The sequence below is a fragment of the Aythya ferina genome, assembly GCF_964211825.1.
Source record: "Aythya ferina genome assembly, chromosome: 1".
In the NCBI taxonomy this organism is placed as follows: domain Eukaryota; kingdom Metazoa; phylum Chordata; class Aves; order Anseriformes; family Anatidae; genus Aythya; species Aythya ferina.
The window spans coordinates 114,079,240-114,206,338 of NC_140296.1; the positions used below are offsets into that span (position 1 = coordinate 114,079,240).

A 127,099-nucleotide genomic window follows, 5' to 3' on the forward strand; every position below is an offset into this window, starting at 1 on the left:
AATACTTGGAAACAAATTTTCATGGAATGTTATAATTCCTCAGTCAAGCAACCTGAGCTAGATAACCTAAGTTAGGGAATTGTTACATTGGAATTATTATTATCATTAGTGACATCACAGCTTCCTGGTTTTTTTTTCGGTGTTGAAGCCTAAATAGGAAGTCATAGGAAGTCATCTGAAATTCAGGTGGTGTTTTTTTTTTTAGTACCCCATCAAATGCAGTGTACTTCTGCTGCCAATAATAACATTGAAAAATACAAACCCTGTAGAAATACCTTGTCTGTGGGAGCCATAGCCTTATAAAGTAGCAATATTGCTGTCACTTCCTACTTAAAATAGCAAAGCCAGAAACTACTAAATACTTTTGACTGATGTTTCACCTAAAAGCCAGCCTGAACAAATTCCAATTTCTCATCTATGTAAGCTCCTTACTCTCTTTCTAAGGTATGAATGACACCGTACTTTTGGACAAAAACAGCTAATCATCACATTTGCATTTCTATCTGTATACTATTTAATCCAAAGTGATTTATGTTAAAGGAGTTATCCAACTATCAAGTTTCAGCTGCAAGATGCTCAGGCTTGCAACTGTGCTCCTCAAGCTTTCAACTCAGGTATACACTGTTCCTAATAACTTCAGTCCTCAGAGGTCACAGGAAAGAGGCAGTGACAACCTATGGTCCTGTACACCCCACTTTTGAGAAGTTACTGAAGGAGTAAATGACTTATTATAGTGATCCAATTTCACTTGACTTTACACCAAAAGAACATATTATTCCTTTAGCATTAGTCCCACAAATTAAGTATTACAAAAATCCTGCAGAAGAGGACATAAACACTGCTGATGAGCATATTTGAGTTCTACCTGTACTTTGAGGCCCTGTGTTTTCTTAGACTCTTAAAACACTAACTATGGGATTCCTGTCTATGCACTGTAAAGTAATCCAAACTCTAAAGTAATCCAAAATAAATTTATTCCTTATATAGTACCCCAAAACCACAATCAGGGCGTGCCTTTTTACAATTTTAACACTATTTAAGAACAGTATAATAATTTATTGGAAATCTGTTTGCTATGCTTCATGTTTGCTATTTCTACTAACGATAGCTTTAGCAAACACTTGTGTTTTGCCTCACACAGATGGTTTCAGACAAAACACAAGAAACCTACAGCAAAAGGACAGTAGTGAAAAGGTATCAGACATGGGAAACCGAAGCTGTATTGTACAGACCAGTAGCAACAAAAAATGAATGAGCATTTCAGTATAAAAGGGTAAGAAATCTGTGAAAAAAGGTTCAAGTGGTAAAGTAGAGGTTCTGAACCCAACAGCAGCACTTCCTCACACTTTGGACTATCTGTGCAAAAGCAGCATTAATAAAACACCTGTATTTACAAAACAGAGGTAAGCAAACAGCAGGTAAAGCTCAGTTCCTACTGTGATTGTCACAGCCCTAGCATCATCTCGTTACGAACAGGGTTTTTTGCTACTTATGGAAAAGAGTCAGGTGTAGAGTTTGTGTCTTTATGCTACTCTGCAGCTTATACTAGTGTCGACAACTTGTCAATTAAATCATCAACAGTATTCACAAGAAGTTTGGTATCATCCTTCTCGCTCATTCGATGCTGGCCAGTTTTGCGGAGGATGACATCCACGTCTTTGCTCAGGATGCGATCAGCGACTTGCATAGAGATCTGCCAGGGGACATCACTATCCTTCATGCCGTGAATGAGCCGGACAGGACACATTACAGGAATGGGACTATTCAACAAACAGTGATTTTCTGCTTCCTGAATGAAGTCATATGTCACGGAGTAATATCCTTCCTCATTATACTTTGTTGGAAACTTCCATTCACCTTTTTCTTCTATTTCTTTTTGTGCCTACAAAAATAAAAAATAAAAAAAAAAAAGAGAGAAGTATACAAAACACGTCAAGAGCTTTCAGAGTTCCTCAATTTATTTCTGTTCTAAACTCACTTAAACCTTCCTCCTTGAAAGCACAAACCTATTCATCTCACTGAATGTAAGCTGAAGAGGATTCAAACCCATTTTAAAACAAATAAAGATATTCTAACACTGAAATCTAACAGACTGCGGAACAACACGCATCTGACTTCATGCCTTATATACCCCGGTAACATAATCACATGCTAGGTAGTATTCACACCAGCTCCATACTAGAATCCCTGTATTTTGCAGACACTTCAATTAATGTAAATTTACAATTTACCTCCAGTACAAACACAAAATACTGGAATACTGCAATAAATGTACAGCTTGAACAACAGAATTTCTTAAATGTTTGACCGATTTTTAGATTGCACAGAATACAACCATCAGCTTTACCTCAATGGGAAGCCTCTTAAAGGTTGTTACAAGATGGTCTGCTGCTACGGCTACTCCAACTAGAGCAGCTACTTTATTTGGGCGTGCTATTGCAGCATGAAGCATCAGCCATCCACCTAGGCTGGAGCCCACCAGAATCTTAAGAGAGAAAAAATAAGATGTTATTTTATAGGAAAAAGCCTTCTTTATCCCCCTTTTACAAAACATCAGTTTTCATCTTGTTTAACTACTTAAACCTTGGGTATAATCCTGCTGTCCTTACCCAGGCAGAACTGCTGTCACCTCCAGTGGAAATTTTGCCTGAGTAAGCACCACAGAATCTGGAATTTTACTATTCTTTTTGTTTGACATGGCTCGTTATTGCTCTCTGAGACTGAAACACTGTAAACAAAATGAGAGTTGAAACAATTCAGTATCACAAGCATACTTAGGTGCTTTCTTAAAATAAAGGCACATCATAAAGGTTCAGTGCAGTGACAGAAGTCAACAGAAGCAATTCATGAACAAAATGCTTTTAAACATAATACCAGGTTTTCCCAGGTTGATAGGTTTCTCACAATCATTTCTGAAATAACTGAAGAAGACAAATGCTGCGTTTGCTGATATTTTAAGGTATTTTATCACATAGAGTATCTTAACTTTTAACAGTCCTGTAAATCCTTCAGTTAATACATCAGCACTGGGACAAAGCCAGGCTTTTCCACGAGGAGAGCTGCGCAGCACAGGAACGGATCCTTGCTGCCTGTTAGTTGGAACCTTCGCCACAAACCCTTCCCAAACCTTCTGGGATAAAGCCAGGGCTGACGTAACCCACTGCCAGTGACAGCCCCACTTCAACACCCAGCCTCCATGAGGTCCTGCCAACCCACCTTCCCACAATGCTGTCATCAACCTGTTTGCAAAAGAGGCCCCATGAACATGGATCAGCTTGAAAGTGACCAGCTGGAAGCTGTTAAAGAGATGCTACTCTTCCCTGGATCTACTATAGCCTATTTTTGATTATACAACATTCTATCTCAAGGTACTAAAATGTTTTATATTTAAAAATATATATATAACCTGTGGTCCATCTGTAAGTTCATCCAGTATAGACAGAACATCTTTTTTCCACTTTCCAATTGTACACTCCTCAAAGTTACCATCTGAACTTCCACATCCTGTATAATCAAATCTGAAAAAGTAAGCATCAAAATGAAAGTCGTAGTACTGCCTACAGCAACACAGAGGCTAAAACTGAACAGTATTGTTTAATAAAAATTACACAGAGGACAACATGCTGCATTGACTATTTTCCTTCTTGGTCCTGAATATCACTAAATATCACCAGAAACCACATGAAAAGAGGTTTAGATACACCTATGCAACAAGGAGAACATTTCATGTAACAATATCCAAATTTACCAGGATATTTCCCAGACTATGAATTTGGTTAAGTTCTCTGTAAGCCAAAAAGCACCATACTTCAATTATGAAGTATAAAATCTCTTCCCAATGCTGTATCAAATTGGCAAGACTTATGAAGCTTAGCATGCAACCTAATCTATCTAAGCAGAGTATCAGCAAGCACATCTGTGTTCCTCTACAGCCACTCAAGGCACTGGACAGCTTAGTAATATTTGGTAATTAATAAGCATGCTTTATAGTTTAGAAAGAAAGAATTTGGGGTTCCATTCCATTTGGGGTTGGCATTCCAACCCAAACACCAAAGTCTACACGTCTTTGTTAACCCCCCCTCTCCCAACCTATGACAGTTGTTTCATTTCCTCGAGAACAACACTTTAATGTACCTGACGAAGGCATGACCTAGAGAGCTGCAGAAATCCTCAAGGGCAGTTGCTTTCTGACCGTTCATATTGGAATTAAAGCCTGGAAGGAAAATAACCCCTGGATTCCTGCCTTTTAGTCTATGATAAGCTAGATATGGTCGATCTGGTCGAGTCAAAAAGCTGACTGATGACTTCTGCCTGCAAACTAATAAAAACATTTATTTTAGTATAATTGTCAAGATAATGCTGACAGAAATGCTAACATATTATAAAATTAGAATTCAGGAACTGCGTACATATCATGTGAAATTAAGATGCTTAGGCTCAAGAGGAAAGAAAAATAAAAGTGCCTCCTACACTTTTCAATGACTATAACTTAATGACTTGAGGTTGCTCAGTACTAAAGCCAACCATGCAAGGAGTCCACTCAGCAATTAGCAAAGAGGCCGACAGAAGACAAATGCTAAGATTTGCTTTACTTCATTTGTCCCATCTTGAATATTTCCTCATCTCACGTGAAATCACAGCTTTCTCATCCACTTAAACTTTTTTTTTTTTCCTTTTTTTTTTGTTGTTGTTTTTCAAGAGCAAATTTCAAAAAGATTAATTTTGCACCCAAGGGACTGTGTGTGATGGTAAGTTTCCAAGTACAAGATGTCAAATTTTCATTAAAATTGAAATTGCAGGTCAAAACTTCAACTGCATCAAAACCCCAGACCCACTAGACCTATGAAGGAGCCATACAGCGGGGAAATCCCAAAGTGGGAATTTGGAAAGAAGCTTCTGATTTTACCTTTTCCAAGGTGAAGAACATAAAAAAAACATTAGCTTAGTTCAGAACCAAATAATATGCAACCTTTCTCATCATACTATCCACAGTCATTTCTGCCAAAGCTAAAAGATTATTGCTAGTAACAGTGAAAATAAACAGGGTGATAAGCTCCAAGTCAAGTTACTTAACACTGCCATCTAAACAGCAGTCTTTTCCTTAGACAAGAAACACAGACAGTTAAAAAAAAAAGTATGTTTTAATGTATGTAATGTATTTAAATGTATGTAAATACAGAATAATACAAACACACCCCATAAGGAAAAAGAGTGGACGACTATAGATCTATGATTTTCTTAAATATCTCCTAAAGAGGCACAGATATCCCGTCATGTGGATTTGTTCATTCTTGCTGGAGGGAATAAATTATACCAGTATTCAGATTGTTCTACAGTTATCCAGAATGAAATACCACTTTGAGAACCTAATATTTTGGAAGTATTTAATAAAATGCAAGATCATTTAGTTCAACTTCTGTCAAAGTGACCTGTGACATATTATTAGACCCATAATAATAAGCATTTTTCCCATCGGTGTACTGGGAACTTAAAATTGCTTTGTTTTGGTTCAAGATAACAAACCAGACATATTTGGAAAGAAAACACTAGGTTGGGCTGTTATTCACATTAATAACCATCCAAAAATATAGTTTCCACCAAGGAAAAGAGATTAACAAAGGAAACACTACCAAAAGAACAGGATGCTGAATCTCAGTGACTGCTATAGTATTTAGTCTAATCTTAGCAGTAAGTTGTATCTCTACTGTGGGTGAAGGTAAGTGGTTTACAGAGAGGTGTTAAGAGGAATTAATCCACTCTATTATCCCACTCAGCAAGATTAATTTCTTAAACTGAAAGCTTGGTCTAGACTTCTGGTAAGACTTTGACACTCTTAATTCTTAGGTTAGAAGAGGCCTGGCTCTTGAACGCTGCTAATCAGCAGTGGGGTACAGAGCCTGCACAGTACAACAGGCCTTCTTGGTGGTATAACCACTGGGTGAAACACTGCAAAAACAGGCCTTGGCAGCATCACACCACTTCACTGTTCTGCTGCTTTCTCTCACTATCAAAGAGATTATTTTCAAGCTGTTGTTGTTTTGTTGTTTTGTTTTTTTTTTCTCCTTTGCACATGCATGAGTAAAGGCACGTGCAGAAAAGACACGGAATACAGAGAGCGTTTGGTGTTCTACTCTAACAGAAGTTATCCCATTTGAACTAGAGATTAAAACCACTAAATCTCTAATGAAAAGATGGGACAGTTCTTTATTCTACCAACACACCGATTATTATGAAGGGGAATAAACACCACAATTGAAGTATATTTATTTAGATGCATTCACCCTACCACCTCTGGTTTGCATGTGTTTCTGTAAGTACATCAGTCACTTCTTCACCTGTCCGTAAGAGGTACACCCAGAATTGCTACATTTGATAGAAAAAAAGGGTTAGGAGTATTGGTCTCTCCCTTAAGCCTTGATAACCATCTTGAAAGTGATTAGGTACAACAGGCCTGCATCCTGCAGCACTCTGGAGGTGTCCTCAAATTGACAATGGGCAGGGTTTAAACCGAGCTACAAACACAGCTGCTGTCCAAACTATCTCGTGAACTAGTCTCCTGCACTTGGCAAATTACTCTAAGTGCATCGGCAGTAATGCTAATGTGAGTAATCCAAAAACCTACAGCAACCTTCTCGACCAGCCCATTGGAGAGAGCTACTTCACTGGGGCCGCACTCTCTTTAGAGTCGAAGCCATCAATAAATGAAGTAATTTCAGTTATATATCCAGTAATTTCTCCTCCTGATTTCAGTGAAAGACCTCGGGAAGAGCAGGGGAGCACTGGTGGAGGGTGCGTGGTGGTATCTAGTACCAAAAGCCATGTACGGACAGCAGAAGTTCGCTGGAGGAGGGCACAGGACGCTTGCCTGATGCTACGAAACCCTCTTCCTTCCAAAATCCCTGCAGTTTTAATTGAGTAACGCCCCGCACAAACCACGACTGACAGCACAGCCACACATCAAAGCCCAGTAAATCCCCCCAAACGCTGGGGCAGGTTCCAGGCAGGGCCGGAGCCGCAGCGGGTGGCGGCAAGACCGCGGGGCAGGGGCTGCCGGCTGCCCCCAGCGCGCTTTGCCCCACTTGCTCCCCATCTCGGGGGAGGCAGCGCCCGCCCGCCCCTCGGCGCACCCCCCGCGCCGCCACGACGAGGCAGCCCCCGGCCCTCCCGCCTCCCTGCCCGCCCGGGGCCGCGGCCAGCGGGGCTGCCCGGGGGCTGTTGCCTTACCAGCGAGCCCCGGGGCCGCCCGCAGCGGCTGCCACCAGCCGCCGGCCCCCCGCAGACCCCGCGCCGCGCCCATGGCCGCCATGGCGCAGGAGCGCGCATGCGGCGGCGGGCAGCAAATGGCGGCTGCGTGAGGGGCCCGCGGCTCCTGGCAGCCTCGGCGGGGCGGAATGGGGCCGCCCGGCACGGAGGCACGGCCGGGCAGGGCGGTGCGAGGCCCCCGGCTCTCCTGCGCCGACACTGGGTGGGCTCGGGTAGCAGCTGCCCATCCTGGGGAAGGATCGGGCCCCCGGGCAGGGGAGGAGGCAAAACACACTGGGCTGCCATGGGGGCGTGGTGGCTCCTGCCCTCGAGTCACGCCCGAGACAAATACTAGGTAAAGAGGGAGGCCCCTGAGCAATTCTTGCCTCGTAGTATCTAAATAAATGCGACAGCCAGGGCTGGTGATACGTTCTTGGAAGGATCATAAAAATGGGGAAAGTGTTACACAAGTATGTATGCATGTAATACATATATGTACACCACACTGGTAACTTCACTGCCACCTAGGAGTTTTATGTTCCCTGGCTCTTCTGTGGGGACATACATGGAACATGTAGATTTTTAAAGCACAAAATTTCTTGTACAAGCTTACACAAGACAAGCAGAAACACACCACCATGAAGAATTGAGTGACTGTTTAAAACAAGTGTATTTTTAAAAACGTTTATTGAAATGCCTTCATCGCATCATGCAGGATACAAAAATCATGATTAGAAAACCTTTATAACCATACTTAAAATCAAGATACATCAGGGAAAAAATTATTATATAAAACAAAGCAGTTCATTTCTGATAGTGTTTTAAATCATTAGATTGCAAGCTGTGATCTGCACAGATGATACCAATTACCTTGCAGCAACCCTTCCTTCTTTCGTGATTCAAGTCAAAACTGACACAGCATGCTAAAGTAACCATATCACCTGTGTAAGCCACAAAGAAGAATTCATTCCATTCATTACAGATACAGGGTTTAAATAGGATAACAAAAATATTTTGCCAGCATACTTCTCTTCTGCTTACAGTGTTTAATTTGCTCCATCAAAAGCCATTAACTTTCCATCAAGAAAAAAGTCGGATGGGCTTTTTTTTTTTTTTTATTACACAAGCCACATGGCACAAGTTTTGATTACTGAAAAAAACCTCTTTAAAGTCAGAGCATAAGAGACGTTCTTGAAGTTCAGTTCAATTAAATAATTGAGGTTTTGCGATATTACTGAAGGACTCAGATGAGATTCTTGATTCTAAAACAGGAGACCACCATACCCTCAATATTTTCATTGTTTTAGGAGTCCATAAACCCCTGCTACTTAATATATTCACGGTTTTTATTCATACACTGCTTAGTATAAACTCTTAGCAATTTGTCAGATTATATCTGGCAGCATTATTCTGCACAGATATGTTTTTAAAAAGTCTCCTAGGCTGAAAACTTGGCTTCAAAGAATTTAGATACGTAGATACTTTGATGCTGGCTTCACGGGGACCAAAGTTTGCGAGGTTTCAGTAGAGCATTTACTTGGCACCAAGTAAGATTTGAACCACATTAGATGGGACCTGACTACATAAAAGGAAATTGCTGCAGGATCCAGAATCAGCTCATTCTATTTGACGTGGAGGATTAAAAAAAAAAAAAAGTCCTCCCGCTGACAAAATTAATACACGTTTCCATTTCATAGCCTTGTGGATAAATCCCATCTTTATAAAGCTGTCCTTCTCTTTTTTGTTGAGCTCCATAAATACAGACTTGAAACACACAGTTGGTGTCTCTGTGTGGTTAAACACACAGAATATTGTAAAATTTAATTACTTCAAAAATCATGAAGAGTTTTGGCACTGTCTCCTTACAGAACGTTAAGTACAACTAACACTTTGAAACATTACAGTAAGGGAGTCATATAACTCTTTGGCTCTGTTGTAATACTTAGCTACTAAGGCAAGAGTTGTGTGTACCTTAGGGCTGCTTTTTATTTATACTTTTATAAAATACTTGACTAAAAGTTTTAAAAAGTTACCTAATCATCTATAAATGTCAAATGCTGCATATTAAAATATATGCTATTACACTTTTTTGTTCCATTACTAGGATTTTTGCATACTGATGAGAACACACATATTTGTAAACTTTATGTAGACGTTCTCTGCATAAGAGAATTTGTACAAAATGATAATTGAATCAAGATGTTGTAATTTAAGTTGCCTGATTATTCATTTTGGAGCCCTATGATTTTCTCAACAGCTTCAGCTCTTTTGCTTCTATAAAGATCAATTAAAGTAAGTAACAAGTCCCCCTTTCAATGCATTTATAAAACTCTCATTCTCAGGTTTTGGGTGCACATCATAAGGAGGATATATCAGAATATTCACTGGTATTTTATGCAGCTTTTCAGATTTTACTACATATGGCTAACTTCATATGTTCTGTTATTGCAGTATGCCCTATTGCCCCATTTTGTTATAACATGAAGTGGGTGTAGCCTTCTGCGCCTGTAACAATAACATCCATCCATATCCTCATGGCTTCTGGCGTAGGAGCAACCATATAGTATATCCGGTCATGTGTCTTAACACTGAAAGTGAGTAGTGGGTTGGGACTCTAAAATAAAGCAAAAAGAAGCATAAAGCAGGATATCCAAAAAATGAAAAATCAGAGCTATTTATTAGAGCCAGGAATATCATTACTTACAGGGAGATTCAGAATGTTATTTAGGGTTAGGGAGAAAGATAAAAATGCGAAATTTGGAAGCACTGCATCCAACATTGCAGCACTGGGGACAGAGATGCATTTAAAGTATTTGTATCCAGAATCAACACTTTTAATGACATATTTTCAGGAGATTATTACACAACCATTGCCTCCAGATTGTTGCTTCATGCCCAAACAATTAACTCCCCTTGAGCAGGTATTATGTCCAGCTTTCACAAGTCCATGTGCCAAGGACAAGTCCATGTGCCAAGGACATATTCAGGTCATCTCCATTATATGTGGGACAGGGGCTGCCATCAGCTGCAAGTAGCAGCTAACTCCCTCCTTATGACAGATGCATACAGCCATCTCTCGATTTACCAAAGCCACTGATGTCAGTGATCTTGCCTGTGGAGTAAGGCAGTCCTCACAGCAAATGCCATGGGGGACCATCTCCGCTTTCATCAGTGTAAAATAACAGTGCTAATGGCTACTCTGGCTTCATCTTCCTTTTCTTCCATCCTGTTTTTGTTTTGTTTGTTTTTAAATAACGTTAGCTCTCCCTTTAACTTTATAGCAGCTAGCATACTTCGGGTACTGCCATATAATATTTAGTTAAAAAAATTTACCTTATATGCATTCTTTAGATGATCATAATAGACTTCTTCAATAGCTTGAAAATAAATTACACCTTTTAATTTAGTTTCATGTTTGTCTGAAAAGGAAAAGGGAAAGTTACATTTTAAAACTGAAATGAACAGCACTTGAAGAAGCAAAAGGCTAATTTGCATTTCTATATATATTCAGCAGATTAAGTTACTAGATTAACACTTCTGCTTGTGAAATCTCCCCAGAAATTTTCAGTTGGATGGTTGAGTTAAAAGAGATGTATTTCCTACTTTAATTTGCCTTCTTCTCTGACTTGTTTCCAAGGAAATAAGGCTTTTGTAATTTTCTCATGTGTTTTTAAGTCAGTCCCTCACTGAAGCATTTAAACCTTTTGTCCAGCATTAGCTAACAGGGGGAAGAGATGTCTCCGAGATAAACCCAATCTTCCAATTACATGAAAACCAGCCAGACTTCAGATATTGCTAAAGTACCACAACATAGCTAGCAGCTTAAGACCCAGTTTTCCTTCAAAGAAAATTATGAAAAATAATTTTGAAATACAGTTTGACAGCAAAAGCTTTACATTAGAATATCATTTGTGCTTATACTTATTTACAAATGCTTCCTCCTGTTCATAATTATCTCCCATAGTCTTAAGCTAACACTTAGTATTCAAATATAAGGTTACCAGGTCATGGGCAAGTTTCTGTGAGCTCTGAGGCATGAAAAAGTTTACAAGAGGTCAGAGTTCCTGTACACCAGCTTCAGCATTGTAATTGTGAACATTTTCCTACTCTGTGACACCCAAGGTAAAAGCCAAATTAATTATCCATTGTTTGCCCCTTTTACCAAAGGGGCCCTTCCAAAGCAAAGACCCTCTGCAGAGAAGAAGTGCCAGAGATAATAATGACTGAACGGACAGTTACTTGAGAGAGGCTATTCATAAGCAGTAGCTTGTACCCAGGGGAATTGTGTTTGTGGCACCAACATCCCACTGCAGCAAAGCTGAAATAAAGGCTGGGAATGTTCTCACTTTAGTTCAGATATCTACACATTTGACACAGCTGACAACCTCCCTTGAAAGGAAATGGAAAGAAGTGGGCATATGCGGGGTGTCAATTCTGAACTATTTTAGGTATCTACTTGCAAGAGATCTCATATATGAAGTTCCAGCCTAAGAATCCAACAAAAGTTTCAAATCATCTTTAGCTCTTATTAGGACATTCTAAAAAGAAAAAGTTTAAGAAGGTTGATTTTCCATATGGCCTGCACATGGCCTCTCATTTGGCATTCTTTTTTTTTTTTTTTTTTTATGCAGACCCAATCAGGAAAGACAGACAAAGTATGACAGTGTGTTGTATCTAGAAAGGAGGCTGAATTAAAAAAGAATTTGAAGTCTGGCTTTACATATAATTGGTGCCTTAATGCATGACAGAGAACAGTCCATAGCATATGGGCCAATAGAGCACAACGTGCTTACCTTCTGACCCAGCATCAGCTAGTGATTCACTGGGGCAAGGAGAATACAGACCATAAACTTAGCACTCAACTGTAACATTTCACAAGAAAAAAGAACAAAGACAGATAAGCATCTCAAATATCCTACTGCTTTCCTGCAATGTTAAATAATCCCAGGGGATGTTACAGAAAATGAGAACTGCATGTGATACTGAAGGGCAAACTTCTTCCAGTACTCTTGTATTTGGGGAATATAATACCTTTGACCCTAAGTTAGTATCACCTCAACAATAGTCATCTAAACAGACATGTTTGACAAACAGAACATCTTAGTCTCATGAGAGATTCTGCTGCTGTTTTCAATTCTTATGACCTCAGCTTACATCCTATCAGTAGAGGCAGTCAGTTTCCAACGTGTCAGATGATGGCAAAAAGAAATCCCATAGACGAAATGATGTTGTGTTGGGAATCTCCCTGCCAGCCCATAGGGGACCAGTAGAGGTATAAGATTACTACATTACAGCACACGCTATACAGAGCCAAATACAATACTATACAGCAAAGTATACTGTCTGTGTACAATATTTTCAGATTTTAGGATAAGTTCTTCAGTTTAGTAGATTTGCAGAACTAAAGCAATATACCAGTATATTCATCTTAGAGTTTATTTTTTTTCTGAACATAGAGTACCAGACTTTATTTTGGAAGTTACTATATATTTAGAGATCTGGACAGATCCTCACTCATGCAGGCAGCTGCATTTTTGCTCAGCTCTTACAGAATTCTCATTAAACTGTTTTTTGGCTGTAGTCCTTGAGACATTATGAAAAGTTTTCTTTGGTAATTAAAATGCATTATGGCAGTTGTACTGCACTCAAAACCAAAACTGTTAACTAGCAACACAACTACTTTAAAAAGAAATAAAAAATCAGTACCAGATGGGGACACTACTGTATGTTACAGGCCTCGCTAACCAATAAACCAGATGTTAAGAACAAAGTAAAAAAGAATGTTTGCTTCTCACATTCTTCACAGTATTTTTGCAAACTAGTAAGAAATAGCCATTTGATATGTAATGAACTCAAATAATGTATTCTAAAAGGATGGACTGAGCAATGCCCACCATCAATTTTAAGTTCCTCACAACTTTCTGGAAAGCAGTTATGTCATAAAAAGAAAGGGAACAGTTTGAGCTTTTTGGTACCAGATGTTTTCTGCTTCTTAGCAATTACCATATCATATTGCCCTTGCCTGACCTTTCCAAACAACAAAAATTCACAATGCAAAATCATTTTTCTGTCTTCCTCTGAAACTTGAGAGTCAAACTATGTATAGATTTACACAGCTATCTAGACATAGAAATTCTTAAATTCCTAATTTCTGGTTTTGACCTGAGATAACAACGTATTGGTTGTAATGGCTCCAGATAGCATATTATAACACACTGTTGTCTACAGAAAACTCTTTTGAGTATTACATGTTGTCCATTATGAAATTTCTTAGACTCTCAGAATATGTCAAATGCAAAAGTCTACTTCTCTGTATTAAATATTCTGAAACACTTTTCAGTACATCAAGTGATAGGACTCCAGAAGCATTCCATTTAATGTTTATGATAAGTATCATAAATTTTACTCTTTTATGACGGGTACAAGAAATTGTTCTGTCACTGATTGAAGTATGTCATATTTAAAAATAAATTAGGTGGACCCATTATTCTATGTACTAGAAATGTTTCCTTTCCTTTTCCTTGTCCACATCTCCCTTCATCTGTTATGCACTGCTGTGTCCTTTCTGACATTAGGATTAAACAGTAGGGAAGAGACTGCATCGATCCCGAGGGTATATGTAAAATACTAAATAAAATAGAACTGTAAGCTTCACTTGGGACTCACTACATCTTCATAACTCAACCAAGTTCACAGGAAAATAAGAGGGACAGATATAGCCTAACAGTGATCCTGCAACCTACCTGCATAGTATGTAAAAGTTCTCTTGTTTCTGTCAAAAACAAACCATCGTTTTTTCCATGTCTTAATTTTCCCTCCCATCTTAATCAGAAAGCCTCGGCAGGTCTTCTCTGTGAGGGAGACATGGTAACAGGTCTCTATGTTGTGACCAGCTGTTTCAATGTGACTTCGCAGATCAAAGTCTTCCTTTCTAATGGGCAAATAGCGCGTCAAGGGACGGGCCTGTACGAAAGAAAATGAGATCATTATTTTAACATAAATCTTAACTTCTCTTTCACTGCTTCCGCTACGAGGTCATAATTGCAAACAGCCCGTAGATTCTAAAATGATGGTAACAAAAATAAACAAGTTTTGCTGCAGCCATTGTTTTCTTTGTATTAAAGATCCTTAAAAATTACTTTTACAAAGTTTATGCACCTTGATAGAACTGAAATTAGAGCACGGGATCTTCTTGAAATCATCAGTTGATGAGCTGGAAAAACAGGGGCCACAGCACAGACAAGTTGTTATAGAACTGAAACATGAATTGAATGTGAAAACAGTGTTGCTGCTTTAGATGAAGCATAAGAACTTATATGGTGTGATGTTAAGCAAACCGTTTACTTTTCTGGGCTAGATATAAACTATGCATATCTAACTCTAATAATTTTATTTTTACATGTATATTAATGAAAAATAAAAATAAAAAAGTCATGCTATTATCCAAAAATTAGGTAGAACGAATGAACTGTAACCCTTATTTTGTTTTACAAAGGTTGTGGTAAATGAAGTGGAATTACTTATGAACTAACTAATTAAACATGGCATCTGATTCACAATCAGCAATGCAGCACAGAGAGCTGAAGCACATCCCTCTGCAAGAGACAGCTGAGCAGCACAGGAAACAGTGCCTCAATCTTGATCCCAGTTCAGGACTAAGTCTGCATCAAGCCAAATAGGATAAGTTGGGAGAACAAGTAGGAGTGATGTAGGACCTCTGCCAGCTAAAGGGAGCATGCCTATTTCCTATGCCTGAAGGGATCTAGGCACAAAACCTCATTTTAAATGTAGAAAACATGTTCCCCCAAAGCTCCTGCTGCACCCAGTGCTGACAGAGGCTACAACACAGTGCTATTCAGAACAAGTCTAATTTAGGTGGCTCTGAATGACCTGTGAAAGGAGTATTTCCTTCCTCCATTTCTTTTTTTTTCCCTGTCTCTCTGTACACTGACTTCAGAGAACCTGGAGAATCTAATCTGCCCCTGCACCATGCCTAAAGTTAGCCTTTTAAATACCACTGTGAGTCACAAATCTAAGGGACTTTCTCTCATTGCATTCTCAAGAATCTCTTCGTGCAATGGGAGCTATGTTGCCTGCAACAGCTCTTAACACCCTTCTAAAATTATGCAGTCCTGTATGATACAAGCTGGAACTAGGTTTGGCAAGTGCAAAGATGGAGTTCCTTCCTCTAGTTGACATTTCTTAGTGTCAGGAAGTACTGGAGAAAAAAAAAAAACAAGTCTTGAAATTGGGTCTAGCAATACAAAGGAAAGAAAAAAGTTAATAAAAAAAATTGTTGTTCTTTCTGAAAGATATGTTTTGTCTTCCTGCCAATTCAGTCTTCAGCCTCTGCTAAGTCTGCCAACTAGCAGTAACCGATAGGGCATTTTGTTACAACACATCCACACTCCAATTTCACATAAGCATGGCATTGTTGTTTATGCCATACTTGAGTTGTCATTAAAATTTCATAGACACAAAGAAGGTATTCAATTGAAGTACACATACCATTTAACTTTTTTTTTTCACTTTATTATGAAAACAAAGAAATAAATATGCTTAGGGAGAAACAGCCTAAAGTTCCACTGAGGTTGCCCTAGTGTTATCCATTAAAAAAGGCCAATAATATATATATAATAGTAATGAATAAAAAGATTTAGCAAAAGTAGCACAGATAAATGTATGTATATATCAAATGCAATATGGAATCTTCTGCATTCATACACGTATAACTAAGATGGAAGTCTTACTATACCAACTTACTGTCTTACCATACTAACAATAAAATGACTGCCTAGTCTATTTGCTGTACCACGTAGATCTCATTAGTTGTAGTGGAATAAACAAGTAGGTAAGACCTCTAAACTTGAAGAAAGCTCAAGATACATCCTAACAGAAAACAAAGACGATGTCAGAGATGATGTCCTAATCTAATCTAAATAATGTTAGTTATTTAACTAAATAATGTTTCCCATGTTGCACAGTCCCAGTAACAACAGAGAAAATATTGTTTCCTCTCCAGAGTAGATATGGAGATTAAAATTTTTTTTTTTTTTAATCTGTTGGTCGTTTTTTTTTTTTTTTTTCCAGTCAAATATTTGGGAAGTGAATATTCACATTCCAAAATACTGTATGTATTAGAAGAAAGAAGAAACAACACTGTTTTTAACAATCTCACAAATTTATATTGTTCAGGCAAAAAAAAAAAAACAAAACTAAAACAAACCAACCTGCTCTGCCCCTGCTCAGTAACAAACCTTAAAGGATTAACATTTATACTTCAGGTATAAAATGCTGAACAGACCTAGGCTATTATTTAGATCTAAATAAACACCCACACATCTAAGTTTCTCAGAACCCAAACATGCTTTTGGTGACACAGTTACACCTCAGAAATACTAAATCCATCCCTTTAACTGGAAATAGCTCTGTTTATCATTTGCAGAAGTAGACTTGCTTCCTCTATCAATAAGGAGTCTAGCATCAAAAATCATTTCATGCCAATGCATCTCACCTGTGCTCTTTGTTTCTCACGTATCTTGACCTCCTTTTCAATTAGTTTTTGCCTCTGGCTAGTTTCTTCTTCCAATCTTTTTTCCAGTTGCTCTCTGCGGCGTTTCTCTTCTTCCAGAGCACGTTTTTTAGCTTCCATCTCCCGTTCCTAAACACCACAGCACATGAAGGGCAATTATGTGTGAAACTATAGTTGATGCGTAATTTCTAGCTAGGACTAAATCTCTTTTTGCCTCTTTGGCAGGCAGAAATATATATCCAGCACAGTGGACTGAGAATTCAATTCAGATTGGTAAATACTACCACTCTAGAAATGAAGGTTCTTCATAAGTAACTCTCATAGCAGTTGTAGGAGCAATGCTGATTAGCTTCTGATGGGATTTTGCCCTCAACTCACCCACTGAAATAGCAGTCACCACACATGGGCTCCAAGATGCACCATGAGAGTGAAACCAGACTGAACCTCTAGATGGAGAGGCAAAGTCTTAAGTCTCAATTAGATGTCAACTATTTAGGGTCCAATATTGCATTTAGGAGGGTATTACCTAACTTATATGCCCACTCTTATTTTTACTCATAAAATTATGTTTTACCCTGGACTCAAGCAGCCTAGTCTTTTCAGCATGTGCTTGTTTCAGAAGTCTCTCCATCTCTTCTATTCTTGCAACATTTGAAGTGCTAGCACTGTACAAAACAAACAAAAAAGAATGAAACAGTTACTTAAAAGAATACTTGGTATTTAAAGCCATATTTTATAGTCCAACATTTGACAGTTTAAGAGTTGAGTTGATACTGTTCCGATCCAATTCAGTGCAGTAGCCTCATGTCATAAAAACGACACAAAATACATGATACACTGAACGCTTATATTCCCCATGCAGAGTTGTGAAAAAATCAGACTCAGGTACCTAAAAATGCATCTTGTCAGTCCCCTATGATCCATCATCATCTCTCAGATAACAGAATATGGAGGCAGTTACCATGTCCTAGCAGAACACACCACTGATTGTGAGAGGTAGCATAAGTAGTCATCTAAATATACCATTTAGGCCTTTCTGGCCATGAACTATCTGTTTAGATGGAGGATTTAAGCAGGATTTAGATGGAGGTTGTAAGGATTATTAAGAAGTATCTGTAAAAAACATTCACATTCAGTCACAGAGCAGCGTCAAATAATGCCTACTGGTTAACATAACTGGCAAGCCAAGGAAACAAGTAATGACAAAGAGTGATAGATCCTGGCCCACCACAACGCAGCTGTCACACCATTGCCTGTCTTTTTGGCTCTATTTTGCAATAGAAGGGTACTCAGATGACACTTCTTCACTTTCAGCTAGCTATCTGAGGTGGTGTCATTTCTGCATCTTAGACGCAAACACTCTGCAGTGATAAGGATCTCATTCTCATGGCGGGGGACAGAGCAAAGGGATCTTAACATGTAGTTGATAAACAAGTTTACAGCACGCTAAACAGACCTACTGTGTTTCTGGCCTCATCTGAGGGGAGATTTCTCAAAAAAAAAAAAAAAAATCTCTTTTTAGATATTTACTGTACCCACTGCTATATCCCAACTTAATGTAAGAATCAACTGTTCCTTTAAGCAAACTTATATTTGCCTCAAAGCATGATAGGTACTTGGTGTGGAGAACATCTTTTCTGCCCTTTGCCCTTCACAGTGATGTTTTGCTTCTAGCATAGGCATCTTAATCTTTAAGGATTTGACAACACTCTTGTAATTACTAATCCAGACAAGCCCATAATGAAGCGGTGATTTTCTGCTTCATATGATCTGTCAGAATTTTAATCTGTTGAGTACACTTCCACATGCCTTGGCAGATACTCGTTCCATCATACGGAGGTCACTCTTTGTATGTTCTGAGAAGGTGCTACCATCTCACCCCTAGCTCCCATAACGAGATACCTAACTGGGAGAGGAAGTATTCTCTTAAGATACTCTGCTAACACTCCAGTTAATATTGAAAAGCTCAGCCAAATTGCATTCTTTCTCTTGCAAAGGGCACTCACTATCTGGTGCCTGATAGGCAGCCAACAAGCAACACCATGTTTCTTTCTTTAAATACAGTTTCTTTGTTTCATGTCAATTTAACAGCCATTTCAACTGAGGCATTTTCATGCCTCTCTACTTTATTTTTCATCTTATGATAATCAGGCAAAACATTTAACACTGTATTACCATTACTGATGCCACTAGACATTATGAGGAAATTGAACGGATCCAAGTGTTCAGGGCAGAGAGAAACTTGACCTAGGATTATTCTGAAAATACTAACTGATCACCCAAGTGGAAGTAGGTGTTAGGTGGCAGGTTTATTCCTGCTACTCAATAGCACACAGACCAGCTGTGAAGGGACTCTTGCAGAATGGAAGTTCAAGCGTGTGTCCTGGGCAAGGGGGAAAAAACAAAAAAACAAACATGACAGACTGACAAATTTAGCTTTCTGAATATGCCTCAGGTGGTCTGTAAGACCAGGAGCATTGTCACAAGTATGAAGTCTTCAGAAGACATTTCTCTGTCTGATACTGAGGATGTGCATCGTGAGAGGATACAGTACAATACAAAATACCTCCCTTAACCCATGCTTGCAGAGAAAGTATAATCCATCTGAAATCTAAGCTGTAAAAAAACTTGTCTCTGGAAAAAAAAAAAAAAAAAAAAAAAAAAAAAAAAGGCCACTGACTTAGATATCTAAGCCTAAGTTTGGCCAAAGTATGTTTAGTCGATGTGACTAGAAAATCTGGATCAAAGAACTTCCATAAAAGCAACAGGGCCATACTTAAGTCATTTGAGCAACCTGGAATTTGGTTAATTGCAGTAGGTTTTCCCATATAAAACCAGTTAATACTTCGGCTTAGTTCAATTCTTTCATCCTTGATTTGTTTAGCACTGCAGAGATGAGTTAACTGATGAGATAGTCCAGCTATCAGAAACTAGCTATGTATCTAAAACAAAACTACTCAGAACCTGAGTCCTAATGTTTTACAATTAAGCTAACAAACAGACAACAACCACAAAAAACAGACAGTCCCATACCAACGCCACTAGTATTTTCTAAAATCCTTGACATTGACATTGTGATGAACGCTACAGGAGGAAATTAGAGGGCCGGTAACCTGTTACAGGAAACAGATGTTGAACAAAACACAACATGCTACCCAGAAAAGCTGTCCTTGCATTTAACAAGAGGTTCTTAATCCCTTAATCATGTTGTATTTAATTATCAGCCTCTGATGATGCTTGTGAACCTACTGGGGCAAGACTATGCACAGAAGTGAAAGTACCATTATTAAAACCAGACTGTCAGAAGAAAATTGTTTTCACACGATTTTCAGACTTAGCTGGACTTGTTTTTGTTTTTATTTTTTTTCTTTCTTTTTTTTTTTTTTTTTTAAACAGGTCACTGATGTTTGTTTTAATTGCAGTTTCTGAGCTGACAGTCTCTGAAGAGAAGAAAAGCAGCTGAGGGCTCTAAGCCTTTCAGAATCATCTCTTCATTTCTACTGACCCAGAAATGGGAGGCGAAAGAGCAAAAAGGATTGCCAGAGGACTCCCAAGCATTTCGGCATTAAGTATCAGCATTATTTCAGCATTAAGCGTAAGCATTAAGTATCTAGCAAGTTAACATGCTGGACATACAGAATGAATGTACTTCATCACACGCAGGTATCTCAAGAGATATTTCCTATCACAGGAAACCTGTAACAACTAGGAAAGGAAGCTCAGGAATTATGCCAGTCTGAAAAGAGCATCAGAATTTCAGTTCGGGACTGACATTGATTTCTATGTGGCTTTCAACATACCATTTAGCTTCTCCATATTTTTATTTTCCATCTTTATTTAAACAGATGAGATGATAGTCAAACTTGATGATGAAGGGCTACACAAAATACCAGGTATTACACCTATCTAACAATCTTACATTTTCTTAACCAGTTAGCAGCATTCACATTACCATAGCGTCAACATTCACACATTCCCTTTGTTGTTATAACCCTACAACCATTACAGCATCAGAAATGAAGGTTATTTACCTGGAAATGTTATCTGGTGAACATGCTGATATGCTTGTCTCCATACTGTCCGAACTGTCCAAGCTTAATGTATCAAAGGCATGGTCCTTGTAGCTACGATCTGGGTAATGGAAGCTATTCAAATACACATTAGATTCGGATGCTGTTCTGCTGTAGAATTCAGGAGATTTCTGCCTTTGGTTTTCACACATACGTTGATGGTTATACCCTACAGAGTATAGAGGAAACATCTGTGTTACGTAGAAATTCTGTGACTTGAGCATGATGTGTTAACAGCAAGAGCATTTTGATTACCAGCTCAGACTTAACTGCTCTGTGACCACAGTACTAGAAAATTAATTTAATAAATGAATCATAGCTGAACATCTTTAAATACCTGTTTTATCTATGACGGACACAAATATATGCGGATTAGTATAACTGCCTTTTCACATAGATTATTGCACTTGTATTAAGAAAACTCAACACACAAATTAGACCTATTCGCCAAAGCAATACAGCTGAATTCAGGGATCTAAGAGAATAACGACTGATTTTTCATTATTATTATTTTTAAACAAAACAATACTCTTGATTATCAAAGATCTTAAGTACTTATTTGGTTGTTTTTACTGAACATGGATTATTTTTTGTGTGTTTGAGGAACTTTGGGTTGCGGTAAAGCGCAGGCTGAGCTTGCTTGATGTAGAGAAGAGAATAAGAGACTGTTGGCATTTTAATTGCTGAAGCTTTTACAACACATTTTAAGTTTGTCTGTTTTTTAGTCTGATTATGAATGCAGCTTCATTGCTTGTCCTTTCCTTGAGTCCATGCAAGAAGTAATGCTTCCTCACAGCTTTGATGCTCAGTCAAGTTTATAATACTCTCTGCACAATCCTGACCCAAAATGTGAGCTGGTGGCAAAGTTGGAGACTAAAGCGACTGTTACGCTAAACGAAAATCTCCCTTTCAGACAGGAAACCAGATATTTAAGTTAATACGGAAGCATGGGAAAAGCATTGACAAACGTACTAAGCTCACACAATATTTTGACTAGACACCATCAAGACACTGTTGTTAGGAAAACTCACTAGAAGTGGGAATATTCTCCTGCCTTATTCTCTACCTGCACTTACATGGCTACTGTCTGCTGTTTTCTTGGATATGTCAGTTAGGTGAATTTCATTTCAGGGAGTCAACTAATGCAGCTCTACCTTAGAAAGGCTATACTATTCTCCAAAAGGTGTATGAAAAGCATGACTAAGGCTGCATAATTAGAGCGTATTATTAAGGATCAAGCCCTCCAAGCATCTCCAAGGCAGATAAATTGTTTCCTCTCCCCTCCCCATTTCACTTTCCTCTGCACAATACAAAGACTTCTTTGTAGACAATTAATGCTGGTTTCCAAGGAACTAATAGAATCGTACTTGCCACTTGAAAGAACGCTACATTTCAATGAAAGTTCAATTGCTCTGATTAGTACAGGAGACAAAAAGGATACAGATGCACTTCAGCATTTACAGATAATAGCATCACACAACACAGATGTTACTGATTTACATGTGCAGTCTGTTTTCTTCCCTTTATTATGGCAAATGCTGCCGTTATTGTAGATACACAATTACCTTTCATACTCGAACCTTTGGAATGACTAATTGCTCCTGCGAAATGGTTTTCAATTATTCATTATGGAAAAAGAGAAAAAATAAATTACTGAAAGAAACTGCATTTACATGAATGTTTTTCTATGGAGCCCTTTGCAAAAGCTGGGCTACTCAGAAATGTTAGTTTCATATCTTGCACTTGACTGAAAAATAAACCCATCTGAAAGGTACAGAGGAATATACCAGCTTTACGAATACTTTCCAAAAGTCCAAATCCAAAAAACCTCAACTTTTTAATGAAGATAAAGAACCCATTTTTAGGTAAAATATTTGGCAGTTATATTTATGCAATCATGCAAATGTAACTAAACACTGAAAGGCATGTCTCTCTCTATATATATACACTACAGCAGTTTGGTTGCAAAATTATGTGCACTCGCAGAAGCAAAGCATAATGTGATGCTCTCATTTGCTCCTTGTGCCTTAAGCAACAGGCAGTTCACAGCTCAGGATCAGCTGTATACCAACATGAAGATGCCTCTCAAGCAACACATTTCCATTCCCAATTCACACATCACACAGGGAAAATTGATTTGTTAAAGTATTATTAACTGCTCAGGTACCTATTCACAGCACATGCAATTATAAAAGATTCAACTCCTTGTAAGATCCACTAAAAGTTTCCCACAAGCAAACAACACAAGTCTAAGCTAATACAGGAGCTAAAATGTTTCCCATTGCATTGGTTTGTATTCTCCTTAGTAAAATAAACTCAACTGTTAATAGACAGACTGTTCAGCAAAATATTACAATATCCATAAAGCCACAGCATCCAAAAAATCCAAAGGAGTTGTAACAGAATCCCCCCCCCCAAAAAAAACAAATATATCACCACAAAATTATAGAGAGGTCAAAGTTATAGGAGAAAAGCTGTTATTAAAAGCAGCACTGTCAAGCACATCAATAAGCAGTACTTCATAAAAAAAAAAAGAGTCTTGGTATAACATATTCTTTAATTTCCATTATTACTTTTTTTTTTCTCCTTGAATGTTGAAATTAAAGTGTCAAAATATATTTTTTTTTGTATGAAAACATGCCAAACTAGGCAGCCCATGTCTACCTTGTCATTGTCACCCACAGATCTGCAAAGACTTCCAAATTTTCTGCTCTACTTGTTTGGCTATGAGCAAAGAAGCAAAAAAAAAAATAGGCCTGCACAAAGCTGCAGCTCTGCAGTTATTAGCATTAACCAGAAGTTTTGTTGTGATAGTTTGACAGGAGGAACAAGACTTTTTGAAGTACTATCATTATTTTACAATTTTTTTTTTTTTTTTTTTAAATCTAAGATTTCAGAAATTACTTGACAGTGCTGATGAAATCAGAACTTTTGCCAAAAAACGACAGGCACAGCCAGGTATAGAGATGTTTTCATACCTTTTCTAGCTTTTCCTGAGTTTTATAAGGGAGTAAAAGGAAAAAGAAAAGCAAACCACTTTGAAAAGCTTCACACATTATCTTCACATATATATGTTGCCCTTAGTACTCTGTTTTTCGGTACAGCTTAAGAAGCATATGATTAATCATCTTGCTGGTACTTAACATCTCTGTCTCGACAGTACTGTTCCCAGAATTGTGGCTAGTGCTATGCTGCTGCAGCTCACAGCTAGCCATCCCCTACCTTGTGGGGGCTAGCACAAGGCCCCCCTCCTATCTCTCCTTGCACAGGTACCCACGGGAACTTCTTGAGCCCGTTTCCACCTGTGCAGAGACTGGTATCTAGATTGCATCAAACAACATTTTTTTTTGCATTCTATTTTTTTTTTTCCTTAGTTCGCTTAGAAAGGCTTCTCCACAGGAGCTGAATCTGTAAGTACAGTTCTTCAAAAGCACCTCTTGAATGGCTGCTAAGAAATACTTTTTCCATTAATATTTATATTAAAGATGTCTCCTCTTAAGAACAACTTACAGAACACTTAACTCAAGCAATGATTACTGACAGCCACTATTCATTTCTTTCAAGGAAAATTTATCTAAGTGTTTCCTGCTGGGTCTCTACTGGATTTGGTCTAAAACTTATTCATAGACATTTCAAGTTCCTGCACAAAGAAATCCATGTTTGAACTCGAGTGGCTGTTCTTCGTTTCCTGACTTCATTTTTAATGCTGATTTTTTTCTCTCAGACTTTTACATTTAGCTTCCTGGACAGAAATGGGAAAAAATGGAGAAAGCAAATCAGAGAAAACTTGAACCATTATTAATTTAGTAATTCCCACATAACACTTCTAAACTAGCTGGGTGACCAGTTCCTCCAAGAACTGCTGAAGACTCTTTCTTCAGATTTATACAAACACAGCAAAAATGTCTGGCCTAGAAGTCGACTCAACACTTTTAAGCCCTGAGGAATGTGCTGAGTCCCTACCACTGCTTCAGGAGCGCATCATCCTCTTTGTCCAGCAGTCTCCGTGACCGCGTTGCGGCCTGTGCTCTGAAGGGATGAGGACATGACTAGCTGCCTGACCATGACATCCGTCTTATTCTGAGATCTGCACTATAATGGGATGCCCATGTACCCGCAGAAAGAGCGGTGTAGAGACTTTTGTTATGTGCCACTGAAACTAAGGAGCTCTCCCCAGCCCAGAACCACAGTGCTTTAACAAGAGAAAGCAGTTACACTCTTCGAGTTCCTCTGACACAAGTAAATTCATGGCCCTCTACTGTTGAGCACAAAGGGGATAAGCCCTTTGTTAATTTCTTGGAGACAGTCAAACCACAAACAGTCCTTGTATTCCAGTATCCTTCATGTTTTGACTGTCTCTCTGTGTAAACTCTGTGGGAATTCAAATAAAGCTCCTGTCAGCAACGTTATTTCCCTTACACAAAGCTGATGTGTCAGAACAGGCTGTCTAGGACCAGTCTCTTTTCTAGTACAAATTAATCCCCTAAGGCACTCCTCATAACTTACTATTTCCATTCAGACTGTTGGATCATATAAGGAATAATCATCTCCTAGTATGTCAGGCAAAAAAAAAAAATTGCCTATATTCTTAGAATTTTCTTAGTTACTTGGTGACAAACAGAACATAAAAATAAATTGACCCTTTTTTAAAAACTTGCCTGTATTAGATTTGTTAACACTTCAGAATTATGTTTTAGGTCACACATACTCTTCTGCAATCATATTATAGAAACGGTTCCATTTTAACATACAGTCTCTTGCCATCACAATTTAGCCTGGCTGCCCTTATTGATTTTCAAGCTGAAAGTGCTTCCTGCACAACAGCATAATGATGAGTCTCAATGTACTTGCTGGCTATTCCACCCATGGAAATGCATTACATCAAAGAAGCTTTCCATACTGAGTAAGAAGCTCCTTTTGTACTGCATCTGAAAAATGTCAAGCTAAGTTAGACACAATACAGTAGGTCTGTGGAAGGCCTGCTGCACAAATAAAGAACAAAAAGAACACATCACAACCGGATCAGTTCTAGGAAGCAAATATAGTAAGTCATGAACCCTTCTAACAAAGTTCCTTCCATCAATGCATTTAGTCATCCTGGATGACTTCAGTCACGCTTTTTGACTTTTAATACCTGCTATCTCTGACAAGTCCTATAAGAAAAGGATGTATCCTGTCTCAGCTCAAGCTTAGTCAATGCTATATAGGGTCCTCTTGCACTAACTTTTGTGATGATGCAGATACCTGAAAGAAAAGAAACTGACAGATGGCACTGAGGAGCAATTCCTTTTGAAGATGGGACAGTAACGAACAAATGATTTTGTTAAAGCAGAAATTAAGTGTATCACTTCAGGCAGATGAACAGCAGACATGGAATCTCATAGTTTATGAGATCATGTTTCAAAGATCAAGTAACTTTTGCATCCAGAACCATTGTGTTCCTATTCCAAGAGTGCACCTATTTACTCAACATGAAACATCTCTTCTTTCCTATGTTGTAGCCCAAATATTTAAAATATTTAAGACAGGTTACAACACTGCAGTTCTAAGTCATGATATTAAATGCACGTCTGGGGAATTACTTGGTCCAAGCAAAAATATATGCCTCTGAAAAAAGTATTTTGAGATTGTACCATGAAAAGATTTGGGGGGGGGTGCATGGTGGGGGTGAAACCTGTAATATCTTTATCTTGCTTCAAAATCACTCAGGTTACCCAGTTAACCCAATGTGTATTTTTCAATGTACTTTTAGTGTTTACTGAGGTATATTTGAAAACCATTTACTTAAACACTACATGCACTCCTATGCCAAAATCTTAATATCTTATTTTACCTATACCTGCAAATTGCATTTAGAGCTTGTTTTTCTTCACCAAAGAGGAAATTTTTATTTGACAGCCCTGTAGACTATAGCAACACCAGTTTCAGATTTATTTTCAGAAAGAACAAATGTTGACTTTTAATAGAAATTAATCAAATAAAAAAGGTCTTACCTTTGTGCATCCTTCTTGATTCTGACTCTTTGGTCATGGTTGCCAAGCAGTGAGGAAGCACACTGCCACAGCTGTTGCTCTGTCCTAATGGTAAATGTCCCTGTAGGGAATTTGCAAATATTTGTTTAAAACTATACTTTTAAGACTTCTTTTTCGTATTAGCAATTAATGGTAAAATAACTTGATTTGTCATTAATATCATTGTCACATCAATCAGCCCTAGGTATTTTAGTTGTGTGTAGTCTCTATTAAATGAAAACATTTGCAAAGTAGTATTTCCTGTTTGTTGATATACCACGTCACAAATAAGGAATATTGTCACAAATAAGAAATACTGTCACTTTATACACAACCTTGTCCTTATCATCTAGAGGCCTTAGGTAGAAAGGAAAACAGTCTTTTGAGTCTCTAGAATCAAGTTAAACTAACCTGGAAATATAATTCTTGAAATGTACCAATCATAAATGTGTGATTACTATTACAGCACCATGTTTCCAGAGGCCAATATAAAGACTGGAAGGATGGGAGGTTTCACCTATCTTCCTACATGTTAATAAACACGAATTTCTTTCAAAATCAACGTCAGTTACGAATTAGAGGGATTACATAATTCTACAATAGAGTAGCAGGTAACCTTACCCCTAAACACAATATAGTTTTATATAAAAATCTGAAGGCCATTAATAGCATGCCACTACGCACTTTAGATGTAACGCTTCGTCCAAGAGTAGCGCTGTTGAAGTGTGGTGATATAGTCGGCGCTGTTTTCTTGCGAGGCAAAGTATCACTCATGTACATGCATTCCCTGTGCTGCTTCTTTCGCTCTTCCAGATTTCTGAAATGCTTCAAATGGAATTTGTTAAACGGTTTTGATAAAAAGAATTGACCTACTTGCTCAGCAATGCTCTATACGGAATATAGTGAAGGCAATAGTCTGGGTACTTCATTGGATAGAAAAAAAATCTTATAGTACCTCCTGCTTCACAGTATTACATAGGATTTCTATAAATATCATAATAAAAAGCACGTTAAGAAAATGCATCACAACCATGTATACTTTCTGTGTATGTGTCCCTGTACCTAAATTACTTTTCTTAAAATTGAAGTCTAGTGTACAAATGGAATTCAATTAAAAGAGAAAAAAAACATGCATTTACAAGTTATTCTAATGAATTGGTGACAAAACAGTACAGGTTTTGAGAGGCATTGTTCAAACGCATAGGAAAAAATAATTGAGGATTTCAAATGAAGCCACTTGAACTTTATTTCTGCAAGTCTTCTGACAGTTATAGTGACTTCTAAATATTAACATTTGCCTCTGAATTACTCATATCAGGAGAATTTTTGTTCATTATCATTCTATAATACATTATGTTTATTTTTCAATGAGCAGTGCTTTTAAGTATAAGACTCAGCAATATGATCTACCATGTTACTCTAAAAACTCTGCATGTAAATCAACTTCATGGCCACCATAACAACAAATAAATCCCAAGTTATCAGCTTTGAGTCTGTTACCTGTTGTTGCCTGCGGTGTTTCTTAGCTGGCAGAGGAGGAGGTGTATCAGATAAAGGAATAGGATCTACATGAGTAGCCATGACCGCAGGCCAATGGACTGATGGAAGTTGAGCAATAGAGCGAGGAGAAAGAGAGTGAGGAAATACAAATCCAGAACAGAGAGGTGATCTTAGCTTTATAGAAAAAAGAGAAATTACACACAAAGTTTTCTTTTTGGAATTGCTCAAAAGATATGGCACATACAAGCTGAAGTTTTAGCACTGTGTTTGTTGGAGCATTTAGCAGGAAAGGAAATTTGTTGTATTGGAACTCTTAAGTCATATCTAACTACAAGAAGCAGCACAGAAATGCCAAATTTAAAACTAGTTGCTGCCTTCTTGCCACACAAAGGTAGTAGGTGTGTTTACATTTATAAGATTATTCCATTCTTTTAGAAGTGGATTTATTATAAATTTGTTATGGTCATTACAAATTCAAAAACATCACAAAGAATGAGAAAAAGGAAGAGTAAACTAGAGACAGACTGGACAGACTCTGTGGAATAGCTAACATAATTAGAAGCTACCCCTCTCCCCCAGACATTCAAGATATATTGCTTCTATCATCTCACAGGAAGAAAAAGTTATAGAACATACAAAACCAACACCTAAGCACCTCTGAATGAGTAATTAGATGTGTCCGCAGACCGTTTCTCCACAGGTGCATTACATTATAGCATTTCACAGGCAAAGATTGTCACTTATTGCTGCTTGGGTCATAATGATTCAGGTTTTTTGGCCTCTGAAGTCCCACCTACACAACTTCAACTTGACTGTTTCTTCAACTTTACTATTAAACCATTATCTGACTTGGTAACTGGCAGATGAGAGTTTGCCTTTGGGACAATTTGTTACATGTTGAATGACAAAATAAATAAATGAATAAATAAAAATCAGCCATGAAAGAACAATGCAAACAAAGGGAAGTGTCTCCCAAACAAACCTCTTTATTTTGTGGCTGGCTCGTCAGCACAGCCGTGGAAGGCTCAGTGGAAACTGCGTCAGCATCTGTGGGGGGCTGAGTGGAAGGGGATATATTCGTGGAATTGCCATACAGCTCACTAATTTCACTTACACTGATATAGCCCTAAAAGGAGGAATTCAGAAGTTAAAAGGAGCAAAAGCGAAAAGACGTGCAAGAGTATTAATGTATCTAGTATGATGAAAGTTAGTTTCGAGCGATACAGCCAGATATTTGTTACCATTGAAATATTTCATCATAAATAAAGCAAAATTATCATCAGGCTTTTCAAATGTTGAATATTTGGATTCTGAAAACTGTTCTTCATTTAATTCCAAACACATTTATGCGATCAAAAGGCAAACGTACATTAAGTGACCAGGAGATTTCAATAAGATGTAAATACCCCTCAGAAATTGTTATACAGCCCTTTCCTGGAAAAGCAAATGTACCAGCATGTTGACATGTCAGTATGTATGACAATTCACATATTTATTCTTTTCAAAAATGCATAAATTTAGCAATGTATTTTAGCAAAAATACAAATCCTGTTATCTATCAGCATAGTTTTGAATGTATTTTATCATTCTGGAAAATTAGCTATCATACATTGAATACACTCTAGAAATAGGAGATAAATCTCAATTCAGGTACCATTTGATGAACTATTAAATGAGAAGGAAGCTGGGTAAACTACTCAGGTTTCCCGCTAAAAACATGGCCATATTACAGTAAAATACAATCCACTGTGAATAAATGTAAACCCTGCTTAGCCATATTGTAGCACCAGTATATTGGTCACCAAAACTTGGCAAGTCTATGAATGCAATATTGCGTTAATTTTTATAGATGATAAAAGCACTTTCACCACTATATGAAAGAATACTCAGTTCAAACTCCCAATCCCAATGGGAATTCCCACTGTGGTTAAAAAACAAAACAAAACAAAACACAACAAACAAAAACAACAAAACAACAACAAAAATAATAGCAAATGATTTCACAGTGTGTTAGTTCAGGCCTTATTATATTAAATTACAGAAACTGTTTCAAGTCAGACTAGAGATACAATTCATCTTGTCAATGCTCAACTTTTAAATAGCATTGATTTTTTCCTTTCTTATTTAAGTATTGGGATAAGCATTCTGCAGTTCCTTCTCTCATTTACCTTACAGTAAGTCCTAATTAATTTCACTGCAGTGAACTGAATGACACTGCTTGATAATCCACCTCAAAAAAAAAAAAAAAAGTGTCAGGTTCACTTAATGTAGTTGCATTTTGAAAACCTGTTATTAAACAAACCATTATGTGGATATGAAGATAAAATCAGAGATAGTGCCACTTTCTAGAGAAAACAATCAGATTCATCATAGAAGAACAAAAACGAGGCTTGGACTTGCCAAATGTCCTGGTGGGAGATGAGATATTCAGATCACAGTGCAACCTAGGACACTGTAAGTGCAAGCATCTGCAACATGGCTCGCAGTGAGGAAGGATGCTCAACCCCACTGACATGTTCTGCAGATCATCCTGGTTCACCAGGAGCTTCAAGGACAAATAAGCAAGATCACATTTCCCAGGTGCTGGTAGGATGCATGGTTGCTTTAGACTTCAAGAGCCCAACTGCCCATCGTGACACCTACATCATTAGATGGGGCAGACCACGTTCAGTGCTTCAATTCAGTCAGACCTCTTAAGCAGAAGCTAATGGACACCCGTCTGCCTATTTGAAACACTAGTTTTTCTGCTTCTCCTACTGTGACTACAACGAATCTGCAAATTGCACATAACAAGTCAAAGCAAGAGGATAAACATGGGAACTTAATATTTTATGTGCTGACTGAATCTTTGTAATAGGCTATGGCTTACGTTACACTGACCTTGTTCACAGATCTTGAGCGAGAGGCTTAACGAAGCATCCTCCAAACTATGAAGTCTCGACAGGGGCAGGTCAACTCTGAGCCTCAACAGGTATTACACAAACTAACTCAAATTTTCAGCAAAAATATTTGGCACCTTTATTCTAACTATTCACAATAATTATGTAAAGATCTCAATAGGTTTCTTACAACCACAATAGCTTCAGGTCTTTAATCTGATTTTTTTTTTAAAAGATCAAAACATACACTTATGCATTTCTGCAGAGCCTTAAAATAAAGAGTGGGTGTGGTGAAAAGGACTCTTTGTAAAATCTTCGGTTCTAAAAGATGACTAAAACACGTTAGTACTTGAACAGAGTTATTCCTGGACCTCATTTTTCTTCATTTCAATGAGGTTTAATTGTCTATTTGAGAAAATTAGATACTCCACACACCCACACTTAAAAATAATTGTTTTTCCAGGGCAAGAGTTTAAAGTGATACCAGTCACATCTGGGAAAATGTCAGAGCAGCTATTTTTGTTCTGCCATGCATTTAGACTTTTATGAATAGCTTTACTAAGTCATTTCATCATCTCCAAAAAAATGCATGAATAGGACTTGACTAAAAACTAAAGTGCTTTTGTATGAAGAGTTATTAAAAGATACTTATGGTTAAGTAAAAAGCAAGAAACCTATTTACCTCTTTTAGACTACTGGGACTTACAGGAAATCCCTTTCCTCCGGAAAGCATGGAATATTTCTTTTCCAGATTACAGAGATTCTCTTTTTCCTGTTAATAACAAAGTTTACATTAAATGCCAACAGCAATGTAGTAAAAATAAATGCTAGCCATTTTCTCAAAAGCATAAAGAAACATGCTGGGATTGAAGGCCAGAAGCTACAAAGCTGAGCTCCAACTTCATTCATTACAGCAGAAACAAACAAAAAATGGAGATACAGAACAAAAACCTAGTGAAAGATTTTGTTGAATATTGAATAACCACAGCCAAACAAATACGTCCTCCTCCAGCATTCTGAAAATGCTGATTCGTCTTAATGAACTGAAGTTGATTTTCCTCATGGTTAACAACAAAACAAACTAGACATGAAAGGTTCACACCAGCTTCTTATTAACCAGATATTAACTGATATAAATAGTTCATCTTCTGGTCTAGTACAAGCTATTACAAGTCAAAAATCATAACTCCTTGTGCCCAGTTTCAGAAATTCTTTGCTGTGTTCTCTGCAAGTATTACATCTCAGGATCTTAAGAGTATGTGCCAGGTTTTGTTTACTGGGTCTTCCACTTTATTTTAGGAACCTACATCAAGGAACAAGCAGACTTTTAGCTTTCATGTCCTCAGTGGTGCTCCAGAAGTTCAGTACCACTAGGAAGCACAGGCTTCGACTAGCTTAGCACCCAACTGTTTAAATCCTTTGAAGAGGTAATGCCTCAAAACCTCTCTACCAAAAAATGCCACTAATATTTTCTGTTAGGAATGATTAATTACAACAGGGCTTTTTTGTTTGTTTGTTTTTTAAAGTTTATAGGATAGAAAAGATGTCTATCCACTTTAATACCGACTCACTAGCTTCTGCAAAATTGATGCTTTTCTCATGTTCTACATTTTTTTTTATTTTATGAAATGCTCTTTTAATATGCATTAAAAACATCTGAAAGACAATAAAAACTTACCCTTTGCAGCATCATTATTAGGTTATTTTTCTCTTTTACAAAATGATCTTGTTCTCTTTGTGCTTGTTGGACAATATGATTAGCTTGTTTTTTGAGAGCAGAAATCTTTTCCTAATAGGGGAAAAAAAACAAAAACAAACAATAAATCTCCTTTTACATATTTTATTTTCAAAGCACAAGACAATAAGTAGCAAGGATCCTATTCATGAGACCTCACTCATTCATAAGAGTTAAACAGTAGGAAAAGAAGTTTTTACATGACACCTTACTGCTCTGAAGAAAATAATTAAACAAGATCTAGACAGTTTTTCTGTCTAAATTCTTTTCTGAAGAAAATTATTCTTTATTCTGAAGAAAAGAATTTCTTCAACAGACAAAACAAAAGAACAGTTGCATATATTCTTGGATAATGTGGTGACTAACACCCATACACTGAAAATGGTAGTTCAGAGATGCAATTCCTAATCTCTGAAAAAAATACTATTTAATTGTTTCAAATAGAACCATTACAACTGATTTTAAAGATTAAGATGGTTTTCTTAATTTGACATTCTATTATTACTTTAACAAAATCATTTAACTTCAATCATCAGCATATAATAACTGTAGTTTTGACCATGGCATATGAATCTCCTTGCTTAATGAAGGAAAAATGCTTCAGTACTTTCTGTAGCAAATTTAATGGTTTAATTCTCATATACAAATATGCATACATTAATTTTATTCATTTGTTTGCTTTCACAGAAACGCACAATTTGATGTGTTTGCAATGTTATTGAGCTAGCATCTTCAATCTGCTGCAAAAGCTTTTTCAAAAGGAAAAATTTTGCCTAATTTCATGCAGATGGGCAGGCAGGTCGTAGATCTATTTCATCTCCTTTATGCTCAGCAACAAAGATCAAACGTATTGAGTGTTACTGCTTTTACCTTTCTACTGACAATGCTACGCTGATATTCAGCTACTTCACGCAGGAGCTGTTGTGTCAGATTTTCTTTCTCTTCATCTAATCTGCTTTCATGTTCAAGCTGCTGAAATTCCAAATCCTCAAAGTGTTTGCTTTCTATGTCCAATAGATCAGCATCCTTAAGCAAAAAAAGAATAAAAGGATCTTGAATTTACTGAACCAGAGTAGAGATACTTATAAACACACACAAAAAATAATCAGTCTAAAATGGTGCTTATGTACCTCATGCAACATGTTTAGAAGCTCAATGCTTTTAATTATGTAGTGTCATAAGAGAGCAAATAAGGCTAACGGTTATTTGATGTTATCACTCCTAGCATCTCCCCTGCTGATAAAGACACCCTCTGCATTGTAAGGGAGTTGCTTTTCAGTGTTCAGAGCAGGCAGGAGCCTCTGAAGCACCGAGCACATCCTGGCTAGACAGATCGGTACCATGCTGTAGCCTGGTTATGACTCAACCTGAGCGCAAATCGATTTGGTGAGGCTGCTACATGCTGAACTGGAATGGCACCTGCTCACCAACCAAAAAAGTATAGAAATTATAATTCCGGTAACACTAGAGAACCACATGCTGAACGAACTACTTGTGGGAACACACACTCAAATGAAGGAGCACTTAATTTCTTCAAGTCTAGCCCGAGACATAGTGCTGTTTATAACATCAGCCATGCAGCCAAATAAGAGGAAGGATGCGTGGAGTTGCGTGTCCTCTGCACACCACCATCCCCTGCGCAATGCTGCCCAGCCATGCCAGATGTGCAGCCAGGGGCTGCACAGCGACCTCCGGATTGGGACGAAGAATGGTTCCCTGTGCAAATACACAATGAAGGACATTACTCATCCACACAGAGATGTTAGTCAGTAGGTATACCTTCTACAAGCCCTCAGATGTCACCAGACTTTGAATGAAGTGGTTTCCCTGCCCAACAGGAAACGTGTGCTCGCTACAGGCACTGAAGAGCAGCCATTAGTCAACAGTCCGTGCAAACAATACCACCTGCCCACTGCCATCCCAGCCCAGACTCCAGACCCACATTGCAGTCAGATGCTGCAGGAAAATTCACTGCTCGCAACCTGGGCACAAAGCACCAAGCAAGTGAAGTCTCAGAGCTGAAGCAATAAGGGAGTTCACCACCTTCACACCTACCATGTTGGCAGTAAAGTAGCACGACATAATCTACTTCAAACAAAGCTATTTAATCCTACACAAGGCTGAGTTTCAGGGAAGAATAATATTTTCCTATTTTGAATAGCATGCTTATGATAAAGCCATAACTTTTCTCACACTTTATATCCATTTAAGAGGTACTGTGCACTATCTTAGTGGCAACTTCTACTACTCCAGCCACAGCAGCCACAGTAAACTCTCAGTCCAACTGGCCTGGAATAACATGCAATAGAACCAAACGTACATTTAATGGTACACCCAGATTTGTCCCATTTTCAAATCCAAGACTGTTATTAAGTCAGCTTGAAATGAAAAAATATACGTGTAAATATTTAACCAAATAGAATTCTAGAAGCTTCTTGGTAGTCAATAATGAAAAAGGATTTACTACTACCCCACAGCAACAAGTCTGTAATTTGTCGTGCATTAATACCTTCAAGTACATGACTGCACAGGAAAGACTTCTTTCCTTTCAATACTTTTGGGATATTATTGCCTTTTTTTTTTTTTTTGGTAACTTAAAAAAAAAAACTTAAATGTCTACAAAAACACCAAATAACTCAGTTAGTTACTACAGAATAATTTAACATTGTTATTTCCAAAGTTGGACTTCTTCACTTTTTGCTTCTTGAAAAACAAAACAGAATTCTACAAATAAAATGTAATCTAATTATTATATATTAACAAATAAGTATTAAGACTATTTCCTATAAAATGAAAGATTAAAAATCTTATTACTGATATAAAAAGTCTCAAGCCAGGAAAAAAAAAAGTTTCTCTTTCACCTGTCATCTGGTGCTTGCAATATTGAAGCTTTGAAAATGATTTCCACCCTATCGAAGTCAGCTCTATATGCTGCATAGCTGACAAAATTAATTGATACTAAAATCTTCCACAGACAGACGTACTTGAACTGACAATAGTGTAGCTTTTTGGTTACAAATAATACATAATGAAATCAAATTGCAATTAGTCTTTATGCAAAGATAGAAAAAAAAAATAAAAACACAGATGTCCAACTCTTGAAAATGTAGGAAAAATGAAGTGGTTAAAGTAAGTGATATCATCTTCAAAATTAAATATTCATAACACAGTTCATGCTAAAAGTTATTTTGTGCTGAAGAAAAGATGTTATCCATGACCTCACAGAGACAGCAATTTAGAACATTGCAAAGAAAGAGCACATCAAACAGGATTAAAAAATAATGGGGGTCAAGTGCTAAAACAGCTGATCCCACTAACCAAAACTCAGTATTATCTGCACGAGCAAAGATTAGAAGAGTAATGCACTACTGTCCATCTAGACATCACACTTCCAACAGCCTCCATGCAATCCAAGAGGCGTAAGGTGCTAATTAAGGTTAAGTAGCTTTAAAAACATTCAACACAAAGTGATTTCTAATCCACCCATTTGGGCTCTACTTCTCTACCAATATGCAAAATATTTATTACAAGCATTCCACCAGAAGGAAACCCTCATGACAATTCTAAGTTTCAAAATATGTTCAGGCACTTTGTTGGATACTTCAAGCAGAATATGTTACACTTAACTCTAAAATCAACAAAAAAAAAAAGTTAATGCAATCTTGAAACTTGCTACTGACCCTCTTCAGCTGCTGCTGTAATTGTTCCCTCATGGACTCAGGGCAATTATCAAGCTGCGTCTTCTGCTCGGAGTAAAGCTCCTGAAGCCTCTCTAGTTTTTCCCTCTCAGCATCAAGTTTTAATTTTTCCTGAAGCATGAACCAGAAAATAAACAGAATTACCTTCAAACTCAAGCAGGTGTTAGTGACTATGACAGTGTGAGGCAAAAACTTAATGAACAGTTGAAGCACCTAGGTCACAGACAGAAACCACTTGTTAGTTGAAATGCAATGATGGGATTGCAAAATAAACAAAACATTAATCATTTTAGTAGGGTAATTAATTCTCTCCCTTGTCACTGTGCTTTGTTCCCTTGTCTGGATGATGCCTTTAATGCCCACCGCTTACATGCGTGTCTCACCTAATGAGAAAAAACGTGGAAATGGTATCCATGTTAGTCAGGTAACTGATGAAGGAGAGAGAAAACAGTGTTTTTTAGAAAGCAAAATGGATGGAAAGTGACTGTAGTCTGGCAGTGAGGGGAAAACGGATTTTCTCAGGAGAATGAAGTAAATGCTTATGTGCTTCTAGACAGATAAGTACCCTTAGCAAGCGATGAAAACAAAATGAGACAGAGATTTGTGATTTGATAACTAGTCCAGGAAATCCTGTTGCAGCAGAAACATAAAATGATTTAACAAATAGATTCATTGGCTTCAGGATACAGGAACTGTAAACTGCTCTCTGGGGTCAAAGGGGATGCTCTACAAGAGACTCCTCATTCTCTTGTAACTAGCTCAGCTTTCTTCTCATTCCACTACAGCACCACCACTCAAAGCACTGCTTATCACCAACAAAAGCCTTTATCTTTTAAAGCTTTAATAAAACACCACTTGTTTTGTGTGCAGCATTGCTCTGAAGACTGGCTGCAGATCACTTAACACTGCCTTATAGACTACTATTTGTTGATGGACCCAAATTTGGGTACCAGTACACCAACGTACAGAGAATTCTTTCAGTACCTTTTACTTGCATGTGCACTGGCCAACACAGCAAACGCATTTCCCTCAACTGAGCAATTAATAACCTGAAAAACTAGCATGCCTGATATGCCATAAAAACTGAAGGGATCGAATAAGTCTCTGGAGCCTCACTCCCTACTACCTGCCCTAGAGTCACACTGTACAGCTCCTTTTATCTGTTTGTTGTTGTTGTTGTTTTGTTTTGTTCTGTAGTTAGGCATCTCTTCTCAGATGGTCTCTAACTCTCCTCAATAATCTGAAGTTCAGTGCCAGCCCAAATATTCCAGCTTTGTCTTCTGGATGCTCCAAGAAAGTTGAATTCTGCCACGGCACTTACTCATTAGTCCTCTTCCCAGTCCCAACCACTAAAGTCAAATGCATGGCTCAACAGGTGCTATACAACCAGCCTAGCAGCACCCTTATGGCATATGCCACAGAAAATAAAATTATTTTAACCTGCAGAACTTGCCATTTCAAACTGTGGGATGGTCTTTTCCCAAAATCTTCTCTTTGCTGTTCCTGACAAGGTTCTCAAACTTGTATGCATGGTGGAGACACAATAACAAACTTACATTAGCTTCCTGCTTTATAGTTAGATCTCTAAATCTGAGTGGGGTTGGTATATGGGATTTCCTTTTCCCAGTACTTAAAAAAACAACAACAGCAGGAAACATTCACAGTCAGTCCCAATGTGATCTAAATTCCCAACTCTGCTGTTTTCATTTACATGTGCACCTTCTCAGCCCATATAATTAGATAAACAGAATGCTGAACACAACAGTTGGTTGGGTTTTGTTCTTAAGCCTGTAAAAGTGAGCAACTAAGCCAGCATATTCAATTACCTGTCCTTCCTGTGCTAGCTTCTTGCAGCAGCAGCAGGGCTCTGAAATACAGAGGATGACACACATGCAAGCTACACATCGAGGGAGAAGCATGCAACTCTTGGGATGCCACCTCTAGACCTCTGTCCCCAAGGAACTCCATTTGCTGAATCATCCTTACTGCCAGCACAGAAGGGAATTATGAATAAATCAGTAGTTCCCCTCCTCACAAACTCTCCTGTTCATTTAATGTTCAGCCTACAGTCTGCCACATTGCTAGGCAGGCGTAAAGGGGAAGACAGAAACAAACCAAAAGCCCCAAGGACCACTGTGACCTTAGTTACAGTATCGTTCCTCTGAAGCTATTAATAACTCCCCAAATGCCTATGTGCTGCAACAAAAACACTCATTCATTAACAAGCAAGTCAACCCTTGAGTGTGAAGAGACATCATCAGCCAGAATAAAACTCGCTGAGAACCATGCCAGAGATACTATTACTTCCCTCAAGAAACTAGGAATGTATTCCTTTGAGATTGAAAGCGATACTCATCTGTCCTATTTATAGCGTAGGAAGTACTTACATCGCAACAAACTGGCTCCCTCGAAACGTGCAGTCTTACAGGAAATATCACTTTCAGCAGCGAGAGGCATTATACATTTTGCAGCTGTGGAGTTCAGATCACCAACATCTCTCATTTTGCCTTGGTAAAGCTCATTTAATTCACAACAATAATTTGATAAAGAAATTAATGATCAGATTAATATATATATTTTTTAAAGAATCTCTTCTATAAATGGATCCAGGTGAGCTCTGTCAGAAGGGAAGCAGTGTTTAAGCGTTTAAGGTAGGTGCAGGGCCCAGCTGCAGGCCCAGGGCTGGCAGTGCATGCTGTTTGCTCAACAGGAGGGGCACAACATGAGGAGAGCCCATGTGCTCCACCAGCACATCCTCACCTTAACCACCTGGGTTCAAGCTCTCAAAGGTTTTACTACAGATAACTGCCTCCCAGTGTCCACTCCAGAGCATTCTTTTCCAGAGAATTCTTGAGGCCCTGCTTCCACAGAAGGGAAGTAGAGCTCAGTAAAGCACAACACCTAGTCTTAGCCTGCAATATGTGCTGTCTGGAGATGCAGGTTACATGAACTTGGGGTCAGCCAGGACAGATAGCAGGACTGGAAGGTGTTTTTGTGATGCTGGGGCACAGCCTGGATCAGTTTTGAGGGATACCCGGATACCATGAAGGACAGCAGCAGAAAGAAGTGAGGTATAATGCTATGATCCCCCAAAAGCAAAGACAGGATGTCAACAGAGCTCCCACGATATGAACACAGACCCTAAGTGATTAACATGGGCCACAACAGGAATTCAACCTTTAGATCTGGTAGAACTGATTTTAGGGGAAAATAAAGAGAGAGCAAAGAACATATATCCAGTACATATATCATCATCTCATAGATAACGAAGACACAGAGGAGATGGGATGAAAGCACTTAAAGACAATCATAGCCACTACAAAAACGGAAGCAAAAGAATGGAAAGAGACAAATCGCTTCAGTGCTATTGCCTGTGGTTAAGGATGCCCTATGTCTGATCAAACACCACTACTTAGAACCCCAGCAGGTCCCCACGCTCCTTCTGCAATGGAGTCTCACTTTTCAATCTGTCACATATCCCATTCTGCTACTGCAGGCAGGCTAAAATTGTAGAGCAGCATGTGTCTGCATGCCCATGTGCCTTCTGAACCAACCCTCTCACCTGAGCTGGTAGGCTCTGCAGAAACCAGACAGAGCAGATGTGGATGGAGCTGAGAAAACTTCTCCAAAATCCAGATGAAAGTGTAAAAACAAAGCAAGAAACCCAACACTTTTACTAACTCACTTCAAAATAGATTGTATGGCTGGGTGAATAGGGCTCATTCTACAACCTTCAAAAACAAACAAACAAACAGACAGACAAAAACATGGTACGTATTATTTTCTGAGAGGAACAGAAACTGCAAAGAAATGCCTTTACACCTAGCAGGCTGTTCTACTACAAAATGTTCCAGCCTGAAGTAGTCCAAAATCTTCCTCGGTCCAACTCACCTCCAACTCATCAAATTTTAAGGTAGCAAGGTCTCACGACCCACCCCAAGCTTCACACATGTATGCTGTCTCTCAGACTGGAAAAAGCTAGTCTCAGAGCTTTCTTAGAAGTAAGGAGAAACATATGCAGCTCTTTGTTCGGAAAAGCTTCTTCATATCATCCTCATGTTTTCACCTCTAGCCAAACTTTGTTCTTATACACTCCAGAAGAACATTCCTCCCTACTTTCCCAAAACCTACAGCAAAGAGAAGGACCACAAATGCTACAAGTGGAGGAAGAAAGAATACAGAAATAATTCCTTTCCAATTGAAGCAGTATCATGATACAAGGTTTGTCAATTCAATAAAACATTTTGGAGAAGAAGCAGCAGAAGACCAAGAAAATTTGACCTTATCAACTCACTGATAAAACCGGTCTAACTATTGCCATGGATTTGTACGAAAATAGTCCACTCCCTAACAGAAAGCAGGCTTGGAAACCTTATCTTCTCTTCAGTGGTTACTCCCTGAAAGGGACAAACTGTGTGTTTGGGGAAAGTGTTAAATTTGAGGTCTACCAACTCTTTATGTACTGCAAATTGAAATCATTTCCAATGCTATGGCTGATAAAAATCAGACCACACACATCTCTGATTAAAAAAAATACTGTTGAAATGAAACAGATCCTCCTGTACACAACCTGCACACGTGCTCCTCTATTTTTAGACTATTCTTTCCTGCATTCTTTGGTCTCTTTCAGAAAAGATGTATAAAAATTGTCATGACTCGGCTATTTGTCAATAAACCCCCATGAACATTGTGAAAGAAGCCTTTAAAAGGAACAAAAAATGTATGCCAGGCATATAAAAAGAAGCATAATATGATGGAAGAAGGTTATTTCACAATAGTTCTTTTTACTGTACAATGAGTAACTAATTTATTACATAGATCGTAACACTGATGGAGTCTGTATGAGAGATCTCAATGGTTTTGTTCCACAGCAAGTACAAAGCTAGTGTTTAAAAGCATTTTACATCAGAGCAAGGCATGCCTCTGCTTGAAATCAACAGTCACAACAGCAGCACACATGAACTTGATCTTTTCAAGTTCAATTCAAGGCTTTTTCTGAATTTCTAAACTCATCCTCTGACTGTTGCAATGTGTTGTCTTATTGAAGAGATGGGGACGTAAAATAAAACCTCTGATTTTAGAGCATTGCTCCTTTATAACCATAGATGAGGAGGAAATAATCATCCAAACCAGAAGAAAAAAAAAATGAATTGAGAAAATTAAAATCCTGTATATACACATAGGTAATTACAAGAGAATATCCACATGACTGATTTTAAAAGGAACTTGGCAAATCAGATTTCTCTCCTAGATTCTTTGTCACTATCTTCTTCATCATTAGTGTCTCCTCTACAGGATATTTTTATGTGAATACCCAGAGGATGCCTGAATATTCTTCAGAATATTTAATCTTATATATCTCAGTTTAAGAACATCAATAATCACAATGCTATTGGTGTAATATTATTAATAATCAATAACATTATAGGCAAGGTAACTCATCCACTTCAGAAGCTTGCTTACATCCAGCTGAACCAGAATCTGACCAGGAAGGATTTAAAATGCTATGCTATGGTTCATAAATTTGTCAGATTCATCAGGATAAAAGACAACAGCAAGAATTCTGAATCCAAAAGAGAAAGGATTCACGACAGATCACCAGAATCTTTAACTTTCATTGCTGGTAAATCCCCTCATATGGTTTATCAGACAGCTGTTTTTTCTCCTGGTTTCATTCATGCATGTCTTCGCAGTACTACATGTAGTTCGGCAAAGAGGATGAGTTTCTAACGCTTTTGGCATCTCTGGGACATTTTGCTTATGACTGAAAAATATTTCCACAAAAGCATGCAGACAAAATTTAATGTATTACAAACAAAGATGAGTTATCCACTGCTGACTGCTCCTGATTTTTGCCCTTGGAAAGGGAAAGGAAAACCCAGTGTGATAGAAGTGTTCCAGAGAATCCATCTCCACCGTGACATAAGGCAAAGGTCCTCCGGAAGAAGAGGAATAACCTCCCTGTCCTAAAACACAGTCTAAACCTAGATAATTGTTTGAAACTCTCTGCCAAAACTGCCGGTTAACTATGATTACCTCCCACAGCACTTCTGCTGTATTCATTAATCATTTTTCAGCTATCCCTCTTTATTCATTAATCCATTCCTTCTGACTGCTGTGTTATTTTCCAGCTTTGAGACATCAGGCACAGCAAATCAATAAGTAATCTTCTCCATATATGCTAGACTTTTAGCTAGATTTCACTGAATTGTTTTAAAACTATTCAGACTAAGAAAGTGCTGTATGGAGAAAAAAAAAAAAAAGTACTTTGCAATACTGGGTAACGTCAAGTTGTATAAACTCAATTTTCTCTGACTTCCTTATAGACAAATGTCAATTCTGAACAAAGTCTCATGAGCAAAGAGTAAACATGAGAAGAGCCGACATGAGGAAGTTGTGACTGGGAACAGCACCTCAGCCCCACCATGCTATTTAATCCAGGAACCACAGCATCATTATGGCACCCCTGCAGTACAGTGGCATGACATCACAAGATGCCGGGTCGGGATGGAAGGCTGAAAGGCTCATCTGTTTATTTGTTTCTGAGGATTGACAAGCTCCATTCTCTCCAAAGCAGGCAGAACTCAAAGAAGTTTTGTCAATATCTGTAGCAAATCTCCTTCCCGGAGAGCTTCAAGGTACATGCGGGAAATTGTGTTACTACTAACTTACCAGGATTGTTCCTGGCTATCTGCAGCCTGCAATTAATAGTCTAAATGCTGCTATTCAGACACACAGTTGGTCATCGTCTGTGGATAATGCCAAATACATTGTACTGGGCAGTTTAAAAAGAAATACACAAAGAAAAAGAAAAGTGAGGCAAAGCCACATTTCCCTGCATACACTAACACAATTTCCAGAACCACTGGAACAACAGACAGCAGAGAGCACAGGCCTTGCCTAACAGCGATCGTGTTCCCCAGCACTGGGAGCAGCTATCCCAGCCAGGACAAGCGAGTCCCACCAGCACTTGCATCTGGCACAAACACACTGTAGCCAGAATTACACTAAACCCTGTACTGGTACTGAAAGGCTCTGTTGTCTTCTTTGCAAAATGGCAACTGCTCATAGTTCTTCTATTCCAAAACCTAAGTAAAAAGACGCTAATTGCTTTGTTCCTTAAACATATGGTGGCACACTCACAAAAGCAAGGGCAAGGCTCTGAACTCACCACAGGGAGTGCACTACATCATCTTTCTCACTGACTCATCCATTTTTCATCACCATACACCATGCATTCAGGCAAGGCTGAACACAGGCCTTGAGTAAGATGAAAATGCATATAATATACAAACACATTCGCATAGATGTTGGGACACAAAGACATTGTACCACAGCAAAGAGTTTAGTGGCATAGCCAGGAACTAAAATCCAAAGTCTCTTTGCCTTCTGTCTTCAAGTACATTTTCCAACTGATGCTCTTGCCTTGAAAGCACTGTCCCTGTTATCACACTTCTTTTTGAACTATGACTTTAAGTGCAAAGATTGTCAAAATTTTGTGTTCTCATCTAAATGACTTGTGAACAAAGCATAAAAATAGGCACAGACGCGGGTAGAAAGTTAATACGAAAGATACCAACCGCAGTCTACTTCAAGTACCTAACATGGCCCAGCACCTACTTTGTATTTTATGATCTCTCTTTTTAAGAATTTCACAAGTTTTTCAAACAGGTGCATCAGTAAGGATGAAATACAAGCAAGCAAGGGTTTCCTGTCAAACAGGTGCTGAGATCCGTGGCAAATTCCAGGAGATACTCAAGTCACTCCAGAGACAAGTGCCATCCATCATGCACAGCGCTAATGCCACAGCATCGCTTCGTGAATGAAATCAACTATTTATTTCACCTCAAGAAGGAACCATGCAGCATATTCAGATGCCATTCCCTTACCCTAACAAAAGCGTCCATCCAAGTGGATGGACACAACAACTTCTTTCCAGGATAAACCATGCACTTAAAACACTGGTATTATGTGGGGTGAAATATTCAGGCAACTAGAAGAAACTGTGACCACTGGACACACTGGAGCACTTGATCTTCCAAAAAACAATGCAGAAGTAATACCAGAAGGATGGCAACTACCAGCCTGAAACTGAGCCTTAATTTTGTTAAGGAGTTCATAAGTTTCAAATTATTTCAGCAAAAAGTTCCAACACTTCACTTCTGCCTGAGCACTACTTCCCTGGAAGAGTTCGGTCCTGCACTGCTAACAAACAAGATTTTTCCTGTCTTGGATCAGATCTGCAGGGGCTGCAACCTTCAACATACAGACACAGAAATCAAACTTTTAAAAAACAATGCTGTCTAAAGTTAGCCAGGATTTTTGTTGAGTGACATGATGAGTGCCATCTGTTTTGCTGGCTGACACTGTTTCTCCATTACATTTCAGCTGTCACTTTAAGGTACTTTATATAAGACTTTCTTGTTTTTAAGTTTTCACTTTTATGTAACACATTCAGATGTGTTCCAGAACAAAGCCTGTACTCTCATAAGGCTAGTTTATTTTTACAAAGATACTTAGAGCATTAACTGAGCCATGGCTCTAAGTCTAATGCAAACACTTGCATCTGTTTGGTTTTGGTTTTGTTTTTAAAAAACACAGGAGAAAAGACTACTAAAATATATTAGCTGATCTGACCAGTGGCGTGCATCATACTTTGTAAATTCTCTCCCTCTCTATATATTTCTTTTAAATAACCCAAGTGCTTTTTCTAGGCTGCTTCCCATGTTTTAGTTCAATTAAAAATTTAAACTAGACATTTTAATCTTCAGATTGTTACACAGCAGTACAAACATGTTATCTGCTCCAGCACGTGATTGCATGGAAATGTACACAGTCTATAGGATTTAGAATAATTTCCATGACTTTTGTTGAACTTTAAGTCTATTAGAGAACAAATACAAAAGATTTCCTGAATTTCTGGATGTGGTATTTGTTACCACCGAGATCAAAAAAAACTTACTGTGCAGAAGGATGCTGCTATATATGCTTTCACCACCCTACCTGCTGTTAGCAACTTTAAATTCCTCTTCACAATAAAAAGCAAGTATGAAGCATACAGACAGTTTAAAGCGTGACCACAGGCATCACTGAAAGCTGAAGAACTGCAGACTACATGCAAACAAGGAAAGGTGCAGGCAGGAAAGTCCGTGAAAGTTTAAGCTTAAATTGGATGTGTACTGTCAATTTGCAGAGCAAAGAGGTGGGAGCACCTTTCTCCTCCTCACACAGAGCTTTCATGAGTGCAGCTGCAAAACAGCGTTCAGGCTCATGACAAGACAGATGTGAATTGAAGACAACAAACTCAGGATAAAACAATGCAAGCTGTAAGGCTTGAGTTAAACAGGAAGAGTAAGAGAGCTAAAAACGTGCAGCTTGTCTAAACAAGAGCAAATAATGGAGAGTTTCAGATATTTCTGGAAAGCTTAAAAAAGGGGGAGAGACTAGCTAGAGTACTTCCATAAGTGACAGGCTTAAATTATGAGGTAGAGGATGAAATTTAAAAAGGAAACGTTACTGGCTTGTAGTCCTGAAAAATAAATAAATAAATAAATAAATAAATAAATAAATAAATAAAATGAAAATCCTGACCTTGAGATATTATTGGCTGTGGTAAATCCCCTGTGAAGAAAGGAACTGCTGGCCTGGATCGCCAGCAGAGAGCGTGCTGGAGGAAACAAACCCTCTCTGGTTTGAGGGGGACAGGTTCATCTCACAGGCCACTTCTCTTTCTGTGCTTAACTCGTACTGTGGTGCTATTTTGCAAATATATCTGCATATTTGAGAGCAATTAAGTACGTGACTGTATAGGAGAACTACATAATTCCTTTCACTTAATCCCAGTTCTACATTCCCATATTCTACAGTAGTAAAACTGTTAGTTGACAAACCATATAAACCCATATACTTTCTTTAAAACAATATATTTTACAGATGTCTTATGCATCAATGTGTATAATATTAGCTAAAGCCATCTTCTGAAACGGTGGCCTTTTTTCTTACTGCTCCATTGTTGAGAAAGGATTAATTAAAAAATAAAATAAAAATATGTAACCTACAATGGAAGGCTGAAGTACGGGTCAGTTCACAGAATCACAGAATTGAAGGGGTTGGAAGGGACCTCAAAAGCTCATTGTGTCCAATCCCACTAACAAAGCAGGTTCTTTAGAGCAGGCTGCCCAGGTAGGCATCCAGATGGGCCTTGAAAATCTCCAGAGAAGGAGACTCCACAATCTCCCTGGGCAGTTAATATTGTTCTTTCAAACAAAAGATAAACCAAGTCCAAGCCCTATATGGATTATTTATCAATCAAAAATACCTTCACAGTAGGTCAGGTCTTTTCACTTAAGCATACTTCATTTTGCTTGTCAAGTATCTCTCAGAAAACAAGACTATTTCTTTCTTCCATAATTATCAAAAACATTTACTTAGAGACTCTACTTTATAAAACAACCTCCATCAATATGTTAATAACATAAATGCATACTGAAGATTAAGAGGAACAGAGCACACAGTCAGCTAAGATAACTTCATTACCTTTGTCTTTTCACCAATAACATTTCTCTCCAGCTCAGCTATTTTTCTGTTTAGATGATCCAATATTTCCTTCTCTTTCAGAAGCTCTGTTGTTTCAGATTTCTGTTCCCCATCCAAAAGGGCACATTCCATATCCAACTAGGAATACAAAACATTTTTCAGAAGCTGTCCAAACTAAGAAGAAATCTTGATACACGTTATTTTCTGGGGGAAGGGGAGTGAGTTGTTGATCATTTACAACAGAGAAACATTTTTAAAAGGAGAAAAAGAAAACAGTTTTACTCCCAACAAAGTTAAAAAGAGATCACAAAACTGAGAAAAAGTAAAACTGCAACATAAAATATTGCAAAATAAAGTCCAAACCAACTTTAGCTTGAAGATTCTTTTTTGAAGTTTTTTTGTTTGTTTGTTTGTTTTCTAACTCTTCTCCTCTGTGCTTCCTCCTGTTATGATACTATACCAAGTATCTGTGCCCAGGCTCTGTAGGAAACCCTTTTCGAACAGCTGTTTCTTTCCTGTTGCTGATAATTGGAATAAGCACAACCCAAATGCCTGACCAGCTTAGTCTGTAACTGTGAGATTCCAGAAGTCAAGAGACTGCCACATAACCTTGCCACCATAAAGACAAGGAGGTTTAATAGGAAGTTATCTCACTTCCTTTCTCTTTAAAGGGTCACATGAGATACCACTATAAAACACCCAAGTGACACAAGGTATTTAGATCAATTGAGTGACCATTCAGCAAGCAAGATTGTTCTAATTCCACTTAGGAGTATAATGGTTACAGCTGGGAAAGGCTAATCTGAGCATGACAATCATTCCCCTGCTAGAGAAAAACAACCTTCACAGTAGGAGACTACCATGTCTGTGATTGTGCCTTACTCTGGTGAAGAAGCACAGAATACAAAGACTATGTACGTGTATGTGTACTTACCAATCCTATCTGTGGTATGTGGGCATACCTAAGAAGCAAGACATTTAAAACCAAAACATGTCTCATACCTCTCTCGAGGATTCATCCATCTGGTCATTTAAATCTTTGATCTTCTGTTCAAGTTCTTCCAAGTTATTTAGTATTACTATGCGCTCCTCCTCCAGACGAGTGAGCTCCTGCCCTCTTTGCTCATCACTCGTGCATTCTGGTACCTGCAGTTGCACATTAGAAGAGGTTTATCAGAAAGAAGTTGAACACTGTGTTTCCTTCCCTCTTTCATATTGTAGTCATTTTAGACAACAACTGTGTTGCTGGTTTTGAACCTGTTAGTTATTTCCTATCTACTATATTGCTACCTCTATATTTAGAAGGCGTAGAAGAGAAATAAACATGACACTTTACATCCAAGCTCTGGAAGTAAATACTGTACTGAGCAGAAAATACTATTCATGCTATATGTATTACTAATATTTAACATTTGAGAACTCTTTACATGCTGTGCTATTTAGCTTGTAAAAATCTGATTTATCTCTTAAAAGAGATAGATGATGATACTTTTTATGTAGATGGTGGCTGTTCATGTAATAAAAGCCAGGATGTAAAATAGGACATTTCTGTAGCCAACCATCAAAAGAGGCAGCTTCTGTGAAACAGGGATGAAACTCAGTCCTATGCTTAGCCATCAGGAGTCAGTACCCTTTAACATGGCTCTTTTCATTGCCATTAACTTACTAGATAACTGTGCCAAGAATTAAAAAACATTATTAAGAAAAATATCAGTGATCTCATTAGAGCAGCAAAGGCTAGATCAAAGAGTATTGAGTTTCCAAAGTATTCTTCATGTTCACCTGACCCCAGGGGCTCGCGATCAAATTACTTTTGTAAGGCTGCTCGCTCATTGTCTCCAGCCTGAATTAGAAGCGGGCTGTGTTCAGGGCTTTGCATTAACCACTGGACCACACAGCTTTGCTCTAAAGAGGCTCAGGTCAGCTACTGAATGGCTATTCTGAGAGCAGGCACGGCCAAATTATCGTGGACAAATCTGATCTCAGTACTTTAAAACAATGAGCTGTGTACCATTAACACAGTTGCTCTTTTACTGCTTTGCTCAGGACTTAGCAGGGCACCCTTTACAATGAAGGAATGGCATTCCTTGATTAGCAGCAGTAATCCTAGCAGGAAAGCCTCTTTTTGTCCGGTATCCTGCTCGGATAATGCTGACATAACATCTTCAATTTCAACCTCCTAATAAGGATTTAAAATAGCCTCTGACTTGTAGGAAGAAAGAAACAAATGGGAAAGAAATGCAAGACCACAGGAACTTGTAAATGAAATGTTTCACTACCTTTCAAACATGGAAAGACCTGGTAAGACCAAGTAAAACTTTAATGCTATGTTTCTGTTTAACGTAACTTCAAATGTGGACGACAGATTTCCAGAGAGATACCCCTGTATAAGATTAAATGTATTTCTATCATGCTTCTCTATTCTTTTAAACATACACACTTCCATTGACTAAGCTATGTATAGAAGTTAAGCGGAAATGAAATACAATTCATGTAAGGCATGTAAAAGGGGAGAGACAAAAAATACTTTAAAGGCATGACTATGTTAAACAGAAACCTGCTTTTATGTCTCCCGTTGGCCTTACTAAGCTCTTCACTCTAATTATTGGAAATACTTATCAAGCACATGAGCACACTGCCTTTCCCCAGAAATGGCTGCACTGCTCATCTGGCACAAGAGAGCCTGGACGCTGACCCAGAAGGGACCCTGGAAGCTGCTGCTGCTCTCCCAGCTGAAGCAGAATGCTAGGAAGGAACACTGTTAGCTCAATTTCTGAAGGACAACTCCCCTTTGTGAATGAAACAGCAAGATGGAGAGAGGGAAGAAACTGCATCATAGCAAGCCTAGGAGCTGCGTTCATTCCTTCGTGTGCCAGGAGGCAAGCTGCCACTGCACGCCTCATGAGAGGCAGCAGCTGATTTGACAAGCAGCTCGGGTCCAGCCCAGGGAGAGTCAACAGGAGAGCAAAATCAGCTCAAACAAATCCTCTTCACCTCCTCTGCAGCTATTCCGGTTTCCCAAAGAGAAAATACCCTCTTACAGGAAACAGAAGCCTCAGTCTAGGAGAGTATGGTAGCACTTACCTTATTTCCTCTGTCTCAGCACAGCTCTAAACAGGACTCCTGAAACCTTGCTTATTTAAGTAGCCTTAAATTGTTCAGACAAGTCATTCTTTCTTCGAAAATGCTAAAGTCCCCCTGAATCCTACATCCCTCAGAAAAATGCTTCCAGTACCGTCAGCTTTCACAGGAAATGAAACAATCAGTCACTGGGTGCTAAGCTATAAGAGCTCTGAGATAAATTACTCTGCCTAAACCATCCCAACTGTGATCCCTGCTGTGAAAACCAGCTTCCAGAGGAGGAAGATTTCAAGCCATCTACCTGAGGCTGTACTATTTCTTCCTACCCAGCATTACCTTTGGTGTGATACTTAGGTATGAAGATTCAGTGGAATCCTTCAGGAAGCCAGGAGCAGCTAAAGGAGGAGGCTTCATGTTTTCATTGAAGTGCTCATCAGCTCTCAGCCCTCGGGAGGAAAGGAAAGCCATGGTGCTGCGACTGTGGTTACTTGGTTCCGAGAAATCTGAATCACTTGCAGATGATTTCAAGTGGTTTCTAAACCTCGTTTCCAGATTCATCTGTGAGTCTTCAAACACAGAGTCCTCATCTGATAGCTGAAGCTTTTCAAGTTCTTTGTTAATTTTCTGAACATCGGCAACCGTCGTAGTTGCAGTGGGGTCACTGTCAGATTTGGAGTATTCCGCACACAAATTGAGGATTGTCTCCAGCCGCTGGCGTTCCTAGTTCAAGGAAAGATAACAGCACTAAGCTTCTCGTGTGAGCTAAAGTAAAGATGAAGTTAAAAAATATGCTGCTTATTTTTAGAGTGACAGATTAAAGTCATCCAATTCCACGTATGCCTTTAACATTCAGAGAGAGTAAACAGATCTACGCATATAAATTACAGTGTAGGACAAAGAATCAACATGGAAAAAAAAATAAGAAAATAAAAGTGCATTTAACAGAACTGATTATCTATTTAAATTAAGACACCTGCTTCTCTTTCAAATGTAGAAAAATAAGATTAATATTGTACATTCTGGTTGCTGTAACCATACCTGATTCGCATGTATGTGTCCAGCAAACTTCACCTATTATTGTTTCATACTTATGCTATGTGCCTGTCACGCTGCAAAATATTGCAGATTTTCCACAAATTCATTAATTCCTGACCCTTTTGGATTCTCTGTTACGTTAACATTGATTCCCCCTTTTTTGAGAGAATTATTCCACGATTTGAAACATGCCATTTTAGGAGCATGAAAAGAAACATGAGGCATCACATCTAAAATACAACCGATGTCCAACGCACAGAACTGGGGGGAATCTTTATTTACCAGTTCCCCCAAACTCCAAACAGATTCACATTAACATTTTGAACTTGACAATCTGCACAGCTGTGCCAGTTTGACCTGACACACTTCAAGTTGCTATAAACATAAATTCCTGGAAGGCTTCTAGATCTCTACGATACTTTCTGAAAAGTACCAGAAAGCTGCACTTGCTTTATTTTGATGTACACAGAGACTCGCGTAACTTTTATTTCAGAGCAAAGTGTTTGAGCTTTTCATTTTTAAGACGTGCTGCTTTTACGCTATTTCATGTTCCTTTTGCTAAAGAAGAAAAGTAATGTAAATAAAAAATTGCTTACCATAAGTCTATTGAAAATTCTGCCAGGGAAAAAACACCACCGTGAAAGTTTCATGCTTGGCATTAATCCCTGCACTAATGACCCCATTCCTTATTTCTAGGAAACCCTTCTTTTACCCACATTCAGAAAGCAAGCCACTGCACTGAAATCCTCAGCCTCCCTCCCCAAGCAGCACTGCAGATGTACACAGTGCCCACGCTCTACCTGGCGCTACATTTGCAAAGCAGCCACTTCTGGTGGTCCTAACGCTCCCTGTGCACAGCAAGTGATACGAGACAGCTCAAGCAGAGCAGCGAGGGCTCTCCCTGCGGCAAGCCACTGGAATCTCATGAGAACGTAACACCACTTCACAGGCACGCGGCTTCTCGGAGAGTCGCAAGAAGATCAGGCAGTTGTACGCACCACGCGCTCCCCGGAATCGCTTGCAGTTAGCCGCCGAGCTAGGTCTCCATCCTTCGGAAAAAGCCCCAGCCCACACGTCTCCAAGCCCTACCTGACCCAGAGCTTCTGCCGTTGGGTGGGTTTCGTGCCCCTTGCCCTGCGTTGGCAGTGGCAGAGCTGAGCTGCCCCAGGCACGGAGCCCTGCAAGCTCAAACTTTCCACTGAGTGGGCCCAGCAGATTCCGCAGTCGGCCCCCAACCCCAAACGACCGGCATAATTATAACCCCGCCGAGCCCTGCTCCCTCTCTACGACTCCTGCCAGACCCTCAGCCCGCTGAAGCCATGGCCCTCGCTTGTGGTGAGCCTTTTGGCCACGAGACCCAATTCCTAAAATGCTGTGCAAGCACTGGCCAGGAGCACCGTCAGCGATGATGGTGCGACAGCACCAGGCCTGGCCCCTCGCTACGATCCTGATGGTTATGGATGGGAAGCACAGCCTTAGGATATGAAGGGATATATTGCCACAGGATATATCGCGTTACCCCAGGCCAGCCCCTTATCCCTCCAACAATGACGGGGAACAGCAGGTTTAGGTTTTCAGGAACAGCTGCTGCTCATCCCAGCCCGGGCACCAGGTAAGGAGCTCTCCCCACAAACCTCTCCTTTTGCGAGCAGCCCTGCAGAGGGATCCTTCCTTCCCCAAGTCCCATGCAAAACTCTACAATCACAGGAAAACTTCTGCCAGGCTTCAAAAAAGTCCTGCTGAACTTCCAGACGCGTGACCGAAATGCCGCTACCTCTCACTTCTATTTTGACATGTACTGAGAGGCTTACGGACAGGAAGCTGGGTGGCTATTTTATACACCCTATTCTCATCGGTTCATCTCGGCCAGCTCGCTCCAGCTCCAGCACACCTGCATTTAGCTGTTCCAGTGTAAACTTCCGAGTCAGGCAGCTAGCTAGGAATGCACCCCTGTAAGAAAAATGCAAGAGGAGGAGAACACGAAAAGTTCGAATGATAATTTTTGTGATTTTAATTGTGACACCAAACATGGTAGAGAAAAAAGGCATTCCCAGGGAAACAATTTGGTTTAAAGTTGGTTCTTCTGGGAGGAAGGGCTGTTGAATCAAGCCTTTTGAGTCCGCTTTTGGTATGCTTCCCCAAAAATGCCCTTTCTAACAGACTAAAACATCTTTGTGTTCATTCACTGGATCTTTTACCTGCTGTGACAAGGGGCACACAGGTCTCATGCTCTTGCTACCTTGGCAGCTTTGCCACTACTGGCTTTGACAAAGCTACATGTATGTGCCATGTCTGAATGCCTGGAAATTTAGGTGCTGAAGGAGGATGGGACAAGGGGATAACAACCCTCCTCTGCTACCACTTAATAATAACATTAGGACACATCCCTGGCGCCCTGTGAAGAAAAATATTCTGAAATAGCGGAGATAAATAACTCCCACTCATTTAAAGACAACTACGTCAGCGGCTCCTGGATTTGTCACACATTGTATGGATTTTACACATGCGTGGAGGTTGTGTCATATCTAGGTATCAAGGCAGGATGGGGTTAGTCAGCTGTGGCAAGCAGGAAGCTTTTCAGCTAAGTGCCATTAGCAACTGTATAACCCAAGATTTCATTAAAAATACATGTGCAGCCTGTCCTTTCTGACTGGAGCTAACAAGGTTTGTGGCTACTCAGCGGCTCCCTTTGTCTGAAGAGGAGGCTGCCCTTCCCAGCTCCCATTGCTCTTTAAAAGCCTCAGGGGCACACAAACACCTGGCTCCAACACAAAACGTCTGAGCTGCAGCAAGTCAAAAAAGGACAAGGAAATAAGGCAGCAGGAACAGAGCAAAGACCCCAGACCTTCTTACTTACCACCATGTTTGGCACCCTGCAGGCAAGGGGCAGGAAGAAGGCTTCTCTTTCCTCCCTGTTTTTTTTAAGGAAGTGCTGATTGCACACCTGCCTCAGATTTGGAGACAGATGCTTGTTTCCAAGCCAGACTGTCAACTGGGGCTGAGAGCAGCTCTCCTGCTGTCGTGCCCCTTCCCTCTCTAACCTGTGCCACTTTCTCACTTCAGCCTCAATTATTCTACTGTTTAGTCCTTGTTTTGCTATGTTTAGTCTTCTGGCTACAAGGCTATCAGCAGCAGCCCCGAATTCGGAGAAAGCTCTTGTGTTTCACATTCGTTTTTCCCGGCGGATGCCCAGGGAGCCTTTCCCAGCAGGGACCTGTAAGGAGGAGAGCTGCAGAAGGAGAGAGACAGCCCCAAAGAGCAACACACCTGATCCTTGCCTCCCTGTTACAGGCACAAGAGAAATGGAGAGACAAGTCAGACAGCTCAGGGGCAGCCTCCTGGCAGGAACCTTGTGGAGGAGCTTTTGCAGAGCCCGTTTCCCCAGTAACACCGAGGACAGGAGCTGTAGAGCACTGCTCAACTTCTGTAATTAAAAGCAGGTCTACTGAAATTTATTTCTTCCCTTCTCCCTATATATAGCTCCGTTTAATAAAACACAGAGCTGCACAAGTTAAGTACACTAAATCCGCACTCTGGATTATTAAAGATTCCACAGAAAAGTTCTGGAATAATTGAAGTAAAAATTTACCAAGTTATCAGTGTTAATTATATCCTGCAGGGGACTTGTTTGTTTGTGTTATCCTACTATATGGCACTTGTTCATTTATTAAACTAAACTGTTGTTAAGTAGCTAGTCTATAACACTGCAGAGACTGTCCGACACTAGCTGTGGGAAAAAGTATCCTGACCCAGCCTTTATCTGCTTGGCTGGGGTTCCTCTAAGACGTAAGTCAAGTCATTTACACTTCATGTTTAAAGGATCTATAAAAAGACAGTGCCAAAATAAATTTATTAAATATGTATATGAGACTTTTCCAAGCTATATGGAGATTTATATAAGCTCTACTAAGCACAGTTTTAAAGCAGTACCACCTTGAAAGTTCCCAAATATTTCCATTTAATTTTCCCCTCACACGAGGGCATCTGACTAAATTGTAATGAATGAATGCAAAGTGCTTTCCTGACTCGGGGTAATTCTGTATTACTTCCTACTTATTGAATAAACTTAATGAAATTCAATGCTCTTCCGACTGTGGAATAAGCTCTCCTAATTCTATTACTGCTTGTTAGGTCATTGGTCACACAAGCCGAAATCCCTCCCAGCACGATTCCTGCATCCCATAAAACTCCATTTATGAGCATATGCTTTAAATCCATACCGGCAGCTGGGCTGTGAAAGGTATCATGTAAATGCTGAGCAGGTCGTTTCTGGGTAGCTGCCTCCATCTAGGGGAAAGGCAGCGTACTGCCAAAAGCCAGCAGTAGAAAACCGAGGCTGGTGCTATTCATATGGGAGGGTGTCAAACAAAACAGATGGCATTAATATCTCCCTGGCTCTGCTGGCCGTGCCAGTCCACTGCCGACCTCCTCACGGGCTGGGGAAAACAACCGCCTTTCAGTTCCAGCAGCCACGACAATTTGCCTTTTATCTCAGAGAGGGGAAAAAAAGAATAAAGATTTCCTCTTTGAACAAGAAATAAAAAACACAAATTCAATAGCTGACTGAATCTCATTGCCTATTCTTAGATCCCAGTGTTAACTCTTTTCCTTGTTTATGAGGCTCGCAGGCAATCCTCAGCAATAGCTCACTGTTGCATCTACTTGTGTAAAACTTGGATCAACATCCGCCCAGAGAGATGTGGCACCCGGCCAGCCCGGACAGAGCCAGCAGGAGCAGGAGCAGGAACAGGAGCAGAAGCGGCGGCCCCAGTGTTCAGCTGATTTTGGTGAAAGGCGCGTGGAGAGGAAACTTGAGGGGGCAACATCAAATGCTATGCACGTACATAGGTGTCTTCTCTCTAGTGCATAGGGACACATTACAACTCAGATGTTTTAATCACTCCAAAAACCTGCACGGAGCGTTTCCACTGTTTGCAGAATTTTTTACAATTCCATGTATATTTGTCTGGGCGATGACAGCAGATCACTTAGTTTCGTATGCAGACAGTAGCAGCAACTCAAAATGCAAACCTCCTGAGGGGCCTCTGTCACTTAAAAAGCAAACTAAGCACAAGTAAAACTCACAGAATAATTTATATGGGAAAAAAAAAAAAAAAGGCAACAACAAAAGGAGTAAAAATAAAGAGAAAAGACTGAGGGCAGACACCAGGGCAAACTCTAATGTGCACATGAGCTTTGCCAAGAATCTCAGAGGTGAGCAGCAGCTGGCAAACATGAGGCCCAAGCCAGCCCTGTGCCAGCAGGGTGGCTGCAGGGGCAGTGCTGGTGCCAGCTGCGCTGCTCTCCGCTCGGCATCTGGCTCGAGGAGTGGCCTCATCCTTCTGAGGAGTCTCCGAGTAGTCCTACATTTTCCTTCTGCCTGCCTTGCTTCAAAGGCACAGAACATTACAGTCTAATATTTATGCTTAAAAGGACTGGGCTTTCCCCATCATTCCCCCACCAGACACTCAGTCTGGACTTTTACCCATCTCCGAGAATGCAAACCATTTGGGTTTTGCCATCCAAAGGCACTTATTTGGTGGTTGTGGGATTTCATTTATCCCACACACACCCTGCTCCCCAAAACAGGCCTGAGCAGACCTGGATCCCCATCCGTGTCACCTGCCATAAAATCAGACAAAGGTGTGCTTTGGAAACTCAGGCTAGATACATGAGGACCTTGTCATGCCTCCAACCACTTAATATGACAAAAATAAAACAAACTGGACAGCCCCTAATGTACAACAGGCTGATGTGCACTTTGTGGAGGAACATTAAGAGACTTGGCTTTTTTTTTCTTTTCAACCAAATATATTCCTTCCTCTCAGAAATCTGAAAACCTATTTGTGGGGTTACTCAGACCCTCAAACCACTGGAAGGAGGCACTCTCCTGCTCTGCAACCCTTCAACCAGATACTCAAAAAGGAGGAAAAAACAGTACTGAGGAATACTGAGCAGGATCCTGAAAAGAAGATGAACTTTCTTCATGTCCAAATTGTACAATGCACACAAAACATTACGCTTTTTTCAAAAGCTCTGACATGCTTGGAAAAACACAAGGCAAATTCACTTTTTAAAGAACCAAGACATGAAGGAAGTATTGTTCCAAGAATAAAGAAATAGCAAGGGCAAAAAAAAAAACGTAGCCATTACATCCATGCATAAAATGAGAACAATTTTTAGCATTACTGAATACAGAAACAGCCCCATATCTCCAGCGCCTCACTGCAAAAAACGCTGTTCTCTTTGAAATATAAATACACTCCCTGTGTTGTCTTTCATGACTGATCACCGCTCAAGTTTTACATCACTGCTGTCTGGAAGGCCCTCTGATAACATGTCAGTGCCACTTGGCACACACAGAACATGACAACTGGGAACAGCGAGGAGATTTCAACATGGAGCAATATAGCAGCAGGGAGAGAGGGGGGAAATAACCCCTGAGCACTTCTGATGGTAGTTTTCCTTGGGTGTGCGAAAGGATAACCTTCAGGGGGTCTGCAACCCCTGCTCCCTTACCACATCTCCTCACCCTCTGTCCTGCGGGCACAGCGTGTCTTTGTGGCCCGCCAAGCTCCGCCATGGGCTCTGGGGCTGTGCGCGAGCTAGACAGGGGCAAGAGCCCAAACCTATCAAGACCGGAGTCAAAGAACACATCCAAAGTTAAGGTCTCAAGGTGAGAGTCCTGTAGTGACATAGGTCAGTGCCTAAGTGGATAACAAAATCAGTACAGTATGAATGCAGGTTAGCAGGGCCAAGGCAGTCACTGCGAAAACTTTGAAGAATTACCAAGTATCACCTCAGGGAGTTTCAATATGAAACTGTTTCTTCCCTCTTTGACTATTCTGAAGATATTTTTTTCCTTTTACCTAACAGTTGTTTCAATAACATGTACAAGTTGTGCCTTACTATCAAGTATAATTCAGGGCTGAGGCAGTGTGTGATTTTATGTTGACTACAGAGTTTTGCAGCTACTGCACAAAGACAGAAGGTCTGTCCCCTTCTGCTACCCTCCATTCAGGGGAAGGGAGAAACAAAAATGCCTGTATTTTAATGCAAATACTCAGGAGGTAAAACTACAACCAAGAAGGGAGAACTCTGATGACAGCCGTCGAACCGACCCCAACGCCTACCTGGCTCCACAGCACAGCAGACAGGACTCGGAGCAGCTTGCAGTGGAGACAAATTCATTTTACCCACTCACCATCAAACACTGCCATCAGCTGAAAGAGAAGTGTTGGAACCCTGCAGTGCAAATTGCGGGGTTGCTGCACACAGACGTTTTAGCAAAGCCCACAGGATGAACGAACACAATTTATGTGGGTAACAACGTATTTTTTAGGATGGTTGAACAGCACTGTCCGTGTGAGCTGTAACAGCAGCATGCCACTTAATCATTAGCTTCATGGACTGCAGTAATAAACAATGCATCTGACGTCAGTGAAATTTGAATTTCAAAAGGCAACAGCTTATGTTTTGCTATACCCTCCCGATGGCTAGATCTGGAAAAGACATTTTGCCAACACCAGCTGCCACGAAAAGCTCAAAGGGGAAGAAAAAATTACCAGGCGTTCCATCTCCTGCTCCCGAAGCCGCTCCTCCCTCTGCCTCCTGTGGTAGTCCATGAGGTCCTCTCTCCCCGAAATGGAGCTGATGCTGTTCTTCCGCTCTCTCAAAGAAGTCTGCAGTGAGTTGGGCGTCTGTCTGTAACTTTCCAAATCGGTGTCATCAAATTCCATGGAACTGGTGGAGAGGTTTCTTCTGACAGAGAACGATCTGTCAAAATCCACAGGGGAGAATGAACTACTGGGACTTGTTCCTGAGAGTCCAAGTCTATCAAAATCATCTGGAATATATGAGGAAGAAGATGCTAAAAGCATTTTTTTAGCGATTCGAGGGCTTGCAGGAACACTGAGAGTCGAACTAACGTAGGGATTATTCCCAGAGACAGAACTTGCATGTGGTGAAACCCCTGAGCTGCACGAAGAAAAATTCAGGTAATTGTCAGCATCTAAAGCATTCTGAGGTAGATCCTTTTCTCCAAGTTTTTTCCTTTTAGTATTACCCAGAGAGTTTCTTGGGGGCAAACTTAATGGCATCAGCTGGCTTTCTGTTGATTTATGAAGCCTGGGTAGGGAACGGCTGTACATTCCCATATGACTTAGAGATCCACCAGAGTATTTCCTAGGTCGCGAACCCAGTGTCTCCATCATCACATCCTTGTGTTTAACTGGCTTTGCATGAAGGGCTAGGCTGTCTTCAACATTCATCCTCCTGCCCTGCTTCGGGCTTGAAGGCATGCTGGCTGCCCCTGAATTGCTAACAGGGGAAAGCATCAGCTCACTCCCTGAGCTGCCATTCCACATTGTGAGAAGAGAGCCCGAGATCTTCTTCGTGTCCAGCATTCCTGGGAAGTAGACATTGTCATATGATTTGTTTTTCTGGCTATACTTGGAGTAGTAAAACTTATCCATGTGCCCAAGAGATTTTTCATTTTCTCTGTTGGCATGAATATCAAAGTCTGTCCTTCCTAAACTGTACCCACTGAGGGATGGAGATGTGCCCGATACAGAGCTCAAATGCTTTGCAGAGAAACTTTTATCTGGAAGATACGGACTTTCGCAAGGGAACAGCTTGCCTCCTTGAATTTTGGTAACAGAGTGTGTGTTTTTAACACTGGTGGAAAGATTGGGTTTAACTGCCACAGGTTGTGAAAGGGTTAAATAAGAACCAGCATAGTCCCCGTTTGTTTTAAATTTGAGACTTGATGAATATTTCTTCGTGTTGAGGTTTTCCATAATATCCTGGAGACCATTTTCAAGGGAATTCGCCACAGAACCCTTTCCCAAACTAGTATTTTGTAATTCCATCTGGTTTTGTGTGTGGCTATACTCTGCCATAATCTTACTGGAATCTGTAGGGAAAACAAGAAGAAAAAGTTCTTAGCAAACGAGTAAGTAGCTTCTTGCATACACATGCCTGCATACGGTCTTCAAAAGAACATATTCAAATCATTAGCATGCTTGTTATAAATGTGTCTCAGATCATTAGACAAAGCGGGTTATAAACAATCTTCCAATCTCTGGTTCTGCTAAAATTGTAGAGTGACAGGAAAAGAAAAAAATGGTTGACAGACATCACCAAATTCACATTACAAACCAGCAACACAGTTATGAAGAGACTTGACTCTTTGTTGTCCTATCCATTGCTGGACTCTGTGGCTCGCAGTCTTTATAAGCCTGAGCCTCCTAAGATGTCCATGTGGTAAGGAAGCATTACTGTCCTGTGGTTTTGTTTTCTTTTGTTTTTTGTTTGTTTGTTTTACAGACAAGGAACTAAGGTAGAGAGAGAAGATACAAAACCAACAGCAGAGAAAAGAATTGAATGCAACTCTTCCAGGGCTCAGGATACAGGTGCTGTTCTGGGTCACCTTTTCTTTCATGCAACTAATTCATTTGAGCCCCAGAATACATGTACTACTAAGTTCACTAAGAGTTTGTTACCCTTCTGTTTACTCTGTGAATTGTCATGCAGAGCTTCATGGAAAAGTACAAAACTGAGGCCTGTTTCTCAAGGTGTTTCAGCTCAGTGTTTAAAATGGAATTCTTAAAACGGAAAGTCATGTAACTACATCTGCAAAGAGCATTTTAGTTAAAAGATAGCCCCAAGGTAGTATAATGCTAGGCTCTATGACTTCATTCAAAACAACAGCAGCAATCACATGGCCGTTAAAAACACTAACAGGGGCTTCAGTTTCCAGGTCCCTAACAAAAGTTCAGAACGGTAACTTATATTCTGAGGAAGGACAGAGACCAAAAAGCCCTTTGTTGTGCTGAACGTTATTGTTCTCTGACATGCCAAGCTCCAGCCTACAGTGCTGAGTCCCACTTTGCAGAAAGCGGAGGAAAGAATTCAGATCCTGACAGCATCAGTCACTGCAGGAGACAAACACACCCCAAGCAGGCTTTCCCTTGAAGTAGAAATGGCACCATAAACATTTCCAGCAGCTCTCTGGATGTGCTTTGAACTAATAAGGCAACCACTCTTCAGTGTCGGTTCCTGCAGTGCCACTGAGCACTGCCTCTGGGAACATGGGTCAAACCTGGGATTTGCTCTTGGCTCAGTCACTCTCCACTTGTGATTTCAAGCCACCTCATGAGAAACCTAATCTCAGTTTGCCACTCTGCATGAAAACCTAACATCCTAGCATGCAAAGTGCTTTTAAAATCCTCTGAGGTGATACTTTAATCCTCTTCCGAGTACCACTTCAAACAATTATATGAACCCAGACACACACAATCTGGATTCCTGCCCCACACTGCAGCTGCAGTGCAGAACTGAGATGATCCAGTTTCACTGGGGTTCAAATATCTGGTGGAAGGTGGCAATGCATACTTTGAGTGGGTCCCTGTTTCTCAGACCTTCGTTGCTGACAAGGCAAAAAAAAATGGATTACTGTCCAGGGCATCATTCAATACCCATCTGTTCCAAAATCTTCTGGATACAAGCTCTCACTCCACACAAACTATGGTGAGTCTCAGTGCCTAACAAAATGTTCCCCTCAATTTGTAGGGAACAAACCCATAAGTTTAAGAACAAACGTAACTGTCATTAATAGCATAAGTGAATATGCAAAAGATAAAACGAGTTGGCATTAAGGCCAAAAAAAGAAAAAAAAAGTCTTCTTGAGCATACCAGGCTAAAAATGTGTCAACTACAAGTTCTACTAGTAGCAGAAAACATCGCCTTCCAGATTCAGATCCAAGCCTCAGGTTTACCACTAAACAGAATGTAACATTTTTTATGCTGCCGATCATTTAATTTGCTATAATTTTAATGCATTCATTATTGATGATCCAACTCAGTTGCCTTTGAAACAATACGCTCACAGGACTCCCTATCAGACCATCACTGCTGTGAGTACCTTTCTTATAATGTGACATTTTTACTTGACATTTTTAACTACTTTCACATGTTTTGACGAATGGCAATGATGAAGTTAAAATGCACAAAAGGAGGAATGTGACCCAGGTTCGACAAAACTCTGTCAAGACAAAGTCATCAGAAAAAGATCAAGCTCTCGTCATGTTAGTGGTGTTATAAGGAAGGACAAGATATAAGAGCTATTCAAGAGCACAGACAGAGCGCATGATGTATATGCCTTGACTCTTACATCAAAAATGTACTGTCCAAAACATTAGTTCAACACAGCTGAAGTTCAACTGGTTTTGCATAAATTCCACTGACTCCTATATAAATAGCTTAGCAGACACATTAATGGGACATTAATAATTGTTTATTACTCCCTTGCAACACCAGTAGGGCACATTTAATCCTGCGAAGACTAACTGCTTTTGCCAAAAAACAAGTTAGCTCATGGAAACTTTCAGGCCTGTTCACCACAGCAATGAAGGGTTCATTGTACTTTAAATCCAAACAAGTACAGTAAAAAAGGTCACAATACCTTCATGTAGCCACTTGGATTCAACTTTTCTTGACGATACCTCACGCCAATTCCTCCAAGCTCTCAGTTCCAACACCACAGTAGCCGCAATCATAAGGTTAAACCCCAACTGGACTAGAGCACATGTTTAACTGAACCTTAACTTCTACCCACAAGCCATATCTTGTTTGGTTTGTTTATTTTTAGGGCAATGCTTGGGATGAGGCTTTATGAATAAGCCCTGATTCGTTACATATTCTGGCTGATGCTGCCTTCACATGCAGTCACAGCAACTGGGGCAGAGAGTTCCAGCATGTGGCACGTACAGGATCCATCCTGCCCCAAGGTCAGCCTGAGCTTTCACTTGGTAACCTTCAGCGCACACTGCAAGGCTCCTCTGCTTAGCAAAGTATTTACTGCCTGGAGCTACACAGGAGGAAATTCTTCTCCTTTTTTTATTTTTTTTTATTTTTTAATTTTTTTCCTCATTCCTTTCTGTTTCTGTGCTTCCTAAGTTCTTTAGCTGGGGGTCACTGATATCTAGTCCAGCCAGACATTAAACTGATGGTGAAGGTTTGGCTGTCTGCAGTGTGTCTGTCCAGCTGTGGCCCTGTTTTGGCTGGTGAAATGAGTTAGATACAGAAGAAGAACAGAGCACTGATTTATCTACAGAATTAAAGGACCAAAACCAGTAATAAATCCTGAAAAATCTCAGTAAATTTACAAACAAACTCAAGTTACTCTTTTTGATTACCTGATCCAACATTCTGAAAGGAGATGTTACTTCTGTTTGGCATCATATTTGTCTTCTACACGATGGTTAAATCAAAGCTAATTTAAGTGAACCAGATAAATTTTGACCTGCAAATAAAGTAACAAAAGAATAAATATATTGCTTTAAGAAATGTACTCTGAGAACATGTTTCAAGTACACTGTACAGACTAAAAATGACTTTTCTTAAGGTAAAATTTCCAGACACAACTGAAGAAGAAACACCGTAAAAGACATTCAGAAAGTGCAACCCATGTTTAATATGGAAGCTGTGGAAAAAAACCTGACTGGAGTTGTTTTTATCAGTTTAAAAGCCCATATAATTTGATTTGATAATCCGCTGTTATCTGTGATTCTGACTTGGTGCAGGCAGTTACTAGTCACAGCTCCTGAGTTCTGTTTGCATTCCTGTGGTTTCCTTAAGAAATTGTTAAGAAGGTTGGACTTTTCTGCAGAAGATTTTATTTTTGAAAGCCCTGTAGCCCAAATTCAGCCCACACAACGCCAGCATCCTGCAATCATGATGAATCCTATGTAAAAACAGGTATGCAATCCAAAACACAGAAAATATTTTGGCAGGATGTAATTTCTGAGGCTCCAAGGGAGACAGACTAGGAATGCAAAGAGATCCTTTAGAGTTTATTTTTAAAATAAACAAATAAATTGATACAGTTACAAGAGACACCTGGCTTAAATGAAATGCCAACATTGTATCCCAGCCACTTAAGACTAAAATTAAATCTAAAACCAAATAAAAGATCTTTAGTGGGTTGCTCTAAAAAGATGTATTTTAAACACACACATTTGTTTTTAAAAGGTTGACAAAAAAGCTTTAAAAAAAATTGCATCAAGTGACAAAATTAATGGTGACCATCTGTAGGTCCTCTGTGCCTTAATTAGGGATGAACAAATTGAAACATGAAGACTGGAGACAGATGCCTCGAGCTGCCTACAGCTGAGCCACCTATTTAACCTCAGTGGTCACAGCCTTGACACTCCAGGTCTCCACTGCACATGATCTCCATGCCAGGCCTTTTCACATCATCCTCCCAGGAGGACGGCCCTAAAACAAGAGCTGACTGCTAACTCCCCATGGAGGGAGGCTTCCTCGCAGTGCTTATGGCTTTTCTCTCACTCTGCTGCTACCTTCCCCTGCCATGCCAGCCAGCTCCTGTCTCTTACTGCCCAAATCACGTCTGCGCCGATCTCATTTTATAACACTTTTTCTCTCTACAGAGGTCACTCCCCACTCCTGAGGAGAGGTTTCTACTCCATTGAGCATCTCTGAGCACAGCGAGAGGTAGGCCCCGCCCTGACAGTGCTCTCCAAATTTTGGTTTCCTGAAAGCAGCACTGCTGTCCTCTCAGCCTGCTTCCAAGCCAGGACCAGCCTGACTCTCATTTGTCAACAAAACATCAAGCAATGGGACAGAAATACCATTAAAATGGCTGCTAGGGTACAGTCTCGGCAGAGTGTTTGCATTCAAGGCACTACTAAAGACACTGAGCGTCCAGCCCTATGCTCCCCAAAAAAGAGCTGAACACCCAGCTTCTTGGGACACATTCAACTTCAAAAAAAAACAACTCGTGACCTGTAATGTTTCACACTATTCTGTAGTTGTGCTTTCTGTTACATCATTGACCAAAAAATTAAAATATGGATAATGTGGAATGACAAGAAGGAAGAAATGGTCACTTTAAAAGGAAGAGTAAGAAGTCACTAATTTTTTTGCATGTCTAACATTGCTGCTTTATGATTAGGATGATTGGTAAGATCATTGAAATATAAAAAATAAAACTTTCCCTTCTATCTTGTACGATGATGGCTACCACTTAATCAACATGACTAATATTGAAGAGCGAACAGCTGAGAGGGGAGGATTTCTATGTAAAGATTCAATCTTTGGTTCAGTTTGGTGAATACCTCGTTTTGCTAATAGCCAGAGGGAAGAATGTCTTTTTTTTTAAGGTTAAATATTTATATGGTTCCAGCTCAAGTCTGAGAACTCATTACATGTCTCTCTCCTTAGAGAATGAGAGATCAGAGAGGTCATCACCTAACTGTAATTGGATTTCTGGGGAGAAGAACTACCTAAAATTTTCTACTGTGAAGATAAGCTGCAGACAATTAATGTATTAGGGAGTTATACAAGTGAACAGCTCAAACCCAACAGTTTATCTGCTCACATGTAATCGTGTTTTTTCAGGTCAGGACTATACATGGCCTCGTGCAGAAACCAGTGAGGCTGGGTCTCGTTACCAAGCACATACTGCACTCGGCCTTGTCTGGAATGAAGCAAAGTGACTTCATCTGGGATTTATAAAGTCATCTGAAGTGAATGTATACAGCATTACCAATCATGTTTCATCTGTGCGGTGCCCAGGCCAAATTAAGTTTTGTTTTACTAACGACCAGAAGAAACAGTGATTCATGACTCAAGCAGGCTGAGAGTTAAACAAAGGATTCCAGTTTTAAGATATTATAACGCAGGGTCGCTTTATTCCAAAACACCCATCCACTCAGCTGAGCAGGACAGGGCTGCAGCTCCACAAAACACAGGTACAGCCCTTCTCTGTGTTTGTTCTGGAGATTTAGGGTCAAAATTAGGAGACATTTCCTCTCAGAAAGAGCAGTCAGGTGTTGGAACGGGTTGCCCAGGGAGGTGGTGGAATCACCGTCCCTGGGGGTGTTCAAGGAAAGGTTGGACATGGTGCTTAGGGACATGGTTTAGCGGGTGACGTTGGTGGTAGGGGGATGGTTGGACCAGATCATCTTGGAGGTCTCTTCCAACCCTAATGATTCTAGGATTTTCTCAGCAGGTGGGCTCTCTCCCCTTCCATTGCTTCAGCCTTGGCTGACACCTCCCTTTGGGAGAGGCTGCCATGGCATGCCTGTTGCTCTTATATTACCAACCAAGCCCCTTGAAATGCCTCAGAAATAGATACCGAATTCCTCTGACCAAAAACAAACAGTCATTTTTAAACAAAGTTCTTAAAATTGACCATCTGCCCTTTAAGGCTTCTCTGCACTTCATTGTTTCTTCATTTTTGGTTTCTCGAGCAACATTACAAGCAGTTCCCGGCACCTCCTGTCCCCTCTCTTGTGTCTGACATTTCTCTTCAGAAATTCCTACAGCCACCCATGGAAAATAGATGAAATTCCATTGTGTTCTGGAGACAGGAAAACCTAGACTTTTCCAACCCAAACAAAATTTGGCGAATGAGGGAGGGCCGATAGCTTCAGTGCCTGGAGATGCAAGTTTCCCACGGTATAGCACACCTGTACCCAAAAATGGGCTGCTTCATTGCGAAGTAGATTTCCTTTTTCCCACATAATCTTAGGACAGTGGACTTGCTCCTGATTAAAGCAGGGCTGTTTCTTTTTTCCCCAGACCCTGTTGATGAAAGAGTCCTGCTATGCTCACACGGATAAGAAAGTAAACCTCACGGGGCTCTGTAGTCTACCTCCAAAAATACTCAAGTGTAAATCTGCCTTTCCCCAAGTCCTGAAAGCCTACTGCCAAACCAAAGAAATACATCTACATAAGACACCTGCATAGATCAAGATGCTATACCTACGGCCTAGGGAATGGGCACATCCTTCAGAGAGACCATGGACATCTGTGCCAAAAACTGGGGAACTCAGCAAAGCTGTTATCTAAAAGTCCACTTAAACACCCCCTCCATTTCCTCCTCCTCCTCCACAATACAAGATACCAGACCTTAAGCTACAGCTAATTTCCTGCCAGCACAGCCCTGAAAAACCTTTACCTTTGGTCCCTCACTTTTCATGCTATAGGTCCTGCAATACACCAGTCCTCATGGTGCAGGCAACTACAAAGTCTGGGTAGGGGCGCAGGGAGCTTTAGTTCCCAAAGCCCACACTTTGGCATGTTCACCAGCACTAAAAGTCAAATATCTGTGAATCATATTTGACAAAGTCCCTTCCTTGTAAGCCTGCAGGTTTCCGATGTGGAAAAAGGAGTGGCAGAGGAAGTCACTCTTACAACTTATCTCTTCCTCTGAGAAATTATCGTGCTGGATATTGGAGAAGGAGCAGAAAAAGGGCAATGCAGCAATAACAGACAACACCCTACACAGCTTTATTCCCATGGTAAACCTCAAATATATATTTTTTAATAACTATTCCAATGATTCCAAAAATTGCACCCAAATACAAGATTTGTATTTTTCTGTCCTACTGCAGAAGCATGATTCTCTCCTACTTCATAATGGCAAATGTTGTAAATGTCAAATCAATTGCTCTTTCCAGTAGACTGAAACCACATATTACTTTAATCAGGTCATGAAAACTGACAATTTTAAATACCCATCAAGAAGGAAAACATTCATTACCATGTAAATACTAGTTTGGTGATTACAAGTAGAGATTTTAAACCATTTACATAGGAAATAGACTGCTGAGCGTGTCCAAATTAAAATTTCAGTGCAAATGGTGAAGCTTTACAACTTCTGTGCCGTAACAGCTACTCTTACCTGAAATTGAAACTATTAAAGTACACATTTCAGTGAATCTCATCTCAGACCAACGCAGCTAGTAGAAGATATTAAACCACTTACTCAAATGTCATTATTTTAGCAGACATCCTTACCTCCTCCTTATTTCGCCATCACACAAACCACGTTTCATCTGGACTACCTCACTGAGCTAAGCTGAGGCTAGGATTGCTTTTCTAAAAGGCGAGTTCATTGTTTTCTGCCAAACAAAATCCACCAAGAGGTAGAAATGTTTTAGAAGAGATTTCTGTTAAAACAATGAACTCCTTTCTTTGGACTGAAAAACAGGGTTGGCAGAGGACAAGTCAGCCTCAGGCCGTCATCTTCTTTTCTCTCTTGGTACCTCTCTGGTAGCTGTTCTGTTATCCAGCCTGCACCAGTTATCATCTCACACCAGCAGCAAGGAGCTCCCAAGCATTATTCTAACACTTTTGCATTAACTCTTTTCTTATTAAAAAAAATGAGCATGCTCATGATTTGCAAACCAACACGTGAAAATTCACACAGACATGACAAACAGAGAGCTCTGTTGGTGGCCTAGGATTGCTTGTATCTAATCATGCAGACTAACAACAAACAAAACAAACAACATTTTGTGTAGTGGCAAAAGTGCATAAATATGCTCAGTTTTCATTTCTGAATCCCAGTAAATGCCGACTTTCTTGATCTAAAGTTGAGTGAAAAACAATTATGAATTCCAGCTCACGCACATACAGGAGCAGAAAGACCTTAAAGAAAAGTTCCTTCTTTCCCATCCCACCTGACAATAAACTTGCCTTTAGGATGCCCCTAGCCCATTCAACGAGAGCTTTGCCATACACAACAGGTAAGTAAGTCCCAGAAAATCTAAGAAGCTAGAGAAACTACTCAGAACAGCTCATAAGATGATCTTTTTTTTTTGGGGGGGGGAGGGGATGGGAAGGATCTTCCTGGCCATCCTGACCATTTCCTCCTATCTGCCTATTACATTTTCCCACTCTCCCAGGCAACCTCTGCCCATGATCTGCTTCCCTCTGTGCTGACTTCTTTCACTGCCACTTTGTGCTTGTCAGTTCCTTTGTTAATCACCCGCCTTCAGTGCCCTCTTACTCTGACAGTTTCTGTCTCCCTTATTTCATCCGTCCATTTCTCCTCAATTTGTCTCCTTCCTTAGACATTTACCCCATAGTTCCAAATGTCCCCCCTGCCTCTTTAGCACATCTTCTCTTTCCAGCTCTCAGGGCAGCATCTGAGAAGCCCCCAAACTAAATGTTTCACATCACACGTGCTTGGCAAACCACATCACAGCAGCAGCAGCCTAAGTGGCTCCAAATCAGCAGGACAGTGCCCAATGTGGCTCTTGTGCTACCAAACCACGGGCCGGCCTGCCTACACAAGCGCCCTGCAGCATTTATCAGCGAGCCCCAGGATTTTGTTCCCTCGAGCAAGAAATACAAGGTGCTAGACATGCGGGTAGAGCATTTAATACAACCAAAGCAGTTAAACAAATAGTTCGTTGACGATCTGATCCTGCGTGCACGAGACTTGGAAAAATAACAGGCCTGGTCACATTTGCAGATTTCACTCCTGTACAGAGGTCTGTGGAGGACCACCTATATGGAAAAACTTCCCGACTTCCTTGGATGTGCCCCAGTGGTCCCAAACAAAACCTGAGTGGCCAGCATCTGCTCCGAGCGCCCTGAGCAGGGCATCCTCTCCCAGCTGTTCAGTCAGTGCCAGGAGAAGCACCGTGTGCTACACTGGCAGTTGCTACACATCAGAATTAGCGGTTTGTTTTAACAAATGGAGACGGAGAGAACATGCCGCAAGCATGGTGAACACGGCATTAACTCCTTCATAAGCAATCAGCACCCTTCCCCCTCCCCCCCCACTTTCATTATCACAACTTTTCTTGGGATCTTCAAGTGGAAAAGACAGACCCGTCCAAAATTTTCTGTCCTCTGCATTCAACTCCAACCTTGCAGGGGATCTGCAATCTCCATCTGACCCTTCCCCTGCTTCCTGCTGAGAAAAACACTCCACATCTTTTCTTTATTCCTTCCCAGTAATGCACAACTGGTATCTCTGCATACTTTCACAGAACCAGTCCCTAATGGTATCTGATAGGCACAGATAAAAACTGATTTGGAAAAAGTGACTGCCCTTTCCGTCCCGGTTGCTGTCGGAGATTTCCATTCCCTCAGTGCGAACACGGGCACACAACAGGGTTCATTTGGCACTCGGCAGAAGGGAAGGGGAAGAAACTCCCGGCGCGGAAAAGAAACCACTTAAAGCAACCGTAAAAAGGTATTAGCGGCTCTGCAAAGGGTAAGGTGTTGCTGTTTGAACACTCCAAAAGTTAATACCTCCTCTGTCACTCTCCCAGCTCGGCCTCTCCCTGCCTTTGACAGGGCAGGTAAGCGCTCCTACACCTTCTGATAACTTCTGTTCCTCCCGCATTGCTTCCTCCCGCTGTGGGCGAGCAAGCCCGTGCTCCTTGTTTGCCATCCCGGCTCCACCACGCCTCTCCCCTGTTAGTGCCTTACCTCTGGGGACCCGCCGGGATTTAGGGAAGGAAACAAGCCCAGATCAGCAAAGGCGAGAGCCGGCAAAGCTGGGAGAGAGGGACCGCGCACCCCCAAGGGTTCACCCCAAAGGTGCTCCCCGGTGCCCGGGGATGCCGAGGGGGGTCCGGGCAGGCGCGGTGCGGGTAGCACGGGAACCAGCGGAGCACTCGGTGCCGGGGGACCATCCCTTAGGGCACTGTGCGAGCACCGCCACGGGAAAAATAAAACCCAGGGCAGCTCCGAGGCGTGGGGAGAAGCCGAGGGACCGCGGGCAGGGCCGGGCACGGCGGCTGCTGCCAACAAAGCGGCACGGACAAAGACCCCGTCCTCCTCCTCCTCCTCCTCCCTGCATCCCCTCCGCCAGGTACCTCACCCCCCGGGAGAACGGGATCAAAGGGAGCCCCCCCCACACACACCCCGTCCCGCTGCCCCGCAGCCGCTTTGTTCGCCGCCGGGGGACAGCGGGACAAAGCGCCGAGCCCCCCGCACCCCACGGCGGCCGCGGGGCTCCCCTCCCTCCGAGGGCAGCCCGGCGAGGGGGCACAAACCCTCTTCTCCCCGTCCCCGTCCCGCACTCACCGCCGCTGCCCCCCAGCATCCCCGCCGCTGCGAGCCCCGGCCCGGCCCCAGCCCCGGCCCCGCCGCCGCCTCCCGGAGCCGCCCCCCCTGCGCCGGAGCCAGCGCCGCCCCCCGGCGGGGCTCGGCCGCGGGGCACCCCCGCGGGAGGAATGGTTCGCTCCCCGCAGGCTGGGGGCGCGGGAGCGGGGCGGGACGAGAGGACCCTGGATGGGGGGGGGGGGGGGAAGGCGGTGGGGAAGAGAAAAGGGGAAGCAGCGAGGGGGGACAGAGGGCGAGGGATGGACAGACGGACAGCGGGGTGGTCCCATGCTGCTTGGTCCCCGCGCCCGGGGAGGCAGCGAGGGGCAGCTGCCGGCCCCGCGAGCCGTAGCTGCGAGCCGCGAGGCGATTTCCTGCCCCGCAGATAGCTGAGCAAACAGGGCGGCTGCCGGCAGGGCGAGGGCCCTGCTTTCCTTCGCCTGGGGCTGGGGCTGCGCTCACCTGGGAGCCCAGGCGGCTCCCGCAGCCCCAGCGCCGGAGTCAGGCTGCCCCCCGGGGCTGCTCAGTGCAGCCTGCCTTCGTGCGGCCAGCCCCTACCTGAAAAAATAAATACACCAAAAAAGAGCATAACATACCAAAAACGCGTGTGCATGTATATACGCAGCCCCCATCCGGGCCCCAGCAAAGGACATAGGCTGGCGGTGGCCATCACCATGGGTGCTTGGCCCCGCTGGCTGTCCCCGAGCAGGGAGACACAGCTGGGGAGCACGGCCAGGCCCAGGGGCGCTGCCAGGAGCCGGTGGCCTTACAGACCCAGCAGGGTGTGTTTGCCCAAGCAGCGTACCTGGCCCCTGCTGTGTTTGTCACACAGGCTGGGGACACTGGCCCAGGTGGCTGCAGAGGTGCTGAAGACTGCTAAGTGACAGAAGCTGCAAGGCTGACCGCTGGGTTGCAGCTGTCAGCAGGGCAAACAAAAAGACAAAGGGGCCCCAGAGAGAGGACCCATCCTTCAGGAGACCAGTGGGAGTCAACTATACAACCAAGCATTGCTCCCTGGGCACATGTAGCACCCTCAGCTTCATGGGGAAAGCCCCAGCAATGGGAGACGCAAGCCTATGTGATGGACAGTGTGGGAAAGGCCAGCCAGAGCACCCCAGATAACCATTTTGTTCACGTGCGGTGTGACCTTGCCCCCCTACCTTTATCCCTTTTCTTCCCAGTAAGCAAGTGGAGACTGCAGCACACACCTACTGTACAAGGGGCTTGGGCAGCTAGCATAGCTCACACAGCGCCCCACAGACGTGAAACACTGCAGAAACCGCTAACCATTTGTGTTCGGGGGCAGTTCGGATCCAGTTTGTGCCTTGCAATTTCCAGGGGATATTTTACTTGGCTGACACCATTAGTTTACCACAGTATAAACTTCGCAATCACTCCTTAAAATCTGGAATCTATGTAGTAACACCCACAGGCCCAGAGGACATGAAAGAAGAAATGGACTTCGCCCTCCTGGTATCTACCATAGTTTACATACAAAATGACAAGCATTTGAGCTGAGTTATTCTGATAGGCCAAAACCTGGCTGAGCTCTTCTGGGATGTCCGAGAGTTTCATTTATTGCTAGTATTGAAGTTGGCTCATGGGCTTTGCTCACCAAACAAACAAGAGGTCCATGCACTTAAACAAATCAAGCCACGTACATGTAAGGAATGCAAAGTTTAGGATGTGCTCACAGCTGGAAGAAGTGAGAATGACTTTTAACCCTGCTTGCATTCAGAGCCAAAAGCAGCCAGCCTCCCCTTCTCTCACAGGATTTTCCTTTTGTTATTTTGAGTGGGAAAACTGTAAGTAATACTCTGCAGAAATCTCCCTAGGGAAAATGAAGCTTAACAGTACAGAAAGGACTAACTTGGCACTTGCAGACAAATCATGCCTCTGAAAGAAATTAAAAATGCCAGGTGAATTGTTCCTGTGCTTAGCTCCTATCCATTAGGTGAGTTGTCAGCAAAGCTGGATGAGGCCAAGCATGCATTTCCCCTCATATATGTATGGGAAAACATTACCTGAGTCAATGTCATCTGCTTCTTGGCATCAAAGGAGAGAAAGAGAAGGAATAAAAGTTTATTTCCAAATCAACAAGAGGAACTAAAAAATAGCCATAGGTTCAGCCATAAGATAGGTTTGAATGTCTAACTAGCAAGAGTCTGGCAACTTACAAAAAAAGAAAAATAATATTCATTCGGTCCTTTTATGTTTAGGAAACTGTCAAAAATGGTCAAAGTAGTAAAACTCCAAAAACTAAAGAGCTGAATACTGTCTGTTCTCATTGGAACAAAGGCAAAAACAGACCTCTTAAGGAAAGTCAGGAAAATAGAAATGGAAACTTATATGTGAGCTGAGAAGCTCTGATGGGTTCAACAGTCCACCTAGCTAGCTTGAACCATCCTTGTGGCAGCTGTACTGCTACACCACCTGTATTGCTTATCATAGAGGCATTCAAAATCCCCCACCCCTGAGTATGCAAGCATGCCCAATTAGTAGTTTCCATGGTAATTCGTATAAGTAAAAAATCAAATGTTGGAAAGCTTGCACAAAGTATATTTTAATCAGGAGTGTTGAAAACAGTAATAAAAATACCTCACTGGCATGCTTCTGTAACAGGGAAGGAGAAATCTATTCAGCTGGATCAGAACTGAAGTCACCTGTGAGCAGGCATCCACAATCACCATCTCTCCATTACCTGGTCTCACTGCATTACCAATTTTATCCGCGTCAGGTGTGGCCATGACTGCATTTCTGTCAAATGAGCCAGAGCCCACAGCTGGGAGTTGGTTCAGGCTTTATGTTACCTGCAGGAAGAGACAATACCCAACCTGACAAAGTCAGTTGAGATTAAACTGTCCATTGATGACTTTTGGCATAGTTACACTTTTTTTCCCCTCCCCCCTTTGGTGGCAAAACTGATCTGGTTTCTTCCCTTTCCTGCCTTAACTATTCATTTAGGTTCCCAATCTGTAGTCTGTGGCCTTCTTGGGTGGGCTGATGCAATTATTGGTGAAAACCCAATCAAGAAAATGATCCTGGTGACAACTTCCTTCCCTGCCCCGTCCTTCTGAAAATGATCCAACATTTAGTTGCACTGAATGTCTAAGAAGTGGAGGAACCACAGCCCAACACAAATCTGAGCTGCTCTGCTGGAGACCAAGCCTACATTTCTTGAACCAGCATGACCAATACACCAATGGATTATTGAATTGCAGCCTTTTTGAGCAAGTATGTGGCAACAAATGAGGTTGTAATGACTCAGTGCTTTGCAGCATGTAACAAGAGCATTTTGTACCACTGCCTCAGTAAAGAAACCCAGCTGTTGTTTGCCATTGCAGAATAATATTAACACAGTTGCTTGTAGCTCAAAAAATAATAAGGATTGTCACAACCAGAACTTCTGGTGAAGCTTCAAATCAAGTGGTGATTCTTCTTCTGTAACTCTATCAAAAACATTTTCAGTTCGTGTAGCAGGCTGGATCCTAGGTACTGAAGGAAACTTAATTTTTAAGGCTCATGGGGAATCTCTGCTAAATTAAAAGGCAACCTGGAGCATGACTGCATTTATCAGTACCATTCCAGTGGGAAAAAAAGAACACGCCCAATAGTTACACTTGCCATCCAAGATCGAAATCTAAAAATCTCTTAATCCACCACACAATGCAGAGGTATATCAAACAATAAGAAAAATAAAGCAATCTGATGTTCAGCCAGTGGTGTTCTTGTGACTTGGCCTGAACCTTTCTTGAATTGTCACACAAGAGCTATCAACAAAAACTGCCTCAGGAAAATAAGTTACATGAGTAATCAAATTTCATGCTTCAGGGCACAAGTCAATTGCTGGAAGGGTCAGGAAAGGAATTTCCTCACTCTCTTCCTTTGCACAGTTGTACACAATTAACTAGGTTGTAATTGCAAGGCAAGAAAGTGGTTAGGCTTTGCATTCCTCTGAATCATCAAGTGCTGGCTGCTTTTGCAGCCAAATTCAGAGCTTAAAGGACCAGGCTGGCAAGGCTTGTTCTTCATCGCACTTTGCTGAGGCATTGCTGGGATTTGCCGTGCAGTTGTGGGGTTTGTTCTTCTTGTCATGCTAACTTTGCAGCTCAGAGTAGGGCTGTTTCAGAACTACCATTGAAGTGAGGACCTCGGTAATTCAGGCAGTTAGTTCTCTGTTAATGAGTTGTGCAATTTACTGGTAGAGACATTTTATGGTGACAACTCATAATTACTCACACAAGTAGTAGTCATAATGACCTAAAGATATAGACAAAACATTTGTTGGAAAGGTAAGCGCTTTTAGTTAAGAAACTATACCCTTTAGTGTAATAAAAGATCATGCTATTTCTTTTTAAAGTAGCATGTTTTAATAATCCAAAGGATTTTTGCTAACACAGGCCAGACATGACTCTCTAAATCGCAAGAGTGCAGCCCTAAGCTTGTGCATGGCTGTCTTCGGAGCTGATTAATTGCTTCCCTTTGCTAGAATCAGCACACATCTGTGAATGAGGGTAACTTATAACTTAATTATTCAACTCTGATACTGCAGCTAAGTTTTAGAAGTTTTTCTATACACAAATACATTTTTGATACACAATAGGCAGTTAGTTCTGTGAGCAAACACACTGCACTTCACACGCAGGGTCTAAAGGCAGCACCTTCTCAATGCTCCTTAGAGATATTAAATCAGTAGGCAAATGATGGACAGAAGATGGTGTGGTGCAAATACAATAGTTAGTGTTTTGCGATTACAATCACAGATTAAGCAACAACTGATTTTGTACTCCGTGGTTGGATATAAGGCTATCTACATCCTGTGGTTGCCCTTTCAGCAAGCAATAAACTGATGTATAAACTCTTATACACACCTTAGTCTGGGGCTGCGTGACTTGTCCGTGATACTAAGCCGGGGAAATTTGCTGTTCCTGCTTGGTCTTTATCTGTCGTTATCAAATCTGGATGCACAAAGCTTTTATCTATTTGTCTAACACAGTGGATCATGTAAGCAAGGTAGTACTTTCTTTAGTAGGAAAATAGAAATCTAAAAGCATTTAAGCCAGTTGACCAAGGCTGCACACAAAACCTCAGCTAGAACAAAACAGGGAGTGGAAAACCCAAAATACTACTTCAATTTTACAGTTAATCTGTGCAGAGACAAAACTCTGTGTTGAAATAAATACTGATTTGGGTCATTCCTTCTACAAAAGCATTCTTCCCCTTCAGGTGAAATTGAGTTAATTAGTACAGAGACAGAAGAGGTAGAAGAATGCATTGCTACTAGAAGGGAAGACCAGTGCCAAAAATTTACTTCATTCTCTTCAGAGTAATTGGGGCCAGAATTCATGTAGCGGCTTTCATTAAGGAAAAAGCTACACCTAATAAAGTTTAGATAAAATACATCCTCACAACTGATTCATGGAGCTGCCTTTGCTGAGAAGTTGTATATGTACATTGAGTAGGGCTGTAGAGAGGGTTTTTCTTGGCAGATGGCCTCCAAATGTGAAATTAACTCCCATTAGCAACACAAAGGATGACACAATATCACTACTGCTTTCTTGCACTAATAGGGGCAGAATAAAACACAAACACATTTCAGCCTTAATTTTCCATGATTTTTCTCCAAATAGGGATAGAATTAAAAGCACTGTGGAAAAAAAATATATAACTTTTCTCCCCGTGTATCTGTTACTCAAAGAAGCTTATGTGCTTAGACAAACAAAATATGCAAAACGCAAAGCTAAGCATCCTGGAAAATCAGTAATACCCAATGCAAACTCAGCCTAAACCAGAAGAGTAGTCCAGCAACAACCAGGCATCTAATCTCCTGGCAGTACATGCCCCTCTTAAACAAAATGCTAGCAACATAGCGGGGGAGAGCATTGCAGAGCCAAATGCATTCAGAAAATGCATTCGTGTGGCAGAAAGGGGAAGATGGACCAATGATTTTTGGGGGGTCTGATGCGGCACTTATCTTTAAAACTGATCTCTGCTGTAGAAATCCAGCTCCTACAGCCAGGACAGCTATAACCAAGCATCTTGTTATAACCAGAGGCTTTATGAGGCAACACCACAGCCAGCGGCATGATGGTAAACCAAAAAAATAAATACACTCAGTTACTTGGAAACTCTGACAAGCTTGGAAAGGCCATTTTACAGGAGTTATACTGTGCAAAGGCTGCTGCTTTAGGCGTGTATCCTTGCCTACCACTGCTCACCTCACCTCTGAGCACAAGTCCCTGTCCCACAGCACCTCTCACCAGCAGCCTGGGCTGCCTGTTTGCGGAGCCGTCCCGTGCCCGCTTCTCTGCCTGGGTCTGTGCTGCTCCTGCAACCACGACCCCACACGCTCCCAATGAAGTTCACACCGCCTGATGTAGGATTAGGCCCACAGGAAGCAATAAAATACGCTTGATGATCTCAGAATATCACAGGAAATTAACATATGACAATCTTTAACACGTTGTTTTAATAAATTATAATTTCGTGCTGTAGCTTCATGACCACTGCAATATTTGAGATAGGACGCTGGGGGTGGTCTCTCCTCTGTTTCATAACGCCTTGTTTGCACATTGCATGTTTTTCCCATTCTTCTTTGTACTACCAAAACCTTCAAGCATTTGCAGCAACATCCCAGCACTCATGAACAACAGCCATTTGGGTTGCAAGCTCCCAGGTCTGTCCTGTAAACTTATCTGAGAAACCTTTCACAACCAAGAAGAGAAACACGCTATCTTAACTATACACTTCACTAACAGGACATAAATCAGGTAACACGAAAAAGGGATGCTAAAGGAGCCAGCCAACAAACACAGAGAGGAAAGGGTTGATGCTTGATCCTCATTAGGCTTCTAAATAGTTTGTCATTAGCTGGCTTGTAAAACTTCAGAGATTTAATGAGAGAAAAATGTTTTTTTTTGCTGAATGCTTCAGATCTCTTCTTTGGCGAGTGAAGTTTCAGGTTCCCCCTCCCCCCTTCACTTCTCGAGAGGCTGCCAAGTTTTCCGAGAGCTAAAAGCAACAACTTTCTGTGCAACGTTACTTCATGCTTCTGGTATTAATCTAATAGAAGGCTAGATGGGGAGGAGGGGGAAGGAGCACTGAAAGCTGGTTTCCTGCCATGCAGTGGGAAATCCGTACAAAATTCACATCTAACACTGATTTTAACAGCTGGATGGCTGCATTGGCTTTTCCCTGCCATAAGAACATGCAACTACATACTGTTTTTGTTATAAAAAGAAGACAGACATCAAGTACAAGGAAAAATTAAAAGAGGATTTGCAGTTGTAAATACCCCAATTAAACTGCCCTCTTCCAATAGTCAGGCTAAAAGCATTAACACCTTCTGCAAATCACCTTTTATTTTTATTAACATCTCTAAAAAGAGCGTTCACAGAAACTATAGCGGGAAGCCATCTTGCTGATAAACACCTCAGAAAACATTTGCACGGGAAGTGCTCCAGCAACCCCTTTAAAAAGAGGGGTTAAAGAATCACACCATCAGGACATTGAAATAAAACTCTGCAACAGAGATGAAAAATCATAGCAAAAATAGCATACCAGAAATAATTGCCCCGAAAGTCAGAGAGAACCATCCTGTAGCAACTCAAGGCTATATATAAAATACCCCCCAAATAATTGTTAGCAACACCTTCCTAAAGGGCACAGCATGCCAGTTGATAACTCCTTGTATTCAGCCCACATTCGCTGTTAATTTCTTTATTGGGAAGGGCTCACCTATTTATTCTGATAATAATTGCTGGGAGGGTAATGGTCACAAGTGTAGTTCTTTATCTTGATTATATTGAAATGTTTTTTTTCCTCCTCTCATTCTTTTTGCTCAGGCTTTGCTCCACCTGTTTCTCACGCACCATATGGTTTGAATCATGGCATATTGCAGAAGTCAAGATTTTTTGATGCTAATGCAAAGAAGGCTTAATATGGTACGCATGCTGAAAAGGAACCCTATTTTGTAGATGAAACAGGGCTGTAGCATGTTCATGAGTGCTACATCTACTAGGTAGGGCCCATACTGCAGGGTCTGATTCCTCCATTTTAGCAAATTATCTTGATTCTAATGCTTTATCTGCCCATTGGTGCATGAGATCAACAGAGTGAACATGACAGCTGGTTTTTATGTCACTAGCTGCAGCCAGCCGTTACACTGAAAGTGTTAATAACCATTTTCATTCCTCCGAGGCTTGGATTAAGCAAACTGCAAGACTCAAAAGACTCTCAGGGGTAGTGATGGCAGGAAAAAGAAAAAAAAGAAAAAAAAAAAAGAATCTAACACCCAAAATACTGAGTAGAAGCTACGCAATATGAGCAGGGAGGCTTCTCTCGGGGCAGATAAGCACAGGGCTGGAACACTTGATAGGTATAGCTCGAAGTACTGATGGGCAGGAGAGAGTGAAAAAAAAAGCCTTGAAGAGAAGTGAGAGAATGAGAAAAGTTGCAGTGGATACCACATTAGAAAGAAGTTTAAAAAGACAGAGCTTCCTAGGGGCTAGTGCTGCTGAAAAGGCAGAGATGTCTCAGCAGAAAATTGTTTCCAGTTTCCTTATTCTGCATTCATAAAAAACAAAACAAAACAAACAAACAAAAAAAACCACCACAGGATTTTGTGCACATTTGTGTAAGTCAACAGGACCACTGCCATCACTCCCTCTGTACTCCAAAAATTCCAGCTGGTATCAAGTTTTCCTTGTAATGGAAACAAGCTGGCAGAACTTCAAAACCTTGATAAGAGCTTATACAAAGAAAGGACAACAATAGCAACAATAGCCAGTTATACTTCACTATTAACATTTTGTTCTCACTTTTTTTTTTTTTTAAGAGAACTCTAATAGAATTTGGCAATGCTTAAACTGGTGCCACTCGCACCCAGCAGCAGCTCAGGAAGAGAGCGCGAAGATGCAGCTGTATTGGAATTTGGTCAGGGAAGGGTATCTAACAGCTCAACTTTTGTCAAATGTGCCGTGGCCAGGGGACAACAGCACCATGAAATCCCTGAGCAGCTCAGTTAGACAGCTTTGAAATGACTGAGAAACTGAAATGTGAGTTTTGAAAACTACGGATACATCAGCATCTTATTTATTTGTCAGAAGGCATAGAAATCACCCAGCCCCGATAACATTTTCTTAAGAGCACAATCTCTCTGAAGAACCTAGGAGACTGAGGGAAAAAAAAATGTTAAATGAGTGGAAATAACCTTTGCTGGACAAATGGGAGAGGAATGGTTGGAGAGCTGCCAGGCAGAGAAGGAACTGGGAGTGATGGTGGATAGTCGGCTGAATATGAGCCAGCAGTGTGCTCAGGTGGCCAAGAAGGCCAACGGCATCCTGGCTTGTATCAGGAACAGCGTGACCAGCAGGGCTAGGGAGGTGATTGTCCCCCTGTACTCAGCTCTGGTGAGGCCGCACCTCGAGTACTGTGTTCAGTTTTGGGCCCCTCGCTACAAGAAGGACATTGAGGTGCTTGAGCGGGTGCAGAGAAGGGCGACGAAGCTGGTGAGGGGCCTGGAGAACAAGTCCTACGAGGAGCGGCTGAGGGAGCTGGGCTTGTTCAGCCTGGAGAAGAGGAGGCTCAGGGGTGACCTTATCGCTCTTTTTAGGTACCTCAAGGGAGGCTGTAGCGAGGTGGGGGTTGGCCTGTTCTCCCACGTGCTTGGTGACAGGACGAGGGGGAATGGGCTTAAGTTGAGCCAGGGGAGTTTTAGGTTGGATGTTAGGAAGAACTTCTTCACTGAAAGGGTTGTGAGGCACTGGAACAGGCTGCCCAGGGAAGTGGTGGAGTCACCATCCCTGGAAGTCTTTAAAAGACATTTAGATGTAGAGCTTAGGGATATGGTTTAGTGGAGGGCTGTTAGCGTTAGGTCACAGGTTGGACTCGATGACCTTGAGGTCTCTTCCAACCTAGAAAATTCTGTGATTCTGTGAAATCCAGTCCAAGCAATTCTCTCTTGGGCTTAATGTTGCATCTTTCCTTTCTTTTTTCTTTTTCCTTTTTTTTTTTTTTTTTTTTTTTTTTCTTTCCCTTTTTGACCACAGTAGGATTTTAGGTTCGGTTTCAAAACTATCCTCACTTCCCATGGCCTTTGTACTATGTTAAAGCCATGTGATCTGTGCTACCTCACATAGATTTAAGAATTACGCTGGGGCTTACAATAGCCAGCAGCTATATAAATGAGACATTTTTACTTCTCTGAAAAAAAAAAAAAAAAGTTCCTCTTTTAAAAGTATTACAGTCCCTTATTCTTCCTCCCCTTTTCCTTCTTTTCCTGACCATATGCAACTGAAGAAATGGCCTTTGTTAGTTTTTCTGGGCTGGCACGAAGCCCAAAGACCCAGCTGACAAAAACTTCAAGTCAGCAAATGCAATGGGAGGAATGTCCCTTTCAGAGCCCCCGCTTCACAGCCTCACTGCCACAGAACATCTCAGTAGCTCCACACAGCAGAGCCTTGCAGGGCCCTTTGTTACAAGGTGAATCACTCTTCCTCTGCTCCTCGTGCTGAAGCAATTAGCTCTCCTTACCCACTGCCAGCACAGCTGCCCAGCATTTGAGTCCTGAGCTCTGGGGGAAGCTGATGGGGTGGCAACAGTCCAAATCGAAGCTGCTATCAGTGGATTTGAGGGGTGACAACAAAGCTCGCTTGGCTCCTGTCTTTCCCACCTCATGTTAGACCTGTAATGTGCCATCTCATATTCAGAGCACAGCAGCTTCACAGGGCTGTGTTAGCCTGGACAAAGTATATCCAGCAAAAGATCCCTGTGTTAAATACTTGGGTGCTGCTATTAATGCTAGCCCACTACTGGGTCACTGAGTTTGTACCAAAATTTCTGACAGAGAAATCAAGTATTTTGCAGAAGTTGCTGGTTCTCAGTGGTCGGTAGTCAGAAAAACAGGTGCTGTGAACAGACGTAAGGGCCTCTCATTTATTGGTTGGATAAGATGAATTGTGTAATATTTCCCCTGGAAAGTAATGCAGTAATTCATTTTTTTTTTGAGAAAATCAGGGATTCACCAGGTGGCACGGTGATTGTACTATAGCTTCACAGCAAAGAAGTGATTCATTCTGCAGTCAGAGCACTTCGTAAAATGTAGGAATAAACACTGATTTCTCACACACTTTTTTCTTTCCCTAGCCTACACAACAAGCGAACACTGTTCTTTCTGATCCTCCCCTTCCCTCAGTGGCCGTTTGGTATTCACCTCCTCTTATTTTGGATTTCCTGTCTGCACTCCAGGGAAAGGACTTTCCTGTGAGAAACAAATGTCACACTGCTGATCTGTTTGGACATCAACAGACTAAGTCTATCCTTCATGGGAAGCAAGTTCTCATCTACCTGTTACCAGAAGAGTACTAAGATTTTTTATCCTTAGCCACTTTATTTGGTAAGAGCTTTAGAGAATTAACTTTCTGGTCTCTAGCGGAGCTGCTATTTCTATGTATTAAACTAAAAAGGATGCAGCTGTTTCAGATAAATTGAAGACCTAAGCTGAACTAAAAATTAAAACCAAATATTAAACATTTTGAGAGCATCCCTACTTTCTGTAGGGTCCTCCGTAGCACGTGTCTTTTAGGTTACTGTATGTGATGCTTTAGTCTGATAGGATAAGAAAATCAAGTATGAATCCTCCATGTCTATGCATGTGCACAGGGAACAGGGCACGGCGACTCAGCCAGCAGCACACAGATACAGTAATACTGAACATACACAGCTGCTTCTGAAATTTCAGGTGTTTTTTCACGAGGGGCAATCTTCTTGGCAATTCACATGTAATTATTAATGGAAATGAAGGCTGTCAGTGGAACGCGGGAGGAAAATGAGCTCATAGATGTAAGGATTTAAAATGTGCATCTGAGCACTGAAAGTCCCAGGAGACGTGTCTGCTCAGATGGTTGGAACCCCAAACTTGCTTCATCTCAAGCACAGATGAGAAGTTTTGTCTTTCACCAGCAACTGAAAAGACCGGTAAACTCAGCCTCCAGGATGGACCCTTGTGAGGGCAGCCAAGCCCCCTGGCTGCTTGCTGGCAGGGTTTTAAAATGCACAGGAAAGACAGAGGTGCTACCTCTGGCTTTCCAGAGTCCAGAAGACACACCACCATTGTGCCGTAAAGATCCAAAAGTCATTTCCAAAACATCACAGGGAAAGGTGTTTGTGTGTGTACATGCTCAGGTGCAAGGTATGCACGTAATGTTGAAACCTCTTCCTTGAACCTACGTAAGAGAAGCAGAGTGCAAAAGTCTAACTGAAGAATGTGATAGGATGTATTGCTTACTCCTTGTGTGACAGAATATATTGCTTGCATTTTATTTGAGAGCTCTTCAGTGTGTTTAGTACTTAGGATGCTGAAAAAAAGTCTCAGATGTCTTTGCTAGCCTCTTGTGGAACATTATAGGAGATGGTAGATGCTGGCTGCTGTGACTGCAGCAGCGCAACTGTGGCACACACCAGTTCGTGGCTTTGAATGGGTTGTACTATGTGTGTGCAAGCCCTTATGGAGCATTGGGGAGTATTTTGTGGCTTGTGGTATATGCAGAATGGGTGATTTGTAGACCTTTTGGGTCTAACCAGCTATTACCTCTGTGCTTGTGAGGCACTGCATTGGATGAGCCAGGAAGCTCGTTTCATGTATGATCTGTAGTATCTTATGCTGTTCACTGTTTTTTTTTTTTTTTTTTTTTTTTTTTTTTGTGGAAAAGAAAATAATTGCTTTTATTGTATTCTCACTTTGAAAGCTAAAAACTTCTTTCTTACATATAAGAACATTTTGAAAAATGTTGAAAGAAAATCTAGAGGTTTAACTCTGGGTAATGCATGCTAAAAAGCTCTGAAAAGCTAGTACCCTGGCTGGTGCATCGCTGGAGAGCTAGCTGAGGTTCAGAGGAATGCAATAAAACGATGTACAGCATAGCTTCAGTTTTGCCTTAAGCCCATTTGCTTTTCATTTTCTGCAACCTAAGTGTAAGAAGAATCTAAATCAACACTTAGCAATCACTCATGGGACTAATGCAAGTCAGACTCAGACAGCGCTTTAATAGAAGTCAGACTTGGTTGTACAGGAAATTATGTGGAGCCTGTAGGCACTTTAAAGCCCAAGGAACTATCTATGACAGGTGCTGTTTTAGGTGTTCTTTAACTTTGTCTCTGTTAGAACCCAAACCTATAACATTAGAAACTTCTTAATCTTATGTTTATAAATAGATTGCCAGAAGTCTTTTTTGAATAAAGCTAGTAAGGGACAACCTTTCTGTCACAGACAGGTAACATATTCACATGGTAAATCTAGTTAACAAAGCATACACTATGCATAAAATCTGGGCTCTTTTAGGTGACAAGATAGGTCTCATTCAAGAGAGAGCATGTGAGACACTGTAGTAATCAGAAAGATGTGTAAAGTTGAACAATGGTCAAACTGACTGCACAATCAAGTGAAAATGCAAACCTCCAAACCTAACTGCAAGTCTCACTTTGCCAAATTCAGCTCTGGAGCAAGTAAATACTCCTTTTTGCCCACTCCTTAGAGTGGGCTAGCTGGGCCTGGTTCTCATTTTATTCTGACCTAGCCTTTCCCTTCAACTTGCTGTTTGTTTATATGTAATTTCTGCACTGAAATCTGCAGTGACATTCCCTAGAACAGATTCACTTGCCTAGCTACAGCTAGTAAAAGAGATCCCTGTTTCTTTGCCACTGCAGTACTGGGGAGATCCATCTGAGCGTTGCCACATCCTGAGCTGGGCAATGCTCAATACCTTGGCATCACTGCTCTCTGGCAGATGGACAGGTGATGGAGCCTGGCACCGTTATTTTTCTGAAACAAAACCTTTTGATTTCAGAGCAACTCCATAACACTTGATCCATTGTACCTGGAGCAGCTAGCACTTTGCTTGCTTGCTTTGAGCTCCATGTGCCTGACTCCTGTAAAGTCTCTAAGCTTTTATTCAGTCAGGCAGCAAGTATTTCTTTTGTCAGGACTTTCTTGATGTGTGCTGCTCTGATGTTTTTTCTGGTTTCTCTCCCACATGAACAATATTCAGCCACCTGCACCTTAACACAGCCTGTTATCAAACCCTCCACCCATGCCACACGCATTCTTAAACAGCTCTGCATGTACCCTTGTTGGGGTGGTGGCTCCCATTGTTTCAGCTATCTATTCCTTAAAGCCTAATTGCACTTTGCACTTGACTCAAAGGAAGGGTGGTTGTTACACCCACTACCTTCAGCAAGACTTAGTGCAACTGACAGCATCACAATGTGTGTGTTTTTAATACCCAGACAAAACACTGCAAGTATATCCCCCTCAGAAGCACTCAACAGGACACTAACCAGAAACAACTCTTGGGCATGCTCCCGTAAGACTTCTGGAGCTGCTGACCTTCTTCTATCTTCTTACAGTAAGGAAGCCCATATTTAAATGCACCAGCTTCTTTTTCCTTGGCAAAGGTGGTACCACAGGAAAACGATCTCTTCTACTCTTCCTCTTGCCCTTTAAATCACGTTCCTCTCCCCAGCTAATTCTCTCCTCCAGTTAAATCCACCCCTGTGCTGTTCTTTTTGCTGGAAGAGATGAATTTTCTGTAACTGTAGGTGCAAAACTTGGTGAAACATAGCTCTACACATTTCAAAATTAACTGGTATTGTCAGCTAACCTTAACATGGTAAGAAAATGTATCCAGTCTATTTTGGAAGGATTTTTTGTTTGTTTGTTTTACCTTTCAGTCAAAGCCATCGTTTTTGTCACTGAGTGGAAACTGTTTTCACAGTGGAGAGGTCTTGGCCAATGGACACCTGTGTTCATGTTCCTGCCCTATCCATCTGAGAGGGTCTGGGGTTAAAACCTCTGCTCTAAGTTAAACACAATTAGCACTGTAAGATGGGATGCATCCTGTGTCAGGCAGTGTCTGATACCACAAGACAAACATTCTCAAATTAAAACATCCCATTAGAGTACAAGTAGAGACAATAGGGTTGACAAGAAAAATATAAATGTAAAAATAACAGCATTTCAAACAGTTCCTTTCACTCCATAAAGAAATTAACAAATTTTAAAGCTTCCAGATCTCCTAAGGAGTGAGCATCGTACTCCAGTAGTAACAGAACTGCAGCACTAAGAGCAACAGGATGCTCACGATAGCATCCTGGCCTAGAACAGTGATGTCCTTTCTCTGACACAGGAAATTTATCAGCTTTGGAGCTTTTCCACTTAAAACAGAGAGACTTGCGTGAACACTGCTTGCCAAAACCTGCTCCATGGAGCACACAAAGGAACAGTGTCATGGAAATAAATGAGCCACTTCCTTGCGCAAGGGCAGAGATATTCCTTCAGCCTGGCAGTCATGCCCTGGCAGGAACCTCACCTGGCACCTATTTTTGTCAGCCAACAGGTCATAACCCTGAGGCAGCTCAGAGGAGACTTGAGGCAGCTGTTCCCGGTAACAAAGTACAGTGAATGCAGAGGCAGGCTTCGGAAATCCCATGGAAGGTTCCTCTGATGAGTGATGAGCCGATTACAAAAGTGCTCAAGCACTTCTGGGAAGTAGCAGATCCCACAACCGGTCCATCCCAGGAAATTGCCTCATTGTTGGGCAAAAGAGTTTTGCTCCCTCTTGCTTTATCTGCCTGTGGCTTCATGAGTCCTCCTTCCTTTCCCGGCCAGATCATGACTCCACGTCAACAGGTGAGGCGGAGGGTGTCTCCATGCCAGCTTGTGCCCTGGATAAACCAATTACCCAGCACACAAAGCGTAAATTTGAACTGCCTCAGGCAGGAAACTCACACTGAGCTGATACCTCTCACTTCCTGGAAGAGAGGTGGGCATTGCCACAACTCAGACGAGAACAGCAAATTCCCCATGTACAAACAGACAATGTAGGTGCCTGAGCCCAAGTCACGAATCCCAGTTGCAAATCATTCCTTATTTCAAAGCTGTGAGCATGCACCTGGCTTGGGAGATCACAGGAATTTTTGTCATATTCATGTCAACTGCTTTTTCTTGGCCATTCTTGCTCTCCAGTAGACTATGAAGCACCTGTCTGGGCACCTGGACCAGGACTGTGACATCCCGTATTTTCACTGAGTAATCAAAAAATTAGACATATTTTAACTCTGTGCTCCCACGTATAAACTGCCGTAACAGCTTGCGCTGCAGTGCAGGTCTGCAAAGGATTTGTACAGGTGACTGCCAGCTGGGAACTTCCTAAATTTCAACTGCTCAGTTCTCTTTTAACAAGATTTTTTAAAACACACCTTGATAGATTTCTAACAGAAAGTTCAAAGAAGTATGGAAGTGATATCATAAGGAAGTTTCAGAATTTAGCAGAGAGCTCTGATCCCTGGGGTTAATGATAAGAAATGCTCATAAGCCATTGTCACATCCCTGCTTTAAGCAGGAGGTACTAAAGCTTCCTTCTGAAAAAACTCAAAGATTTTGTACCACAAGCACATATGTTTCCCACCCGCCTTTGGTGAAACATTCGGTGAATTCAGCCCGCAGCAAGCGTCCCATTTGCTGAAAAATTCATCCTCAACTTTGTACCTGCTCTTTCTGTAACAACATAGTGCTCCTCAAGGAATGACTGACAGTGCAGGGATGTTCACTGAGCTTTAAGAAGAGGACAGAAAATTGAGCAAAGGGAGCTTTTGCCATTCAATCACACATGAGCCAGCAGAAGAGAGGAGCTAACAGAACTAGCTGCTTTACCTCATCAACACATCATCCCTGTAATTACCCATGCCCTCTGCAACCTCTTACTACACCAGCTGGCACGAGAAACATCAGCATCTCCTTAAAGCTGGAACAGGGAGAGAGTCCCCATCAACAAATGTTGTGAGCTCACCTTCACAGCAGCACGGCAATCCTTCATGCAAGTGAGCTGCACTGCTCTGTTTCAGCTGTCAGTTTCCGAAAGCTGGGGCCAGGATTTGGGACTTGGTAGATGAAGACATTACTAAATCTCCTCCGGCTCAGAGCACACACTGTAGCTGCTGGAAGGCAGAATAATCATAGAGAGGGAGCCAAGTCACAGATATTGTATGGAGTCTATTTGGAGGCTTGGCCTCAATTAGCATATAAATGAAGTGATACACGCAGCCGTGGCTTGCCAGAAAACGAGACAGAATAATCTCCCCAATTTGGCAGCTCTCTAGAGCATTAGTTTGTGAATGGAGAGCCAGGCACTCTTTGAAGCCAAGCTGGGCCCACAGCTTACAGCCAATTGACTTTACATGGCAAAAACAGGCTTTGGAAAGCACTGAGGCACACCAGCACTTTTTTTCTCCTCTTAAACTAAGTTTCTATTATAGGAGAGTGACTCTGAAGTTACTCATCACAGTTCCACGAGACCGATAGCATTTCACCTCTTGCACGCACAGGCCCCGAGGAGATGTGGTAGGGTCTTCCTGCTGCAGAGTCCTGGCCATTAACAGAGTGCTTGATTTTATTCCAAGCGAAGGAGAAGGAACTGAAAGTTCACAGGAAAAATGATATGGAGGAGATGTGACCACGTAGCTGCTGAGCTTAGACAGACAGAAAACTTACTTACTTACAGATCTTTATTTGGATAAAGAACGAGGAGACAAAAATAGAAACAAAGACTTTCAGAACTAGCGCACAAGCATAGAGGGAATGAGGAGTTGTATTTATCGATATAGCATATGCAATCCTTTTAAGGATTTTCTATTAAGACCAAGGGAAGGCAGCTTGTATTTTTGTGCAAATGCCTTTCACATTCACTGGAGTTTAGTTTTCCTTCTTTAAATATTTTCAATTGTCAGGGGCTCAGCTCAGACGCAAAAGCGAGGAAATGTAAGCACAAAGGCATGCAGATTTTTCCAAGAGCAGTGCAGTCTTGCTTCTATAGCTACATAATCTACTTTGGGGAGGATCACATTTCTAGGAAAGAAAGCAACACAGACTTAAACATAGGTAAAATGTAAAAGGAAATCAGTACCAGGCTAAGATGGTCTTGTTTTCCTTTCTTTCTACATTTTAAATCTACTCTGGGTTAAGTACACTGACTTGAAAAAATAAATCCATTTCTCCATTTGTATGTGTGAAGCCACAGTCAAGCCTACACGTAACTGTATTTTCTGTTTTCCATCCTGGGATAAACGTTTCTCTTTATTAAAAGTTTGGAGTTACAGAAACATCTTACAGATCTCAAGGAGGTTTTTGAATTAAAAACCTCTCTACATCCCTCAGCTAGCCTGTGGCTCCTTTATGCACTGCGTTATTCCCTACCTCTCATTCTTAAGCTCCAATTTAGTGTTTTGGTATGATTCTATAGCAGCTGCAGCCTGGAACTGTGCAGATGGCTTGTTTTCTGCAGATGCTTTGGGCCAGCTCCTCAGCATGTGTGGGTGAGGCACTCAGTTTCTGCACTCATGCCCAATTCGCCCTTTAGGCATCTGAACACACAGGTTCCTGTAAAAATCCGCAGTCAGCACCTTGTCCTGGGGTTGCTTCAACAGTCAGGCAGATAAGGTCCTGTCTGCTGTTCACAGATAGGAAAGCCATGAGCTGAATAACTCTTTCTACCACGTGAAATAGTCAAACTGCCTCAGCAGAAAGGAGGAATGAGTCTCGTCTACTGCTTGAGCAAGAGCTGGGAATTTTAACGGCTTGGTTCAAAGAAATATGTGACATCTGACTTCATTCAGTGTGAAAAATTTTGACTGATGTCACAAGAGAAGGAAGATCGAAATATAAGTAGTCCTCAAAAAGCCCCCCCTCCCCCCCCCCCCCACCCCGTTTCATTAATGTTCCCCACCCCCAGGCAATCTGCTTTCCTGGTGAGGCATTTCTGGCACAGTTATTGTGCCAAGGGTGGTTTCTGAGATTGCATCCTGGAAAATATCCCATTCAAGTTTCGACAAGGGAGAAGTATTTCATTGAGGAATTAGTGCTTAACCCTCCCTAACAAACAAGGAGCAAAGTGGTTCATCAAAAATGAATATAGCAGAATGAAATAATCCCATGACTCAGGGTTGAACCAGAGTTATGATGCAAATCTGCTAGTGACTCCCACTTGCATCTGTTTAAATTAAAGGGCAAAACTGCTCTAATCTTGTTGAGTCTTGCATATTCTGACAACAAGACCTGAACTGGAAGGGCAACATAATTTTCCAGTTGTCTCCACACCTTGCTTTCTTGTGGTCAGCACCTAAGAGTAGCTCTGGCAAAATAAAGAGAGGACTGCTTCCCCAAATTTTTGCTTTGTAAATGTGTTTCTTGCCAGTGCTTCTAGGCATAAAACATCACCTTCAAAAATTATGAACTTGTTATGACCATGACCCATAGTTTGGAAATCACAGCTTATTATGAAATGAAGATACCAGCTTTGTCCTGAATTCACCCACAAAACATCCTGCACAAATCTTGTCTCTCCCTTTTATTTTTTTTTCCTCTCCCCCCCCTTGACCTCAGAAATCTAAAAAGCAAAGCAACAGGGGTTAATAGAGTGGGAATATAATGGCAATCCACGGAGCTTTGCTTTGGTATCTATCATCTCAGCACCTGGAGGCCCCAGCTCCCTTCACAGGTCAGGAGTGCTCCAGGGACTGGCACTGTTTGGCCAAACCCTTCTCTGTGTCTGCAGTAAAACAGGATCAAGCAGCACAAGCATCACTTTACAGGCTTAACCTACCTGCCTCGAATGATGCAAGTAATAAGCCACAAAGGAAGGCCAGTAGGGAGCCTGGTACTCCTCATGGGCTCCATTACTGAGCATGTGGCCAATGACCTTGACCGCTGGAGACGTAGCCTGGGGACGTGCACGCCTCACTGTTGTTACACCGTGGCCGAGTGCCACCAAGCCTCTCTCATCTGACGTGATTTCCAGCCTCTGGCTCACCCCCCTTGTAATTGCTTCCTCTGCTCCACAAGGGCAGGGAAGCAGCAGAGGTATGCTAGCAGGACTCACGCCACCTTCCCAGGAACCTCTGCCATAGTGTTTTTAATGAGCCTCACCATACCTATCATGTGTAGAAATGAGCATGGAGAAAGATCAGGAATAAGGCTGATTTCTTGTTCAAAAGGAACAAACGCACCAAACTAAGATCTCAAAGAAGCTAACAACCTTCTGCAAGGTTCAGTATACAATGCAGAGCCCAGCTGCAAAATAACACTTGGATTTCAGCTATAAACAGACTGAGGTTTACAGAGGGTTTATATATCTATTTTAGTGAAGTTATTTATCCTACAGGAAAAATGCTATTTGTAAGTCACAGTGGGGAGGGGAGGAGAGGAGGAAAGGAAGTCCTTGCTTGTGTTGTTAGATGAAGCTTCGCTTCTAGACTGGGACAGGGACTCTAAAATTATCATTTTTCAAAGCCACAACTTTGGACAGTGTCCAAGGAAATCATGCCTTTTTTTTTTTTTTTTTTTTTTTTTTTTTTTTTTTTAAGTAGAAGATCTTACAGCCATCAAGATACTTAAAGCTACTTTCCTGCTTTTTAAAAGCACACCCTGTTTTTAGCTTCCTGGCTGGGGGTGGGGGAAAAAAGACAAACTACAACCCAAGGTAAATAAGAATAGCATGTGTTTTAAGGTCTGCATGAGGCAGTGAGGCAACCAGAGTGAAAAATGGAATATAAAGAAGAGAAAACAACAGACTGCCCTGGTGGAAGACTGTGAAAATTCATATTAAAAGCTGTTAAGAAAGAAGAATCTATAAAAAGCTGTAATATTTGTGCAGCCTGAATACAAACGGCATATTTTACATGACTGAATTTCACAACTGAAGTTGCTGTGTACTGGTAAATTAGACACTGAAACAAGAGTGGCTCTAATGGAAAGTGACTTCCAAATGAAAACAAGTGATATCTGTCATCTTTATCTTTTGTAAAACAAACAAACACTAAAAACATGTTATTTCTTCATGCTATCCTATTTCATTCCTCAAAGAAGTCCAGCAGACTCTTTTGGTTTCTATAAAAACATTTCAATTGGAAAACAAAAGATGATGGAGCACTTGTTTTTTGTTCTCAGATTTCTCCCAAACATGAACATGGACAAAGCGGTCTGGAAACCTAATCATGAGTTACAGGCACCCTCACAACACCAAAACAGGAAACATTTCCAGAAGCCCTCAAGCCTGTAGGATCCAGGGTAACCAGCACAGCTCCACTGAAAGACCTCATTCACTCCTTCCAGAGATGGCATTTGGGGCTCCAGGAGCCATAAATTTAAAGTTTTAGACTATGTCAACCATTGACTCTGTCAGTTACCTCATTTCCTCTCCCACCCATTCCACATTCATCTACTTTTACTATTTTCAATCAGATTCAGCAGTAACGCAACAGTAGTGAGGCAGTAATAATGAAAATATAGTATTTTCTTTTGCTCCACATGTCCTGAAAAGATACTGTCACCTCAGATAGATAAAAAAGCTAACCATCTATCCACAATGGAGGATGCAGATACCATTGAGTATGTATTCCTCCTTCTGAAAGGCATTGTGAATCACCACATTATAAATATATACATCATCCCCAGGCAAAATTATACCACAATTAAAACTATCAGCATGTCTTAGACTTCACCTTGGACCTTAATGAGGAACACCAAGATATATTTCTTCCCCATACCATTGAGCTTTGCATGGTAATTTTTTATTTTAATTAGTAATGTACAGATGTTCAAGTTTAATCACAGAATCACAGAATTTCTAGGTTGGAAGAGACCTCAAGATCATCGAGTCCAACCTCTGACCTAACACTAACAGTCCCCACTAAACCATATCCCTAAGCTCTACGTCTAAATGTCTTTTAAAGACTTCCAGGGATGGTGACTCCACCACTTCCCTGGGCAGCCTATTCCAATGCCTAACAACCCTTTCGGTAAAGTTCTTCCTAACATCCAACCTAAAACTCCCCTGGCTCAACTTTAGCCCATTCCCCCTCGTCCTGTCACCAGGCACGTGGGAGAACAGGTCAACCCCCACCTCACTACAGCCTCCTTTAAGGTATCTGTAAAGAGCAATAAGGTTTAAAGGGTTTAAGTAGCACATTTTGGCTTTATGACAGCCAGTGACCAACTGATACTAGACCAGTAGGTGCATTCCCTGACTTGGCACCACAACAAGAGGCAAAAACACAATCCCAGAGGTCCTGCTTTTTGCAGTCAAGGTGTAATGAGCTTCATTGGCCCATAAAGACTTTTCCCTTATCTTTTCCTTTACTCAGTACTGTAATTTCTTCTGCACAATTGGATTCCTTTTCTTCAGAAGCTAAGTTAGTATACGATGCATTTTCCACCTTTGAAGTGCCCATGCAAAGGTATGCATGTAGTTTTACCGTTCGAATAATTCAGCTGGGGGACTGCTGAGCAAGAGTTCTAAACCTTCTGCTTTGGAAGATAACATTTTAATGTTGGTTTTGTATCTTTGATTTTTGGGAATGATTTAAGAGATAAGATTTGCACCTCAAGAACTCAATATTTCTTTAACATTAGTTTACACTAAAATTGAAAATCTAATCTTGTGTCCTTTTTCCTTCCAATTCTGATTTTATTTGCTCCTGTATTAGTCATTGGTGAACTATTTTATTTATTAAACAATAAGTATCATATATATAGATTTCTTTACCTTGCTATTTCTGTCGTTAGTATTATACACCATAGTTAATAATTTAATCCTGGAGCACAGTCTGAGCTCCTGCTTTATGAGATCTGATGCACAGAAAAAGTCCTTACTTGTCCTTACTTATTTCTATCGCTAATATTGAATATTAATGTAAAACAACAACAAATTTATTTACAGGAATTAAGAGGTATGTGGGAACTAAAAGCACCAATTCAGAATAAATTCAACAAACCATTTTAGGCCCAATACAAAAAGTACAGAACTCAAACCAACTACTCAATCACTTTTTCCTCCCCCCCCCCTTAAGGAAGAACTTAAATAAGTGGTCTGAAAAATTTAAAAGAAAACAAATATTTTCTTTACCATTAACACAGTATTTTGCTCGTTCATCTTGATGGACTCTGAATGAATGTTAGTAGAGTATCGAAACAAAAGCAAACCGTGCAAGTTTTTAGATTCACTTTCTAGAAGGCAAATTAATGAGTTTAACACTGCCTGGGTTGTTCAGAGTCCATTAGAGTCACATTTGAGGAGGATGCAGCTCCATTTCAGTCTCATCTGCAGCAAACGTCTCCAATTTTTACTGTCTGTAGGCAGGAACCCCTCGGACAACCATCTGGACCAGCTGCTCAGGGAAGAGTGATGACCACACAGGGACTGTGTCATGGAGTTTCTGCCCCAGAGAAAAGTCAACATGGATGGGTTGCATTCAGCTTGCAGGAGCTGACATTGCACGTGGTATATGTGAATGTCAAATGTTATCTTTTATCTCCAAACATGAGCTCAAAGTGTATCCTGCCGGGTCTGGAAAATTTGGTAAAGCAATAATACATGCAATCAGGGATTTATCTGATACAGACAACTCCCATTTTCTAGACATGGCTGTAAGGGTTGTACATGGAGAAACATCCGGCTTTTTTATTTATTTATTTATTTATTTATTTATTTATTTATTTCCTAAAAGAGTAGCAAGTTTTCTACTTCTCTTCATTGTCCTTTTAGAGATCGACCAAAAGATGAGACTTCACCATTACAATTTTCATTTAAAGTCTTTCTTTTCCTTGGTTAGTATTTCTAATGCTCCATGCCTGCAGTTAGATTGTTAAAACAAATTTAGTTCACCATTTATATATCCACATATCCTTTAAACCTAAGTTTCCACTTATTGTTTAATTTCAGAAAATATTTTAGCAGAATGTAACCAGTATGAGAACATGACTTGATTTTTCCAGACTGCTCTGTGTTTTCTTTCAATTTGAAATAATGAATGAATAAATGTACATGTTAAAACTAATGTAAACCTTTTAAAAGCTTAATCTCAGGTGATTTGTCGGAGAGAACTGCAAGCTTTCAAAGTTGTGGTAACAACCTAGGCAATATTAAGCTCTCTTGCCTGAACAGTAGTGTAAATATGAACTAGATATTGATTTAAGAATTATTATGGATCTGTACCAGTCTGAGTATGGAACTCAAACCTTATAATCTGTGTAATACAATAGAGTCAGAAAATTTTTTCTTTCTTCACAAAGAATTTTCTTATTCTGTTTAGATTTTTGCAATTAATAAAATGTATTTTAACTTCTTCTGAACATTTTTGATGTCTTGGTAGGAAGCCAAAAGCCTTTTCTGCGAACATCTGGTCCTCAAGTGTCACATCTGGAAAAGCTAGCTTTTTCAAGTTTTCCTACACTTCACTTTGTTTTTCATTTGTGGTAAGTAAGAAACAATCTAGAGTTGCAGAAAAAGATTGCATAAAATCACCATTTAACCAAACTTCTAATTTTGATACCCAAAACAAAAGCAAAGGCTAGAATTTTCTCTCAATTCAGCCAGAACAAACAAGTCATTCAAAAAAGCTGAGATTTTCTTTGTGTTCTAAGAGTTGAAATCATTATAATGCTCCCATTACTATGGCACCCACAGTGACAGTAATGAAATTCAAAGACTGACAATTTCTATGTCAGCAGTGATGTCAACAGAATTATTCCCAGAAATTAAAAGATGAAGAATTGGATTTGAAATATTCCAGTCAGTATGTTCTAAACTAACTGTGGGTTTGGACCTCTGAATCTGCATATTCAACACACAGAACAGCTCAGAAGGCTTTGGTTTTTAGGCTGCCTTGAGTACTTCCTTCTGAAAACCCAGATGCTACATGGTGTCTGAAAAGTGGGAAGACAACACGAGTCAATCCCTTCACAAAACTGTGACGTGCAATGTCAACCTGACTCTGCTGTAAGGACCGCATTGAGGGTCAGTCATGATCCACAAGCAGGTTTAGGCCACAGTACTCTAAATTTTAAACAGCTATTTCCATTGCCAAGGGAAGGATGGGGTAGCTGCTCTAACCTGGGGACCTACTGCAGGAGGTTACCTTACTTAGGGGATCAGTTTCCTCATGTGCCCCCTTAGCCTTTCCCATCACATACCCATAAGCCAACTGTGACACCAATAAGCCTTTGTAGAAGGGAGAAAAGAGTATTTGGGAACTATGTCATGATAAACCTTTTTGTTTCCTTCCTGAGTTGTTTGATACACATCCACCCAGCCCATGCCACAGCGGACAGAGCAGATCTGGCCCAAGATGGCTTTTAATTCCCCAAGGGAAGCCAGTGTGAGGTGGCTCCATGCCATTGCTGGCCCTGGCAACCTACACACGAACAGGCCGCAGAGGAGGCCCAAACTCTATATGGGATCAGTGGGTGCTGAGAGACTCCAACCACCTGCTGCAGTGACTGCACTGCTTTGGCATTAGCCAGCACTTCTGCAATGAAGGGAACAGCCTAGGCCTTCACTGAAGCAGTGCTCCTGCTCAGGCAAAGTCTTTGCCTGCCTTCCCGGCCACTTAGGTAGGCAGGGTGCCCCAGGCACTCAGATGGACCATAAAAATCCCCTGCAGACATCCTGTGGAAGCCCTGGGTTTTCTGGCCAGCTGGCATGGAGACGCAGAGAAGATAAGGAGATGGAGTGAGAAGCTATGTTAGAAATATGTCTTTTAAGATACCTAAAATGAAGAATTAATTTTAAAATGAAAACCAGGTCTTGTGTAAACTAAGAACTTTTCCTACACAAAAAAAACATCTGTCAGCAGAAATAGCTTCAGCAATGTTTCTATTGATTAAAATCCTAAATTGGCTCCAGGCCTTATGCAGGTGTATCTTAAATTCTTAAGAAAAAAAAAAAAATTTTTTTTTGAAAAAACTCTTGAATAGTCATAACTATATATGTTTAAATCAACACAGAAGCTGACATTCCTAAAGGCTGGGAGGTATCAGGCAAAGGTTCTGCTTGCAAACACTGGGGATCTCAATTATTAATTGGCACCAAAAGAGCCCAAGATGAATTCCACAAGCAGACAATTCCTTGCAGTACCGGACCAAATTCAGGCATTCCAGAGTCCATCCTCAACCTTTTCTTAATCTTGCTCTATTACTGAAGAAAGATAACAGATTAAACACTCTCATTCTGTCTACTAACTCCCCATGCTGGTCCCAGGACTGTTTAAATTGACAAACTAAGTAGTCTTAGAAACCCTCCTCAAATTCGACCTAATGAGGTAAAATAATCACATACCTATGCCAGATGAGTCAGCAAATACACATAATCCTTTCCAAGCAGATGTAGTGGCTTGCCAAAAAGACATACTCTGTTTTAGGTAAACTTTACTGCTTATTACAGACAGGCACATACATAATTATCAAAACTGATGACATTGGAAATATTGAGACAGTGATGTAATTACTTCTGGATACGAGTTACTCTGCAAGGGATGGAAGATTACTTCTTTCCCCCATGCCATTACTTTCTCCTCAACCACTTTATACTCCCCCTTGGAAAGAGGGCTGCAGCCTATATATTCCCTTGGCCGATTTACCACCTGTGGCTGCAGCAGTATTTCAGCATGAATCAGCAGCACTTCAAGCCATGCGTTCAATGGATCATCATAATTTGTTTTCAAAACGATCTATTAAAACAAAACATCGCTTTACAAGAATCGCATCACATGCTTAATTGCCTTCTCTGAAACAAGCTGAGGTAATTGCGAAGTATCTTGTATTGATGAGTACTCAACATGTAGGTCTGAAAGGAGAAACGTGTCTGAGATGTATTCAGGATGGAAATACAGAGAGCAGTGGCTGTGTAATCAGAGCTGTTTTTCTTATATGAAAAAAAAAAGATTACTCAACCAGTGCTGACTGTTTAAGAAGCAAAAAAGAACTTCCAGGGGCAAATGAGCAATACATTCAGCTGCACATTGTTGCACTCCAGTGGTGAGGAGTGAAGTTTTTACTACTAATTGCCTACTTATGCAATTTGCCCCTCAAGTATAGCAAACCATTTGCAAGGACAATTCAGAGATGGAGCTATTTCCTTACAGCTGAGATACAGCAGGAGATTTATTATGCTCTTGTACATCAGACACTTCCACAACATCGTGCAAAGTTGTACATACATCCAAGGAGGTCTCAACTAGAGTAGTGTCATTTTTTTTTGGCCCGATATTATAAAGCTGTATATTGTATATATATTGTATATGCAACACAAGGTTTGATTTCCAAAAGTTACTAAAGAACTTAGGGTTATATATCCTGTTTAGCCTGTATTTCAAATAATTAACCATGACGGTTAAAAGCCACACCAAGCTACAAAGTGAAGAGCCCAAGAACCTACGCAGTTAAAACTATCGCAAATTTTTAAGCCTGTACCTCTTAAGCTGTCTACTCCACTCTTAAAATATCCTTTGGTGGTCATGAGATCCACTGCTTGCATGTCAGGAAGAGATGTGCAAGACAGATGTCACTCGTTTCTTAACATTTTTTCAAGGGCTTAGGAAAAGCAGAGAATATTTTGAGCTCTGGCATCAAGAATGAGAGCCCACAGCTGAGACTTTAGGGCTAGATTTGACATCTTCAAGTCTTCACAACCAGCCACAGAAGAGCAACACTGCAGGACTTGAATGGTCTTAATTAGGGTTTCCCAGACAAGTTGCATACTTCAAATATTAACAGTACACAGACTGTGCCAACGACCATCTCTTTCTGCTTGTGCATGAAGCGCAGAGCTGCTGCCATTACCAGTGGCAATAGTCAACTATGTTGGTTTTGGGGACCCTGCTTCCCAGTGAGGATCTAGCATCAGCAATGAAGAGTGCTGAGGTGGGGGAGTGCAGGTGGAGCTCCAGCAGGAAGGCACAGGATGTACATGGGGTAGTGGTGCTGGCTGATAACTGGTGTAAGAGCTACCTGGAAGTACCATACCAGGGGTTTCCTGTGCTTCGTCCACCAACCAGCAGGCACCAGCACCGTAAGAGCAACTGCAGGTGACAGAAAGTTCATTCCTTGCGCTGAATCAACGTAACAACAACAACAAGGAAGTAAATACCAGCAAAGCAATTGTGAGCAAAGCCTTGATTGTGGCAGAGAACACTGGAGCTATGCATTGTGCAGCCATACAGTAAGAGCACTCCCTGCCTGTGAACCCAAAGGCTTTTCACTTCCCATGCAAAATAATGATAGCCTGTGACAAAGGCAAACGCCTTTGGCTAGCTGCAATTTCATCCAACAGAGTAGCATGGGAACAAAGAAGAAAGCTAAAAATAAAGAGCAATATTAAAAGAAAAAATAAGAGGAACTTAAACCCGTAACTTAGTTTGTGTTCATTTACCAGATGAGAATATTAATTATTTTAAAATATTTGGAGACTGCCAAGTATTTGTAAGAGCATTTGTGGCTCCTAAGTCACTAATATCAACAGGATTATTAATTTTGGAATGCCCAGTTAAGTGCATTTATTTTCTTCCCCTAATGTTCTGTGCAGTGTTTCAGCCATGCAGTGGGGGATAGAAATAGCAGCACCAGGATTACTAAGCCAAGTCCAGAAAAAGAAGAATAATTAAAAAAAAAAAAAAATTTAAGCAAACTATGCATACCAGATAGAAATGACTAATGCCATGTACATCTGGAGGAAATGAGAGTTAATTTGAAATAATGAGCTAACTAAGCAGGGCCAACTTCACAGTCAGTATTTGTGGTGGCCAGCACTCGGAGCAGTCAGAAGATACGTCCATATTTGTGTGCTTGATTTTTTGGCTGTCGCTGCAGCCCTGCATAATTAATCCTATCACATCCCCACTTCTCCAGACTCATTGCCTAATATGTAAATACAAATTGTTGCATTTCTTCTCATCTCTTCCCCATCCAAACCGCAGATATCTCCTTCACACAGTGTATTATTAAAACTTCTATGAAGGCAAAAGTTAATAACTAGTTTCTCCACGGGAAAACATTTTGTGCCACAAAGGGATTTATTATCTGAAGTCAGACAGGCTGCAAAGTTTGCTGATGAGAAACAAGCCCTCTGCCACATTCAACTGTTTTGACAACTGTTAAATGCAAGCAATGACACACTTGAAATACCTAGTCTGAAACAAGATAAGATGAATACTTCACATTAGAGGGTTTCTTGTACTAACAGCTATTTTTTGTTGTTGTTCGCATGTATTAGTGACACTAGCAAAACAGCATTTGATATAGATGGAAGTTGAATTGGAGCTTTAACCTTTAACTTGAGTCAGGCATGATTCATAGCTCAAACTATGTCATTCCTATCTGTACTTGCTTACTTGATAATAAATAATGGACCCCTTAAATAATGTCTAACCAGAACGGGATCCACAGCCTTGTGGTTACGTGCTGTCAGTTCAAACCTAGGAGAGGGCATGGACGGAAAAAGTTGTCAGTGCTGAATGAGGTGGGGTCAGCAAACACACCACAGAGCCCCAGCCAAATTCACAGCAGGACAAACACAAGCATCTGTGCTCAGCAACAGAGGCATCTCTCAGGGCTTCCAGCCTGAAGCTGACCCCATTTTCCTCCACGGCACTTTTTGGGCTGAAGAGGCAGGCTGGAGGCTCAAAGCCCGCTTCAGCTCGTGCATGGAAAGCCCTGTGCTCAGCAGCGAGACTCACCCCATGTGATGTTCCTCAAGGAGGCAGCAGACTGGGAAAGAAGCTCTAAAACATCTCAGTGAGTAGACTCATACAACACTTAAAAATATATTAACGCCATAGGAATGTGATAGGAAAGGATGATACACAGCCAGAATGGAGCCTCTTTTTAAGTAGCTTGCCAATAACTTACACATTAGCTTGTGCAAGGTGAATAGTGAAAAGAGGAAAAATACATTTGTTTTTAAAGGCCAGCAGAAAGTCTTTGGGAAAGAATAATACTAATGAGAAGCATCTATTTTAATGTTTTGTACAGCATTTTATAGATGGGCAGAGAACACCATTCCATCCTCAGCTAAACCCATGGAATAACAGCTGTCCACCAGACTGAAGCTGAGATTTACTTCTTCTTTTTGTTACTCTGTGGATTTCTTTAAATCTAGCTTCCAGGCTTAGCTGGTCAAATGGGCTTATTTCCTTGATACTGACCTCCGATATCTCCTGACTATAATTAAGTGTTCAAGCCCAAGCAATTGCAAGCAGAGTCAAGTGCTTGCAAGCAGTCAGTTACAGTAAACAGAACTGTGAATGTCTGTATTTATGGGATTTCTCTCTCTAAAGGCAATGATAGGATGCCAGTACACTAAGACAAAAACACACCGTTAAAACCAAAACATTTCTCAGCTGCTTCCAGAGCCAGACAGCAATTCTTCTCAGTGTAGAGAGCCACCATAACTGGTTAGATAACCATGGAAACAGTCTAGAAAGTAAATGCAAGTGAAGAAGCAACAGTAAATTTCCACTTTGTGTTTCAATGACAAGAACCACTAGCTTTAAGCTGTTCCTATGTACATGCTTTAACCTGAAAGGCACACAATTTGGTGAATACCATGGTGTCTGTGTGAAGCTAACAGTGCAAATGGCAGCACAGGCTCAAAAGAAAGGTTATCCAACTGCAGAGTGAATTTCCCTGCCTCCTACCATGAAAAATACCAGTGTCAGAGCAACAGCAAAGCATGCTGGATTTTCTACTGATTGCAGGGTAGTGGATGGTGCTCCGAGCAAGTGTTTAGCAAACTGAAGTCCCCACCAACATTATTTTCTGTGCCTCTGTAGACACGTCTGTAGCAGTTTCAGATAGACATGTAGTAAAATACAGAGGCACTGAGACCTGGTAAATTATTTCTTTTTTGGGACAAAGTTGACACCTCTTTGTCAGTTCAAAGCAATACCATAAGGCTTCCCCATCTCTGCTGTAGGGCAGGCAGGATGGGGGCAGTCTCCACATTGCTGCAGCAGCCACGTCCTTGCCAATGCAGACACAGCGCTCAGGCTGCAGCACAAAAGTCTTGTCAGCTGCTGAAAAGCAAGACAAAAGGGTCCCGTCAGCTTCTCTCACAATGCCCCCAGCAGGACCGCTCCACGTGGCTGGCTGGCTGTCCATGGTTACAGGAGCTGGCGAGCAGGGAAACCCCTCTGTAAACACAGGTTCATTCATCGGCAGCTGCACTCCGGCCTCCGTGCCAACTAGCAGATGCTCAGGTACAGCTAAGGCTGGTTTGTCACCACACCTACTGCTTAAATGAAGATCCATACAGAGCCTGGCGCTGCCTAAATGTTGATTTCCAATCGTCTTTTTCCCATCACCCCAAGAATCACAGAATCACAGAATTTCCTAGGTTGGAAGAGACCTCAAGGTCATCGAGTCCAACCTCCAACTGATAACCAGTTTGTGGGGAAAGACCAGGATGTCACTCATTTGTCCCCCGTAGCAGCTCTCGTCCAGACCTAAGACCTACATGAAACTCTTCCTGTCAAAATTTTAATACTTTTATTTCATCATACTAAAATTCCAGCTTGTAAGTGATGGAATGCTTCTCCCCTGCTTCACAGAGAAATGCAGAAGCAGCTCCCGGGCTTGGTGCCTGTTGTCCCCTCCCTCACACAAGTCAGAGCGCTGAGCCTTTCCTCACAGTCCCCTAATTCAAACACTGGACAAGGGTAATCACGTTTCATGCTTCATGGTTTAAAATGATCACCATATGGATTAGGAAAGAAACTTGGTCTCTTCACTGCATATGCAGCTATCGCACCATCTCACAGATCAGTTTTTGGGATTTCTTTACTGCAGTCTCAATAACTGGGTAGCTGCCACTACCGGAGACGTGGACTCTGGATGCACCCGTCTACCCCTTGCTGCTTAGTTCACTTCTTCCCTATTTTTAAAACTGGTCACATCACATGAAGACAATTTTGTTGCTCTGAGCTGAGCATAATTTTGTAGGTATTTAATGCATTGCATGTTTATAATTGTATCTTGCTAGGAAATTCCCTTGCTGCACTGGTTAGAGTGCACAGGAGTGGCTTTGATTACCTTTAGAGCTATTCTCCTGTACGCAGTCTTTGAGGCAGCTTTACCATTTCAGATTAAGATTTAATGCAGCCCCCATTAAGACCTTCAGACACTTTTTTTTTTTTTTTTTACTTTCTAAGCGTGAATTTTGCCCTAAAATAAATATTTATGGAAATCCCACATTCTATTTTACAAAACCTTCCACTGAGTGCCCCCCGCAGTGTGCCTGCCCAAGTGGCCATCCTCTGCAGCTCTGTGAAGCAGCACGAAGTGGAGCACCTGAGGACCTCAACAAGCCCCACAGTTTCAGTGGGGAATATAACTACCAATTTCAAGGCTCGGGTCACCCTTCAGGAGATGCCATACCCTCAGCTGCTGCCAGGCTGCAGCAGGAACAGCAACGAAGCGCTTGGAAACATGGCAGATATGAATAATTAGGCAGGGCTTCTCCCCGCCAGCCCTGAGAGTGGGATTTGGCAGGCACATTCCTCAGAGGCATGCAGCAGAGCAGAGAAATGGAAGAGGGAAAGGCTTGTGGCCCATTTCAACCAGCTGCATATTCTTCAGTGCTTGGAAGGGAGTCACTACTCATGCCCTGTGTCCTCAGCCGCTCTATCTCACCCTCTATGCTGCAGTTACTGTTCCTTTCCTCTCACATCACACCCTCCAGTGCCATCTCCCCTTTCCTTGCACACTGGCTCCTTTGGCCCCCGAGTTTTTGCTCCCTTCAGGAGGACTGCACGTGTATTTCGCACAACAGGCTGCATCTCTAGGACACCGTGTGCTGCCTGCACCAGGAAGAGCTGTCCGTCTGCCACGTAACTCCTTCCATGTAATCGATTTCCATGCCAACATTTCTGGGCCATGGCAAGCCCTCCTGCTCTGAAGAGCCTTTCATAACCAAATGACTTCAGATTGCTCTGCTCTGAATAATCTGTTCTGACAATGGGCATTGCTTATGCCTGAAGCTTCAGGAAAGGCTGGAGGCCCACTGATGCCAGAAACGGGCAGGTAAACACCTGCCTGAAAGAACTTGCTCTATAATTTATGTCAACTAGCAGCTAGAGCAGAGAAAAAGTGTCCAGGTCCAGGAACTGAAAGCATGGGGTTGGAGAAAGGCTGAACAAAACACCAGTCAAGACAATGCATCACCACACATTAAGGTGCCTCCCCCCCTCATTTGATTGGGGATCGGATGGGACCTCATGAACAGACACCACACTATCCTACCCTGCTGTTGTAAAGAAACAGTCAAAAGACTTCTCTTAATAGAGCACAGACAGAAAATGGGTGTGTCAAAGCACCTTCAGCTGGCATGGGTTTGCCAAGGGGAGGCGACAGTGACAAGTGCCTCCTGCTGTCTCTTTGAAGATGCAGCCACCTCTTGCCCTCCCTTCCAAAACCCGATCCCCTAACATGACCCAAGCTGTCCCCGAAGCAAATCAGGTTAGCCATGGCTCAGCCTTCCCCTCCACCTCAAAGAACAGGCCCAGAGATGTTCTCCAAGAGGACAAGAGAGGTTTGACTTGCTGCAACGTGTAACAAAAGCTCTTTTCCCCAACCCGAAGACTGTTAGATGAATACAGAAACACAGTACAGCTTAACTGGAAAACATCAGCTGGTAGTGCTGACGATCAACATGGTCTGCACACGTTCAGTTTCATCCCCCATTAATTTCCAAGGGGACCCAGCAGCATGATGAAGCCTGAGAAGCCTGGATCCAAAACGAGTATTGCACACACACGAAAAACCCACCACCTCCGTCTCAGAGAAACTTGAAGTCTGGGTTTCTACAACTGCTAAATCAAAACCTTTTGCAGCACAACTCTGTTTTACGGCTCACAGTTGCATTGGTTTCTTCTGCAGTCAAACACCATATTGGGGAAACCATTCCTTGTTGAGCTTGGTAGCATTACTCCTCACTAACACTGGTCAGGGCATCTTTCACTTGGAAGACCAAAGCAGGCATGGCCATGGTTTGCATGTAAAACATGGATCTCTGCCTTCAAAACACACTTAAAGCTGGCAGTCAAGAGAGGCTCCTTGTCAGAGTGCGAACTTCTAAAGTGTTCCAATTGCTTTCAAATAGATTTAAAACCTGCCTCGTGCAACTCCCTGTCATTTTTTCCTTTATAAACCACAGTATTTCATAAATCTTGCTATTTTGCTCTAGCTAAAATTTAACACCACTACATATTACTCCATAAAATAATATGGCCAGCACACCACTTCTCCGGTATAGGAAATGATCCGTAAAGCTGTAACTCGGTCTTTATGAGGATCTTTTAAGAGAGCACAGCTTTTCCACAATGAAAGCTGTCAGCAGCAAAACTGCTATTTCCATCATACTGCTGCTTTAGCAGGATTTCCTGCCACAGCAGAATATTCCTTTATTATTTTTTTTTTGGCCATCATCATGCATATGCAAGCTCAGCTTGCCAAGGAACAGGCTTCAAGCTATTTCATAGCTCAGCCACCGTGGCGTGGGATGCTTATTTCCCTCTTGCTGAGTGCTGTCCCAGCACTGCCACATCCCAGCCTCACACACGGTAGGACACTTTTGAGGCTATGGGATGCTTTGAAGCAGGTTTCTTCCTCTTCCTCCTGGCTGACCTTTCCCAAGCAGGGAAGTACCAATGCCAGCCTCATCAGCCAAAACCGAGCCCATACCACACAAACCCACATGAATTATTTTCCACTCCTTATGAACATTTGCCCTCCCACTGAAAATCTCCAGTCACACATAGCACCTGAAAGCAAACATGTCCAATACCCATGGCAAATTGCAATGTGTGCTCTGGGACCGAGCACTGCAGGGAGCTCCTTGAGAGCTTTTGGAGATCGAAAGGACCTCTGAACTACACCTCTCCTGCACTGGTGCAGCAAGCTCCTCCACCAACTAGCACTGGGAAAGCTGTGCTAGGGAGAGCCTGCAGAAGAGTGTTAACACTCACACCTGTGAAACGCAATATGGTCAAAGGCATATTGTCTTTTCTTCCCCCCATCTTCTTCCTTTCCATTTCCACTCATTCACAGGATTTTTCAAGACAGAGGTAGCTTTACACCTAGCCTCTTTGCTAGAAGATGGGACACATAACTAGCAATAAGATTCATGAACTTAACGTTTATGTAAAGACTCTTTCTGAAGACACAGACAGGTGTGTCTAATTGTAGACAGCCAGCAGTGGACAGTCTGGCAGGCTCTGTGCAGTTTAATAACCACTGCATGCCCAGATGGAACAAGCCAAGAGTGGGGATTTATACTTCTTGACTTCACATTTGTTGCTAGAGGCACAACTTCCCCCGCCATCACCAATCGCAGCTCAGACAACAGGGCCATCTTAGCTCATAGTATTGGGGTATGTGATACTTCTGGGCTTGCATGGAAAGGACAGTATGGCAATTGCCACCACAATGGCCACAGCCTTCTGCACCCTTACACCTCCATTCTCAAACCGGGGTTCTGCTCTACACATCCCTGTGTGACCGTGCCACCAGCTACAGTTTCTCACTGAGTATTTTCTGTACACATGGTGGAAGAGAAGGGCATGAGCCTACACCCAAGGCAGAAATAACTGGCTTCCTCTCTCTCCACCCAGTAGGGTGACAAGATGGTGGCAACTGCATGAAGCATACAGTTGCATGCAGTTACAGGGCTGCATACAGCCCTGGACACAAGGGAGGCAGGCAGGGAAGGTGGTGGCCTCTGACTACATACACACAGCTACTTGCTTTAGAATTGTTTCTTTTTGTCTTTTATTGCTTCTTTTACGATCTTCTTCCCCCTCCCCATCCCATAGCTTCTTTCTGCTTGCTTTTACAAAGCCCTACAGCATCTCTCCGACACATCAAATATCTCCCGTGCTCCTCTCTTACCACACAGACTTCTTAGTTACGCTACAAGTAGCTCCTGAGGCAGCAGGGGCTCCCAAGGCCTGCTGGAGGGACAGCATGCTCCCAAGGCAGCTTTTCCTACAGCAGCAGCAGCATTCACAAGGGTTTCTCCTGCTTGGATCCCCTGGCACCTATGAGGCTTACAGTCACCTGTGAGCTCTCCCTGGGGGACAGCAATGCCTCCTCCACCCTGCTGTTGGCTGTATGCTTTCACGAGCCACAGCAGAACTTAATTTTGTTGAGTACCTTTCTCCCTTTATCATGCTTAATTGAAGTTGGACAACAGATGTACAAAGTTTTCAGGCAGGAAAGACCCAATGACAGGCTTGATCAAACAGCCTGCTTCCTTAGGAAATTATGTTATTTTTGACCTGGATTAACCCTCTTCATGCTGCTAGTTTACTTTTTTTAATTTCACTGCCATTGGTATCTTTCATACAGCCTTATTTCTAGGTACAATGTAGGAATCTGCTTGGTTTACACCAGTTTATAATGCCAAAACGTGTTTGAAAATAAGTACTAAAACATTTCCTTTTACATTGAGCTTACGATTCCTCCTTCACATTTTGAAGTTAATCCTAAATTTCAGATGTAAGGAGCTCTAAGTTATGTTTACAAAAGGCTGGTACACATGAAATATGCGACATTGGCTGCAACTGGCTACAGACTGGTGCCAGTTGAGAATTTTTATGCAGGACAAGAATAGACGGAGGGAGATAGCTCTCCAGCCCCAGTGAGGAATATGCCCTTTCCCAGGCCCTGTGTTTTGCTTACCACTCAGCCTATAATCACTTTCCAGCTGCTGGAGGCCAGTGGCCCAGCTGCTGGGAAGGGGGCGTCTAATGACTCCTTCTGAAGCAGGATGCATGGGGCAGGAATTTCTCCTTTCCACTCCCTACTTGCTCACTTGCTCACTTGTTTCCCATCAGAAACATACTTTTGAATCTTTTCATCTTGTGTGGTTTTCCACCCAGTCCTGGTATCCTCACAGACTGCTATGGCATAAGAGAGCAGCATCCTTATTATCCTGCCTCTGCTTGAGGAGAATGGGTGTATCCAGCAGGCAAAGAGGTGTCTGTTAAGGTGATGACTTGTAAGTATGTTCCCTGATGGTGCAGGAAGCTACTCAGGAAAGCCCTGTTTACAGTCATCTCACCTCCCCAGCAACACCTCCAGCAGATGCTTGCATTGTTCCCCTGAGGTTCAGCTCTCAAAAAGACTCTCCAGCAGGGATGCTGCTCCCTCCACTTCCAGGAACATGATGTGCACAAAGCGTGAACAACAGCTGTACCCAGCATGAGCCGTGCCATTAGGTATGTACACAGGTGCCTTGCAGTAATAAGAATAATTTAGCTACCAGCCTGATCTGAATGTCATTTTTACACAGAAGAGGAGAAGAGGCAGTCACAGTCCCACAGGGTCTCCTGTGGGTGGCATTTCAGTGAAGCAGCACCGACAGCCACCTCCTTCCCTCTTGCCCTCTTTTGTACTCACATCAGTCAGGCTTAAGAGATGTAAGCTGATGGGTACACCGGCTATCTGCACCAGATGAGATGCCCAGGACATGCAAACATCAGTACAGTCATGCTGTACACCTGTGTCCACCTCTTTTGGATCACCAACACAGGCAGGGGGTTTGAGCATGCACACCTTGCCCATACTTCACATTTTTCCTTCCTGGGAAGCAAAGCTGTGCTGCACTGGGTGACACCAGGCTGTTCACATCTCCTCCACCTGCCCCTCCTTGCCACATTCAGTGGTAAACTCTTGGCTTAACACTGTGACTAGGAAGGGGAATGCTAACTGAGGTTTAGAAGTTAGCCTACACAAAAATTAAAAGACTAGCATGCTGAAGGCTCTTTAGCAGTTAGGTCAATATTGGATTAAATACTTAATTGTAGGTAAGTCAGCCAAGAATCAGTTTCTGTTCCTGGAAAACATTATGTTTAAAAATAATTTGGTCTTCACAAGAAAGACTGAAAAGCTCACAATTTTAAGTTAAGAGCATTAAAACATCTCCCTTAGAAGCAAACCGCTGATTTCAATGGAGGGAAACATTGTCTCAAACACTTTCTTACAAACGCATCTTAAAATATCAAATTTGGTTTGGTTTAAACATACTCTCCAACAAGTCAGATGAAACCATACCCTCCCAAAACATGATGGATTTGGTGGAATGTTTTATTTCAAAATCATCTATTCTGATTTTTTTTTCAGCTAAAGTCAAGTAGAGGAAATTAATGTCTTTGATTTTTGCCAAATAATTCTTTTTCCCAAGGCTCACAGTTTCACAGCAAGTACTTGAATTTTGGTAAATTTTCATCAAAACTTCCCAAGCATCTCTAGCAGTAGCACCAGAAAATCCCTCCACTTGGGGGAGGGGGCTGCAGCTGGGCCTTATCCTCAGCCACGACTTATGCCTCACACAGTGGGTATGGGTGCTAGCAGGGAGCGCTGTGATTTTGATCTTCAGCTGTCTGCACACTCAGGGCAGATGGCTATTGTGCTTGCATCAGTACAGCCACCATCTGATAGCCCAAATCCCCCATTGTTTCCAAAGGAAAAGCATGCTTCCCTTCTTTCTTCTCGTTTCCTGGGAAAGAAATCCCTAATTCAAGAGTCAACATTTATCCACAGTGCTGTTTCACAACAACTCTTCTGCTTGGAACTTCTGTTCTACCTCACCATTGCATGATATTTTTATAATTATTATTTTTTCACGGTGGGCAAGCCCCCATGTTCCCTCAGCCTACTTCTCATCCCGCAGGAATCCCCTGTGATGGCAGCAGTTCTACATGACTCTCTGCTCCTCTTGGTCCTGCTCGCAGTTAGGACTGTCTGAAGAGCCAACCTCTGGTCCAAGCTCAGATACTCCCCTCGAGTGCCCTGCTTGGGCTGATGTGGCCATCACCAGCCAAGGCATGTTGTCTCCGCTCACCTCGGGGAGATGGAGCTGTGCCCAGCTTCCCAAGAGGAAGCCGGAAGGGTAAGAGAGGTTATTAACAATGACTGCCTTGTAATTAGCAGCACTGCAATTTCCCACACAAAGCACTGTCTTTGAGGGTGCTACGCGGCTCCTGATGAACTTCTGTGCCTAGCTTTGATGCGTTGTGCTTATTAGTGCCGTACAACAGGCAGTAGAGCAGCCTCAGTGTTACAGGGAGCACTGAGGACACATCATTCAGCGACTTTGGGCTCTGCACAGACACTTAAAGCCACCCACCCATGAAGCAACATGCCAAGGGCAGCTCCTCAGCACAGGTCAGACACTCGTCAAGAGGCACATTCCACCCCGCAGACATTCAGGTTGCCCCTAATTCACTTATCAGAGGCCACGAGGGCCCTCGGGTCCGCCTGTGCCTCCTCCAGGCATATGGGAGGTGGGAGTGGGTTTGTGGCTATGTGCCAGGCATGCCAGGCATGCATCCCAGCCTCGTCCCAGCCTACCTCGGTACGTGGGCACCTCCGCCAGCATGGAGGAAGGAAGCCTTGCCAATGGTTTCCACGCGCTGAGGATGTGGGCGGTGCTCGGAGACAAAACAGAAGCAGCATGTACAGTGATAACATGAGTATTGCAGCAATCTGGTAGCTGTGCTAATGAAGCTCGCTAAAAAGCCCACAAAGGGTGCAGAAGCAGCTCTGTTTCTGTGGCATGTTTTGCCCAGATCTTTGCCCTGTGAAGCACCACAACCCTGCAGCATCACTGCCTCTGTATGGATACAAAGTCTGTTGACAGTTTCAGACTGCTTGAGAAGATGCAGCTGACCAAAATCCTTTAGCTTGTCTGTAGGTATGATGCAGAAGAAATAGTCACAGGCACTGGTCTTGGGTATTGGCTATAGAGAGCAAACCAAGCCACCGTTTTGAGGGAACTTGGATCACATTCAGCTCTGTCCTGCACTCAAGCATTCTCAGCCACCTCTGGGCCTCAGTCTAGGGCAGGCTCTTGAGAAGACCACACATCCCAAGTTAAAACTGTCACAGGGCCAAGGGAAAGCAGTCCTCAGCAGTCACCTTCTGCTAATATTGGCTCATCCTCATACAAAGGCAGTATAAAAGCAGCACCAGCTGTGATGACAAGTTACAGCACAACTTCCAAAAAAATATATATATATTCCTGTTGTGGAGCCTCAATAGCCTTGGGCATAACTTGAGATAGCCCTGAAACCAATCACTCCTACCAACACCATTCAGGTACAAAGCTGCACACTGAAAATTGAAAAGATCAGTGGGCAGTAATGTTGTTGCCCTTGGACACACAAGTGCATTCCAGCAGGAATGCCAGCATATGGCTTTTCATGGAGATCTTTGCTCTGGCTTTCAAAACATTCAAAAAATGACTGAGAATGTCATTCACATCAAAAATAACAGAGGTTTTGTAACACTGCACATGTTCAAAGCACTGTCAAGACTTGAATTCACACAATGCTTCTGGGAACCAACATCCTCATCCTCCATCCCACCACAAAGTAGAAATATTCACAGGAAGTCTGAAGGCATAACTCCTTAACTTTCAAAATCTTCTCTTTTCATGGAAAATATTTTGTACACAGAGCCAGAAAACCCCAAAATAACAGGATGAGTTTTCCATTTTCACATGAAGCTGATTTTTCAGTGAAATCCTTTTCTGGTGAAACTCTTCTCACAAGAAAATTTCAGCCACTTCTACTTTAAATGTTCATACAATCCAGGTGGAAATATTTAAACACATGTGAGGACTGGTAATTTCCAAGTGATTTTCTCAAGAATAGATATTGAGACAGGGTTGCAGCCATTGTGTAATTGATCCCCATCTGCTTCTACTCATGTTGCAACTGCATCTACACACACCGTGTCATCAGCATGCCTGCAAGCTCTTGGGGCCAACTTAACTTTTCAACGTATCTGAAAAGCTTTTGACTATTCATCAAGTGCAAAAGCTTGTGAGGCAACTGAGCTTGAGATGTGATGTGCTCCTAATCAACATCTCACTGGGACCTGCTGTCTCAGCCTTTCCTTGATGTTTCACCTGAAGTTATGTTCAATAGAAGAATTTAGAGAAAACAACAATGGCTTGAATTTCCTTTGTAAGCAGAGAGCCTGAGTTACACATCTATAAGGAGCTGGGCTTGTAGTAATTTCTGACGAGGTCAATCTCTGTGAACTAGCATGGGGATCTAGCTCGTATTGTCACAGAGCAAATACTGCATTTTAAACAAAGAAACCTTAATATTGTTTTTAGATTTAAAATGTGGTCATACAGTTAATGTTTTACACAACAACCTTTTATAAGTCTCTGCTGTTTCATTACTGTCCCTGTCATGCTCCCCACCTCAGCCCTAGTAAGTGCCAGCAGTTTCCAAGCTTACAGCCCTGAGGGGCAGTATTTTAGTCACAACTCCTGTAAATACAGAGATAAAAGGTGAGCTTGCAGAGGTTTTGTAGCCTGATACTTCTCAGTTTGTCGGTTACATTTTATAAGGCATGCCTCGACTGTAACACTCAACCAATATCAGATCCTAAGTCAATATTTATTCCCTAATGTTATGCATATTATCTGGCTACCTTGTATTGCCTACTTGTATTTTCCAGATTGAGGATAGTTGTTCACAGAAAAGGACTAAAAAAGGAAAATATAACAAAAAAGGAAGACGACAGCATACGGTCTCAGCTCACAGAAATACCCCTGTCTAATCCTCTGGCCTCCTTAATTTAATTTTAAGTCTGTATTATATGTAAGCCTAGATATTGTGTACCCAAACTTTTTCTCACTGAAATCAAAGCACGTTTCATCACTGTCAGCATTAGCATATCTCTCCAGTACCCCACAGTTTTTAATTCATTCTCTGTCAAAGGTACCGAGCCTGATGCTGAAGTGCTGCTGTGAGTTTGCCTTTTTAACTTGAGGGACGTTGGGGAGCTGTAACACTGCCAGAAAGCAGCCTCATTTGTTATTAACAAACCCCATATTTAGCAATATGTGTCTCTGAAGTAAAAAGGCACATACTTTCATCGTAACAAAGCCCCATTGCTGTACAGTTGGGTCCCCGGGGACCTCTAGATCCCATTTTGCATGGCCAAATAAGGTAAAGCAAGAATTTGAAAAATGCAAACCTGGCCTGAAATCCTGAAGTTGCCCACAACTTTGAGTAGCTATTTTTAGGATTTGTTAACCTTTTGTTAAACATCAGAGGATGCTTCAAGGCCTTTTTGTTACTTCTCCCTGAATACCTAACTTCCAAAAAATATTCTAGAATGTAAGTGAACTTAAAGGAGAGAAAGTGGTTGGAGACCGGGGCTGAGAGCAGTGAAAAACGATATTAAAAGCAGTGTTAAATCTCCACCTGAAATCAAAATGGTGCGATTTGCCAACAGATACTGAAAAGAAATTCTCCAGATTAGAAGCAAGCAACATAGCACTGTTATGAAGTGTGCATAAGAGGGAAGCCATCAGGCTCTGTAAGATACTAAATTTGCTTGAGGCTTTTAGTTCTAGCCTATCACTGTCGAACTCCACAACTTTCCTTGTGAACAGGTAGTCAGAGAAGTTTGTCTCCTCAAAAACTCAACTATTAGCCACATGTGGGATAAAATATCCAATGAATATTCTGTGTTTGCTTGTGAAACACCTCTTTTGCAAAGACTTCCTATGAAGGAACTCTGACTCCATCCTCCTCTAGGCCTTTTTAACCACAAATACATTACCGCTTGTCCTCCAGCATTGTCTATACCTCATGACTTGCTATGTCTGAAAAACATGCAGTTGTTTCATGGGAACTCAGAGATCAAAATCCCCATTATAAATGTGCATTAAAACCACAGACATCTGGGACATGGGAAAAGCAAGCAGCTGCCTACTGTTCTCGTAGAAATATGCATACACCAGAGTTACTTAGCTTCACATACAGCAAGTGCAAGAAAACCACCAAGGAGACCTTCAATATATGATCAAATCTTCATCCAAGGGGGTAGAGAAGGCCAAATTTCTCAACAAGCTGGAAAGGAAAGCAGAAACTCAAAAAATGTATTTTTTTCTAATTTCATAAGAAATTTGGAGAAGTGATTAGGCATCGCAGGCATCTTGTGACTGAGAAGCTTTTCTTGGTTTCCCTGAGAAGTGAAAATATGGTCAAAAACTGTTTTATGAAACAGTTTATGAAACAGCATGACCATCTCTGGTAGTCTCCCATAAGATCACCTTAACACAACTGTTTCTCATCTGGTTGCTAATTTCTGAGGAAGCACCATACCATTTCAGTTATCTTAGCACACTGCTTGCTGGTCTCACACAGATACTGAGGAAATACCTTGTATCCATGCAGAACAAGCAGCTGAAGGTCATTAGGGAAAAGGAGTTTTTCACATCCAAATAAATATGTTGTACAGCAGATTAACAATTGAAGCTGTTAATGTGCTAGCTAATCCATTCCAGCATTGTCATATTAACAGCACACAGTCCACTTTGCCCAGATTAAAGGTGAAAGAAAGAATAGCTTTATATGATTCTCTTTACCTTTCCCAAGAAATAATTAAGAAAATTTAGCATAGAGGAAAACCAACAAGCTTAGAAGTGAGGAGGACATACCTTTTGCCACATAGCACACAAAACAACAGGGGCATAGGTCATATTTATCCTGGGTCACAGGGTTCAATCGCCCAAAACTGGGGACTTCATCATACAGTGTTGTCACTGAAGCCAAGTTTGTTGCCCACAGCAAAGCACTAGTTGGTTACATTGACACAGCCGGACCATCCAGACTTTAAATGATTATAAGGCTGAAGAGAGAATGCTTGTCCAAACTCATGAATTTTGCATAAGTCAATGCAAGAGGAATTTGGAATTATCTTCCTCCACAGGCAAATTACTGTGCATGTCACATGGTCCCACTTGCTTGACTTCTGTTGGTTGTACTAATGCAAAAGCTTTGGAGGAGGCTGAAAACTAATAGATTTAAGAAGCATTAGAGATGTTTTTTTAGTAGTCCCAACTGTGAAAACAGAAAGGCCTCAGTCTGAACGCTCCCTGAGTTTTGGTGTCATACTCTGCCAGAACACAGCCCTCAATATGCAAACTACTGTAATAATTTTAACACCACTATGAGCCTGAATACCCGTTTTGGGAGCTGGAGGGCTTGGAGCTAACTTGGCAGACTTTGTCTCAGTTCTCACCACAGGATTAGGAGACAGGGACATAGAAATCCCCCCTATCCAACCGATCCAACGTTTTAAGCTCCCAGAGCCAACGCAGACTACAGTGCTCCCAGGACCAGTCCTGTGTGGCAGAGACACCTTCCCTCTGAGCTGGTTGGTATGACGCCTCAGGTCCCAATGGCCACAGGCTGCCTACAGACCCCAGTCCCTGCTTCTGGGAGCTTTGCATCTTAGCCTGCTCCATTGCTACCCTGCAGCCCAGGAGAGCTGCAGGGTGCCAGATTGGCCATGCCTGTAGGAAATAAGGGCTCTTGGGAAGAGCACAGTGGCTGTGGGTCTCCAGCCCATGGCCAGCCTGATGACCTGCAGAGAGTGGGGCTTCACGGGGAGGCCTGACAGATGCACTCCTGCCACCTGGCTCATGGCTGAGTAGCTCCCTTCTTCAGTCAAAGCAAGGAGATACTATGGACCCTCTAGCAACAGCCTGAAATTGAGTTTAAAGCCATAGATGCTTCCTACTTTCCCCCCCCCACCCATCACACACAGATTTAAAACTGAGCAAGGCCCAGTAAGAGTCCTAAAACTCCTCAAATCAACCAGGTAAAGTTTCTACCTTTGCCTCTCACGTAGTAGATCTCAGGGTGAAATAAACTTTAGCTGATTATTTCCTTCATTTAGGTTTAGACCCCCTGCACCAAGACACTTCTTGAGAACTGAAGCTCCCAAAGGTGTCAAAGCTTCATCCACAGCTGACTCATTCTGGAAGCATTTGTTTTCTGAGTCAACCTGAGAAAGACAGTCATGCTATAAACAAGGCCTCAACATAACCAACAGTAGTCTCCCTATTCAGTATAATTCATGATTTAAAAAGGTCACATGGAATTCTATGTATAGTCTATGTATTGATTACCTATCTACATCCTGTTTATATATACAGACCTCTAGCTCAGGAGCCAGGACAGGAAAAGTAGATTGTACATATCTGGATATCAGCAAATCATAGATTGATTGATTAAAGTTGGAAAAGACTTCCAAGATCATCTGGTCCCACCATCACCCTACTACCAATGGCACCCATTAAACCATGTCCCTAAGCACCAGGTGCAACCTTTCCTTAAACACCCCCAGGGACAGTGACTGTATTACTTTCCTGGGCAACCCATTCCAGTGCCTGACCACTCTTTCTGAGAAGAAACATCTCCTCATTTCCAACCTAAACCTCTCCTGGAACAACTTGAGGCCATTCCCTCTAGTCCTGTCATGAGTTACCTATGAGAAGAGGCTGACCCCCAGCTCCCCACACCTTCCTTTCAGGTAGTTGTAGAGAGCAATGAGGTCTCCCCTGAGCCTCCTCTTCACCAGACTAAACAACCCCAGTTCCCTCAGCCACTCCCAATAGGACTTGTGGTCCAGGTCCTTCACCAGCTTCATAGCCCCTCTCTGGACACACTCCAGGGCCTCAATGTCTTTCTTCTAGAGAGTCTTGTAGTGAGTTGTAGTGAGGGGCCCAAAACTGGACACAGTACTCGAGGTGCAGCCTCACCAGAGCAGAGTACAGGGGGACAATCACATCCCTGGTCCTGCTGGCTATGCTATTCCTGGAACAGGCACACTAATCCTGATATCATGTCAAGTTTGAGGGTCCAGGACAGAGGTGGCCAAGGTTTCCAGCAGAACTAGGCTCCAGCAGGTACAATCATGAGCTGATGCGCTGGAAGTAGGCTTAAAGAGGAAGTGGGGCATGGAAAGCATTTGGGCACGAGACAGTAGAAATACCTTCCTACAGTCAGTCACATCTGGAACCTCACCAGGTATGTGGCACCAGGAGTCCTACTGGATATCCACAGAAAACTGCTGAGCCCAATTCTTTGGCTCACATTGCTCACACTACCACATCACATACAATCTCCCCCAAGGAAAACCACATCAGAACAGAACAATAAAAACAAAACACCAGTGCTAGCCCTATTTCTGCTAGCTGAAGTGAATGAAATTAAATAGGTCTGTGTATATTTTGTGTCTGTCTGCTTGGAAACCTCAGTGCAGAATGAAAGGAAACATTATGCCTAAAACATTCGCTATAAACTGTTCTCTTCATTGGGATGAAGGACAAGATTGAGGACACATTTTCAAACACTGTATGAGTCTAGGGCTACACACATGCTTAAAGTTAAGGGTGTGCTTATATGACAGGCTGGGGTTGTAGACTGATGAGCCTGACTTTTTCCTCATATTCAGGCAGGTTAATGCTCTTTGTGCTTGGCAAGGGCCTGAAGAACACTGTCCAACAGCACGTCTTAAGTTACCCAGTCAAAGCAAGCAGATTTCTGCTTTGGCTGAATGCAGAGTCCAGGCTGAATTTCAGCTGGCTTTGCTCTAGGTCCATCTTTGCTTTATATTGCTCTCTAAATTCAGCCCTCAGCCTCACCTACAGAATCAGTACTCTGCTCTTCACTTACTTGGCCTCCTTCATCTTCACATTTGGAGTTTTCATTGGGTGCCCTGTGTAGTCTTCCTTCTTGTACAGCTAATTACAGTACAGCTCTCCAGAAACAGAACTACTTTAAAAAAATGTATAGATAGTCTTCTACCCATCCACCACAAAGCAGCTGCATGGAGAAACAAATCAATCCAAAGAAAGTAGTAACACTAGCCAAGAGGTATTGAGGATAGAAAAAAAACAAAACAAAACAAAACAAAAAAACCAACAACAAACACAGGGAAACAAGGGAGACAAGAAGGGAAAAAAAAATAGCACCCAAATACAGTTGTGTAATTTCTGAAAGCATGTTTCTGGAAGAAGATCTTCACCTTTGGGCTTGGAGTACATAATTGGCAACTCTAGGTTTGCACACAAAGTGTTCTTTGGGTTGGGGTTCTCATAGTCAGGGGAATACAAGAACTGGTGGAACTGTGGGGGTGCCTAGAGACTACACCACAGTTGTGGGTTTGGGAATTCAAAGCTCTATGAAAAGGGATAACCCTAGGAAAAGCTGAGGACTGAAGGTGTTTGCTTGCCCAAGAAGTTTAGGAAGCAGGGCTGAAGCTTGCTCTGTCTGAGCAGACTAGCACGCTTTAGTGTGCTGAGCTTCCTAGATGAGTTGCAGTAATGTACATGCCAGTTTATAGGCAGAGGAAATCCTCCTTTTATGGTTTCCATCCCCCCGACTTGTTCCTCCTCCTTAGAAATTTTCATCCTCCCAGTTGTGCCAAGCATCAAATGAGTTGCATGTGTAGTTATGCTCTGAAAGGGCAGGAACTCTGGAGAAGCAGATGGGGTGGGGAATCTGATCATCACCTTTTCTTTCCCAAAACACTGTGTTGCAGGGTATTTTAACATGTCAAATTAGCAGCTACTTTCAATTCACAGCAATTCTGAAGTAAAAAAAAAAAAGTGTTAAAAATCAAAATAAGTACTTTCACAGTCATCTGCAAAGATTAAAGGGTAGTTCTTTGCCAGTCACCTGAATCTGTTTTACGAAGACATCTGAAAGGCATTTTTATCAACCGCTGAGCAGTATTTACTCATGAAGCTGTTCTAATTGCTTTGGAATGTGCACCCTGGCTGCTGGAACAGCTTGGTCCTGCTGATACACTAAACAAAGTAATGCTGGCTCATAGGACACGCCACTTTATATTCCTCATTCTGAAGTTAAACAACATGAAAATAAAAAAATAAAAATAAAGCAAAGACTGCACATATGATGACTTTCACAAAGCTGCCCTAGATGTTCACAAGGGCAAACACACCAACAAAAACAAACAAGCAAAAAAAACCCAAACCACCATGACTGAAACCGTTATAGATCAGTGATTTAGTACTCAACCTATTCTGCAGGTAGAAATTTCATAGACTAAAATGTACTCCTGGTTCCCCACTAAATCAGCATTTGAATCAGCATTTGGGATGCAAGCAGTCATATGCCCTGCCATTAGCATGCCCCTTAGCCCTCTCTTCAGAGAGAAACTGCTGAGATATTGGTAGATCAAAGATGATCTCCTCAGTCTCGCCTTAATCTCCTAAAATTGAAGCAGAGCTCTGGTCTGTGTTGCACATGCCCAGGCTCACTAACAGCCTACCAAAAAAACTGGAAACAGGTCTATCTGCTTTCAAGATGCAGCAGACCCAAATACTGAATAGCAAGCTGGGAAGTGCAGTGGTTTTAAAGGCACTTGCTCTTTTTATTTCAAAGTCCCAGTGTACTTTTCCAGGCAGTACTAGAAAGGCACAGCATAGCCTTTGCTATTGTATATGTCAATGTATGAAGTGTGGAAAATAAAGGAAAAATCAGCCTGATCCTCCTAGCAACTATGCAGAGAGGATCTCCACACAGATCCCCTTTGACACAGATGTAAGAACAGCCAAGCCAGTCCTATAGGCCTGGACAATGCTTTGAGCTGGTTTCATAGGAGGAGGAAGCATCACCCCCACACAGAGCCTGAGCTATCAGTCCTTGGAACAAGCTGCTGCAGACAAACACAGGCCAGGCTTTGGGATAAACAGCCTTAGTTAGCCGCTGCTCAGAGCCTGCAGACCTGGCCATGCCTGCCCTCCTTCAGCAGCGAGTTGCCACATATAAGAAAAACTCCAGCAGATGTGGCAGTAACCTAGAATTGTCCTCAGTAGGAAGCACCTCACCTGCCTTAAAATCTGTGCTGGACACAAGGATTATGGCTTTTTAAGAGCAAGTTACTTGCTAAAAAAACAGGGAAGTACCAGCTTCAGTGCAGGCAGCGTTTGGAAAACAGTGAGGCAGGTTTAGAGGCACTCAGCTGTGAGAAGAGGGCTCTTCTCATTCCTGACTCATGCAACAGAAAAGCTTCGTGAATTTTCTACCTGGCATCCCAGCTGTCACCCAGGTTTCCCTGTGGCTCTGTGGGCAGCTCTCCATGCATCTCCTTGCCAAACCCTGGCTGTACAGGTGGTCCTTGGCCTCCTCGGCTGCTGCTGCACCTTTCCCCTTACACTGAAGGCCCACAATCTGCCTCTCCTGGGGGCCGAAGCAAGAGCATGAGAAGGAAAGATTTTAACTACCTAGTTTATTGCCATAAACAGCCCCAATCAATTTTCAGTATTAGAAACTATTGGCTTGTTTTCCTACTGGAAAACAGCATGTGTTCCTCCTGCTCTGAAGGGACCTGACCAGGAGGAGAAAGCTTTGAGGCTGCAGAAGGGATCTCCCCACATGACCTTTTTAATCCTTGGCCTCCACTGCTTTAGTCAACACCACAAGTGCCTTCCAGTATGACAATCACCATTTGTTGCTTAGGAATTAAACATTGACTAAACACATCATTCTGCATAGGCCATTGAACTGGAAGAATGTTTGGTGAGCTCAGCAGCTAGAGCTCTATTAACTGTCTCTAGTGACCTTCTCCTCCAGGAAAGCAAATGCAATGCAGTGGCTTGATTTCAAATCCTTTGCAAGTGCTCCTTCTGTAACCTGCAATACCCCTAGATCTCTAATACCACCCTCCCACCCCCCAAAAAAAGCTCAATAAGCAGGTAGATCCTAACTTACCTATCCCACTGGAGTATCACGCTTACATGGTTCCACACTGTGTCATTACCAGGTCTCTCCAGACTGGTTTAGGTACTCTGAAAAGCACCACCACCACCTGCATCTACTACTCCTTTTGCCATGCTGCTAAGTTTAAGTGCTGCAGTCCCATTTCAAAGGAAGACTGTTACACTTAGTATGTCTGCAATGTTTAAGAACACTCCAGGCACAGGTCAGCTAAAGGTGTGTTGAAACAGAACAGCTAACAGATAAGACAACAAATGGAGTTTTACAAACACCAGCAAGTCCACTCATCGGGCAGGATGATAACATGACTCCAAAAATGTCTCCAGGGAAGGATACTCCCTCGCCAAATAGCAAAACAAGCACGAAATGCATCTTGGAGTAATTATATTCTGAATACATGTCTGGAAATGCTGCTATGAGTTTCTCACTCTTAGACACTTAACAGAAAGAAAACACGATGCGAGAATTCTTGGCATTTTCTGCATTCTCCTTTTCCTTTACTTCACAAACACCTTCTAACACTGAATGCAGTGCCAGCAAAAGAGAAGATCACAGGAAAAAAAAAGTACATATTTTCCTTAAATTCAGTTCTAATGTTTCCTGCTGTCACCTGATCTGGATGGCAAAAGCTTTGAATCTCAGGTGGTCGTTCTTGGTTGTTATTCAAAAGGACAGAAAATCAAAGCAAGAACAAACACCTCTATCACCCTGCTGGACCCAGGCTGCGTTCTATTTGGTGGCATTTTGCCAATGCTAACAATTTAGTAGGGTGGTTAAGTGCTTTTGAAACTAAAAGGCAGCTTTCTACACTAGTCCTAGACCCATCAGCTCTGAAAAAAAAAAAAGTCAGTCTGAACACTGTCTCAACCTGGAGCCAGAAAGCCATACCTAATCTAATTAAGTTCTCTTGGGGAATACAACTACATGCGCCAGCTACCTCTGAGCTAGGAAAACAATAGCACCAGCATTAATAATGAGGATCACTGGGCAGAGCAGACATGTCCTGACTGATGAGAATCCAGCAAGACAGGAACAAAAGAAGTCTGGGTATGGACTTGAGGTTCCTAGCATGAGACACTACCTATTTGCTCTCTCTCCTGTCCTACCACATGTAGGATTCTTCAAGAAAATAGTAGGTGTGGCACACTGAAGTCTTAAAGATGGTATCTTGGAGCATATGCTTGAGCCTAGCTTTGACCTCAGGGTCAGCATTCCCCAGGGAGGTGTGTCTCACTTGCATCTGCAGGAAAAGCGAGGTAGCGCATGCACCCACTGCATTAAGCAGAAGTCATTTTCATATTCATACATCAGTTCAGTTTCAGTCTGCTTACCCTAGAGTCTATGTAGATTTACATCTTTGCAGTCCTTGGTACCATAGCAGGAACATCTGTCAAGCATTAATGAAAGTAGTGCAGCACCTTTGATCTGGGCAGGAATAATGATCACAATGATAATTTTCAGCATATTAGAAGGAAATGACATTTTTCTCCTAAAGGTAACAATGTGATCTCAGTTTGCAACTTTCATATCTTTCCATGATTTTGGCAAGGCTTGAGAAATCCACAAAGTCTCAGCTGTCACTTCCAGGGGTATCTTAGGTCCAAGAATATCACAGAGACCAACAGAGACCAAAAGCAAGATCCGCAAGATCCTGGGAACATGGCAGGGCAACTGCACCTCTCTAACAATGAGAAGAGATGTGGTAAGTAGAGACCTGGTACACCATCCTGGTGAGCCTCCTTATTTACTTACCTGTACCCTCTGGGAGGTTGGGGACACCAGTCTGTTCAGTAAATACATACATACATTTCAGTGAGTATAAAAACAGTAGGAAGGATTTTCATTCTTAGTTTTCCCAAAGTGCCCTACCCAAGCACTCACATCCAACATAGCAGGAAAATAAGGATTTCAAGTTGATTGCTTGTTATCCTTCTACGCATATGTTTTAGTGGAAGCTCCAATGTCCTCTGGAGGCTCAGTTTCAAGCTTATTTCTCATTCTCTGAGAAAATCATAGCTGCAACAGCTTCTACAGACTTTTCTGCACTGAGAAAGCTGGATTGTAGTAACAGTACAGACCAAATGGCCAAGCTCATTTCATTTTTGGGTAAACAGAATTTTACTATAATCATGATCTTGAGAAGCTCTTCCTTTGGTGTGTGTTATTAACACTGCCCGCATTATCCTTCAGCCCTGGAAAAGAAAGAGCCTAGCCCCAAGACAAGAGGAAGGAACTAACTACAGAAGGGAAATTTAACTACTCAGAAGTCCTTGTTCTTGGCAATAAGCACAAGAAGGAAAGACTTGAATTATCTCATTTATTGCTATAAGCAAGCACTTTCCTAGTGGTCTAATTTTCGGTATTTCTTTCCAAGAGATAGCAGTCTAGTAAACATCTGAGAAAGCAGCCCCCCTTGTGTATAAAATCCAAGTGGCACCACCAAATCTTTCCAGACAGAGTACAATGAAAAGAAACTATTACCTGTTAAGAGCTATTAGAAGCTTCTAAATACATTAAGCTTTTGCTAGTGTAAACCACTGTAGCAGCAGCCTTGTTTTCCCTTTGTGAAGCTCTCATTTTTAGCAAGTCTACACTGAGTTTTGCATTTGTCTCAAAACTAACAGCCTCAAAAAACTGCCTGGTTTCAAGCATTGTCAGTGCTGTGTATGGCTACACACTGAACATATCCAGCATGCAGGGGGGTGAGAAGTCTTGAGAAATACCAGCTCACCACTCTGAACACATCTGTCGTGTGCAACAAAGGCAGCAACATGGTGAGACAGCTTGCAGCATTCATCCTCAGACAATCTTGTTATCAAAGGTGGTTTTCAAGAAAGATTTATGGAGGACCAGAAAAGGATTATCTTTGCAACGCACACTTTTGTTTTGGCAATGACCAAAACATTTATTTTTTTTTTCAGCAGTAGGCACCATCTCACAGATGAGATGTCTGTCTCTAATGCTTCAGTGTTTATGACTCCTTTAAGAAATGCAAAATTATAGGAAAAGAACTCTGGCAAGAAATATTTAGTTTGAGATACTAGTGATTGCTATTTTTCCTCTGAAGAAATATCTGGCGAATTGTATTTTATTTGCTGCCAGGGTAGTCTTTCAAAGGATATGATCAAATCCAATTCAGCACTTTTATAAACATGGAACTGCATTTAACTTATCAGATGAACTTTGTACTGGATGTGAATCAAAGGGTGAATTTCATGTAGTAATTTGTTCTCCAGAAACCCCCAAACTGAAAAAGGCTTAATTATCTGTTTCAAAGGGAAAGCAGCAGCACAATCTCTGCTACATACCTTTCAGCATTTGTCTCCTCCTTCCTTTCCACTGTTCCAGTCTCTAAGGATGCCTTTTGTTTCCTTTTCACTTGTGATTTTAGGCTTGCTAATGTCAAGCTGGGAGACAACCCAGCAATACCCAAACCCAACCCTGGGCTGAGTTGCTATGAGCAAAGACAGAAGTGAACACTCAGTAGCAGAAAGTTCAAGGAAAATATTTTTATCATCTTTAGTTCTTATTTACAGACCTCACCAAACAAACAACGCTTTTCTCCACCCAGGCTGCCAGATGACGACTTTGATACAGGGAAGAACACCCCCTCAGGCAGTCTTTTATTTCCCTTTTCTTAAAGCAGATTTGCAAGAAGCAACATGTTAAAAAAAAGAAAAAAGAAAAAACAAAACAAAACAAAAAAACCAAACAAACAAAAACAAACAAACAAACAAACAAAAAACAGTTCTCTCTTGCTTCTGTACTGTAGATAACCAAATTTTTGACCCAAGAGGAACTGGTCGTCGGGGTACAAAAAGATAAGAAAGACCAAGGTGCTGTTTGCAGTACACAGCAGGGGGCTGAGGGCATGGCTTGTCCTGCAGTTTGCCTGCCTCTCTGCTCAGCAGCCCCGAGCACATTTCCACAAACGTTATCAAAACATCCTCGTGATCATAACAGATGAAATACCAGAGATCTCGAAAACCCTCAGCGTCTGAGCAAACACAGAAATTACCTTTTCAAAGCTAAGCAAAAGATACCATCTGTGCTTTGCATGCACTGTTTAAGATTTTAAGCCATTTCAGCAAACTTGCAAGCCTTCACACGAAGACCCAGTCTCTGTTCAGCATCTCCTGACTCACCAGGACTCTTCCAAAGGTTCATCCACCAGCTAATGTGCTGGCTACTGCTGCAGAGTGACCTTCTGCAACGACAATGCCATACAGCTTCCACTCAATGCAACTACCGCCTAGCTACCTCAATGCATCAGCAACCACAGTACTGCCGTGAGCTTCCCCTCTCCCCTGAGGGGACTGCTTATCACAGGCACCTACAACAGCACAGGAATGCTCCTCAGCTGCTTCTGCTTCTCAACTGGAAGCCCTTCTTGAACAGTTTTCTCTTGCAATAAACAGCTTTGTTTTGTTTGATACTACCAACACACAAAATGAACAAAAATTAAAGAAGCACAAAACAGAAATTAAATGAAGCATTCACCTGTCAAGTACTACCTAATTCTCAACCATCCATAATTTCAGCCAGTATGTAATATTGCTGAAAACTTTTGAATTGCCATAATCAGCCATGTGAACAGTTCTGCCCCAGGACGATTTTCTTCCTCGCTGCTGGAAGGAAGGGGGCCTGCTCTTGTGACACCTGTAGACAGAAGCTGTGCACCTATGCACCTGGCAGAACCTTCTTTAAAGCAGACCCTGAATCATTCTGCAGGTCTCCCTCTGCAGACCTGCATATTTCTACTCTGCACATACAGAAGTACAAAAAAGTTCAAAAATACCATTCCCTAAATAGCCTATAATACTGTTTGTAATTTAAATAAAGTCTCTAAATTGATACAAAGTTGATTACTAGCATAATTCTCTTAATGTTTTATCACACAGAAACTTACCTGTTACTATCCAGGCCAGTCACTGACTTTCCCTGAAAAACTGCCTTTCCCAGAAGACCCCCATCTCAGTTTCAGGAGGAGACACTGCCATCAACTGCATGGAGCAGAACATCCCCAAGTTGCAGTTGATCCCCCAAGAGCAGCAGCTCAGCTTACTAAACAGCAGATCAAAGAAAAATGTTTCTTCTTTCACTATTTGCCCACCTAAGAACTCGACCGATTTTTGTATTGAAACTGGAGATGAGATTTTTGGTCAAATGCAAAATTTAAGCTCCAACACAAACGGCTGTTTTGCCACTTACCTGATGGGAAACATACCCAATTGTAACCACTGCTCAGCTCTAGATCCTACCTGTGTTCTGCTTACCTTCCAGTTACACCTGCAATTAGAGCAGCTGGCAGCATGCACCAGGTTTCAAGCTGGCTTCCCTTCAGACTGTGTGGAAGAGTTCACACTCGCCCTGGCTAAAAATCTGCCTGCAAGTTCACTGGCATCTCCTAAGATGCAAATGCTAAGCCACGTGCAACTCAGGAATGATTCTATTTAGAGCTAATCACAGGTTTATGCCAAGAGTGGAACTCTGCATAAAGGGTATGCATAAATTTGTCACAGAGCACAGGTCTTGTTTCTGCAGTCTCATTATATGCTTTGTAAAGCATATCTTCTGTGTGCACGTGTGCGTATATGCACGTGTGCCTTGGTGCAACGTTGCTGAAAGGTACGAGGCTGAAACACAGACACCAAGAGCTATTTAACCTACTAGGGAAGCAATGCTGTGAAATCATACTGACTCTTGCACCCAAAGTTCCCTCAGAAGTATGTGATTCCTGACCTGGAAAAACAGAATCTGAAGTTAGAGAGTCACACATCAAGTTAGTTACCATCAGTACTTTATTTTTTTAAAATACACAAAATGGCAACTTAATATTATTCACATTGGACTTGCACTGCATATGTAGATATTCATTAAAAACAAGTGGCACACCCCCTTCCTATAGGATGCTTCAGACAGATTATTACAATATACTGTGTTAGCTATGGACTTGAGTCACTGTTAATCCACTCTGGTTTGCAGCCACTCGTGTAGTCTCAGACCCAGCAGTATGAATAGTGATGATTAGGCTCTGAGCTCCTATCTCTACCTTTAGGATTTTAAGATCTACAAACACAGCACCTACCAGTTACCAGCCAACTGCCCAAAGACAAGGAAATCAGGCTCACCCATTCCCCCCTCTTCACATTCTTGAAATGGATGAGCTGAAAGTAACCCAAAATTACTTACTGACCTGAGTCTGACTGAGTCTGACTGACTGACCTGAGTCTGACTGAGTCTGACTGACTGAGGTCTTACTGACCTCTCTGGCTGACCAGCATTTAATATTTATCCCATCTTTGGGGATAGTTATCAATATTTCAATTCCTGATTGAGTGTTACCATGGATCTTCATCACCTGCATTATGGGCAATAGATGCTACATGAAAACATCTGCCCTTCAAGATAGAACTTGATCCATGCAACGACATGCTTTTACCCCTGTTCATTCAGGCATGTACA

General features: G+C 41.6%; 2 protein-coding genes across 11 annotated transcripts; both read right to left on the reverse strand.

Moving 5' to 3' along the window:
- Positions 1–957: 957 nt before the first annotated feature.
- Positions 958–7,510, reverse strand: ABHD10 (abhydrolase domain containing 10, depalmitoylase). The gene is made up of 5 exons (XM_084534160.1): positions 7,225–7,510; positions 4,135–4,318; positions 3,407–3,518; positions 2,348–2,485; positions 958–1,882 (listed from the first exon to the last, which is right to left on the reverse strand). The coding sequence occupies exons 1-5, from the start codon at positions 7,304–7,306 to the stop codon at positions 1,541–1,543; spliced, it is 858 nt and encodes a 285-aa protein (XP_084390286.1). The 5' UTR covers positions 7,307–7,510; the 3' UTR covers positions 958–1,540.
- A 402-nt stretch (positions 7,511–7,912) lies between these two features.
- PHLDB2 (pleckstrin homology like domain family B member 2) lies at positions 7,913–120,735 on the reverse strand. 10 transcript variants are annotated; one of them, XM_084533569.1, is made up of 20 exons: positions 120,629–120,735; positions 63,517–63,623; positions 58,885–60,233; positions 50,621–51,004; positions 48,206–48,349; positions 47,204–47,341; positions 36,650–36,778; positions 33,840–33,995; positions 32,913–33,023; positions 31,917–32,006; positions 29,338–29,481; positions 28,356–28,529; positions 27,540–27,680; positions 26,838–26,937; positions 20,806–21,013; positions 17,349–17,439; positions 16,757–16,903; positions 13,986–14,205; positions 10,576–10,661; positions 7,913–9,856 (listed from the first exon to the last, which is right to left on the reverse strand). In XM_084533569.1, the coding sequence occupies exons 2-20, from the start codon at positions 63,560–63,562 to the stop codon at positions 9,716–9,718; spliced, it is 3,999 nt and encodes a 1,332-aa protein (XP_084389695.1). In that variant the 5' UTR covers positions 63,563–63,623; positions 120,629–120,735; the 3' UTR covers positions 7,913–9,715. The 10 variants fall into 10 exon arrangements, with proteins under 10 accessions (XP_084389695.1, XP_084389694.1, XP_084389691.1 ...); XM_084533568.1 differs by lacking the exon at positions 120,629–120,735 and adding an exon at positions 88,039–88,171; XM_084533565.1 differs by lacking the exon at positions 120,629–120,735 and adding an exon at positions 71,177–71,223.
- Between the last annotated feature and the right edge of the window lie 6,364 nt (positions 120,736–127,099).

Excerpts from the sequence above, each read along its gene's own strand:
- ABHD10 (XM_084534160.1), bottom strand. The coding sequence starts at position 7,306 with ATGGCGGCCATGGGCGCGGCGCGGGGTCTGCGGGGGGCCGGCGGCTGG. Across the intron at positions 4,319-7,224 it reads GGCGGCCCCGGGGCTCGCTG|TTTGCAGGCAGAAGTCATCA; the intron begins GTAAGGCAACAG and ends TGTTTTTATTAG. Across the intron at positions 1,883-2,347 it reads TTAAGAGGCTTCCCATTGAG|GCACAAAAAGAAATAGAAGA; the intron begins GTAAAGCTGATG and ends TTATTTTTGTAG.
- PHLDB2 (XM_084533569.1), bottom strand. The coding sequence starts at position 63,562 with ATGATGCCAAACAGAAGTAACATCTCCTTTCAGAATGTTGGATCAG. Across the intron at positions 60,234-63,516 it reads CTTTCAGAATGTTGGATCAG|ATTCCAGTAAGATTATGGCA; the intron begins GTAATCAAAAAG and ends TTTTCCCTACAG. Across the intron at positions 32,007-32,912 it reads TAATAATGATGCTGCAAAGG|GAAAAAGAGAATCTCTGTAA; the intron begins GTAAGTTTTTAT and ends TGTTATTAACAG.